At 44.5% G+C, this 128,501-nt stretch overlaps 1 long non-coding RNA gene across 2 annotated transcripts; it reads left to right on the top strand.

The window, feature by feature from the left end:
* The first annotated feature begins 15,410 nt into the window (after positions 1-15,410).
* On the top strand, positions 15,411-113,608 carry LOC115930834 (uncharacterized). 2 transcript variants are annotated; one of them, XR_004067436.3, is made up of 3 exons: positions 15,411-15,600; positions 109,568-109,667; positions 112,627-113,608. It is a non-coding gene; the product is annotated as an uncharacterized lncRNA (long non-coding RNA). The 2 variants fall into 2 exon arrangements; XR_004067435.3 differs by lacking the exon at positions 15,411-15,600 and adding an exon at positions 105,462-105,699.
* Positions 113,609-128,501: the final 14,893 nt, after the last annotated feature.

The following is a 128,501-nucleotide window of genomic DNA, read 5'->3' as shown; positions in this document are numbered from 1 at the left end:
GGTAGTTATCAATGATGCTGCTATGAATGTACACATACACAAATACAAGTTTATGGCCGAGCGCGGGGGCTCATGCCTGTAATCCCAGCACTCTGGGAGGCCAAGGCGGGTGGATCATGAGGTCAGGAGATCGAGACCATCCTGGCTAACACGGTGAAACCCTGTCTCTACTAAAAATACAAAAAAATTAGCCGGGTGTGCTGGCGGGCGCCTGCAGTCCCAGCTACTTGGGAGGCTGACGCAGGAGAATGGCATGAACCCGGGAGGTGGAGCTTGCAGTGAGCCAAGATCGCGCCACTGCACTCCAGCCTGGGCGACAGAGAAACACGCCGTCTCAAAAAAAAAAAAAAAAAAAAATACAAGTTTGTGTGTGTACATATGTTTTCAGTTCTCTTGGGTACACATCTGAGAATGGAATTTCTGGGTCATATGGTAACTCTATGTTTAACATTTTGGGGAACTGCCAAATTATTTTTCCAAGTCCCTGCACCATTTTACATTCTTATCAGCCAGGTATGAGGGTTTCCGCTTCCCTCATGCCAGCCAACACTTATTCCATCTTTTTTTTTTTTTTTTGAGACAAAGTCTCGCTCTTGTCCCCTAGGCTGGAGTGCAATGGCGTGATCTCAGCTCACGGCAACCTCCGCCTCCCAGGTTCAAGTGATTCTCCTGCCTCAGCCTTCCGAGTAGCTGGGATTACAGGCGCCCGCCACCATGCCTGGCTAATTTTTTGTATTTTTAGTAAAGACGGGGTTTCACTATGTTAGCCAGGCTGGTCTCGAACTCCTGACCTCGTGATCTGCCCACCTCGGCCTCCCAAAGTGCTGGGATTACAGGCATGAGCCACCGCTCCCGGGGCCTATTCCGTCTTATTGATACAGCCACCATCCTAGTGGGTGGGAAGTGGCATCTTACCGTGGTGCTGATTTGCATTGCCCTGGTGACTACTGATGTCAAACAGCTTTTCAGTCATTTGTGTTATCTTCTTTGGAGAAATGTCTATTCAAATCCTCACTTATTTTTGAATTGGGTTGTTTTTATCTTGTTGATTTGTAAGAATTCTTTATAAATTCTGATTTTAATCCCTTTTTGGATATATGATTTGCAGTTTTTTTCCCCATTCTTTGGTTTCTCTTTTCATTTTATTGATGTCATTTGAAGTATAGTTTTAATTTTGTTTTGTTTTGTTTTGGTTTGTTTTTGAGTCAGGGTCTTGCTCTATCGCCCAGGCTGGAGTGCAGTGGGGTGATCTCGGCTCACTTCAACTTCTGCCTCCCGGGCTCAAGCCATCCCCCCACTACAGCCTCCCCAGTAGCTGGGACTACAGGCGTGCGTCTCCATGCCCAGCTAATTTTTGTATTTTCGTAGAGATGGTTTTGTCATGTTGGCCAGCCTGGTCTCAAACCCCTGAGCTCAAGTGATCCTCCCTCCTCAGCCTCCCAAAGTGCTGGGATTACAGGTGTGAGCCACCATGCTGGCCTAGTTTTAATTTTGACAATGTCCAATTATTTTCTCTTTGTTGCTTGAACAAAGCAAGACAGTTGCAGTAGTAAATATTGTGTGTGTGTGTGTCCGTGTGTGTGTGTGTGTTTTGACATGGAGTTTCGCTCTTGTTGCCCAGGCTGGAGTGCAATGGCTCGATCTCAGCTCACCACAACCTCCTCCTGCTGGGTTCAAGCGATTCTCCTGCCTCAGCCTCCCGAGTAGCTGGGATTACAGGCATGCACCACCATGCCTGGCTAATTTTTTAAAATCATTTTTAGTAGAGACAGGATTTCTCCATGTTGGTCGGGCTAATCTCGAACTCCCGACCTCAGGTGATCCACCTGCCTTGGCCTCCCAAAGTGCTGGGATTATAGGTGTGAGCCACCACGCCCAGCCGTGTTTTTTTTTTTTTTAAATGCCTGCTCTTTCATTCCCATCTGAAAGGAGTTACTGGGGAGAAAGTGATTTGACTCCAAAATCAACATGGGAAATCCACAAAGAAGTCATGACTTAGAACAAGGCTGTTTCTGGATCCCACGTTCTTCAAAGGCAGTGGCCAGACGCACATGCCCTGTAACAGTCACACTGTCCTGAGGGCTGCTTTGCCCCACACTCACGAATGGGCTCAGGCAGGGAGTCCATAGTCACTCGGAAGCTTGCATTCCGGACCAGGGTCTGGCAGTGGTGACGGACACTCACTGCTATGCACGGAGCCTTCGAACAGGTTATATTTCAGGAAGCAGGGTTTTGAGACTCTCCCAGCATTGGGTATTTTGTTCCAGGAAGTCTTTGAGAACAAGCCCTTCGGGATGAGGAAGAAATAAATTCAACTTGTTGGCTACTTCCAGAAACCTCAGGGGGCCAATGGATTATGAGATAATTTTTAAAATCCCCATTTTCTGCAAGAAGCAATCTTTGCATTTGATTTAATTCTCTTTCTAGGGAAAGCATGCTTAGCGGCTGGAAGTTTTAAAGTTAGGTATCTAAGTTTCCATCTTGAGAAGCCATGAAATTCCTTGGCCGCCTTCCTCTTTTCCCCTGGCTTCTCCATTTCACACAGGGCACAAAATATCACCATGGCAAAGCAAGAGGGATTGGAGCTGGGTATTCTACCGAGCTCCAACCACAGCAGTGCAGTCACGGGAGGCCCGTTAAGTCCGGTATCTACGCAGCTGTGATTTCTGGCTCTAGGAAGGTCCTGTGTTATTTTCAGCATCAGATGAGACACAACTGGAAGGAATAATTTCTTTCCTGGCAGGAAAATCCTAACGTGACCACAACCACTGAGGTGCTTCCGGGAGGGTGCTTTAGTGCCAACTAACTCTGTTTAATGGAGTTGCCTCATCTTTCTGAACTTTCCTTCCCACCAAACAAAAGTCACCTTCAGGGCTGGGTGCGGTGGCTCACGCCTGTAATCCCAGCACTTTGGGAGGCCAAGGCGGGCGGATTACGAGGTCAGGAGATCCAGACCATCCTGGCTAACACGGTGAAACCCCGTCTCTACTAAAAATACACAAAAAATGAGCTGGGCGTGGTGGCGGGCGCCTGTAGTCCCAGCTACTCAGGAGGCTGAGGCAGGAGAATGGCGTGAACCTGGGAGGCGGAGCTTGCAGGGAGCCGAGATCGCACCATTGCACTCCAGCCTGGGCGACAGAGCGAGACTCTATCTCAAAAAAAATAAATAAAATAAAAAAAAAGTCACCTTCAGATTTTCTAGGCAGCAAACCCTTCTAACAGGGATTCTTGACAATGTGCAGACAGACGGGCTACAGGACTTGTGAACCTGGGTAATCTTCACTGCCTGAGATTTGAGCCGTTCTTAGTGGGCGGCCGATGCTGTACAGGATGGGCTCCCAGCAGATGGCTTTGGGTCCTTGGGCACCCAGGTTCTGTTCCAATTCCATGGGATTGGGAGGGCGTCTCCTCGGGGCGGATTGCGGTATAATCTTCCCAGGTGATGCCAGTCACGGGACTAGGTAGGCTCTTTTTATGATCATTCCTCATGGCTCTCAACTTGCAATAGGGGTGCTTCGACTGAGGAAATGTCTGCTGGGTCTCCATGTGTATTAGTCCGTTTTCATGCTGCTGATAAAGACATGCCTGAGACTGGATAATTTATAAAGAAAAAGAGGTTTAATAGACTCACAGCTCCACGTGGCTGGGGAGGCCTCGGTTAATCATGGCAGAAGGTGAAAGGCATGTCTTACATGGTGGCAGACAAGAGAGAATGAGACCCAAGCGAAAGGGGAAACCCCTTATAAAACCATCAGATCTTGTGAGATTATTCACTACCACGAGAGCAATATGGGGAAAACCACCCCATGATTCAATTATCTCCAACCGGGTCCCTCCCACAACAGGTGGGAATTATGGGAGCTACAATTCAAGATGGGATTTGGGTGGGGACACAGCCACACCATATCACCGTGTGAACAACAGAAGCAGATAAAATCCGTCCCATCTAATGTAGATATTACAACCAACTATAAGTATTGTATTTGTAAAGTAGCTTCATGAAAATCAGTCTAAAGTAAATTCACATAAGCTACATAAAGAAATACTACAAGGGGGCGGGTGTGGTGGCTCACACCTGTAATCCCAGCACTTTAGGAAGCTGAGGCAGGCAGATCACTTGAGGTCAGGAGTTCGAGACCAGCCTGGCCAATATAGCAAAACCCCGTCTCTACTAAAAAAATACAAAAATTAGCTGGGTGTGGTGGCATGTGTCTGTAATCCCTGCTACTTGGGAGGCTGAGGTGTGAGAATCACTTGAACCTAGAAGGTGGTGGTTACGGTGAGTTGAGATTATGCCACTGCACTCTAGCCTGGGCAACAGAGAGAGACTCCATCTCAAAAAAAAAAGAGAAGAAGAGAGAGAGAAAGAGAGAAAGAAAAAGAAAGAGAAAGAAAAAGAGAAAGAAGGAAAGAGAAAGAAAAGGGAGGAAGGAAGGAGAGAGAAAGAGAAAAGAGAAAGAAAGACCCTCCCCTGCTCCCTTCCTGAATGCTGCAGACATAAGTTGAGCAGAAGAAATCAGATTTCACAACACACGCGCTGACTTTTATCCCACCCACTTTTGCTGTGGACCAGAGCCTGGGCTGCAGAGGTGGTTTCTGGAGGCCCAGCAGCTTTGGCCTTGGCGCCTGTGCTGTGGGAAGGCCAAGCTGACTTGAGGCCTTTGCTCCCACCCCTGCAAAGCCTGGATTCTGTGTGTGCAGAGCCCTGCCGGCTTCCCAGCCCTGTGCTTCAGATGGTCCTGGGTGCGTGGGGACCCTCGGTGACAGATCGGGAAGTGGGCACCGTCTCTCCTATGAAGCCGGCTTGAGAGGGGACACACAGTGTTTTGAAGACTTGGCCCAGCACGTTTGGACAGGTCTTGCTGAGTGATCACTGCACAGCTCTGAGCCCCACAGGTCCTGGCTATCCACAGGCATGAAACACCAGCCCCAGCACGTCCCTGTGAGGGCACCATGGATGTCGCCCAGGACAGCACTCTTCCATCTGTAAAGGGCTCCGTTATCACATGCCTCTGCTATTGTCATACTTAATTTTCACTTTACACAGTTCACACTCAGGTGTGCAAAATTAGGGCTTGATTTTCCTAGAACTGAGTTTTATCTGTATCTGGAGCACCCATTCTGGTTGATGGCAGAAAAAGTAGTCGAGTGGATTCAGATACCTTCCAACCAACCTCACTCCAAGTAGGATTTTCTTTGGTACCTCTTTCTTCCTGGGGTCAGCTCCAAGGGCAGGGGCCTTGGTGAGGAGATGCCATCTGCTCTTGGCCCACCCTGGCTAGAGTTAACATGCACGATTGTCCTGTCATGGTCTCTGGTCTCAGGCTCCCTGGACACCTGGTGTGTGGTCTTGCTGGTGTCTGCGGATGCTTCTACCCCAAACCCCTGTCCTAACCAGGAAGTGACGTCGTGGCCGGCAAGTTCTCGCTCTCAACCTGCATCGTCTCTGTCCCTGGCCACATGGGAAAGCATCATTTGTCTGTCCCCACTGGGGACTCCTGGCTTTGCTGTGGGGCTGACCCTGCACCCTCATGCAGTCCTGAGCTCTGGGGTTGGGGCCACTCATTCTCTGAGAACTCCGAGCTGGAATTGGAACGCACCTCTCTTCTACTCTGGGACCCCCAAACCTATTTGAAGGCTTCTATGATGCCCTTCCCACCACTGCCCAAGTGAGCCTGGCATTTTAGACTTCAAAGCCAATAAAAATAGCAAAGGCATTTCTTTCTCTTTCCCTCCCTGGCACTCCATATCGTCACACTCAATGCAGAGCCAAACACGGGTCTCACCCTCCAAGTGAGGGACAGACCCCTGAGCTCATTCTGTCAGTCCCCAGAGAGTCATGGTGCCCACGTTGCCCTCACATCCAGCCCCTCAGGCAGGGCCCTGGGCTGATTCTCACAGCCGGCCTTCAACCCCTGGTGGGGGGTGTGGAGTGTAGATGGTGTGGGGACCACCACTTCCTCCCTGGCCTCATGCACAGCTTGAAATCCCACAGCAGAAATGTTTCCCTTTGAGGGTGGGTAACATGGACTTGTGTCCCAGGACTGGGAAGAGCTTGGGGTCTGGCTTCAGCCTGGCTCCTTACTCCAGAGAGGGCTGGGATGATCACTTTCCTTCTGGGTCGCTGGGGTTCTCGTTGGTGAAAGGTAGAGGATGAGTCAGGGTCTGTAAACTGGCAGCTTGAGGGTTCAAATTAGTCAACAGATGAGATGTTTTAGGGCCTGGAAGCTGCAGTCCCTTTCCTGGAGGGCATATCCCCACCACTCACTGGCCAGTGTCACTCATCTGCACTGTTGCTCTAGCCTGGTCAAGGCTTACACTTGTATCTTCTCGTGGCAGCCCCCAAAGATGCTCACATGGGAATCCTGGGAACCTGTGAGTGTGTTACTGTATTAGTCTGTTTTCATGCTGCTGATAAAGACATACCTGGGACTGGGTAATTTATAAAGAAAAAGAAGTTTAATGGACTCACAGTTCCACGTGGCTGGGAATCCTCACAATTATGGCAGAAGGCGAAAGCCACGTCTTACATGGCAGCAGACAAGAGAGAAATGAGAATCAAGTGAAAGAGGTTTCCCCTTATGAAACCACTAGATCTCTTGAGACCTATTAACTATCATGAGAACAGTATGGGGGAAGGTGTCCCATGATTCAATTATCTCCCACCGGGTCCCTCTCACCACACATGGGAATTATGGGAGCTACAATTCAAGATGAGATTTGGGTGGGGACACATCCAAACCGTATCAGTTACCTTACCTGGTAAAAGGGACTTCTCAGATGCGATTAAGCTAAAGATTGTGAGAGGGAGAGATTATCCTGGATCCTCTGGGTGGGCCCAGTGTGATCACAAGGGTAGTTTAAATGAGGGACACACAGAAAGATTTGACTGCCGGAGAACCATCAGAGCGTCGCAGCGTGAGAAAGACACAGTCAGCCATTGCTGGGTTTGAAGATGAAGGAAGGGGCCATGAGCCAAGGAATGCAGGCCGCCTGTGTGGAAAGGACCAGGAAACAGATTCTCCCCTGGAGCCTCCAGAAGGAACCAGCTTGACCTCAGCCCAGCAAGACCTGTTTGAGACTTCTGACTTCCAGAACTGTATGGTAAGAAATCCTGGTAGTTTTAGGCCACCAAATTTGTGATAATTTCTTACAGTTGCAATGGGAAACGAGTACACTCCCTCCTATGTTCTCAGGTGGGTAACTTTGCCTCCTAACCCTGGACATTTGGCCATGTCTGGAGATATTTTTGGTTGTCACAGTTGGGTGAGAGGTGGTACTGACATCTAGTGGGTAGAGGCAGGAAAGCTCCCATAACAGAGTTATTCAGCCTGAAATGCTATGCTAAGATTGATACCAGGCCTGAGCTCCGGTATGCGTCACATTTTGGACTGTGGACTGCCCTGACAGGCAAGTTCTTCCTTTAGGGGAAAAAACACCGCCTGCCGCAGTCAAGGCTCGGGGCACGGCCCAGGAGGTGCCCTGGAGAAGACTGAGACCCGGGTTGCAGCAGTGAGCCCCATTCTGGCTGGTGGGAGAAAACGGCGATCTCAGGACAGACTTGCGGAGAGCGTGGACTCCTGTAAAAAGAAGAGGCGCGGGCGCCTGCTCGCTGCCCGGCCGCTTTCCGAGGGAAATACCCACGGCGGCCACACGATGGCAGCCTTGCCCAAACCAAAGCCCGCCGGGCGCGCTCCGAGGTCCGCAGCCCCAAGTCGGTGTCCCCAGGCGGTGGACGCGGGGCCGCCCTCCCACAGAATCCAGGGCGCTCGGCCTGGGTGGGCGTCTTTAGCTGCGGCTAGAAACTCTGCGCTTAACAGGTGAAACAGAGCCGCACGGACTGCACGCTCCTGCCTGCTCGTCCGCCTCGATGTCAACAGCTCATCTGTGCCGATGTGGAACTACGTTCTCCCCATCCCCACATTTCAGTGCTGTGACAAGACAGATAACACCGCTGAGATTTATTCTTCAAAGGGGCTCGCGTGTCTCTTCTTCTTCTTTTTTTTTGACTGAGTCTCGCTCTGTCGCCCAGGCTGGAGTGCAGTGGCGATCTCGGTTCACTGCAGCCTCTGCCTCCCGGGTTCAAGCGATTCTCCTGCCTCAGCCTCCAAGCAGCTGGGACTACAGGCGTCCGCCACTACGCCCAGCTAATTTCTGTATTTTTAGTAGAGACGGGGTTTCACCATGTTGGCCAGGCTGGTCTCGAACTCCCGACCTCATGTGATCCGCCCACCTCGGTCTCCCAAAGTGCTGGGATTACGAAAAAAAATGTTTAGCTTTCATTGTGAGTCCAGGAGTGCAGACCCCAGATTTCCCTAATTCCTTCATTAACCCCATAGACTTGCAAATAAATAAATACATACGTAAACAATTCAACTAACCCACTGCAATGCACCCTGCCTCCCTTCACCACAGGTTGAAAGTGGGGGGCCTTGAGACTCACCTATTCCTTGGGATTCCCCACCCGGGCACAAAAGCTGGGGGGTGCAGTGGGGGCCGCCCACTTCCCCCCTCTTAGCCTCTCTGGCCCTTGGGCATTCTATAGAAAACACGGGCCATGGGCCTAGAGGCACCCCCCGATCCAGCTGTGATCTGGACTCCCTTCTGTTCTGTGTCATCAATTTGGCCCCATTTTCATCTATAGTTTTTTGATGTGTTATTTGGCTTCTTTTCAGCAGCAGCAGCAGCCAAAATACTCTGGGGCCAGTGTGCTTCGTTTATAAGATGGGGACAGTGTCTCTCTGGCAGGATTCGCTGGGAAGATGAAGGTAAATGTGCAGCGTCCCAGGGATGCCAAGTTCACAGTGGCCCTGGCGTGCAACGATGAGAATGGAACCGGGGGTGAGAAGAGAGAAGAGAGGAAACAAGGAGGTGGAACATCCAACAGAACGTGCTGGGGCCGGGCGCCCCCACCTGCCCCCAGGGAGGTTGAACTGAGATAGCTGGGAGCTGGGGGAGCCGGACCTGGTACTTGAATTGGGGTGGGAGGGATGGAAGATGCCCTTCTGGCCCAAGAAGCCCTCCCCCTAGTTAAACAAAGCTGGGACTGGTTAACAGAGGTGCCCAAGATCCTCCCAGCCACAGGGTGCCCCATCCTCTGGGGACTACCGACTTAAGGATAGCATGCTCTCAGCTTATACAAGTTCTAGTTACTGTTTTAAACCTGGTTCATGCACTTTGGGAGGCTGAGGTGGGAGGATTGCTTGAGCTCAGGATTTCAATACCAGGCTGGGCAACATAGTGAGATACCATCTCTACAAAAAACGAAAACATTAGCTGACCATGGTGACACATCCCTGTAACCCCAGCTGTGACCCAAGATGGGAGGATTGCTTGAGGCCACAAGTTTGAGGCTGCAGTCAGCTGTGATCCCACCTTAGTACTCCAGCCTGGGCCACAGAGCGAGACCCTGTCTCAACACACAAACAAACAAAAACAAAACAAAACAAAACACTGGTTCATGCAGTCATCCTTCCCATGCACACTGGTGGCTTCCATGGGCCAAGTGCTGTGCTGAGGACTGGTACAGACGCGTGGGTGTGGCAGAAAATTGTCCTTCTACAGCCCTTGGCTCCCAAGGACCAGATGCAGGTGCAGCCAGCAAGATGAATACAGGAGGGAACTTCCGAGGAGGGGCAGGTGGGGTCCACTTGTGGATATTTATGCTGGATTGTAAGCTCCCTGAAGTCAGGGTCAGGGCTCACAGCGCCCTCAGTATTGATGCAGTCAGCGCCGTGTGAGTGTCAGCTGAAAGTCTGAAGAGCTAGAAAGGATCCCCAGGAGAACTTGGACTCTGCCACATCTGGTGGCATTCCTGCTGCTGTGGTGTCCTGCATGAAGAAACCCTGAAGTTCATGGGCTCAGCACACACCTGGGTTAGCATCCTAGCCTGAGGTCCAGGTGAGAGCTGTGTAGGGCGTGCAGTGGCAGAGCTGGGTGTCCCAGGCAGCTGGGAGGCCCTGGAGTGGGAACAGGGACTCTTGCCTTTAATTAGTCATATCTTGCTATATTTCCACACACTACCCAAGTACTACACCACTAACAATGCTATTATTGGTGTATATACAGCTAGACTTTGCTTTAAAAGTGCAGCATTTTATTCTATACTAGAAATCATACCGCACATGCAGTTTAATTCCTGTTTTTTTAAAAATGTGAGAACTACCTGAGTTATTTTACCCCAATGTTTTAACTATCATCTTTTTTTTTAAATAGAGACAGTCTTGAACTCCTGGGTTCAAGTGATCTTCCCGCCTTAGCATTCCTAAGTGCTGGGATTAGAGGCGTGAGTTGCCCCACCTGGCCCGTCATACTTTGAGTCTGCCTAAGATCTCATCACATAGCTGCACCACGGTGGACACCACCACTTTCCTCCTCTTGAATGTTTAGGGTCCTTCCTGTTTCATGCTGTTATAAAGAACGATCTAGGCTGGATACGGTGGCTCACGCCTGTAATCCTAGCACTTTGGGAGGCCAGGACAGGTGGATTGACCGAGCTGAGGAGTTTGAGACCACCCTGGGCAACATGGTGAAACTCCGTCTCTACTAAAATACAAAAAAAAGTAGCCGCGTGTGGTGACATGCACCTGTAGTCCCAGCTACTCGGGAGGCTGAATTGCTTGAACCCAGGAGGTGAAGGTTTCAGTGAGCCGAGAGCTCTTACCCAAAGGAATAAAACCAAAGAGGGTACAGGAAATATTTTTGGTTAGGGGAGGATTTCTGATACCCTAGTTTGATAGTGAAACTGTTTTGATAGTGGAAGAACTAGTGGCATTGTGATGGGGGGAGGTGGACCGGGCTGTAATCCAGCAGCACGCTGGCCGCATTTGGAGTGGGTTGCACGTGCCTCCTGCTCCTAGGGCCCTCTGCCTTCCCTCCCCTGCATATCAGAGCACAGGGGAGGTGCAGGCATGCCTGGCAGAATGCATGTGGCAGAATAACGAGCACGGTGATTGCTGGTGTTCCGGTGTGACCAGGTAGCTCTGATTCCCCAGAGTGAGTCTGAGGACCCTGCTTTGGATGTGAGATGATTTTGAGGGATGTGCGGATGGCTGTTATTAAGTTTAATAGTTCTCTGTTGATCCTGAAGTTAATTTTTATTTGAGGCAAGTGGCACTCCTTTTGATTGACAGTTGCCCTATGAAGTTGATATTTACATACGTTTGCAAGTATAATAATGAGTTGACTTAAGAAAATAAGTAAACAAAAATACAAGTGGCAAAATCGTGAGGATGACATGGAAATGAATATGTTTGTTAAACCACTAAAAAGGCTGGGAAGAAGTCTCCCAAATGGAGAGCAATGAACCGACCAGCACCTGGGGCAGGGCAGGGAGGCAGGGCGGCGCCTTGGTAAAACTTCCTCAGGGATTTTTCATCCTTCCTGTGTTTTCTCCTCCTCCTCTCTGAGGTTTGTGATCATCCCCTCTCCTCACTTCCTGTACAACAAAGAGAAAACACAGAACTGGGAGTCTGGTTAAGTGGCAGAACACGGCTGGAATCTTGATGTGGCTTTGTGTTCACAGCAGGTGATCTTGGGTGGGAAGTTTGACTCTCTGAGCCTCAGTCTCCTCACCTGTGAAAAGGGGATGATGATATCCTAGTCCTGGTGTTGCTAGGTGGTGCCATAAGCTGATGTAGGTGGAGGCGTCTCAGCTGTAAGGTGGAGCAGCTGTTCCACAGTGCAGATCAGAGGGCAGTCCATCCAGCAGGTGTCATCTGCCTCCTGCATTCATTTTCTCCGCTTCCAGAATAGCCCCATTTTTGCCTGAAATCCCTCTCTCTGCCTCTTACCTGGTGGTTAGAATAAGGCAGGTGACCCAGGCCTAAGCCAGTCAGAGCATAAGATTCTCCTGGGTCACGCAGGGTGGCAAGTTGGCTTGAGCTGGTCCAGACAGAATGAACCTCAGATGCCTGAAAAGAGTAGAAGTGAGTGTGAAAAAGCTGCTGCCATCTCGTGGCTACAGGGCAGGGCCAGAAAGTGGAATGGGAGCTGAGAGATGGGGAGACCTGGGAACTTGGGGTTTACTGAGTCTCTGAACCCAGCTCTGACTGAAGCCAGAACTAATCCTAGAGTTTTCAGTGACAAGAGTTAAAAATCTTCCGCTTTTGCCTAAGTTAATTCGAGTTGGTTTTCTGCCCCTGAAACCAACAGTCCAGACTGACACATTCCGTCTCCGAAGTCGACTATCTTTTGCAATAATGGAGGGAAAAGAGAATGGTTATATGCAACCGCAGATGGTTAGAGCTGTACAGGTCTTCAGGATGATCCAATTCTTCCTATTTGCTTGAAGCATGACTTCCTTGGGCCTTAGGGACTTTTGCCTTCATAGGCCCCTTCCTCCATAAAAATATTAAAAAATATATTTTGGTACTGTGTTGGTATAAAGACAAACATACTCCAAGACAGATTGTATTTACTTACTTTTCTAAAAAATAAATTAAAATATTTCCTTGGGCCTTGGGCAAGATGCCTATGTACTTAATGGATAAGTCAACTCCGGGGGTGTTAACTTTTCTTGCTTGTATACTTTTTTTTTTCTTGTTTCTTTTTTTTTTGAGATGGAGTCTCACTCTGTTTCCCAGGTTGGAGTGCATGGGTGCAATTGCAGCTCACCGCAATCTCTGCCTCCTGGGTTCAAGCGATTCTCCTGCCTCAGCCTCCTGAGTAGCTGGAATTACAGGCACGTGCCACCATGCTCGGCTAAATTTTTGAATTTTTAGTAGAGATGGGGTTTCACCATGTTGGCCAGGTTGGTCTTGAACTCCTGACCTCAGGTGATCCTCCAGCCTTGGCCTCCCAAAGTGTTGGGGTTACAGGCTTGAGCCACTGTGCCCAGCCTGATGTATACATTTTTGTCATGGGCATACATTTGTGATGAACAGTTGGTTCCTAGGGCAGGCACATCACTCTTCAGCTGATCTACAGCGCATATTAACGGCCACATCAATGGAGGCCATTTATGAATTAATAGAACAGGTATAACAATATTATGGATCCCGGTGGGTGAGGGCTCAGACTAGTGATCACTTCCGATTGGCTGAATGCATTTGTGGTCTGATTAGGCTGAATGTGATGGGGATGGAGCTCACAGCAATGCTTACTTCTGATTGGCTGAATACGCTTGCTGTCTGACTGGCTGGAATGTAACAGGAGGGCACTAAAGAGCACTGCTCACCTCCGATTGACTGAATGCACACGCGGTCTTGTTGGCCTAAGTGTTAGCCAGAGACCCACAGACTGCAGGCTGAAGAACCAACCCTCTCATGAAATCATGGTGGTCGTATCAGAACAGAAACTTCTCATTTGTGTGGATAAATCTCTAGCATAAAATGTCGCCAGTGCAACTCTGTCTGTAAAGGTAGTGGAAATCCACGAGCGTTTATGTTGCACAGATGACCTCAGACCTGTCCTCCACAGAATGTAAGCCTCCAGAGTGTAAGCATCCTGCCCTCACTGACTGTCTGGATGCTGCCTTGGGGACCAACAGCCTTTGCAGGCCTGGGGCTGGGTCCGACTTTAACTCCTGGTGGATCTGGGCTGCCAGAGCTCGGGGGGTGGGAGAGAGCTCCACGTTCAGCTCCATCGTAGCCCCTTTCCCATGCCCCCAAAGCGCCTCTCTGGCTTTTCCTGAAAAGTCCCACACTGAGGCTCTGGAACTCTGCCAGCGTAGGTGGAGCAGGGTAAGTGTAGATCATGGGAATTTTTCAAATATTCAGGAAGAAGCAGCCCAGCTTAAATAGCCATGGGGCTTAAGAGTGAGTCTTAACGTGCGCCCCAGACCAGCAACATCAGCATCAACATCAACAGAGGACTTGCTAGAAATGCAGATCCTCAGCTCTCACCCCAGACCTGCGAATCACAGCCTCAGGGAGGCCCGGGAATCCTCGTTTTAACAAGCCCTCCGGGGGACGCCGATGCATGCTCAGGGGTGGGGACCTGCGCTCTGTAGGGTACCTTCCCTGAGAACACAGCTTTTTCCTTCCTTTGGAGGAGGATTTTCTGTGACAGCTTTGCTGACCCGCACTCCCCGCAAACAGGCTCCCTGGCCGGCTCTAGCCCAGACAGACAGGCCCTAAGACCCCATCGGCGGCGCCCCGGGGGTCCCACTAGCCCAGGAGAGCTGAGAATCCCGCTATAGCGTCCCCTTTTAGCGCTCTCCACAACACCCAAGCCGAATAGGTCAAAATCCTTTAAGCGTTTTGGCCTTGACTTCTCCTACTGAGGTGGCAGCGATAGCTAACCTGTTATTTAAGAAGCTCCAAAGGCCGCGCTGCTGCGCTGTGACCACGCGCCGGAGGGACCACGTTCTCCTGCGGACGGTGGATCCCGGGTCGCGGCGCGCGCTCTCCGCAGCCTCCCCGCGCGGCCACTAGATGGCGCTGTTGCACTTTCCTATCGGCTCCGCGGGGCGCGCCGGCGCCCGCCTCCTGGCTTCCCAGGGTCCCACCAGAGTCCCCGAAGTGTAAAAACAACGTGCCACTGTGAGCTGAGGCCGGTCTCACTAAGATGTCCAGGAAATGATATGCAGCCAGGAGGCTTGGCCTAGAGGGAACGCTGACTGTGGGACTGTGGCTGCAGAGCCTTTTAGGACTTTACAGGTCTCCCTCTCCACGCCCCGCATGCTGCCCCCACTGAAGCCCAAGCCCCTTGGGGTGGCAGAGTTCCCGTCACGGACCCTAATATCAAGGCCCTCCCTTGCTGAGCGCTCATAAAAGTGGCGACAGGCGATTTTCTTCTCATGGGAAGGCTCTGATCTGATTGCATCCCGCATTCTTTTGTGTCTGGGCATCAATTCAGCCATGACAAGGAGGAAAAGGAAAAACGCCACAGATTGGCAAGGGGCCCGCAGAAGGCCCCGAGAGAGAGGGAGCGATCTGCTGGGCTTGAGGACTGCAGGGCTGGGCATGTGAGTGAGGGGTTCGTGGGCGCTGTGGGAGCAGAGCAGGGACGGCAGGGTCGGGCCGGGACTGAGGAGACACTGGCTGCAGGGGGCTGCGGGACACACGCAGCAACCACGGCCTTTCCAGCAGCAGCCTCCTTGGAGGATGAGGTCGTAATGGTGATAGTAATAAACACAGGGCGGCAATGAGAACAAACGCACTGAACTCTCACTGCACCCCTACTAGGGAGGGACTGTGGTGTCCCCACAGGTGGGGAAGTGGAGGCACAGGGAGGCGGAGGCAGGATTCCAAACCAGGCCTCTGATTCCAGGGCCTCCTTGCCTCAAGCCAGAGACCCCAAGGTCTGCAGTAGAGGTCCTAGGAGCTGTGGTGTCCCGATTGAGGGGGCTGCCCCAGCCTGGGGCCTTCTTGGGATGTGTCTCTCCTCATTGGCTCCAGGGGCAAGGAGGAGCCACGGGACCCAGGATTCCCGACTGTTCCACCCAAGGCCCCACCTCCTCCCTCAGCGCAGCTTTGCAGGCACTGGGGCTCCCAAAGGACAGAGCTTTGAATCCACCTGGGAGGTTTAAGAGAAAGTGCTGAGTCCCCCATGCCCTACCCCTGAGACTGCTGACAGGCATCGCTGAGGGCTGCAGCTTTGGAATCGGGCATCTTCTGAGGAAGAGAAAGGCACCACAGCCACGGCACAGAAGACTAGGTGAGGGCAGTGGGAAACCTCTGCACCAGGGCAAGCGGTCGGCCAGAGCCGACGTGTCCATAGGGACCAGATGGAGAGAGGGAGGTGGATGAACATGAAATACGAGTGCAGGAAATTGCTGTGTAGACAGCACCCCTGGAGCTGAGCGAGGCTCCCGGCAGGGTCTCCTCTCAGTGACTGGCGCTCCGCTCACCTAATTGCTCAATCTGGGATGCCTGGGAGCTGCCCTCGCCGCTTTCTTGCTGCGTGTTCTCAGGCAAATGCTTCAACGAGCCCCTCAAGCCTCCCTCAGCTCTTGCTTTAGTGTTCCAGAAACACACACTAATTCAGGTTTCTGGTTTTACTTTCTCATAGGGCCCTGTGTTAGGTTAGGGCGTTCGTGTATTGTTATAAAGAAATACCTGCAGCTGGATAATTTACAAACAAAATAAGTTTGATTGGCTCACAGTTCTGCAGGCTGCAGCGCATGGTACCAGCACCTGCCTCTGGGTGGGGGCCTCAGGAAGCTTCCAATCATGGCGGAAGGCGGGGGGTGGGGTGGGAAGCCAGCATCACAGGCGAGAGCAGGAGCAAGAGAGGGAGAGTGTCACACGCTGTTAAACAACCAGGTCTCAAAGACTCACCCCCTGTGGTGGGGACAGTACCAAGCAAGCCATACCCGCGGGATCCGCCCCCATGGCCCAAACACACCCCGCAGGACCCACCTGCGACATTGGGGTTTACACTTCAACATGAGATTTGGAGAGACAAACAGCCAAATTATATCAGCCCCCCCAGTTTACTGCCTTAAGATTTTTTTTTTTAATTTAGGAGATGGGGTCTCACTCTGCTGCCCGGGCTGGAGTACAGTGGTGCAATCAAAGCCCACTGTAACCTTGAATTCCTGGGCTCAAGCGAGCCTCCTGCCTCAGCCTCTCTAGTAGCTGGGACCACAGATGCGGGACACCACGTTCAGCTAATTAACCACTTTTTTTTTTTTTTTTAAGAGGATATCACCATGTTGCTAAGGCTAGTGTTTTAGATCTTTTTGAACTTCTCCCTTACAGCTTTTAACAGTTTGTTATGACCCATCTACTGGTGTGATTTTTGGCCTGTCTCTCTGCCTCCTCCTCCTCCTACTCTCTCTCCTTTTCCTCCCCGCTCTTCTCTTCCCCCCCTTCCTCATCCTCCTCCATTTCCTCCTCCTCCTTCTCCTCCTTCAGGCTGTAAGCCTCCTGAGACTGTCAGTTTTGCTCCCCACTGTGATAGGGCCTGGGGTGGCTCCTGGAATCCAGTGGGACTTGAGAAAATTGGAATCAGCCCTCTCCTGGGCCCCAGGCTGGTCCCCACCCATGCTGGTCACGCTTTGCTGCCAGCTTATGCTCTAGTGGTAGAACATTCTCTCCCTCTGCCTGCAGTTACTCAAAGATGAGATTTACAAGCAGACTACTTGGCCAGGCATGGTGGCTTATGGATGTAATCCCAACACTTGGGAAGCTGAGGTGGGCAGATCACTTGAGGCCGGGAGTTCGAGGCCAGCCTGGGCACCATGCAGAAACCCAGTCTCTACTAAAAATACAAAAATTAGCTGAGTGTAGTGGCGCCTGCCTATAGTCCCAGCTACTCGGGAGGCTGAGGCAGGAGAATCACTTGAACCCAGAAGGCAGGGGTTGCAGTGAGCCGAGATCTGAGATCACACCACTGCACTCCAGCCTGGGTGACAGAGTGAGACTGTCTCAAAAAAAAAAAAAAAAAAAAAGAGCAGAGCTTTTATTTGGAATTAATTTTAAATTGACAAGAGATGCAAAAATGCAGATAGTACAAAGCGCTTCTGTGTACTTTTTATTTCAGCTCGCTTGTGTGTAATTTCTTTTTTGGAGCCATTGGAGGGTGAATTATATGGAACATGGCCCTTTGCCCTTCAGCACTCCAGTGGGTATTTCCTAAGAATGGAGATAACCTCTTATGTCATCACAGTGCAGTCACTGACACCACTTTGCATTGATACAATACTTTCATCTCATCTACTCTCCGTATTCTAATTTTGCCACTTGGTTTAATATGTCCTTTATAGCATCCCCCCTCCTCCATAGTAGATGATCCAGTTTAGGGGCAGATGCTACATTTAGCTGTCATGTCTCTTTATATACCTTGATCTGGACCATTTCCGCAGCATTTCTTTGTCTTTTATGACATTGACATTTTCGAAGCATATAGTACTTCTGCTTTTAAAGAAAGAACCTTTTTTATTTTGTGTGTGTCCGATGAGTCTCTGTAATTATGCAGGAACACAGAGCAGATGATTTTATTTCTTCTCAAGGTATCCCATGTGAAAGCAGATTTAAAATCAGAACCGTCTTCAAATGCCTTCTCATAGTACAAGCTATTAATATTTTCATTTCTCTTTGCTACCATGGGATCTGTGCAATGCTGGAACGTCAGGAGATGGCTCTCTTTCAATGTGGACTCTGAAAAAAACTCATTTATTCTCAGCTGTGGTTGAAAGACCTTAATAAGCCTCCTGGCTTCGAGCAGGAAGGCCGGCTTTAGGCATGAGTGATGCTGGCAGTTCCCACCCTTCCCAAATGCCATTTTCCCTGTCGGTACTGCCCGGGCTGCACTATAAAGTCGTCCCCACAGAGCAGCTGTGGCTGGGAACAATCGACCTTTTACCTCCGCGGTGGTTTCGCTGCATCGTTTTGAAAACACTCCAGTGTGCCGTACCCACCGTACCACAGCGGGGCTTCCAGGGAGACAGTTGGCAGGCTCCCTTGCCCTCTGGGCCACCTCTCTGCACTTGGAGTGCTGCTAAAATGCCGATGTCCCAAGAAGAGGGGACACCGGAAGCTATTACTGGCCATTGGCTACTGAAGATGGCCTAATAACTGGGTGTCCCTGGGGAGGATGGTGGAGAACTGGACCACAGGGGTGCATGGTGCATGGTCTCTGGGACTGATAGCAGCGGTGACACCCTTGTAGACATCCCTTTCTGTGTGGCCCTCACTGGTCCCAGAAGAGAAAAAAGACATATCCTTGTTGATGCTTTAAAGCGTCCATTGAGAAAGCAGCCAGAGGAGGTGGAAAGAGAACCACTGTTCACTGTTCAAGCCTTGGGTTCAAATCTTGGCTCTGCCTCTGGTGAGCGAGCGGTTTTAACCGCTCCTGTGCCTCTTCGGTGTCCACAGTTTGTGGTGACGATAGATGGGGTGATCTAGGGAACAGCCATCGTGTCTGCTTACAGTCAGAGCTTCCACAGTGCAGTGCGCCGCCTCCTCCTGCCTCTGACTACTCTGTACTCCCTCAGCATTGAGATGGGGAGGCTACATCACCATGCCCCAGATATGGAAATAATTGTCACCAAGAAACATCTTATCCTAATTACAGTTTCCTGCAAACAAGAGGCACATTCATAAGAGGAAGCACTGGGTTGGTCAGGGTGATTGGGTTGGTCAGGGTGATTGGGTTGGGGAACATGGGTCAGAGGTCTTTATTGTGCCTTCCGTGGGATGGAGCAGAGAGGCAGGGCAAGCAGTCTCAGGATTGGCAAATTTGAAGAATTTCCAGGCTCCAGGGCATCCAGGATGTCCCTAGTTGTCTGGCACCTGGCCCTGGGGTGATCAGGGTGGATGGATGGTGGCTCAGGAGGGTGGGAACCTAATGAAGGAGGATGCTGGAGAGGGTGTGTGAGATCAAGATTTGTTTGTTTGCACTTGAAAAACATACTTGGGGGTGGGGGGCAATTTGTTGACTCTCTTAGGAATCAGCTATCGCTGGAGGGGCAGTCCCTTCAGGGTCAGCAAAGCCACAAATGTCATAGCATCAGAATATAGAAATAAAAGAAATCAGAAGACATGTTTGATATGGGTACTTCCATCCCCTGCGAGGAGTATGTTCTAACTTTGGACAGCCCCCCAGGAGGCTGCTCTCTGGGTCCCCAAGGCTATGGCTTTGTTTATGGTCTTCTAGAATGCATGCTTCACTGACACACATATAAACTTCCTGGGTGAGCACAGAATGGCTAGATTCTTCATTTAAATGGGGATGCTTCCAGCATTCCATGAAGCTTGGCAGGCAGAGCAGTGCCTGCAGAGGCCTTGTCAAAAGCCTCTCTTCAATCTGTTTCTTGCTCAACAGGTCAGCCAGTGCAGTCACCAGGAGATGCCTGCCTGGGGTGGGTTGGGGAGGCCCAAGAAGAGGACCGACCCCTTGGGAAGAGAGTGGCGAGCTGGCTTTGCATGACAGCCTGTCTCAGTGGAGTTTGCGTTCTCTCCGATGGCAAGTCCGAAGGGGAAGCAAAACATGGTACAGACCGCTCTGGAATGTAAGGGCTCTGAGCTCACTAGGTTTTGTTTGCAACTGGGAATGAGGCCATCTCGGGTGACCAGCCCCAGCAGGGAGCAGTAGAGTCAAGTGGCCCTGCACATTACTTCCTGTGTGTGTTTGTGTGTGTGTGCACTTGTGTAGGCTGTGGGGCAGTCAAAACTGTTGTGAGCTCCAGGGGTGACGGTGAAGGTCAGTGCTGTGCAAGGCCACACATGGGCCACAGTGGGTACGCACTTGGGGCGGAGTAGGGAAGAAGACCACCTTTTTTATGGCTCTCTGAAACTGAAGAGTTGGGGGCTACTGATGAGGATTGATGTTGTCAGAGTTCTGGGAGGAGCAGCTGACTTGATATCAACAACTGGGCTTGAACTGGAAAAATCTGGAAGGATGGTGAAACAGTTTGACAGAGAGACTACAGCGCATTGGTCAAGCCAAATTGCAATGCCCTTTATTCCAGCCTTTTTTTTTTTTTTTTTTTTTTGAGACAGAGTCTCGCTCTGTCACCCAGGCTGGAGTGTAGTAGTGCAATCTCGGCTCACTGCAATCTCCACCTCCCAGGTTCACGCCATTCTCCTGCCTCAGCCTCCTGAGTAGCTGGGACTACAGGTGCCTGCCACCACACCCGGCTAACTTTGTACTTTTAGTAGAGATGGGGTTTCACTGTGTTAGCCAGGATGGTCTTGATCTCCTGACCTCATGATCCGCCTGCCTTGGCCTCCCAAAGTGCTGGGATTACAGGCATGAGCCACCGCGCCCGGCCCATCCAGCCTTTAAGTTTCTCTGAGAATGTGCAACGTGACTTCCTCCCTCCTCCTCTTGTTTCCTTCTTTCCCTTTTTCCCTCCATTCCGTACCTACTGTGAATCAGTCACTGTGTCTCAGGCACTGGGGACAAAAGGCCCAATGCTGGCCTGAGTGGAGTTTATAATCTAGACCAAGGTTCTTCAGCCTCAGCGTTATTTAGTGCTCTGGGCTGGGGAATTCTGCTGTCAGCAGCTGTCCTGGGAATTATGTGGTGTGCAGTTGCCTCTCTGGATGCTACCTACTGGATGCCAACAGCACCTCCCTCTGCTCCAGTATATGGCAATCAACAAATGTCTCCAGACATTTCCCAATGTCCCACGGGTGTCAGTCTCCCTGGTTGAGAACCACAGGTCCAGTGGGGAAAACAGCCAACCCATCAGCCTGGGCAATACAGCTTGCATAGCATGGCCAGAGTGCCCGGATAGGTCTACTCAGGAATCTTCTCCTGATCAGAGTCTGGGGCAGTGGGATTTGCAGTAGGTGTTTAGTACATACCTGTTGAGAAGGTAAGACCCCCAAATAAAACCACAGCGGGAGAAGAACTTTTTTTTTTTTTTTTTTTTTCTAGACAGAGTCTCACTCTGTCGTCCAGGCTGGAGTACCAGTGGTACAATCATAGCTCACTGCAGCCTCCAACTCCTGGGCTCAAGTGATCTTCCTGCTTCAGCCTCTGAGTAGCTGGGACTACGGTCGTGTTCTACCGCACTTGGCTAATTTTTTAGTTAATAGTTGTTGTAGAGACAGGTTCTTGCTGTGTTGCTCAGGCTGGTCTCAGACTGTTGGCATAAAGGTATCCTTCTACCTTGGCCTCCCAAAGTGCTAGGATTACAGGTGTGAGCCACCACACCCAACTGTCTTAATATCATGGGGCGCTTGTCCTGGATTCTCTGCATTGGTTCCGTCAATCAGGTATCTGTAAATAAGATGAAGAATAAAATGACCTTCCTTGCTAATCTCTTTCTGCTTTTCCTTTACCTTGAAATAAGTGCAGTGGAGGAGAATGAGTTCATTTGGCGGCAGGCCTGCAACCAGAGGAGGTTTTCTACTTTTGAGTAAACCTCCCCCTTAATGTTTCCGTGGCCTTTTAAAGAGGAGGCAAAGAAGAGGGTCCTAATAGTTTTCCTTGTATCTGATCCAGGGGAGGCAGCTTCAGCTTTTGCGAAGTGTTTGGTTCATCTGACGCTTGGTGAAGTCACATGCATCTGCTGCCCTGACATCCAGGAGAAGGAATCATCTGGCTCAAGAATCCATTACAGAAGAGGCCGTCAGCACCCGTCACTTGTGCCTCCCCATGTCCAGCTGAGTTTCTTTCTCTCTGCTCAACTCCAAAGTGTTGATGAGTCAATCGATGCGACCCTTGCCACTGCGTCTCACTGGGAATTCTGGTGAGGTGGCCGTCTGCCTGCGTGCGTGCCAGCTAGCTCCTCGATCAACGCACGCTTGTTTAAAGTGCTGCAGGATGCTGCTGGAAAGGATTTGCTTTGGCTCATTTGGCCGTTGAAAAAGGCCACGCCTGCTTCAAGTTCCTCAAATACTCGGGGGTAATTACAAGCATTTTCAGAAAACAAAACAGCCAAATGGAAAATTTTTGTTACAAAACATGCTTTGGCCACTTCAATAGTTGAAATGACAAGAGAATGGAAACCCCCTTAAGTGAGATCATGCTATTTTTGAGAACATATTCTTTAAGAGGAAAACTGTTCTAAATACTAACAATGGTGACAGTGATGCTGTTTATGATAACAGTGACAGATCCACATAATTTCCATTCCCAAAGGTTCCTTTCGGTCACTCAGGCTCCCAACCTTGGAATAATCTTTCTTTCCTGCATATCATCTCATGGTCAACTAGTTGCCAAGATCCCTAGAATTTCCACCTTTCATCTCACATTGCTGTTTCTCTCCTTTCCATCCGCATCACCTTTGTTCAGCTCCTCACGTGTCTTTCCTAAACTTTGGCAAGGGCTATCTAACCTGTATCCTTCCTCCCTTCCATTTTATCATTCACCTTTCAACCATTTCCCAGGAATTCCATTGTATTAGTTACCTGTTGCTGAGTAAAAATTAGCCCAACATGTGTTGGCTAAAAACAACAAATATTTACTATGTCACATAGTTGCCAAGGGTCAGGAATTTGGATACATCTTAGCCAGGTGGTTCTGGCTCATGGTGTCTCATGAGGTTTTAGTCAAGATGTCAGCTGGGGCTGCAGTCATCGAAGGCTTGACCAGGACTTAAGGATCCACTTCCAAGATGGCATACTCATATGGCTATTGGTAAGAGACCTCGGTTCCTCCCTAGTTTTTGATAGGAGGTGTCAGTCTCTCATTACGTGAGTTTCTCCACAGTGCTGCTTGAGTGTCCTTATGACATGGCAGCTGGCTTCCCCCAGAACAGGTGATCCATGAGAGGAAGCGAGGAGGACAATGCCATGCCTTTTAAAACCTAGTCTTGGATGCCAGACACCATGTCTTCCTCATATTCTGTTAGAAGCGGGCTCACATTTTAGTTTAGAGGAGGGGAATTAGGTTCCACCTTTAGAAGGGAATGGTGTTGAAGAATTTGTGGACATAATTTAAAATGATCTCATCCCTTATGTAAACATTGCTGTCTGTGTTTTCAGGGAATTTAGTCCACAGGCTCTTCCATGATTGGTTTACCCAGTCTAGACAGACAAGCTGCCAGAAAAGTAACCCAGTCCTGGTGCATCTTTCCTTAAAAACCGTTACAGACTGCCCCGTGTTTAAAGAACTCAGCACAGAGTGCCTCTCCCACCCTCTGCCACCCTTAACTTTCCTTCCTTCCCTCCTTCCCTCCTTTCCTTCCTTCCTTCCTTCCTTCCTTCTTTCCTTCCTTCCTTCCTTCTTCCCTCCCCCCCTCCCTCCCTTCCTTCCTCTCTCTCTCTCTTCCTCTCTTTTCTTTTTGTCTCTCTCTTTTTCTCTCTTCCTTTCTTTTGATGGAGTTTCACTCTGCCTCCCAGGCTGGAGTGCGCTGGCACGATCTCAGCTCGTTGCATCCTCCACCTCCCAGGTTCAAGTGATTCTCGTGCCTCAGCCTCCTGAGTAGGTGGGAATACAGGCGCCCGCCACCATGCCTGGCTAGTTTTTTATGGTGGGTTTTTTGTTTTTTGTTTTTTGAGATAGAGTCTTGCTCTGTTGCCCAGGCTGGAATGCAGTGGTGCAATCTTGGCTCACTGCAACCTCTGCCTCCCAGGTTCAAGCGATTCGCCTGCCTCAGCCTCCCAAGTAGCTGGGACTACAGGCAAATGCCACCACGTCCGGCTAATTGTTTTGTATTTTTAGTAGAGACGGGATTTCACTGTATTAGCCAGGTTGGTCCTGATCTCCTGACTTGTGATCCACCTGCCTCAGCTTCCCAAAGTGCTGGGATTACAGGCATGAGCCACCATGCCCCGCCAATTTTTTGTGTTTTTAATAGAGACGGGGTTTCACCATGTTAACTAGGCTGGTCTTGAACTCCTGACCTCAGGTGATCCACCCATCTCGGCCTCCCAAAGTGCTGGAATTACAGGTGTGAGCCGCCGTGCCCCACTGCCACCCCTAACTTTTAAGGTAACTGACATTTCTGGCCATATCCTCTCCTACTCTGCAAAGGGCAGCCTACCTTCTAGTTTACCTGGCAACTCACTCTCTTCTGGACATATCCTGTGCTCCATCAATTCCCACTGCCCTCTGAACTCCTGCTTCTCCCTTACACCCAGTTTTAATCACCAAGCCCTGCTGGCTTTACTTTCTTAATTAGTTCACAAATAGTTCCCCACCTCTCTCTCTCTCTCTTTCCAGCTCAGGGTCAGACCCCTGGCTTCTCATCAGGAGTCCTGCAAAAGCTTCCCCTCTGGGTTCTCTCTCCACCTTTGCCTGCTTCCTCACCAATGTCTGGAGTTGCCCTGTGACCCACCTAAAGTGTGAATCTGACCACATCCACTCTTTGCTTAAAATCCTTCCCTGGCCTTGCACCAATGACTGGATAAAGTCCAGCTTCCTCCTGCAGAATCCAAGACCCTCTTACAGGTCCTCCAGCTGACGGTCCTCTCAAGACTCCCATGTCTTGTTCTTGCAGCACCGCACCCCAGGCTGTTACAGACACACTGGGTGGTGCCCACCTTTTCCCTTTGCTTGTTTCCCTTTGGCAGGTGAGTTGAAGAGCCAGTGGGAAAGAAAGCTGTACAAGAGGGAACCCACGTGAATGTAAGCCTCAAGAGCCTGAAGACATCTAGGGGAGCACTCAGCCTTCCACCTGGCAAAGAATGGGGCTCCTCAGTTAATTCTATGTAGGCCTCAGAGGACAGGGTACATATGGATTCTGCAACCAAGGTGCTAATTAAACTCCCTAATGATCTTGACCTGGAAAATGAGGCTCTTTGCCGAGCCCCCTGTAAGCCTGGCAGAGCCGCTACTAATAACTCATAGCATATCTGGCAGAGTAATATGCCCAGAGGAATTTCTGCTTCTTTGTGCGTTTTTAAACTCACTTTCAAATTAGGGAAAGAAGCACTTTCTCACTTTTGTGCAAGAATCCACATTTCTGAATGGTTCCGCCCTGTTCTTGCCTAACACAGGCAGTGTTGTGATATGATGTGGATGCCCAATTAATATGAATACAGTTGACTTTTAAAGAGAGCAGTAAGGGAATTCTGAGCTCCCTCACACTTTGCTAAATGCAAAACAAAGCTGTCTTCTGCAATGACTTCCCCTTCTACTCAGAGCTGTTGCATCTTGGGAAGGGTTTGATTCCTTTGTCTGGGAGTCATTCTTGTAGGCATCACTGTCCAGCACTGGTATGGATGGAGCTTACTGGATGTTTCCTTTTCTTGTGGTGTGTGGTGCCCTTTAGTGTTATTTGCGAAATATTTTCCTTTGTTCCCACTCTGGCCACATGCTAGGGTTGCCCATCCTGGCCCTGTCATGATTGGATGGTGTCAAGTAATTAGCTCACATCAATGATTGTGCATGGATCATATCCATAGACTGGACATTTAATTGTCATTATGAGACCCTCCAGATCTCTGTTTCCTCCTGGCACTGCTGATCAGAACCATTTGAGATGGTAATTGTTCAGTAAGCCTGGATCTCTGAGCAGAGTCCCCTTGCTGACCTGTATCGTGATTCTTAGCCCACTGAGATTTTGGAGTTGTTTGTTACTGCAGCACAGCCTAGCATAACCTGACTGATCTATAGCGTTTGGCATTTTCAGCGACTTAATATTTACCATAACTTTGCTTGCACAAAGGCAGTGTGCCTTTGCTGTTTTGTCAATTCACAATTCTTGTGTGAATTTTCACTAATGGCCCATTAGAATTTATTATCCTTTTCAAGGTTGGGAAGAGGATGTTTTGGACTAATATCTTTGGCAACTCAGCCCAGTGCCAAGTGGTCTGATATCTGAGAATGACCTTGGCATACTTTGTGAGGTTAACCCTTCCTGGCTTAAAAACAGATGCCCCAGCTTTGGCCAGGCCACTCCATGGTTAATATTGATAATGACAACTGATGGGGTGCCAACTATGTGCCAGGCACTGAGTACCTCTAATTACTACTATAACTCTATAAGTGAGGCTGTATCTTATTCCCATGTCTCAGATGGTAACACTGAGGGACAAACAGGGCAAACCTATTTAAATAGATTGCCTAACCTCTCTTTGATAGTGGAGCCTAGGTTTGGTCCCAACTCTGGATGTAAACGTCTATGTTCTTTTTTATTGCACCTAGCCAACTCTCCTTTGTAAATTTCTAGGAAAGGGATGAAAGGTGCCTCTGTCCTTAGGGATGTTATGGAAATTACCCTTGACGGTGTTAGCCCGTTGATATTCTGTGTTTGGTTGGATGTCACATTTTTATTCATTCATTCATAAATTCATTCATGTATTTATCCACACACTAATCCATGCATTCACTCTTTCATAAATTCATTCACTCATTTGCTCATTCATTAACTCATTCACGCATTCATTAGGCTTTGGTGAGAATCTGTCAGGTGCTGGGTTTTGTTTGGGATTGGGATTTAGACAAGGACTGGTTAGGATTTCTGCCTTCAACCTCAGTGGACTCACAGCCTTGGAAGAATAGCTCTGTGTGTGTGTGTGTGTGTGTGTGTGTGTATGTATGTATATATATGTATACTATACATATGTGTACACCCACAGCTGTTCCTCCAAGGCTGAAGGCTGTAAGTACATACATGTATTCATATATACATACATATATGTACACATATACATATGTGTACACACGCACACTCAATGGTACAGATATGTCCAGGGAAGTATGAGCCCACTGAGGAGGTGGCTTCTGGTCTAGATAGGATATAAAGCTGTGTCAGGGCTGGCTTCCTGGAAGAGATGATAGTTTTAGAGTTTTTTTGTCTTCTATTTTTCTTTACAAGTTTTTCACGCTCCCCCTGACCCTCATTGCACTAAATTCACAGCCTGAGGGTCAATGTCATTATCCCCAGCTATGATCCTTCAGTTTATGAGGGTCACAGTGTCCATGGCTTCTATATTCCACCCCCTTCCCCTTCCTCTTCTCCTGCCCCCACTGTGGTGTCATCATTTCCCACATCTAGAAGGTTAATGGCCCCTTCCAAGGAATGGTGATATGGAATCCTAGCTCTTTGGGGGCATAAATAGATTTTTTCCCCCCAAAGTTTGGCCTGTCACTTGCTCTTAATGGCTTGAGGTTGGTTGCAGAACTATCCGGCAGGAAAAAATGAAAAGGACCCTCTGATTACATGCTCCTAAGTTGGCTGGGGTAATTTGAGCAGAAACGGCTTTGCAGCTCTGGGGAAAAAAAATGTAATTCTCGTGTATGAAAAGCGTGAACCAGAGTTGCCATGTTCACTTCTTGTTTTTAAAGCCCCCACAGGCCAAGTCACATATCTGGGTCAGAGGGTCTATTGATTACCTGTCAGGCCCTGAGGTGTGGGTGATCAATAATACTAACCTACAGGAAAGGTGGCCTTGAATGCAGAAATCCCATCGTGTTGACCATCCATTTTTTCTCACCTGTAAGTGCTTTGCAGGGAAGCAAAACTGTCTAACCTAGGGCCACAAATGACCCAAATCCTAAAACTGTTCCTACAAACCAAGGCTTTGGAAATGCCCCGTTCCAAAGGAAGCAGAGGCAGGTTGTTGGCACCCTGTCTCAGCGTTCGGACAGTGGGGCAGACGGGGAGGCTGGGGAGTGAGGAGGCAAGGGCGTTGAGCAGAATTCTTGAGGAATAGAGACAGAGGTCCCTCGCACCACAACCTTGACCTTTCATTAATGTTTATTCAGGTGCTTGGAGCAAAGTACTTTCAAAAAGTCCTGAAAATCCTAATGACTAACGAAGCATTCTGTGATGGGAAGCCTGGCTTTGCCTGGATCTGCTTGTGAAACTCTCCATGAACCCGTTTCTTTTCAGGGGGTCCCCTGCACAGGGCATGCACCAGTTTTTATTTTTATTTTTTTTGAGACGGAGTCTCACTGTGTCACCCAGGCTGGAGTGCAATGACACCATCTTGGCTCACTGCAACCTCCTGAGTTCAAGCGATTATCCTGCTTCAGCCTCCCGAGTAGCTGGGATTACAGGTGCCCACCACCAAGCCCAGCTAATTTTTGTATTTTTTATAGAGACAGGGTTTCACCATGTTGGTCGAGCTGGTCTTGAACTTCTGACCTCAGGTGATCCACCCGCCTTGGCCTCCCAAAGTGCTGGGATTACAGGCATGAGCCACCGTATCCGGTCCATGCAACAGCTTCTTATTTTCTGTCTGCCAAGGGGGCCGAGTCTGAGGCCCATTTTGATGAGTCAATGTCATATGGAATGCCGTGGCTCTTGCAGCCACCTACCCAGTATCCAGTTTCCCTTCCTTCTTTCTAAGGGACTCAGGTTTTGTTAATTCCCCTGCTTCTCCCTGGTACAGCCATGGGAAGCGGAAGTGTGGTCGACCCCAGGTGACTGTGCTGAGTCAAGGGGTGAACATTGGACCTTCCTTGGCCCAATCAGAAAGTGCTGGAGGCCACTCAGGTGGGAGGGGTTCTCACTCCTGCAGGATATGAGTGGTCTACCTTGTCTACCTTCCAGCCCACCTGGATGACACGGTCCATCTGCTTGATGGAAGGCTGCTGATGGAACCATTGGTGGATCTCCAGGGGACCAGGGTGAAGATGACATTAAGACCATGGATGGCAGCGTACAATTTCTGAAGGCTCTGTAGAGTTGGTAGATCAACATCCTACCTGGCTGTCCTGTTTATAGCAGGAAATATTCAATGTCCATATTTTAAAACCAGTTGGAATCCAGGTTGTCTGTTGCTTGTAGTTGAAAACATCCAAACTAGGCAGTGGTGGATACCTTGGGCATAAGCTGCCATCCTGAAATGTGGCCAGGCCGAGCTGGTGGACATTATAAAATCCACAAGTTGGGCCATCAGGTGTGGGAAGGGAGTCAGAATCGCAGAATGTCTGAAAAGAAATGGCTTGTGTTGCCCACAGTAAAGCCAGTAGGGTTCATCACATATCTTGCTGGGGGGTCTTGGTGGGCATTGTCTGGTAGGGAAAGAGTGTGGACGTTGGATGCCACAAACCTGCGTGGGCAGATTGCTAGATAGTCAAAATTGATCAACAATACCAGTTCCACTTGGGTGACATGCTTTAATGATTTGTCATGAACACACGACTGATGGATGTTACCCTCAATGGTGCTTTAAAATGGTTTCTTCTGTAAAAGCCAGCAAAATGTAGACAGTGAGAGAGCAACCTCTGGCACCTTCAGGTACCTGGAAGCACAGGGCAAGAGAAAATGCACCTGGGGCAGGAGGAGAAGGAAGGAGTGACCCAGTTCCACCTACTCACCCACCTCAAAGTCATCAGTCAAAACCTTAGACTTCTAGCCCCAGGTCCACCAAAAGTAAAATCTCTTGGGATAGGGCAAGTGTTCTCAGCAACTTTTTTTTTAAGCTAAAGTCTTTGAACTCTTGCGTAGAGGACTCAGCAGTGGTGGGAGCAGCAGGAAGATGACAGGATTCTGTCCATGTAATCCAGTTGAGGGATTAACTGTGTGAGTATGCGCGTGTAGGTGTGTGTATGTGCACATACTTGTGTGCATGTTTGTGTGTGCACACATGTGTGCAGTGTTCTTATGTGCATGTGTGTTGTACATGTGAGTGCACATGTGTCTGGTGACGGAGACAAGTAGGGCTGAAGGGGAAACAGCAGAAGCCTGGAGATTTGGAGAAGCAACAAGGGCAGTCCCATCTGCTCGGAAATGAAGAGCACAGGTGGCTGGGGGTGTTGGGGGTGGGGGACGGCAGCAGAAGATCCCCTTGTAGGGAAAGAGCCTCATAACCCCCCACACAGCTTCTGGGACTGCTAGCAATTCCCCTTGCAGGAGAGAGATTGTCTGCCTCCCTCTATGGATGAGGACATGGAAGGCAGGACTTTAGTGAGCAAGTCCCTCAGCTCACGAGCGAGACTCAGGAAGGGAGGGGAGAGTCTGGTGGGAGAGATAGTGTTTCTCACTGGCCTGTCTCCCCATGAGCTGTTGCTGCGCCCTGGGCCACTCCTTCCTCTGTGCCTACCTGAATTTCTTGTCTTTCGAGACTCCAGGTGGTGGCTACCTTATCAATCTTCCTGTTCCTTCCCAAGGCCCAGGTTGGAGCCCCTCTCTGTGTTCAGGAGGACTGGGGGCTCCCCCTACCCTCGCCCCATGTCTTTGTATTGCTATCCCAACTTTAATGCTGGGCTTTTCTGGAGACGTTGGGATCCTTGAGGACAGAGTTGTGTCTTATCCACTGTTATGCTGGGTCCCTTACTAAACAGGTACTGAGTGCACTAATCGCAGCCTGGAGCTAGGGGAGGCCAACAGATACCCCTTTGCCTCAATGTGGTAGGTATGGCCTCTTGGGAACTGTGTGGTATTTTTTTGTGGGTGAGTGTGAGTGTGTGTGTGTGTGTGTGTGAGAGAGAGAGAGAGGCAGAGAGACAGCCTGCTTCATTCTGCACTGTGTCCTGCATATGTGTAGTCACAGCACCGTTTACAACACCTAGAGTGTGGCTTGAGCATGTCCCAGTTTTCATCAGACTTGGGGATGCCTAGGAAAAGAAGGAGAAAAGTTAGTGAGCAGCAGCAACAGCAGCCTGGGGCAGGGGAGGAGGGGCCTGGCCAGAAGCCCCAGAGGACCCAGTAGCCGATGGTGAACTGACCTTGCACAGGATAAGCTGTCCCGGTAAAGCCCAAGTCAGAGGCTCAGTCTCCATTCAGGACAAACTTCTGTAGGTTGAGGAAGGAGCTCAGACAGGCTGGCCTTTGGATCTGCAGCCTCACTTTACTTGTTCCAGAAACAGAGATTCTATTCAGGGTGGCTGGCCTTGAGGGGGAGTCTAGGAGCTCTGGGAACAGTGCAACTGTGACGTGCACAGTGCCTTTTTTTTTTTAGCCCAAGGTTATGTGTGGTAAACTATGCACGACATACAATCTATCATCTTACCATTTTAAGTGTACAGTTCAGGGTATTAAGTACATTCACATGGCTGTGCAGCCGCCACCAGCACCATCCATCTCCAGAACTCTTATTGTTTTGCAACACTGAAACCGAAAACTGAGAATGTGAGGTATTTGGTTTTCTGTTCCTGTGTTAGTTTGCTGAGGATGATGGCTTCTAGCTTCATCCATGTCCCTGCAAAGGACATGATCTCATTCTCTTTTATGGCTGCATAGTAGACTCTCCTTTATTTTTAAGGCTGAATAATAATCCCCTTGTATGTATGTGTGATCCATCCAGTCATCCGTCGACAGGCATTTGGGTTGCATGGGGCATCTTTAGTATTTCGATCATCAAATAATTAAATAAGAGGTTGGAGTTTACACGCAGTGTTTTCTATACCGTTGTCTCATTGATTCATTTCCCTGAAATTATATTCGTGTGGTTAACTTGATCCTTCTGTGGGAAGGGGCCTGGGAGGCAAAGAAAAGTATGAGTGTGGTTCTGATGCAACCCTTAGACTTTCCTGTGGCGGACAGTGGGTGGACGTCTCAGGTTGATGGTGTCGCAGGTGTCTGTGCAGGGATGGGGTGTTTCTGCCGGAACCTACCCAGCTTCCCCACCTTGCCTTCTTTATCTGCGCTGGCTGGCATGGCACGGTGCCCTGCCACTGATGCTGGCGTCGGATGGCCTGGAACTGAGTGTGTGGCCTCAGGCAGGTGACTTTGCTTCTGTGAGCCTCTCTTCATTTGTGGTCCCCAAAAGTGGCCGTGGGAAAGAAATGAGAGAGCACAGTGTCTGAACAATAGTCCTTTTGTGATAAATGGTGGTTTTCTTCCTACTGCTCTCCCACTTGGTGATCATGAACTTAAGAGAAAACGTTCCCTGATTTTTGGGGACCCACACACATGGTGATGCGCTGGATGTTGTCACCCTGGTCAGTCTGACTCCCCCCACCCCGGACAGTTGGGCTCTTCCTGAGAAGCCCATCTCACAACGCGTTTGCAGGACTTCCCATGAGTGATTCCCAATTCCATTATTCAGGGATGCGATGAGGCCCCAAGAGCTAAATGTTGTGGCATTGGAAGCGAAACCTACAGCCCAGAGTCAGCTTGGGTGAGAGGCCCACGGGGCCCTCACGGCACCGACCTCAAAGACCTACAGGGATGGAAGCCCGGCAAACAGAAATCCTTCATAATTGCCCAGAAGTTCAAAGCTACTGGTCCGTTAGGTTAATAGCCCTGCAGATCTCATGGCTGGATCCGAAGCAGTGTTTGCGGAGTTCACAATGATCCTGGTCACCTTGGACGTTTTATTGTGCCACTCCCTTGCAACAAGCCTCCATCTCAACACAGATGAGGTGTACTCCCAAGTAAGGAGTTTGAAAAAGCAGGAAGCACCAGCAGATGGAGCGCGAGTTCGGGATCCCAGCTCAGGCTGGTGCGGTTTGGGACCCAACACACTTGTGCATTTCTGTGGGTTCATCCGCACAGCACGTCCGCCACCGGGGCCCTACCTGCTTCCCACCACTGCTGCCCGGGCCCCTTCCCTGCTCAGTTCAGCCCTTTTCTTTAGAGCTCAGGTCCACCCTCCTAGAAACAAGAACACGATGACTAATTATAAAATCATTATATGATTAAACTCAATTAACTTCAAATAACCCTTGAAATTTGCTTAATGTCAGCCTTTGGCCCCGCTTGAACTGTTAAATATTGCTCTCCTTTGAAATTCCAATGAGACCAGCTGGTTACAGTCCACTACCTGGCGTGATCCCTGGGCTCTGTGGGGCCACGTGTCTTGGAGTGCAGGGCAGGAAATGATGGCCTGGTGCCGAGGGTCCAGAGCACAGGTGAGGGAAGAGGTTGGGGGAGATAGTGGTGATGGAATTTGGGAACCTTTGGCTCTGCTGGCTATTAGTTGACGAATGGCTGGGAGGAGCTCTGAGGTGGCCTTTCACTTGGGCTCTGACAAGTTTGTTCAAGCCTCTGAGTTTGAACTTGGTGTCTTTTTTGGGCTGAATGGTGTGCTTCTAAAACTCATATGTTGAAATTCTAATCTCCAGTAGCTCAGAATGTGACTGTATTTGGAGACAGGGCCCTTAAAAATGTGATTAGGGTTAAATGAAGTCATCTGATGTGACTAGTATGCTAATAAGTAGAGGAAATTTGGGCACACACATGTGCAGAGTGAGATCATATGGAGACACGGGGGGACGGTGGCCGTCTGCAAGACAGACAGAGGGGTCTCTGGAAGAAGCAACCCTGCTGATGCCTTGGTTTTGGACTTCCACCCTCCAAAACTATGAGGAAATAAACTTCTGTTGTTTAAGCTACCCAGTCTATGGTACTTTGTTGAGGCTGCCTGTGATGGTTAATATTGAGTGTCAACCTGATTGGATTGAAAGATGCAAGGTATTGTTCCTGGGTGTGTCTGTGAGAGTGTTGCCCAAGGAGATTAACATTTGAGTCAGTGGACCGAGAGAGGCAGACCCACCCTCAATCTGGGCGGGACTATCTAATCAGCTGCCAGCGCAGCTAGGATAAAGCAGGCAGAAGGAAGTTGAATGAGAGTGGACTTGTTGAGTCTTCTGGCCTTCATCTTTCTCCAGTGCTGGATGCTTCATGCCTTTGAACATTGGACTCCAAGTTCTTCACCTTTTGGACTCTTGGACTTACACCAATGGTTTGCCAGGGACTCTCAGGCCTTTGGCCACAGACTGAAGGCTGCATTGTCAATCCTCCTTAATAAACTCCCTTTCATATATGCATCTAGTCTATTCTGTGCCTCTAGAGAACCCTGACTAATATACTGCCGTAGCAAACTAATACAGCACCCTTCATTCCCTGTCTCTCTGTTAGCCTAGAAGTTCAGCCCGGAGTCCTGATAGCAGGGGTGGGAGGCGGGCGCCCCTCAGACTAGTTACAGATACAAAGATGAAAGTTGGGAAAGCAAACCAGGGCCCTGTGGGGAGGCTGACAGCCTCCCAGAATTTCAGGTTAGAAAAAGTATTAATATGTAAGAACTGGCTTAGTCTCTGGTACCCTGATTTCCTCACTGGTAAAATTGGGATGATAAGTGTGTGCACCTCATAGTGTTGTGAGGATTAATTGAATTAACTAAACGTATAGCTGCCTGGCAAAGAGGGAGCAATGAGTAGGCATTTGCAATTGTGCTCATTTTCTATTGCTGTGTAAGAAATGACCACCTACTTAGGTACTTCGGGCAACCCACTTACTAGCTCATGGTTCCGTAAGACAGAAGTCTGGATGCAACATGACTGAATTCTGTGCTTGGGGAGGTGGCCAGGCCACTGCACCTGGGGAAAAATCCACCTCCATGCTCAGTCTCTGTCTTTGCTGGTTTTCAGCTGGGGGTTCTCTCAGCTCCTAGAAGTCACCCACATTCCTTGACCTATGGTCCCTCCATCATCAAAGCCAGCCACTGAGAACCTCCCTTGCATGGAACCCCTCTCATGCTTTGAGTCTCTTTTGCTAGGAAGAGCCCTGCGCCTTCTAAGGGCTCAGCTGATTAGGTCACACTCAGTCAGGATAACCTCCTGTTCTTAAGATCAACTGATTTGGGATCTTCATTACACCTGTAAAAATCCCCTTATGGCAGCATCTGGATTAGTGCTGGATTGAATATCTGGGGGAAAGTGTGCGTATACCAGGGAGAGGGAAGCTTGGGGGTCTTCTCAGCGTTCTGTTTATCACGGCAAGTCTTGTTAGTACATGTGTATCCTTCCAGCTCTATCTGGGGAGCTCACACGGCAAGTCTTGTTAGTACATGTGTATCCTTCCAACTCTATCTGGGGAGCTCACTTTGGCCAAAACACTCTGGTTTGCTTGGCTTTAGACATTTCCCCTGCAAAGCAGGGCTGCAGTAACATGAGGAATGAGGCATTTGCTTTAGTCACTTTGTGTGCCTTCTGCTGACCTGCTGGGAAGAGGTTCAGAATGTCCTTCACTGCAAAATCGCAACCCCTTTACCCTTGATTGATTGCATCATCCCTTTCTGGTTGATCTCCCTCTTGGGGGTTGCTGTATGGTGATGAGCAACAGTCCTTGCTGTGGTGGCCTTGGGCGTCTCATAGTTTGAGCAATCATCAGCCTCTTCTCGGGAGAGGTCTGGAAAGGATGCCAGGCCTGGAGCCAGAGGCTGCTGGCTAACGTCCTCACTCACTCTTATGATTAACCAGCTAATCTCATTTCTTAATTTCTAAATTAGGACTTTGAGAAAGACTTTAAGGATTTCATAAGAGGAGGCATATGAACACATTTTGCCCTTGTAAAACATCAAGCAGACGTGAGACAGGTGTTATCGTCCACTTAGATCACCCAATAAGTGAACTTTGCAGGCTGACTAGAGGAATTCAGATAACTCAGAGTCCTGAAATAATTTCATATTTGCTAGTTAAGTCATTGTTCCTTTATCAGGAAGGACCCTATCATCTGCACGTCTTGATGATCTTCCACATTCTCCCTCCTGAGCCATGTTGACTGTGTGAGTGAATGCCAGAATCTTCCCTCTTAAGCTGATAATGAAGCCCATGGTTGACTCCTGGATGCAGCTGGAAAGTTTCTAAAGGCTCCACCTAAAGGATGTGATTTTGTGCTACAGGTTGGCCCTCAGAGGTTCTGGATGCTGCTTCTGGTGGTATCTGCACAAGTTCCTCACATGGTTCTTCCAGGAAATGTGTGCCCAGTCCTGAGTGGCTGAGACCTTTGATGCTTCTGCACTGAGGGGAGCTGTCCACTTTCACTGTGCCCATGGGCAACTGAGCCAGATGGGTGTTGTGATGATCTTTGTGGTGGTGAATTTTATGTGTCAACTGGAGGGTGTTTTTGGGTAGATGAACACTTAGATTGACGAGCTCTGGGTAAAACGTGGTCTGCCACAATGTGGGTGGGCCTCATCCAATCAGTTGAAGGTGATTGGATATTGGGAGGGGCCACCTCACCATGTGACTTTCCCAGTTTCTTCACATTGGTTTTGTGCACAAGCATGATGTGGGAATGTGATCAAAATGTGACTTGATTTTCTCCCCACTGTTCCTTGTGAGTATGGACTTTCCCATGATGCCTGGGCTCTGTGACCTGAAAGTCCTTCTGAGGTTATAGGAGCTCCTACAGCTTCTGCAGCAAACACAGTCTTCAGCAGGCATGGAGATGCCCGCTCCAGTGTAATACTGAGCACTCTGACTCTGATGAAAGTCAGAGCATCTCTCCTCCCCAACTAGAGCCAGCCATATGGCCCAGGCGAGGGCATGGGCTCAGCTCATTTGCTTGCTTCTCTTCCCACAGGTTTCAAGTTCTGGCTTCTGCCTCCCTCAAGGCTAGAGCTTGGGGGAGAGAAACAGGGAAAAGAGGTAAGAATAGCTTCACTTAATGTCTTAGGTGGTTCAGGCTGCCTTAAAGAACACCACAGCCTGGGTGGCTAAAATCACAGACATTGATTTCTTGTAGCTCTGGAGGCTGGGCAGTCCCAGACGGAGGTGCCAGGATGACTGGGTTCTGGGTCGTGGGGAGAGCTGTCTTTCTGGGTTACAGATGGCTGCCTTCTTACTGTGTGCTCACATGGAGGAAGGAGACAGAGCCAGCTCCCTGCTGTTTCTTCTTATAGGGGCATTATTCCTATCATGAGGGCTCCACCCTGAGGATGTCATCTAAACCTAATTATCTACCAAAGGACCCATCTCCAAATACCATTACATTGGGGGTTAAGGTCTCAACATATGAATTCTGGAGGGCACAGGGCAGTCCCCAGCCTTGACTCACGATACCATGAGTTACTGTTAGCTCCCTGCATCTGGCCAATCTCCAGAGCTGCCTCTTCATCACACGCATGTGCCTGTGGGTCCTTCAGAGGCAAAGGCCCTCAGGAAGAGAGTGATGCTCACCTCACACAGACCTCTTGGTGGCATGACCTCTTTTAAAATGTTCCCAAGACAAGCTCTAGCCTGTGGATTCCTCTCTGGGTCCTGACCTTCTGCCTCAGCTCCAGGAGATCCTTTCTTTAGATCCTCAGGCATGGGCCAGACACAGCCCACTGCACCCCAACTCAAGGGCCCTTGCTGAGCTCCTCCAAGTGTCCCTTCAGAGCCCCTTTTTGCGGGAGAACTTGCAAATTGAAACCTCGAGGGAAGGACCCAAGATCCTCCCTATTTCTCAGGAGCCCTGAGGTCATCCACAGCCCTGGCCACACAGGGTGCATAAGATCTTACTCGTCTCTGCTTCCATCTCCTCCTGTTGTCTGGCCTCTTTTGTAAGCTGAGTCCACGTGGTGTTAGAGCTGCTGTGTTGACCACATCTGCCTGCTCTGTGTCTTGTGGCCCAGCTTTTCAAGAGAGACCACCACTGGTTTCTGCCAGACCTTAGAACGGTTAATGGGATCCCTAGGATGTATGCTTTGCTCTATTCAGTCCAGCTGTGGCCACAAGACCACCCAGACCAAACACAGCCACCAAAGCCACAGGCTGGACGGGAGTGGGACAGGCACTCTAGAACATGCCTCCTGTAGCCTAGGGCGAGACTTTATTTTTCCTTATGGGCTGTGGTGTCCAGCTCATTACTTTGCATGAAATAGGTACTGGGCTCACCAGTGAGAAGAATACAGATCATTTTTAGGAAAGGCATTGTGTTTGTCTTTTTCTCTATATGCTGGCAGCACCATGCAGCATGCTTTATATGATGACGGTGCCTGATAAATATTGTTGACTTATTCACTGGGAAAAAGCTGGTCTAGACATGCCTTCTGGAAACGTCCAGTAAGCCCCATTATTCCTTTTTGCAGTCAATTGTTGTGGAATGGGCCTTTTGGCATTAATCCTGAAAGGGCAGTAAACAAAGATGGCTGTATAATTTTATTGTCTCTGATCTTCCATCAAAGCCAGCTTCCTCGCCTCCACCCTCATCTCTGCCTCATTGCTTCTGGGTTCACCCCCAGTACAGCTGTTGGATCACGCTAATAGCCCTTGGATCTTCATTGTGAACAATAATGTTTGTTTCCAGAATAATTGACTCCAGCGGGGGAAACAAAGGGTATAGAACACTTTATAACACTTACTGTGAAAAAGCGAAAATAAAGAATTTCCTTGATGGCATTTAGTTCAGGGAACACAATTCATCGGAGTTGTCTTTATCTACTTATGTTTTAGTGATTAAATGCTGGGGGGAAAGTAGCCTTAGACATAAAATACGAAGAGCACTTCTGGCAAAGCCTGTCGGTTTAATTCAGATGTTAAATATTTTCAGCAGGGTCAAGTGCTGAAGGCCTGTGTGCTTTGTCCTTCGAGTGAAGCGAGCTCAAATAAAAAGGAGATAATCAGTAGCCCCAACCTGGGATACGCGGCAACGGGGAAGGGGTTAGAGGTCCCCATTTTACAGGAAACGAATGTTTCAGCTCTGGGGCTCTGAGAAAAGAATTTGAAATGTGGGTAATTTCATTATGTAAAAGGCAGCTTAGAAAAATCCTTGTTCCAGGAAAATAGATGGCTTATTTAAGGTTGATTAAATTGGAACTCTCTCACAACAATTTTGTCTGCCTGCCATTTCCCCAGCTTGGACAAGGGGACATTCCAGTGGAGGAACGGGGCAGAGCAACTGCTCGGAGGAGGCCCTGCCCCATTTCCATGTGTCATGAGCTAATGGCCAGGAATGGGTGGGCGTTGGTTGGCTTCCTCTTCTCAGGAAGCAAACCCACAGGTCTCTGAGGAGAATTCTAGTCTTTGGGGCCTCCAGCTGCTTGCATTACGAGGTTCACACCCAAAAGGTTCTTTATTGTCTCCCCGGTACCTCAAAGCAAGAGATGGGCACTGTGACCCCTTGTCCAGCTGTCCCATAGGGGTGGTTCTGCAGGAGATAACCAGCGGGGCTTCCCACAAAAGTATACTCTTAAACATGGAGAGAAATCTTCATCACACTGATGGGTCAATATGGCTTAATTATTACTAACCCAAATACCACATTTAAATAGGTAAGATTTAGGGAATTACTATTATGTTCACTTTTATGTTCAACTTTCCTTACAACTAGCTATAGTATATAGAGGTAATTGGAAATAACTCTATAAAATGGAATTTTTTATTAAGTCAATTAAATATACACATGAATCAATTTTAGTGTCAACATAGTTAAAATGAACTATGCAATTAGGATAAGATTTAAATAATTGTCTCCTTTATTTAGTAGCTGTACTCACAGACTGAATTAGAAAGAAATAGGTAAACTGAAGTCAGAACATAACTTAAAAATGAAACAAAACAGAATAATACACACAAACTCTTACTTTAAAATAGGAAGTGGCAAGGATTTAGAACAGAATTTTGGAGTGATTCTCCTCTTCCCAGGACCCCTGGAATTGCAGGAGTGTTCTCGAATACTACATGCTACAAAATACTACATACCACAATACTACAAGAAAATATATATTTTTTTGTATTTTTAGTAAGATGGGGTTTCACCGTGTTAGCCAGGATGGTCTCGATTTCCTAACCTCGTGATCCACCCGCCTCGGCCTCTCAAAGTACTGGGATTACAGGCGTGAGCCACCGCGCCCGGCCTGGATATTTGAATTAATAGAGAAATACCCCAATTTATAATTCAGGCGAGGCTTATGGACTTGACACCCAGGACTATTAAAGTGTAAGATAAAATCTGCCAAGACTTTTTTGCAGAGAAACAGCAGTCAATTTCCATAAGGCTTGTTTCTGGGAATTCCTTTTTAAAAACTCAGCTTAATGTATTGCAACATTTTAAGCCTGGGATGACCATGTAGTTTAGGGTTTCAGCCTGGCTGCATCTGAGAGTAAAAGGCAAAGCTATAATGTTAATAATTAACTTGGGACAACAGGATCAACTGGGAATCAGGAGAGTGGTCTTCCCGGAAATGAGATACCAACGTAATCATAGCCTTTTCTTTCTTTGGTTCTACCTTCATTGTCCTGATGATTGCTTCAAGTGCTCTCTGAAATATTCCAATGGGTTTAAAATATGTAAAGTTGCAGTATCTGGGAGGGATTGTTCCAGAGAAGCCCTTGAAAGGCAGGAGAGCTCAGTCGCTACGGTACGTGAAGTGAGGTGACACAGTGCTTGATTGGAATCTCAGCATCACCCCTTACTATAGTAGTTCTGTGTCCTACAGCAAGTTATTTCACCTCATGTACCTTGATTTTTCTCATCTACAAAATGGGGATTGTTATGAGGGTTAAAGAACATGAGAAAGCATTCAATGCTTTGCAGCATTATAGTGTGCACTCCTTAACTGTAGCTGTTATTATTACTGTATGTTTTAAAATGATGAATTTGATCAGGCTTAAAAACAACAAAATGGAGTCTGACTTCTCCAAAGACTGAGCTTTGCAGGAGCCTGGTTGGATTGGAAGGTGGTACTGAGGTTGAAAATGTCTTGTCACATTTTATTAAAGATGAAACTGCTTTTCCTTCAGAAGAGGCACTTAGAAGGGGGAGTCTAAGAAATACATAGAGAAGCATTTGCCTTTCTGTGTGTCTTAGTCCATTTTCTATCACTTATAACAGAATCGCTGAACTGGGTGATTTATAAGGAGAAGGAATTTATTTTTTACGTTTGTGGAGGCTGAGAAGTCCAAGGTGGAGGGGCCCCATGGTGAACGCCTTCTTGCTGGTGGGGACCCTCTGCAGAGTTCCGAGGTGGCACAGGGCATCACATGGTGAAGAGGCTGGTGTGCTAGGTCAGGTTTCTCTTCCTCTCCTAATGATATCTCCCACTCCCATGATAATTCATTAATCTATGAATTTATTAACCCATGAATGGATTAATTCATTCATGAGGGCAGAGCTCTCATGACCCAACCGCTTCTTAAAGGCCTCACCACTCAATCCTGCCACATGGGGGATTAAATTTCAACACGACTTTTGGAGAGGACAAACATTCAAACCATTCCACTGAGCTTTCTGAAGTCTGGCCAGGTCTGCCCTATTCTTGGTGACAGCCATATACTCTGTAACAGCTGCTATAAGGGTGGATACCTGGTTGGCACGCCTCTGCATGGTTGATGACGCTCTCTCACCTACACCTCCTAAATCCCTAATTGAGCCACTCAAGGAGATGGGGATAGAGGAGATAGAAAGAAACTAGGTAGATAGTGAGGCTAAAAGAGTCATCAACAAGGTTTCCCTTTTAACAAAAAGCAGCCCCCAAATCATTTCTTTTCTAACAAAGAGCAGCCTAAAAATTGGAGCTGCAAACATAGATAAGAAAAGCTGGAATCTTGCACGGGTGAATGCTGGCAACTGTGCCAATAGAAAAGGGCTACCTGGGGGCCAGGTATGTTCAACATGGAGACTCTATCTTTCCTTTTCTTTGTCACCACATGTACAGTAAAGAAGCAGGCAACACGATGCCAGCTAGGTAGAGAAACCATCTGCATAATAAAAGATTAGGGTGGGGCGGCCAGGTTTTTCATGCAGTATGCAGATGACACACCTAGTCCGAACCAGTTTTTCGCACCTTATGCAAATGGCACACCTGGTCCAACCAATCTTTCGTGCCCTTTGTAAATCAGACACCGCCTCCTCAAGCTCATCTATAAAACTCGTTGCATTTCACCTTGGAACCGGCAGCCTGCTTCTCCGGTTCTTTCTCCGTCTCTTTCTCTCACCTATGAAACTTCCGCTGTTAACCTCACTCTGGTGTGTCCGTGTCTTAGTTTTCCACGACCATGAGACAATGAATCTCGGCTATTTACCCCAGACAATGACTGTGCTTCAGTGGCAGGACCCATTTTCCAGATGAAGATGTTGAGGCTCACTCAGGACACAGAAGGAGCCAGGGGCGGAGCCAGGGGCAGAGCCAGAACCAGTGTCGGATTTTAAAACAGGAAACCGGCTTTCCTTCTGCTGCATTGCCCACCTGCCTTCTTTGAGGTTTAGCATGCGGCAAAATCAGAACAGCCACAAGGACAGGCCTCATCACAAAGGCTAAACTTGGAAAGGTGGAGTGAGTATGGGGGCAGGGACTAGTCCTGCTCCAGGCTGCCAACAAGGCACAGATCTTGCAGAAGGTCAGCTAATACTTTTGATTGAAACCATTCTTGGTTGTTTAAATGTTGCAAAATCATAGTGATTTGGAAGGTGTACTGGGCTATTTCTTTTTAAAGGAGGAAGAAGAGCAACTTTGTTTCATCGCGTGTTTCCACAGCATTCTTTGCTTGATGCACATGTCTAAAACACATATGGATGGAACCACACATGAATGCAAAAGACACACAGTGCTTCAGTTGGCATGTCTAGTAACTGATGTAATGTCTGTGTGTATGCATGTGCGTGTGTGTGTGTGCATGTGTGCACGTGTGTGTGTGCTTCTGTGCATGCACACCCACTTGTGGTAGGGGCTCAGAATCACGGAAGGCTGTCCAGCTGTTTATTTGGATGTGAACAGTTGCACTTGCCCACACGTATGCCAATTTCACAACATGATTCTGCGCACATGTGCATTTTCTCACCCAACATCTTTATTTCTCAGCCACTTGGTTTCAAACTTGGAAAAGCTGCATTTGATGTTGAAAGCTAAGTTCACACCAGGCAGGGTATTTTAAAACCGAGCATCTGATGCCTGAAGTGTGAAAAAAACATCTTTCTTATCCTTTTTGTGGGTACCGAATGCCGGCAAAGTTTTTCTTAACTAACATGGGAACATACGGCATTGACAGGATGCCGGTGTCTCTCGGTCATTGCAGGAAGCACTTTGAAATGATCCTGGACGTTTCAGCCGAAAGACAGCTTCATTAAAATGTTGGTTTGGTAGAAAAGTGGTCTAAGTGTTCAATGACAAGGGTGATCTTCTGAGAAAGGGTTACTCACATTCAATTAATAAAAATGGGTTTATTTGAATTAAAAAACAAGTATTTATATAAATAGGCTTTGAGGCTTAAAAAGCAAAAGAATAGAAGGGACAGTTGATGGAATCAGGGCTAAAGGAAGAAAGGGCCGCACAGTGGTGAAGATGGGCAGGTCCCCTCACTAAAATCATTCCAGCATACTCAAATTTGTTTGAACCTTCCCTGGGCCGGTGGTGACTTTCTCAGAGCTGTACCCCAATGTGAGGCTTTTCCTTTCCAGTTCTCCTTCCTTCCCTTCTCTTTCCTGCATCTCAGATCTGCATCCTGAGCTGAAGGCCCCCTTCCTGCTCCTGTTCCCTCTCCCCTTTATAAATCTCTTGCACTTCTGGCTCCAGCTGTCCACTTGTTCCCAGAGGAAGCACCTGATATACCTGCTCATCAGTCTCCTGGGCTTCTTGTTAAAATGAAGATTCTCATTTAGCAGGTCTGTGTGAGCCTGCGATTCTTCACTTCTAGCCAGCCCCCAGGTCCCCTTGATGCTGCTGGTCCCTGGACCCCACATTGAGTAGTGAGACTCATTTGACGCCCGTGTGGTATTTTGTCCTACAAGTTTATTTTACATATATATTTCCAACTAGAGTGTAGGCATGAAGGAGAAAAGGACTCATGTCTGGTTCATGTTTGTTTCACCCTAAGTGTCCTAATAGCATAGCATCTTTCCCTTTGTGCTAAAAGATAGCAGTTTATATAGAGGGGAGTTGGAGAAAGGCCCCCAGCCTCAACCTATCTTATAGAAAATAAATTCTATACTTGCAGAAGTCAAATCTAGTCCCACAATGGGCTTCTACTTGGAAGATAATTTTTTTTTTTTTTTTTTTGAGACGGAATCTCGCTCTTTCACCCAGGCCGGCGGGGTGTGGTGGCGCTATCTCGGCTCACTGCAAACTCCGCCTTCCGGGTTCACGCCATTCTCCTGCCTCAGCCTCCCCAGTAGCTGGGACTACAGGCGCCTGCCACCACGCCCGGTTAATTTTTTGTATTTTTAGTAGAGACGGGGTTTCACCATGTTAGCCAGGATGGTCTCGATCTCCTGACCTCATGATCCGCCCGCCTTGGCCTCCCAAAGTGCTGGGATTACAGGCATGAGCCACCGCGCCCGGCCGGAAGATAATTTTTAAGAGTTGGGATAGCTCAGAAAATAAATTACTGAAATAAAGAATTGTATATACTAGTGTCCCCAGTTGAGTGGGAGGCATTATCCACAGTATCAGCTGAAGCCCTGTTTTGAGGCTGAGGTACAGCAGAGATGGCAGAGACTCACAGGCATCTTCCCTAGTCCTCAAATCTTCTAGGATTCAACCACCACCAAAGCTAGACCACAGGGGTAAAGAAGGGGTACCATGGTACCAAGACCCATGGCCCCCCATTCTCCTTCCTTCCTGTAGAACAGACGTGGGCAAATTTTGCCTATATAGGGCCAGGTTTTAAATATTTTACGTTTTTGAGGGCCATAATGTCTCTGTCACAACTTCTCAACTTTGCCCTTGTAGTCTGAGGGCAGCCGTAGACAATAAATGAATGATCATGGCTGTGTTCCAATAAAACTTTATTTACAAAACTAGGCAGTGGGCTCATTTGGCCTGTGGGCCGTTGTTTGCTGGCTCCTGCTTTAGAACTGTGTGTGACAATAGGAGAGGCAAACAGAGAACAGGTTCCTGAAAATCTCTTCTGAGAAGAGCACTTTTCTGCTTATCTCTTATTTCACTCCACGGAGGGAGGTGGCCTTGCCCCATCTGGCAGATGAGGACACTGAGACTCCATGTATCAGCCAAGTTGCTCACATTAGCACAGCTGACAAGAGACGCAGATGGGTTTGAATCCAGATCTACTGAGTCAGAATCCCATGTCCTTTCTACACTTTCATTTCCTTGCTGTTGCCTCGGAGTAGAGGCTACTAGCTCACAACACCCACTGTGCCAGCACAGGGCAACTCTACCCAGCTCTCCTGGAATTGTAACCTATCCCATGCTAACATCACAGGAAACTGTCTCTTACCCAAGTCTTCTGCTAATGAATAGGCAAAGTATAAAGGACAACGTGTTGCTTTGAAACATGGAGACACTGGGCCGGATTTCCTGCAATAGCCCTTTGTGCACAAGGCAGTGAAACACCAATAGAAAAAAAAAATAACCTTATCACAAATTAAAAGAACAATCTTTAGAAAATAGCTGAAATGTAAGGTTAATTGGAGCCAGAAATGTCAAATTAATGCAGCAATGCACCGGGGAGGCTGCCCTGGCCTTTGTGCACAGAATCAGAGCGCAGGATGGAGGGAAGCCGGGAACGGTATAATAGGATTTTAGGGAATCCCCTGTCATATTAAACAGGCTGTGCAATTAATTTCTTGCTGCAATGTTATTTTCATTGGCCTATATTTTCTTTGACCTCTCACATTTTTAAAGCTACCAATGCAGGGCAAGTGGGACTTAGGACTGAAACAAAAAAGCCCCACAATGCTGTTTTGACTTAAAATCAGTAGAAATAGGAGGAAACTGCAGTGGGGTGGGTGAGTAGTTGGAGCACGCTTGGGGTGAGTTGGGGTTCACAGGTCATTCAATGGGAAGAGGTTGACCTGGGAACCTTATCTCAATCCCTTTCAGAACCCCCACCCCACCCCTGCAGGTCCAATCTGGCAAGGAAGTCTCGGGATACCCAGGAAGGGGGCAGTGGCCTTTATAGCCAAGGTCTTTCATTCACTGAGTGGAAAACACAGGCCAGGCACCTTTCAAAAGCATCACCTTATTTAATCTTCATAAAAGCCCCAGGAGGTATGTTCTATAATTATTTCCATTTTCAGAGGGGGAAATGGAGGCACAGAATGGTTAAGTGCCTGGTTGAAGCCACACAGGTAGTAAACATTCCAGGTTGGGATTTGAACCCAGGTCTTCCTGATTCCAGGGGCTGTGTGTTTAACCACATGCTATACTTTCTCCTCTTCATTATGGCACCAAGGTTCACCGGGAGAGCCTGCAGGCCATATAATCACCATCGAATTACTTTTTATTTTTATTTGTGGTAAAATAACACAAAATTTACTATTTCAATCGTTTGTAAATACACAGTTCAGTGGCATTAAGTATATTCACATTGTTGTGCAACCATCACCACCAACAGCCGTCTCCAAAATTTTTTCGTCTTGCAAAATTGAAACTCTATGTCCATTAAGAACTCCTCATTTTCTACCCCCTCAGTCCCTGGCAACTACCATTCTACTTTCTGTTTCTATGAATCTAACTACTCAAGGTGCCTCCATGTTATAGCATGTGTTAGAATTTCCTTCCTTTTTAAGGATTAATATTTCACTGTATGCACATACCACATTTTGCTTATCCATTCATCTGCCAATGGACATTTGGTTTGTTTTTGCTTCTGTCTATTGTGAATAATGCTGCTATGAGCCACAATCAATTTGGGGTGTGACTATCAAGAGTTGCATTAGGGAATTCCTAGGTAGAAATGGAATGTTCTGTGTCCTAATGGTGGTGGTGGTTATAGGAATTTATTCATGGGGTCAGATTGCTTAGACGTGCATGCACACACACACACACTCACACACACACACAAACACAAACATTGAAAGTATGTAAAAACTGGTGAAAATTGAATAAGGTCTGTCATCTAATTATTAGTATTGTACCAAAGTCAGTTCCCTGGTTTTGATATTGTGCCACTTTTCTATATGAGACCACTGTTAATAATAGTTCTGTTCTATAGGTGAGTGCACAGACTGAGTATTTTTGCAATTTTCTGTGAGTACATAATTATTTCCCAATAAAAAGTTAAAGAATTGCACACTTTAAAGAGAAGTTAGTAATCGGCTTGCTGCATCAGCTCAGCTACCAAGTGTTGTCATATTATGAGGTACCAGGTGAGGATATCACCAGAAGTCTTTCACGGTTTCCTGAATTATTAAGGACCACTCATTACTACATTGGGAGAAAATTCTGAAGAAAATTTTTGTTCACCAGAAAGATGATCCAATGTCTGTAATGACAACAAGGGAGGAGGTTGGAACATTGTGTTTGGCATTTTATTTGTGCAAAGGGAAGGGCTTAGTGCTTTGTTCTTGTGAGGCACTGGACATCTGGGGAACTCAGCACACAGTGGGGCGCAATGATCCTGAGTCATAGGAATCATGACTGCATTTTATGTATGAGGAGATGGAGGCTCTGAAGGGGTCAGTGACTGTCCAGAGTCATGTGGTCAGCAGCCAGCCAGACTGGGCTCATTTAATGGCAGAGTTTTTGTTCTTCCACCCACACCATTCTGCTTTCCAAGGGAAACTGAGCTACAAAGAATAGAGGGTGTGAACATGGACTGTGTTTGCCTAGTCTATTGCTGGCGGTGAAACAAAAATGATGTGAAATCCTGGGTTCTCAGTGTGAAGATACTAACAGATGTCTATGTTGAAATTATTGAGGATCAAATTGTCATTTACAAAATGCCTGAGCAACCAGTAAAAACATCAGGTACATTCTAGTATTGGGATTGGTGTTTTTGCAAGGCATATAGCATATTTTTATTATTTATTTATTTATTTATTCTTTGACAGGGTCTCTCTCTGTTGTCCAGCCTGAAGTGCAGTGGCACAATCTCAGCTCACTGCAACCTCCGCTTCCCTGGCTCAAGCAATCCTCCCTTCTCAGCCTCCCGAGTAGCTGGGACGACAGGCATACACCACCATACCTGGCTGTTTTTTTGTATTTTTCATAGAGATGGGATTTTGCCATGTTGCTCAGGCTGGTCTCAAACTCCTGAGCTCAAGCGATCTGAACACCTTGGCCTCCCAGAGTGCTGGGATTACAGGCATGAGTCACCACACCTGGCCCAGCATTTAAATAAAAGACAAAATGCAGAAGTTTGCTATGTTGGGCTTCATGAGAAAGAATATATGTATCTGGAAATTCTTTGGATGAACTTGGCATAGGGAATTTGGGGGGATGGATATATTTAAAAGCAAGAATTATAAAAGCCAGGTATCATTGCTAAAATATGCTCTACCTTTCTTGAAAAATGTTGGTTCCTGGAATTGCTGGAATGCCTACAACTTAGCACGACAGTAGTTCATGTTACTGGGTCCAGTCTCCCTCTGTATCATGTGGGGTCAAAGCATTCATCCATTGTCAGTCTAATTTGGAATAAAATGTTATATTAATTCAGAAATGTCTCAGGAGACATGAATGGCTTTCAACGACCACTCCAGCAGTGTGCTCTAGGAAAACAGGAGAAAGCTCTCTGTACTGTAAGCAGTGCCTCTCAGCAAACCAGACGCCTTGCCAAGGGCAGATTGGAGAGCTGGCTTTCTCTCTTTTGCAAACAAAGAAAGTGGGCATTTGGCTCTTCTACTTCAATTCTCACTACAACCTTGTAAGACAGATATTGTTTTCTCTATTTTGCCACTGAGGAAACTGAAGCTCAGGGGAGTTAACTTGTTGAGGGTGACAAACTAGTAAACAAAATAGTCAGGCTTGATCCTACTTTTGGATTCCAAGTCCAGCTCTCACCCCTGTATGCTATGATGAATTTCCTGTCATTTGGTTCTTCCAGACAAATGACAAAGTCAAAGATGAGAAAATTCTGGCTTCTTTACAGATTTCCATAGATATATTTTCAGTGTATGCATCTACATGTATGTGTGTATTTATGCACACATTAGCACTTACCACTTAGCATATACGATGAAACTTGATCTTTGATATAATTTTTTTTGAAAATGTTCATGTCTTATATGAAATGTGCAATTGTTAAAAATCCACCCAAACTGAAAAATGACTTTGAGTGTGTTTAGCCAACTTAGCAATTCATGATCTCTTAGGAGACATCAAATGTGATATATAGATAAGTGTATACAGCTGGCGTATTTCCAGTACTTCGGGCTCCATTGAGAATTTAGAATTCACAAGTATCTTTCATTCCTTCTTGCCCTCCCCCTACAATTTCCCCAATTGTTTGTATTTCCAAAATGCTGAAAGGTGGGGAGGATTTATCTGTAATATGGACAAATCCTTAATTGGCTCTGCCAACCAGGTGGCTAGTAGATGAACCTCTGTATTTCAGTGGTATAGGCATTAACTTATAGTTAAATATTTGCACGTGTATCTAATTGTCTATGCAAAATTGTTCCTGCCAAATAGAAATCTGGTTGAGCCTTCAAAATAACTTGGCATCCAACATGCATTAATATTTTAAACCATCGCTAACACTTGGTGCAGTAGATCCAATTTTACTAATGTGTTTTTTTAAAACACCTCCCACTGCTGTGTGTAATTTTTGAATATTTGTGGCATGCTTAGAATGCTACTGTAAGGTTCCAAGAAACAAGAATTGTGATGATGTACTCACAGTGCTCAGATAATCAGTAGAAAAATCCCCAAATCGAGTTTCATCAACGAGTTTGTTTTCTTTTCCTAAATGATGTCAAAAAAAAAAAAAACTGTTTCGATAAGTATAGCTCCTGAGTTAACTTTGTGTTACTGCCCAAGTGTAGAGGGAGTTGACCACTTAGCACAACACTGGATGGATGAAGGCACAGTGATAATGATTCAGGCTTTGACCCATGAGTGAAGTCCTTCTCAAACACCCATGGAGTGCCTGTCGGGTTCCTGGCTCAGTGTCAGGGCAGAGCAATGTCCTCCCTCCTGGCATTTGCAGGGATGGGGCAGATGGGGTTTGAGGGAGAGAATTATTCACCCTGCTTGAGGAGGGTTGTAAATTCGGAGCCCAGAGCAGAACCCTCAGATAACGTCCTGCAGGGAGGCAAGGAAGGGGCCAAGGGTGTCCAGGCAGAAGGAGCAGCCATGAGCCAGAGGAGGAGAGGGCAGAGGAGGAAGGATACAGCAGGCTTGGGGCACGCTGTGACCTTGGAGTTGAGATCATGAAAAAACTTGCAAGTTGAGCTCGGCACTGTAGACTGACCTGAGGGATTTCCAGCGGGGTCGTGAGGCGCTTTGCTGACTACTGAACCCATCTGTGATAAGCAGCTCATAACCAGCCATAGCATTGACACTGGGGAAACTTCACTAACTTCCCAAGAGCCTGTTTAATATACTGTGATCCTGCCCCGTAGAGATAGATCACCCTCCCTGTCATTGTACCCCTCAACCCTGAGGTCTCACTTCTACAAAGATTGTGAGGTTAAACAGGTCTGAGAAATAATACTGGAAGTTAGAATTCAAAAGCAACATCAGTGCAGCTAAACGCTTGGACAGGACAGTGGCCATCTATGTATTTCATTTAATAAATGTGTATTTTGTTCAGTGGCTTTCCAACCAGACAAAATGTCGGGAGACAGTTTCGGTTGTCACAACAAGATTGGAGGTGCTACTGGCATCTGTTGGGTCGAGGCCAGCGATGCTACTGAATGTACTACAGTGCCCCAGACAGGCCCTACCAGACAGAATTATCTGGCCCCAGATGTCAACAGTGTGAGGTTTAGAAACCCCGATTCAGTACCTAGTAGCTTCTGGTAGTCACTACAACTATCGAGGTCCATGAGACTTGATTCATGCCCTTGAGAAGCTTGTGATCTGCAGCAAGGAACGGGGTGGAGATGTATAGCTAGGGGTCACTGAAGGTCTCAAAGCTGTTGGTTTCTAGAAGCAGGAGTGCCCCACCGCCAAGTCTTTGCATAGACTCACTGGGCACAGGGTTGCCCTTCCCGGGACTAGGATGTTTGCTTTGCCTTTTCTTATGTGAGAAACAAGCCATGTCCTTCCTTCGTTGCTGGGGCTGGCTCTTCTTTTAGCCCACATAAAAAAGTGACACTGGCAAGGGGAAGTTGAAATGAGAAAAAAAGATGAGGGGAAAAGGGCCAAGAAAAGAGAGGCTGAGTTTAGAATGTTATAGCTGTACTTTTAATTTCTAGATCATATTTTATTTGCAGAGACATTTCAGAGGGATTGAGAAAGGCAAAGGACCTTGGCTTAGTTTATTTATATATTTATTTATTTATTTATTTATTTGAGACAGGGTCTCATTCTGTCGCCCAGGCTGGAGTGCAGTGGCCTGATCTCGGCTCACTGTAACCTCTGTCTCCTGGGTTCAAGCGATTCTACTGCCTCAGCTCCTGAGTAGCTGGGATTACAAGTGTTTGCCACCATGCCCTGCTAATTTTTATATTTTTAGTAGAGAGGGGGTTTTGCCATGTTGGCCAGGCTGGTCTTGAGCTCCTGACCTCAGGTGATCCGCCTGGCTCAGCCTCCCAAAGTGCTGGGATTACAGGCATGAACCACCATGCCTGGCCCTTGGCTTAGATTTTTGCAGCCCATGAGTTCTGGGTCAGAGCTGACACATAAGAGGTCATTTCTTTTTTTTCTCTCTCTCTTTCTTTCTCTCTCTCTTTCTTTCTTTCTTTCCTTCCTTCCTCCCTTCCATCTTTCTCTCTTTCCCTTCTTTCTTTATTATTTTTTAAAATGAATTTTACTGCATAATTAAATGTTTACAACATGATGTCATTATATATATAAATGATTAAACACATTAACATATCCACCATCTCACGTGAGAGGTGCCTAATAAACATTTGTTGAGTTGCTTTGCACTCTGGTGCCCTTTCAGGCGGATTATTTTTATGGTGTCAAGGTTTCCAAATGATGGTGTAGCTTGTCCTGGAGGGAGTAGCCCCATCAAGAAGCATCCTCTACCTCTCAGCAGGCTCATTATCTGAGACTTGGCCACAATTCTTCTGCCTGCTTTTGCAATCAGGCTAGTTACCGAAGTCCGTGCTTCCTGCTGACCTTCTCACCCCGTTGAGGGCAAGCTGCAGCTGCACTACCCGCCAAAACACTCACAGATTCCCAGATGTTTGTCTCTACTTGGCCCGAATGCCCCATTGCAAGGCTTCTGCAAACCCGAGCCCGCAGTAACCCTTTATGAGACCATGTTGGTTTGACAAAGTCATTCACTGGAACCTTGGGTCACAAGAGTCACTAGAATCTTAGTGGCAAGAAATTGACAGGATAGGGGCTGCAGATGGACCCCACGCCCACACTGAAGCAGAAGAGTGGCATGAATGGAGAAGAAAACACAAAAATTCCTGTGTGCTGGAGAAAGATTATGCTGGCTTACCCACTGGGCTCCCGCTGAGCCCAGTTGTAATTGGAATGTACTCTTTGCAAAGTTTATTGGGTCCTGGAGCGACTTGTTACTGAACTGGTCAATTAATCTATTATTATTATTTTTTAATGAGTTAGGGGATTTCCTTTAGCAGAAAATCACCAGGAAGCATGACCAAATGCCCAGAACTCAGAGAGAGGCTGGCCTTTCCTTCTAGAAAAATCTACTCAACAATTAAAGGAGGAAATGGACGCCTCCTGCTACAGGTGGCAAATTGGGCTGGTCTGGGAACTAAGAGGAAGGATTTATTCTGCTTGGAGGTGAGCACGGGGAGATCACCATGAAACCTGATTACTCAAGTGCAGCAGTTTGAATGTTCGGAAATAAAGCCATTGAGTCTCCCTGCTGAGAGACAAATGATTTCTATTTAAAAACCTGCTTGTTCTGTGCAGTAACTCCCAAAGTAGTAATAATTAATGATATCAGAAGGTTAAGAAAGACCTTCTGCTGGAATCCCTCTGCTCCAGGCATGAAATTGGATTAAAGTGAAGATAAACTTAGACATTGAATCTGTTGAGGAAATCAGTAATTATGTGGAAATGCACACATTTTGAGTTATTTGAGTGAGTCAAATTGATGCTCTGTCTCCGGTCTTGTTCCAGGCATTTGGGTGTGTGGTGGAAATGAACTGTCAAAAGGGGTCACTTAAACAGGGCATTGTAGCCACTTTAGTCCCAACTCTAGGTTTAAGTTTTTCCCCCAAGCGAAGCTTTGTTGGCTTTTTGGGCAACACTGCTGGCTGACTACCTAATGGCTGTTCCTCACTTTTCTTTATTGACAAATACTTTTTTCAGCGAGACAAAACAGAGATCAAAGGGTGTTATTTCCCAGGCTGTCTGGCTGGTGAGCGTGGCTGTGTGACATGGTTTCAGCCAAAGACATTTAAGTGAAAGTCAGCTGGGTAGGTCTTCATGGAAAGTTGTTGATTTTTTCTGGTGAAAATGGACGGGGTCAGCCAGCATGTGCTTTTTTCCATTTTCCTTTAGTCCTCCCCTCTCCTTCTTTTCTCTGCCTGGAACAGCAATGCAGAGCCTACGGTTGGGCTGCCATTTTGTAATCATGGAGATAAATTTTCTGTCCTAAGGATGGTGCAGTCAGCAGCTGGAGGGAACCTGGCTCTTTCTTGATTTCCTTGGGCAGATGCGAAGGAGGGTTGGCTGTCAAGTATCTTAAATGATCAAGCTTCAAACCGTAAAGTTTGGATTTAGAATCAAATTCTTTTTCTGATTTCAGGCAGAGAGCCAAAAGAAGTGGGATGCCACATGGGAGGGCTTTGTGTGAGGCTTCCCTGGCCTCCCAGGAGGAAGAAGCCACTTGTCTTTCTCCTGGCCCCTGAGAGAATGGGCTGGGCCATCTGTAGCACATGCCCTGGCCATGGGAAGGATGGAGGGGTTGACACCTTCCATGATGTGTGGCTGAGGAATGTAGATTTTGGTCCCCTCTGGGACTCCTCAGTCACCCTCAGCTTATCACATGTCTGCCTCCAGGACCCCAGTCCATTCTGTGTGCTCTGGATTGATTCTGAGTTGAACACACGGTATCCTGCCTTTAGGATTAATAGAAGAAAAAATATGTGCTTTCCCTCTTCCTGCAAATATCCAAAGGTCTAGACAGCGAGGACTAGAGTTCCACCTCATCAGATCTCCTTGTCCTTAGGATGTCACTGTTTGGATCCAGGCAAAGCTGGACCAGAGGCTATTTTCCTCCTTTGTGATGGGCTTGCTCTGCTCAGCTACTCTAGGCTATGGAGCTGGGGCATGGGGACGGTGTGCTGAGCAGGCCCTTCTGAATTTGAGCAGGAAATAGATTTGAGGCTGGGTACCTCTTGAAAAACACCTCCCCTACCAGCAGAGGTCCTCAGCTCCCTCACACTTGCTGGGTCATGTCGCCAAAGTCCTTCCTTGGAGGAAGGGTCCAGCATCCGGTCTTGAATCATTTAAAGCCACACCTCCATGCATTGCTTCCATCAGTCCTTATAATAACCCATGAGCTAGTTATTTTTTAGCTTCATATCACATATAAGAAACTGAGTCTTTAAGAGCTTCCATATCTAGGCCAAGACCACAAAGTCATTCCATGTCAGAGCTGGGTTGAGTTTCATGGAGTCTTTTTTCTCTTTCCTTACTACTTCCACACTGGCTCCTCCTCCTTTCCAGGCATTCCCTCCTTTGGTGGAGCCCCAGGAATCACAGAGACTGTTCACCGACCTGCTTACATGCATATATCTGGGGTTCCTCTCCTTCCTGGGTACACAGCTAAACTGCTTTTCCCAAGGCCTCACCTGAATTGGTTGGTACAATGAGTTTGAACCAATGATGTGGGAAGAAGTGATTTTTGCTGCTTTCCATCCTGGCCCCTAAAATGTGTTGTGTGATGCAGACTCTTTGAATGTGAAGGATCCAGGAGACATTAAGAAGACTCAGTGGTCTGAGCCACAAGATACAAGGGGTCTGACACATGCTTGGAAGAGAGCTGCCCAGCTTCCATTGGCCTATTATGCCAGTGAGAAATGTGGTTGTTTTTTTTTCGACGCAGTAGGTAGTGTGAGTAATCCTGACAAACACAGTCTTCTTGGGTTGCTGACACACAAATGTTTGTCTTGGATCTTGTAAAGGTTATGACTGCTTAGTGGGGAGAAACCATGTTCCAGATATTCTGAGATGGGTGTAAGGTTTTGGTGAAGATGGTCTGCACCAACTTGAAATTTCTATAATGATATTTCTTTGAAGATTGTTGACATGGTTATGTTTTTTAGGATGGAGCCACAAAGGCATGCAAATAGCCACTGCCCGCCAGTTATTGGTGCTCTCTGTCTTTAGTCTCTTAGAGTTTTTCCCCAGTGGTGTCTAAATTCCTCCGTGGGGTTTTCCCTGAACACCGAACTGAATTTCTTGCAGCCACTTCCTAAATCTAACTTGTAAGGAATTATTCTCATGTTATTGAGACTGCTCTAGACACTCATCACCTTCTATCTTATGTCCCAACACACACACACACACGCACACACACACACACACTCACAGAGGTTAGTTTCATATTGTTTTGTTTTGATCTCCCAATAGTAGTGTGTTTGAGACTGTATGTATTGGAGAGCAAGTTACTTCATTTCTGAAATTCAGTTTCTCCATGTTCCACGTGGAGGTAAAAATACTTATCTCTCTCTCTGGGTTGTAGTGGGAACGTATGTGATAACCTGTGTAAAAGTGCTGAGTTCTGTGCTGGGACCTCAGTGAGCTCTCTCAACAGGGGATACGATGTTTATTAACTGCACAGACTTGTGTTCAGAATTTCAGCAGAGGGTGGGGCAAGTCCAGAGTTTAAGTTGCTTGACAGTGGTTTGATAAGTATGTGTGCTTTGAGAAAACAAATAATCTGAAAGGAAATACAGCCAATGATTTGCAAGAAAATCTATCTTTTAAATAAATTAATATGATTTATTTTTAGAGAAGCTTTAGATTCAAAGCAACATTAGGTGGAAGGTACAGAGACTTCCCACATAACCCCTGCCTCACCCTCCCCAACCACTCCCACTACTAACATCTCACACCAGAGTGGTACATCTCTTACAACTGATGAAGCTACATTGACACATCATTACCCCCCAACGTTCATCATTTACATTAGGGTTCACTCTTGGTGTTGTACAATCTATGCTTTTGGACAAATGTACAATGACATGCATCCACCATTATAGTACCTTACAGAATAGTCTCAGTGCCTAAAATTGTCTGCACTCTGCCTATTTATCCATTCCTCCCCACTGCCCAACCCTTATTTTTCTCCTATGTTATCTTCTAGGAGTTTTATAGTTTTGAATTTGAGTTAATTTTTGTGAAGGGTGGAAAGTCTGTGTAAATTTTTTTTGTGTGTGCCTATGGGAGTCTAGTTGTTCCAGTGCCATTTGTTGAAAACACAATCTTTGCTCCATGTAATTGCTTTTGCTCAATTTCCAAACAAACATGAGTTGGCTATTTAATGTGGTCTATTTCTGGGCTTTTTATTCTATTCCATTGGTGTATTTTTTCAACAGTAGCACACAGTCTTAATTACTGTTGCTTTATGTTAAGTCTTGAAGTCATGTAGTAACAGTCCTCTGACTTTGTTTTTCTTCAGTGTTGAGTTGGCTGTTCTGTTGCCTCTACATATAGACTTTAAAATCAATTTGTCAATATGCACAAAATAAATTTCTGGGACTATTATTGGGTTTGTATTAAGTTTATAAAGCTGGGAAAACCGACATATTGACAATATCAGATCTTCCTATCCATGAATATGGAATATCTCTCTATTTGTTTACTTCTTTGATGACTTTCATCAGAGATTTGTAAGTTTTGTAATTTTCCTCATGTAGATCTTGTACATATTTTGCTATATTTATACCTAAGTATTTCATTTTTGTATGCTAATGTAAATGGCAATGTGTTTTTAATTTTACATTCCACTTGGTCATTGTTGGTATGTAGGAAAGCAATTGATTTTATGCATTAGCCTTGTATCCTACAACCTTGCTAATATTGCTTATTAGTTCCAGAGGATTTTTTTGTCAGTTCTTTCAGATTTCCTACATAGATGATCATGTCATCTGCAAACAAAGACAGCTTTAAGTTTTATTTATTTCTTTCCAATCTGTATAGCTTCCCCCCAGCCCATTTTCTTGTCTTATTGCATTGTCTAAGACTTCCAGTATATTGTTAAAAGGCTGTGGTGAAGGAGCACATCCCTACCTCATTCATAACCTCCGTGGGAAAACTTCAAGTTTCTCACCTTAAGAATTATGTTAGCTGTAGTTTGTTTCTTCTTTTTTTTGGTAGATGTTGTTCATTAAGTTGAAGAAGCTCCCCTTTATTTCTAGTTTGCTGAGAGATTTTTAAAAAATCTTAGATAGGTGTTGGATTTTGTCAAATGCTTTTTTTTTGCATCTGTTTACATGATTATTTGATTTTCCTTCTTTATTCTGTTGATGTAATTTATTACATTAATTGATTTATCCCTCACATACGTGGGATAAATCCTACTTGGTTGTGGTGCATAGTTCTTTATATATTTTGTTGGATTCAATTTGAAAATATTTTCTTGAGAATTCTTGTATCTTTTCTTTTAATGTCTTTGGTTGGTATTGGGGTAATGGCAGCCTCATGATGATTTAGGAAGTATTCCCTCTCTTCCTATCTTCTGGGAGAGAATATTGAGAATTGGTATAATTTCTTCCCTAAATGTTTGGTAGAATTCACCAGTGAACCCATCTGGACCTGGTGCTTTCTATTTTGGAAGGTTATTAATTACTGATTCAGTGATAGTAATAGATATAGGCCTATCCAGATTGTTTCTTCTTGTTTGAGTGTTGGCAGATTGTGTTTTCTGCTTTTTATGGTTTAATTGAGGATTTTATATGATTTTCTCCTTTCTTAGATATCAGTTATGCTTTCTTCCCCTCTTTTAGTGGTTTCCATAGAATTTTAAATATATTTTACAACTAATTCAAGTCCACTTTCAAACAACACTGTACTACTTCATAGGTAATGCAAATACCCTGTAACCTTGTAATAACAAAATAGTTTGAATTCCTCTCTTCCATCCCTTGTATCATTACTATCACTTATTTGAATTATACATAAGCATATATACATATATACATACATAATTGAATATATGATTGTTATTATTTTGAACAAAGGGTTATCTGTTTGATCAATTAAGGATAAGAAAAATAAAACATTTTAATTTTACTTTCATTTATTTATTCTCCAGTGTGCTTCCATTCTTTATGTAGATCTGGGTTTCTGATCTATATGATTTTCCTTCTCTCTGAAGAACTTCTTTTAATATTTCTTGCAAGGTAGGTGCACTGGTAACAAGTTCCATTAATTTTTGTTTGTCTGAGAAAATCTTTATTTCTCTTTCACTTTTGAAGGATAAGTTCACAGGTTACAGAATTTTAGGTTGGTGTTTTTTTTTTTTTAATCTCTCAACACTAAATATTACACTCCACTCTCTTTTTGCTTGCGTGGTTTCTGAAGAGAAGTCAGATGTAATTCTTATCTTTGCTTTGCTTTTTCTTTAAGGTTTTTTTTTCTTCTCTGGATTCTTTCAATATTTTTTCTTTATCTTTGATTTTCTGCAATTTGAATATAATATGCTTACATGTAGTTTTTTTCTTTTTTTGCATTTATTCAGCTTAGTATTCTCTTAGGTTCTTAGATCTGTCGTTCAGTGTCTCACTTTAATTCAGGAAATCTCAGTTATCATTACTTCAAATATTATTTCTATTCTTTTATCTCTTTCCTCTCCTCCTGATATTCCCATGTATGTTATACCTTTCATAGCTGTCCTACAGCTCTTGATTACTTTGCTCTGATTTTTTTCCAGTATATGTTTTCTCTTTGCTTTTCCATTTTGGAAGTTTCTATCATTATATACTTATGCTTAGATACTCTTTCTTCAGCTGTATAAAGTATGGTATTGAGTCCGTCAAAAGCGTTTGTTATTCATGTTAAAGTGATCTCTAGCATTTCTTTTTGATCTCTCTTAGAATCTCAACTTCTTTTCTTACATTATCCATCTGTTCTTGCATGTTGTCTACTTTTTCCATTAAGGCCTTAGGATATTAAGTTTTAAGAAAGTTCCTGGTCTGATAATTCCAACATCCCTGCCATAGCTGAGTCTACTTTTGGTGCTTGTTCAGTCTCTTCGAACTGTGTTGTTTGCCTCTTAGTATATCTTGTAAATTTTTTGTTGAAATCTGGAAATGATGTACTGGTAGAAAGGAACTCTGTTAAATAGACCTTTAGCTGTGTGGTGGTAAGGTGTGGGGTGGGAGAAGCATTCCATTGTCCTGTGATTAGGTCTCAGTCTTTCGGTGAGCCTGTGCCCTGGACTGTGAACTTCACCAGTGCATTTCAGTTTTTTTTTTGTTTCCCACTTAGGTGGGACAGGATGGGTAGAGGAATCTGGGGTTGGGTAACTTCCTTCCTCCAGGTAAGTTAGGCTTTGATAATATGCCAGAAGGTTAGGATCTGGTAAAAGTGTTTCTCCTCAGAGCAGGCCTTGTTAAAAAGACCAGAATGCTCTGGCATATTTCAAAATGGTTCTTTCTCTTCCTTCCCCTTTTGGAACACAAGGGGATTTTCTCTGATATTTACCGTAAGGACTTGTTGGAGCTCTTGGAGGTAAAACTCACGAAAGCATGGGGATTCCCCTATGACTGGGTCCCCTCTGGAGTTTTTGACTCTCAAACTTGTCCATGCTGAGCCCCCATCAATTATAGTTCAGGTTTCCTACCTCAACACTGGTCTTCATGGAGTTTCCTGCTCGTGGGTTTTGCTTCCAGAAAGTTGTGATTTTCTGCCTCTGCCTGTTTATTTCTCTGATTTTTGGTGCATTGGTTTGCCCTGTGACCCCAGTTCTCCGACAGATCTAGCAAGAACTGTTGATTTTTCAGTTTGTTTGGCTTTTCACTTGTTAACTCCTTACATGCCAGGCCCAAAACTGGAAGCCAATCAGTTTATTTTAAAAAGAGTCTTCTTAGGTTTATTAAAAAATTAACATTTTATGAGGATTCCAGGATTCTCCTTCCATTTTACTTTACCTTTTATTCTCTGTTTCAGTTAAAATTTACTTTCTAAATCTCTCCCAAGAAAAGTTAGTATACACTATCTGGATTATTTAAATTGAACAGTCCCATACAATTGAATGCTTATTTATTAACTATGGTAGTAGACGAAGACTTCCCTTTTCCCGCTCTCAGCGGTAGCTTGCTGACACTTGAGATTGGAATATGAATTTAGAAGAAGTGTTCCTTTCGGTGAATGCAGCAAATTAACAGAATGTTCCTTTCAGAATGGCTTCTATTTGGAGTGTGCTTTATGGTACCTTGGCTCTTCTGTTTCATTACATTTTAACTTTGCTTTTTCTAACACCATTGGAAGTGGCCAGAGTTGGCAGCTCTTGCATCATGTATCCAAGGAAATATTTTGGGGGCTATTAATTCTCAACAACTTCAGCTGGCAAATGGAAAATCTGGAAACAAATGAGTTTGGCGGGCAGCCCAGGCTGTCAAACCAGGCTCCTGTTCATTAGTGAGGACCCACCTTTTGTGCTCTGATGCGGTTCTACTTTGCAGATGGTTTCTTTATCTGAGTTAGTGGACAGCTTTGGGAGCTGGAGGATTATTACTCTACTCACTCAAGCAAGAACGTGGAGGCACGGAGAATTGCATAAAGGAGAGGCACGACCACGGTCTCAGTGGAAGGGTCTTGAGGTATTCTACTTGCACGGTTGTTTTTCTCTCCTGGACTCTTGAGGTTTGCATTTCAGTCCCATGGATGAAGAAATATGAACTCAGAAAAATACCTTTCTCTTCCTTTTGGAACAGGAAGTCACATTCTGACACGTGTCATATGTGTGTCTTGCCCATGAGCAGAACTCCGGGTGTCTTGGCTGCTCCATCATTCTTTCCTCATCCAGCTCTTTCCTCTCCACTCACCATCGTGGTCTCTGGGGTTCCCCTTGTCAAGTCAGAAAAGTGGGAAAAACTTCTGGATGTTCGACCTCTCCCCTTCCTCCATTTATTTCTTCTCTAGAAAAGAACTTTTATTTTCTTATTACAAAAGTATTGTATGATTCCTGTTGAAATTGTGCAAAATGCACTCAGTTGAGTTTAAACTGGGATCCACTGGTCAACAGGGTTGGGGGGATGATGTACTTTATTCCCACCCCCCCGACCAATTGATTTGTATGAGTTTACTATTAGTTTTCTTTTTGCAGGGGATAAGGTAAGAGGCTTGCAAAGGGAGAAGAGACACATTAATCACAGCATTTTAAACACAAGAACTGTAGAAACCCACTTGGCCTTCCTCCACGGAAACTTGTTTAGGAATTGCATTTGATTTTCTAGAACTTCGTCTAAGTCAGCAGTTCGTAAAGGATGGCCTAGGGACCCCCAGGGATCCCGAAGTTTCTTTCAGACGGTCTGCACGATCCTCCCATTTCCAATGACATGTCTGTGTGAACCTGGATTTTCTTTGCCTAATTCAACCCAACAAAATATTGCAACAGATTGGATGCAGAAGCAGACCCAATAGTACAGCTGTCTTCTGTGATGCCAGATGTTAAAAGAGATTTGAAAAATTTAAACCAATGCCTCTCTTCTCATTAAAATTTTCTCTTTTATAGTTGTTCTAATACAATATTTATATTAACATGTAATGGGTTTTTATTGTTGTTTTAAAAGGAACTATTACATATTTTAAAATTTCTCAGTTTTCATTTCTAATAAAGTAAATTTTGATAGATAAAACCAAAATAATACAATTGCTTTGGGATCCTCAATAAACTTTAAATATGTAAAGGGACCCTGAAAACAGAAAGTTTAAGAATAACTATCTGAGTTATCTCAGATAACTGCGCCTTGAAAGCAACAGTTGTTTGGAAGATGTCCTTCAACTATAATGGATAATAAATGATGATAAATTCATACATGGAATACTATAAAGCAGTGAAAATGGATAAGCTACAGCTACACACAATTATATGTTGAATAAAAGCTCCCAGGCACAGAAGAATATATATAGAAGAGTTTTTACATTTTTTTTTTTTTTGAGATGGAGTCTTGCTTTATCACCCATGCTGGAGTGCAGTGGCATGACCTCAGCTCACTGCAACCTCTGCCTCTCAGGTTCAAATGATTCTCCTGTCTCAGCCTCCCGAGTAGCTGGGACTACAGGCGTGCGCCACCATGCCCAGCTAATTTTTTTGTATTTTTAGTAGAGATGGGTTTCGCCATGTTGGCCAGGCTGCTCTCAAAGTCCTGACATCAGGTGATCTGCCTGCCTTGGCCTCCCAAAGTGCTAGGATTACAGGCGTGAGACACCGTGCCCGGCCCCTTTTTAATTTTTTAATTTTTATTTTGTAGAGACGGGTGTCACTATGCTGCCCAGGCTGGTCTCTCGTGGTTTCAAGAGATATTCCCACCTTGGTCTTCCAGAGCACTGGAATTGAAGGTATGAGCCACTGCATCTGGACCACATTGTGGGTTTAAAAACTAGTAAAAATAAATGATAGTGCTTAGGGATGCATACCTAGGTGGTAAAAGCATAAAGAAAGGCACAGAGGTGGTATGTTGAAAGTCAGGATGATGATTGTCTTCATGGGGTCGGGTGAGGGCTGCACATGGGAAGAGTGTGTAGGAGCTTCCTGGAGCTGGCAGTACCTAACTTGTATACATTGAGACCTGATGCCTTTCTCTCTGTGTGGGTCTGCTGGTTATTAACCTCTTGACGTTTAGCTTTAAACCCACATTTTTATGTACCTTTCTTGATGCTGGGGCTGGGACTCTGGAAAACACATTCTCCTTTGCCACATGGCTCCGTAACGCACTGACAGTAGGGGCCTCTGGAGAGAGGCTGGTAGGCTAGAGGAGGGAGATGGGATTCATTATTTCCCTTGGCTTTCTGTTCTTGTCAATGTCTCTGCAGCCACACTCCTTCACCCTAGCAGGTCCAGTCAATTCCAGTAGCAGCTGGTGAGTCCAATTTGTAGCTTTTTTTTTTTTTTTTTTTTTTGAGGTGGAGTTTCGCTCTTGTCACCTAGGCTGGAGTGCTATGGTGCAATCTGGGTTCACTGCAAGCTCCGCTTCCCGGTTTCATGCAATTCTGCCTTAGCCTCCTGAGTAGCTGGGATTACAGGCGCCTGCCACTATGCCCAGCTATTTTTGTATTTGTAGTAGAGATGGGGTTTCACCATGTTGGCCAGTCTGGTCTTGAACTCCTGAGCTCAGGTAATCCACCCACCTTGGCCTCCCAAAGTGCTGGAATTACAGGCATGAGCCACCACACCAGGTCCAGCTTCTTATGCTACTTGAAACAGCCTTGATGTATCTTCTCAGAGGGCTCAGCACCAGCCAGCAAGGCACCCAGTCCCAGTGGAGCCTTTTCTCAAAGGTCTCAGTTCCATCTCTGCAGGATCTTTCCTTCAAGCTTCTAAACTTTAATATTCCCACCCTCCTTCCTTTATCCCTGCGGCTCTGGGGGTAGTAGCTGCTTCCTTCAGGCAGCCAATTTCTATAGAAAACACTTGCAACTTATTATTACCTAAGGTTATAAATGGTGCTGGGCCCTCTTACTGTTGTTGTTGTCATTTGCATTTTATTACCAAGCATTGGAGGAACTGCTGAGGAGTCTCCTTTGGGAGATGCTCTAGGTATTACCTCTGTGGGAAATCCATGTCTACCGTTATCTTTTTCATTCTCAATAATTTAGTTAACACTTCTTCATATTATATTTTTTTCTATTAAAATAACTGGTCTCTTGACTGAACGCTTGTAATACAGAAAATGGTTCCAGGAGTGACCCCCAGGTCCTCAAAGATGGGATTTGGGGGAACATTTGATCTTTGGATTTGAATACAGTGCTGAGCTCCTTGTCATGGCAGGCAGTGGCATCATGAGCAATTAGTGTGTCACCTGCAGTGGCGTGTGAACGAAATGCTTCCTGAAGCAAATGCCTGAGGAGCAGGTGGCTGCCATGCTTGACTGTGAAGGGGTCATGATGACCACCAGGACTGGAGGGCAGGTGGTTCTTCCTCAGTGCACTGGAGCACATAGAGAAAGGAAAAGGACACACTCAGGCCATTAAACTCTCAGTTCAAGTCTCCACCAAACAATCAGAGAGAACCCTCTGAATCTTTCTTTTTTCTTTATAGCTGCAGGGCCGACCTTGCCAAAAACTAGACAAAATACTTAATTGTGCAGGACGAAGAATTGCAACTTAAAGTGAATTCAAAGCTATGGCAAGCCTCTACATGAAATTTAGAGGGTTCTTTGGGAAGGAGTGGGACCTTGAGAACTGATAATGGAGATATTTGGGGGCATTCAGATGAAGCTGATAATTTTGGAGGCCTGAGTCCCTTTGATCCTCCTTCCTTACTGGTGGAAACAGCTTGCCATTGGTGTCTGAGGAGACCAGGCTTTTATTGCTGGAAGAAATTGTAACAATGTCATGGAGGGAAGTTCCCTTGAAAGGTGGGCCAATCCTTTCAAGACCAAACCAGCTACCTTTTGTTGCTCAACAAGGTCTAAAGAACAAGTACAAAGCAGGACACCAGAGGAAATGGCTTACGTTTCAAAAGAATTGTGAGATCTGACCAATTTATGTTACTAGAAACTTGAGGGATATGAGTAGTAATGTGTTATGAGGGTGTTAGACAAAGAAGACAGGATATTACACTGGGTAGGACCAAATTCCTGTATGTGGTTGCACTTACCAGAGACCTTGTATTTAATGTGTGGCTGGAATTAGGTCTAATGGTTTATTTGGTTTGGATGACCGAAGCTTGGGCCCAGTGGGGATCCACCCTTAACGAGGATGAGATGCCAGAACTTCTTGCCATAATGGAGGGGAAGGGATCCAAAGGTTTAGGGAGACGGGAATGTTGAAATGTTTTTGTTTGTTTGTTTGTTTGTTTTTGTTTGTCTGTTTGTTTTTTTTGAGACGGAGTTTCGCTCTTTTGCCCAGGCTGGAGTGCAATGGTGCAATCTCGGCTCACCGCAACCTCTGCCTCTCGGTTTCAAGCAATTCTCCTGCCTTAGCTTCCTGAGTAGCTGGGATTACAGGCAAGCGACACTACGCCTGGCTAATTTTGTATTTTTAGTAGAGACGGGGTTTCTACATGTTGATGTCAGGCTGGTCTTGAACTCCTGACTTCAGGTGATCCGCCTGCCTCAGCCTCCAAAAGTGTTGAGATTACAGGTGTGAGCCACCGCACCCGGCATGAAATGGATTTTTTACATGAAACCTTTACCTCCCAACCCCGCTACCTCTCAATTACATCCCTCAAGAGGACCCAGAGTGTCTTCCCTTTGTTAAGAATCTGAGAAGCGCAGTGGTGAGGAGGCCATTGTACCATCATGGACGATGCTGCCACTCATTTGGATTCTGACTGCAGTGGGGATGATGGGATCCCCAAGTAGCAGAGATTGAGTGGCAGCACTTAACACTACAGATAGGTGTGCCATGCAGAATGGGCAGTGGGAATGAGGGGCCAGCAGACTGCTGCTGGCCACAGGGATCTTTGGCAATGGCTGACTGGCTATTATGGTGTCCTTAAGAATGAAGTAGATGGGCAGCCTAATAAGTGTTGCTTTATCTGTTTGATGGCAGAAACTCCACCAGGTCTGGGTAGCCAGAGGTGCCACAGGGAACAGTCACAGCCTCTCACCCCAATCCTGGGCCTAACCAGTTCTCAGATTGGAAGCCCCTTGACTGAATCCTCTCGAGGGCGGCTGCACTGTCAGAAGTGCAGATCGTGAATTTTCTTCCAAGCCGTACCCAGAGGAACACGGAGTCACTTACAAGAGTGATGCTACACAGAGGAAAAGGAAATATTGAGACCCTTCAGGATATTCTGACTCTGAATTGATGTTAATTTCTGGGGATCCAAAATACCACTGGGATCTGTGCCTCAAAGTGAGGGCTTGTAGCGCTTAGGTCATAAATGGAGAATTAAGCCAAGCTCAAATCATGGTGGTCTCTGTAGGTCTGTGGACTCATGCTGTGGTTATCTCTCCATTTCCAGAATATAAAATTTATGATGTACATACTTGGCAATGGGCAGAATTCTTTAGTTCTTTCTGATAGGAAGTCCCTGGACCAGCCTTCCCTATCAGGATAGTAAACCAAAAGCTTAACCACAATCCTGACTCTGAATGGAAGTAAGTTCCACCATGGAATATGGATAGATGTGGGTGATACTCACCACATGCTATGATCCCATTAACTCACCTGTTGGGGCTGTGGATGGATCCTGGGGAATGAAGATGGGCTGTTTTCTGCTTAATCAAGTGGTGACTTCAATTGCTGCTGCTATTCCAGATGTGGAATTTTATTATGGAGCAAATCAACATGACCCCTGATATTGGAACGCAGCTGTCGACCAGATAAATACCTTCTCACTAGACCCATTTGCAAGCACAGTCAGCAGGTGTTTGCTTTTACCTGACAAAGCCAAATGACACCTGCCTGATACGGTATGTTATAGTTCATATTTAAGGTTTTGTAAAAATAAAGAAAAATCATAATGTCTCTTATATAAATACAGTTAAATTTCTATCTTAGTATTGTTACACTATCAAGACAAAGTGGCTGAAGAGATTTTCATTTGAATTAAAGGGTGTATTTGAAGTGGTTTAACAAAAAGGCAGGTGTCATAGAATGCGCATTTACTTTAGGGGCCGGGGGACATGTCGCTGAGAAAGGCAGTCACCAATCGGGATACACTGAGAGGCAGGCTAACTACTGACCAGGACACACAGCTGAGTTCACAGGATGTAGGTGGTGAAAAACCCAGTGCTCCAGCACAGAAACCTTTGTGCAAAGCCTCCAAACTCCGGTCTCTGGTTCAAGGTCAAGCTGTTCTTCCAAGGACATCCCAGTGCTGTCTGCCCTGGAGCCAGGCACACTGGGGCTGCATTTCATGCTGCACGTGGACCCAGAGCAGCACCAGAGAAGGCTTAACTTGCTAGTCAGTTGGTCAAAGCTTTTGTGAGTTAGCCAGGGGATAGTCGCACATCACGTTAGTTACACACCATCTGGATTACCCACAACCAACACACATGACAGTGAGGATGTGTTGGAGACTGCCCTGTGTGAGAAATGCTTTATGAGCAAGAAGAAAGATTATCTCTCTGGTCTAGTTTTTTGAGGAAGCCTGTGGAAAAATTAAAGGTTTGGAAAGAACTCTCAAGTAATTAGACTGACCTCATACCCAAAGCAGGAATAAGCTTGCCAAATACAAAACTGTGCTCCACTACCGCTGAGAAAGGATAGGAAGCAGCTTCCTATCTCCATTCTTGGATGTCAGTGTGGTTCCTTCGGCTTTCAACAGGCCCAAGGGCTTCCCTGGGTCTTAGTATGTGCCACACTATTTGTCTTTATAAGCTTTCTGGTCCACTTCTGTTGCCAGACTGTGAGTCAGCAGAGACATACACCAGTGTTTACTATTCCCCAGCCTTGGCTAAAAGTATGTGTCCAATAAACATTTCCCCAATGGAAAAGTTTAATTTCTTTTTTGTCTTTTTACCTCTCTGCACTGACAACGTCCTGCTCCATAGGCTGACAAATGCACACACATACACACACTCTCTTGAGAGACATGAGATAGAGGAGAACAGTTTAGAATTATTATTATTATTATTTTTTCTATTCTAGCTTTACACTACAGGGCATCTCTAAGGAGCTGCAAATAATTTCTCCTAATGGTTAAAATAAGATTCGAACTCATTTGAATTTTAAAATATATGCCAATGGGATTTTTATTATGTTTCACAGGGAAGATACTAGACAGGATGCCAATACAAAGCTAGGTTCAGAAAGCTCCAAAAAAGTGTCTCAGTTGACACCTTTTAATTTGGCAACTGACTAAATAGGAGGGACTGTTGTTTCCACTGATGATGCTACTCATAGGCAGGGTGTCAGTGCATACCTGGAGGAACTGAAATTTTGGAACTGAAAACGAGCACAGAGAATTTTGCAGGCCTCCTGTTTCTTGGAGAGGTCCTACCTCTGTGTAGGACCTGCAGAATTGCAGATCTTTTACTTGGGTGAAGATCCCCACCAACTAAATAAAAATCATGCATGGTTGTTGTCTTTGCTGTTGTTCACAAGCCTCTATTTTTTGTGCCCTTAGTTTGCTAACCCATTGCATGCACATATCACACCAAAAGGTGTGCAATATTTACCCCCACCCTGCGTTGGAGGACAGCGAGTCTTGGAAGGGGTGAGAACAATTCCCCAGCGTCTCCCGGGAAGGAAGTGACTGAGTGGGTTCCTTCAGGTCCTCATGCCCTGTTGCTTCTCAACCATCTCTAGAGAGGAGAGTGGGCACCCTGAGGACAGTAGCTCTAGGTCTGAGAAAGGATCCAAGGCATGGACTTGAGGAATATAGAGACTACAGGGAGGGTGTCCTGCTTCCTATGGGAAAGGTGAGGACAGCTTCTCCTGTGTTGACAACCCAAGGTTCTAGAAACTGGAGAGTCCTTCTGGCCATACAACATGGGAAATTTGCTAAACCATCTGTGCTTTAGTTTCCTTCCTGATCATAAACGAGGATAAATAGTGCTTCTGCTGTGGGATTAAATGAAACAATGAATGTGAAGAGTGCAACACACAGAGACCTGAAGACAGGGCAGCAATTGTGCTTTCTATTTGCTCCCTTGGTGACTCTTTCTGTCTTAGCCAAGGATGTGTGGCACCCAAGACCCAAGGCTCCATTTCATAATTTCATAGGAGAACCTTCTTTCTTCATTTTTTTTTTTTTTAATAGAGACAAGGCCTTGCTCTATTGGCCAGACTCACTCTGTTGCCTAATGCAGTTGCACAATCCTAGCTCACTGCAATCTCAAACTCCTGGGCTTAATCCATTCTCCTGCCTCAGCCTCCCGATTAGCTAGAAATACAGGTGTGTGCAACCATGCCAGACCATTAAAATTTTTTTTCTTGTAGCAACAGGGGTCTTGGTATGTTGCCCAAGCTGGTCCTGAACTCCTGGCCTCAAGCAATCCTCCCATCTCAGCCTCCCAAAGTGCTGGGATGATAGGCATAAGCCAACATGCCTGGCCAGGAGAACCTATTGACCTCTTCCAGAAAGGGTATGTGGCAACAATGACAGCATCTCTGTGATGGTATCCAACGGCTCAAATTTAGTGTCACTGTGTATGCCTTGGACTCTGACGTTGAGGTATCATCATTGGAAGCAGTCTCTTTCTTGTAGTCTCTCATCACATTTTAAAGTCGGCAACTTTTATCCCCCTTTACAGTTTTATATCCTGTCTTGGTGCTGACCTGAATGTAAATATGGAAATATTTATCTGAATGTACATCCATGTGGATAGAACATGGATAAAATAGATGGCAGAATGGGACTTTTTCCACTTCTGTCCCACCCTCAACCTTTCTTGTTTCTTTTCTCTGTCTTGCATCTTCTCCTAAGAGATTTTTTTTTTTTTTTTTTTTTTTGGGTAAGCATGAAAAAGAAGCTGCTGACACTGGTCCATTAGATTACAAATGTAATCTAAATATCCCTCTCTGTTTGTCTCTCTGTCATCTATCTATTTTTAAAACAGACCCAAAGAAGTAGGTTCCTTTTTAAAAAAATTCAGGATTAGGGCATTACACATTCAGTCAATCAAATTCTACCATTAAGAGTGTAGCAGATAAACCATATGCAATTTAGTAATTTTTATTTATTTATTTTTATGTTATTTTATTTTTTTTGAGATGAAGTCTCACTCCGTCCCCCAGGCTGGAGTGCAGTTGTGCAACCTCTGCTCACTGCAACCTCCACCTCCCGGGTTCAAGAGATTCTCCTACCTCAGCCTCCTGAGTAGCTGGGATTACAGACACCCACCACCACACCTGGCTAATTTTGTATTTTTAGTAGAGATGGGGTTTTGTCAGCCTGTTGGCCAGGCTGGTCTCAAACTCCTGACCTCAGGTGATCCACCTGCCTCAGCCTCCCAAAGTGTTGGGATTATAGATGTGAGTCACTGTGCCCGGCCAATTTAGTAATTTTTAAAGGCATGGAATACATGCACACACTTCACCTTCAAATGTCACATGCGGGAATGTTCTTTTGATGAGCGCTCAGAAGTTTTAGGACCTAGGGTCGTGTATGAGCACCAGCTCTCATGGGCTAGAAGAGGCAGTGGGGCACTTGGCCATCATTTAGTTCAGGGGGCTTTGGGTTGTGCTCTGTGGGACTCTACAGACAGTGGAGGATTTTAACTGGGCATTCGGGCTGTATTAGTTTTCTAGGACTTCTATAACAAAGTACTACAAACCGGGTAGCTGAGGACCACAGAAATTTATTATCTCACAGTTCTGGATGCCAGAAGTTTGAAATCAAGGTGTTGGTAGGGCTGTGCTTCCTCTGAAGGCACTGGGAGATCGGGGTGTGTGTGTGTGTGTATGGGTGTGGGTGGGATTGAGATCTGTTCCAGACCTTCCTCTGGGCTTCTGGTAGCCTCAGGCTTGTAGACGGTCATCTTCTGTCTGTGTCTCTTCACATTGTCTTCACATGTGCACACACTGCACATCTCTGTGTCCAGATTTCCCCCTTTTGAAAGGATACTAGTCGGCCAGGTGCGGTGGCTCACGCCTGTAATCCCAGCACTTTGGGAGGCCGAGGTGGGCGGATCACGAGGTCAGGAGATAGAGACCATCCTGGCTAACACGGTGAAACCCTGTCTCCCTAAAAATACAAAAAATTAGCCGGGCGTGGTGGCGGGCGCCGGTAGTCCCAGCTACTCGGGAGACTGAGGCAGGAGAATGGTGTGAACCTGGGAGGCGGAGGTTGCAGTGAGCCGAGATCACGCCACTGCACTCCAGCCTGGGCAAAGAGTCAGACTCTGTCTAAAAGAAAAAAAAAAAAGGAAAAAAAAAAGGATACTAGTCATATTGGATTAGGGCCCACCCTAATGACCTCATTTTACTTGATTACTCTTGTAAAGACTTGGTTTCCAAATAAGGTCACATTTTGAGATACTGGGAGTTAGGACGCCAACATATCTTTCTTGGAGGGGATGTAATTCAGCCCATAACAGGTGCTTTTACAAGGTAGGAGCTCTACCCTCTTTTTTTGTTGTGTTTTTTTGAGACAGAGTCTCACTCTGTCACCCAGGCTGGAGTGCAGAGGCGTGATCTCGACTCACTACAACCTCTGCCTCCTGGGTTCAAGAGATTCTCCTGCCTCAGCCTCCTGAGTAGTTGGGATTATGGGTGTGTGCCATCACACCTGGCTAATTTCCATATTTTTAGTAGAGACGGGGTTTCACCATGTTGGCCAGGCTGGTCTCAAACTCCTGACCTCAAGTGATTCTCCTGCCTCTGCCTCCCAAAATGCTAGGATTACAGGTGTGAGCCACTGCGCCTGGCCTCTAACCTCTTTTAATAGGGCAAAATTTGTTGGAAAAGAAGTTCACTGCAAAACATTTTGGAAATCCATCATCTGAAACATGAGGGAACTGAGGCCCAGTAGGGTAGACGATTTGCCCAAGTAGTACAACTTACGGGGCAGATTTGGGACTTGAACCCAGGCCTCCAGACTTTGTGTGTTTTTTACTACACAGCAGTAGCTATCATGCTAGCCCACAGGAAGTTCTGATTGCTGGCATGGTTGTTAAACCAACTTTATTCTTTTAAGTTTTCATCAGTCTTTTTCAAAAATGTCCCTTTTAATTGGAGAATTTGACATTGACATTCTGTTGGCTGGAAAGAGCCTAAGGCAACATAAAGTAATTGTCTTTCATTAGAAGAGTTCAGAAGCATATTTGATGATCTTGGTCACCTGCTGAAAAATATTCATTTCTTCCTGGAATAATTTTGAAGTGAAAAGGTGGAAAGCAATCCAACAGTTAATGACATATGATCGATACTGAGTAGGAAGAACATAATGCTATTATTGGGCTACTGCTTCTTTGATTTTTTAAATTCGCTGTCACTTTTTTTCTCCCACATTATCTGACAAGACTTAGTGACAGAAACTGACTTGAAAGATTCAGAACTTCTGGGAGAGTGGATACCAGTCTGAAAATCCTGTGTAGTTTTGATTTTCTTGTGACAGTTTGGTAGTGTGTGTACACCCACAAAATGAAAGTAATTAGTCAGTGAGATTCATCTCGTTAGGCCGACATCTATGCCGTAGTGTTTAGACGAATTCAGGGCAACTAGAGATCTGGCCAGGAGGCAATGCTGAGATGAGAGTGGGACACATCTATGCTGGGTGACCCCTACCATTCTCCCTCCTCATTGGCCTGTACCTGGACACCCCTCCACCCGTTGCTTTCTTCCTGTATCACTACTAGGGAATTCTGGGAATATGTCAGCTTGCATGCACATCTCCAAGGCCCTCTTCCTCTTTGGAGTAATTCAACAACCAAGGCCAGCGAGGCAGTAAGTTCCCCCAAGCTCTCAAAGGAAGAGGCGGAGGCTAGCATTTTCCAGGACACAGGGTGAACACGAGGGACTCATGCACAGAAGCCCTGCCTCTCCCAGCAGCCCAGAGGAAGACTCCAATTGTGCCCCTTGAGAACTTCCAGGCCTCTGCACCGTCTGCTCCAAGGGAGGCTGCCCATATTGCTGACCCCAGAGAGCTGGAGGGTCCTCATGAAGAGGCACAGGAATATTTGTGTACTGCATGGTTGGGAGCTGACGTACTGGTTGAGTGGAATAAACCTAAGAGCAGCGAGGCTCCTCTGGCATTGCTTGGCTGAGAAATGAGTCAGTTTGGGTACTTTGGGGAGCAGCTGGTGAGACACAGAAGTGCAAACTATTCTGGAGGTAAATGCGTGTGAAAGATAAAAAGGAGAAGGAACAGGACTAGGCAGAGAAAGCTGCAGACTATGAGGTGGGTCTGCTGTCTTTGCAAGAAAGGGCATAAAGAAGGCCTTGCCGTGCAGCTCTGGGAAGTTAGCCTTCCCCAGTGGAGCTTCAGCACAAAGGCTGCCCACAGTGTCCCTAAGGGACAGAAGTGGCCAGGCCTAGTACTGCAGTGGGCTCCATCACTGTCTGGCCACTGCTGAGGAGACTACAGCCTTGGCTCAGACACTCCAGCAAGTCCTAAAGGTGCTGCAGCCAAAGAATGTCAGCCGATTGCACTCCTCACCCAAGATTGTCTCAGGAAGGGAGCTCTGAGCAGGGCACCCCATGGCTGCTACAGGGGTAAGGCCCAATCATGTCACTGGCCCCAGCAAATGCTGGAAGGACCCCAACAACCTGACCTGTGTACCCTCTGCACACAACCAGTAAGAGGCCAGAACACTATGACTATGGAGGGGACTTGGTAACTTGAGAAAGGAGAGCCAGGTTGACGAACTCTCTCTCTCCCTTTCCTTCCTTCGTTCCCTTCCTCCTTGCCTCCTCTCTCTTTCTTTCTTTCTCCCTCCCTCCCTCCCTTCCTCTCTCTCTCCTTCCTTCCTTCCTGGTAAGTGATTTGACTTACTGTTTGCCAATCTGATAAAATACTACAGTGAGATGTGATTGTAGTTTTATTTTGTAGTTCTTTTACTATGAATGAGTTTTAGTATATTTTTTGTATATTTAAGAGTCAATATATCTCCTTTTATCTGAACTATTTATTAGTCATATTTTGCCAATTTTTCTATGAATTGCATATCCTATTTATTGTAGAAACTATTTATGTATTAGGGAAATTGGCTTTTTGTTGGAATATGACTTGCAGATTATTTTATTCAGTTTGGGGTTTATCTTTTGACTTTGTTTATAGTGTTTCTTTCATGTAGAAATTTTCATTTTTTTATCTAATCAAATTTTGCAATTGTATAGCCTTAGTCTAATTATGAGATGACAGCAGATAAATTCAAATGGAGGAACATTTGACAAAATAACTTGTCAATACTTTCAAAAGTGCCAAGGTCATGAAAGATTGAGGAATCGTTACAGATACAGGAGCTGAAGGAGAAATAACTAAATGCAACATGGGTTCCTGGATAGGATCCTGGAACTGAAGAAAGGACATTGGCAGAAAAGTTGGTGAAATTTGAATAAGGTCTTTGGTATTATGCCAGTACAAATTTCCTGGTTCTGATAATTGTACTATGATTATGTAAGATGTCAGCATGAATGGAAGCTGAGGATGGGGGTGGGGGCATGTAAAAACTCTCTGCTCTTGTTTTGTACTTTTTCTGTAAGCCTAAAATTAGTTAGTTTTTTTTTTTAAAAATAGTTTAAAAATGTAATTTGGGCATAGGCTTCCAATTATCTACCAAAATTTATTTTACTCTCTTTCCTTATTAAGAACCCTGGTTAATGTTCTAGCTTCTTTGCAGATTAAGGCTGATGGATGAGAAGAAAGGGGGAATTTACCAAGTGGGCCTTCTGTGAAAGCCTGTTTTGCCTTTCTGTTTCCAGTTGTCTTGGAAGCAGAAAAGGTGACAAGGTGACTGGAGCTCCAGCAGCCATCCTTGGTTTATGAATGAAGTATCAGAAGAATTTCAGAGGCCTTACATTTGACACCTCTCATATCATGAACCATCTGCAGCAATGGCCTATCCTGTTGTTATGAAGTCTCTATATACCTAGAATGCAATTTCTGACTGAGATAGCAGAGTGGCTCCTGGCCTGCCTCACTTAAAGAACTTAAAAAAAGACAAGTCTCCATGTTTCTTCTGGCATAATTTTGGTTTCATTTTTATGTTAAATTTTTTTTTTTTTTTTTTTCAGAGACGGGAGTCTCGCTCTGTCGCCCAGGCTGGAGTGCAGTGGTACGATCTTGGCTCACTGCAAGCTCCGCCTCCCAGGTTCACACCATTCTCCTGCCTTGGCCTCCTGAGTAGCTGGGACTACAGGCGACCACCACCAAGCCCGGCTAATTTTTTTTTGTATTTTTAGTAGAGACGAGGTTTCACCGTGTTAGCCAGGATGGTCTCGATCTCCTGACCTTGTGATCTGCCCGCCTCGGCCTCTGAAAGTGCTGGGATTATAAGTGTGAGCCAACCCCCGCTGGCCGAAAATTTTTCATCTATTTGGAATTAATTTCATTTGTTCTAAGGATTGAGATAGAGACCTAACAATTTTTTCTCTAAATACCTACTCAGTTGCCAACATCACTGATTTACTGAATTTCCCCTAGTGACATTCAATGCCATTTTAATAGTATTTTAGATTTTAATAGCAATTTTGGTCTATTTCTGTGCCTTCTATCTTGTTGCATTGATCTAATTATTCATGTGCCATTACCACAATATTTTCACTTTAGTTTTATTAAATACTTTAATGTTTGGTAGGACAAATATCTCCTTAACTTTTTGTTTCAAAATTTTTTCTTTCTGCGCATTTCCATATGAACTTTAGAATCAGATTGTGTTCTATATTTTTAATTGATATTTCGTTGAGACCACATTAAGTTTATGTATTAATGTAGAAAAAAATGACATCCTTTAAATATTGAGTCTTCCTGGCCAGGCGCGGTGGCTCACGCCTGTAATCCCAGCACTTTAGGAGGCTGAGGCAGGCAGATCACGAGGTCAGGAGTTCGAGACCAGCCCAGATAATATGGTGAAACCCCATCTTTACTAAAAATGCAAAAATTAGCCAGGCATGGTGGCGCATGCCTGTGATCCCAGCTACTTGGGAGGCTGAGGCAAAAGAATCGCTTGAATCCAGGAGGTGGAGGTTGCAGTGAGCCGAGATCACGCCACTGCACTCCAGCCTGGACGACAGAGTGAGAATCCATCTCAAAAAAACAGAACAAAACAAAACAAAACCTGAGTCTTCCTATCTCAACAAAATGGAGTATGCCTTTTAATTTATTCAAGTGTGTCCTTCTGTAGCGTTGTAAGGTTTTATTTAGGTGAATCTTAAACATTTCTTAATATTTTTATTCTCATATATTCAATCTTCTCTGTTCTCTTCTTCCATTGTATTTCCTAACTTGTATATATTCTAATAATCTTGTAAGTTAATTTTGTAATCATGCATTTAATTTTTATATTGTTTATAATAATGTTTTTAGTTGATTTTTTTCTAGTTTCTTCAGATATGCAGTAATGTTGCCTGACTATAATGATACTTTTACTCTATTCTTTATCATTTATGTACTTTAATTTCTTCCTTATTTCTAATGCATCAGATAGTTAAATTATAGTGGAGAGGAAGTAAAAGTTCTGATATTGGAACAAGTGGGTGATTTGATTTCTAAATTGGGTGATTTGAGAAAAATTTAATGAATAGGCTGTTTCCAAAGCGAGCAAGGTGTGGGGAGGAATCATGGTGCAGGACTCTGTAGCGACCGCGGGAAACGCTTACTTCCTCTAAGCCTGATGGGTAAAGGGAGGGAGAAGCTTTGGAGCTTGGAGCCAGAGAGAGCTGTGTGGAGGGGGCCGTCAGACAGGAGCAACGGCTTTTAGTTGAGGGTCACAGCCAACCTGCAATGACAGTGAGAAAACAGGAAAATGATACCTAGCCCTGCTCTCTCCCTCCCTCTGATCTGCCAGCACTCTCCATTGGTTGAACCCAATGAGCAGCCTGAGATAAAGCATCCTGTTGGTGACACAGGTGAGCTTGCTTCTTGGGCAAGAGCAGATGGAGAAGCAAACAGTGGACTTAGAGACACAAAGGGGGTGATAACCAGCACAGGGAACATCCTTGTTTTATTCCTGACACTAGTAGGAAGGCCTCTAGTATTTACCATGAGGCATATATGTTTGTATGTTGTGCATGTATATATCTAGATAGCTACATAGATGTATCTGTTTACTTGTGTATCTGTTGACCCTTGACCAACATGCACTTGAACAGCATGGGCCACTTATATTTTTCAATAAAGTTGAAAAATATTTCATGGACGGATATTTTCAATAAAAGTTACACTAAGTATGCTTGTCTCTCCTACTTCCCCTTCCAACTCTTCCATGTCTTCTGCCTCTGCCACTCCTGAGGCAGCAAGATCAAATTCTCCTCTTCCTCCTTCTCCTCAGCCTATTCAACATGAAGATGGCGAGGATAAAGGCCTTTATGATGATCCTCTTCCACTTAATAGTACATAAATACATTTTCTTCTGATTTTCTTAATAACATTTTCTTTTCTCTGGCTTACTTTATTGCAAGAATGCAGTATATAATGCATGTTGTTACCAGCAGCAAATTCATATGGGTTGGCAGCAAACTCAATCCTTGCCTCCTCAGAGAAAGTAAATCAGCCAAGAGGCAGAAATGGGTTTAAGGCAGAGGGAGAGACTGAGGCAAATTTTAGAGCAAGAGCGAGACTTTATTAAAAAGTTTTAGAGCTGGAGCAAAAGAAAGCAAAGTACACTTGGAAGGGGGCCAAGCAGGCAACTTGAGCAATCCATGTGACCCGTTCAGCCCTTGACCTGGGATTTTATACATTGGCATGGTTCTGGGGTTTCATTTTCTCCTCCTTTAATCCTTCCCTTGGGGAGGGCTGTTGCTCAACTGCCACATGTGCAGTGTTGGTCAGCACTTGAGAGCGTGACCGCATGCATAGTGCATTTACTGAGGTTGTGCCCATGCTGTCTGGGGGTGATTTTCCTTTGTGGGTCAAATGCCTCTAGAGGAAGCTCATACATCCGCCATTTTGCTTCTTCCTGTGCATGCTTGAGCCTGCTCACCCAAATCCTGAGATCTTATCAGGAGGCTACGGATCACCAGCTTTGGGTGTTTTCTGTTGGGAGACTGTCTTCCTATACATTTTCAGAAAGGCAGTTTAACAACTGCCGAACCATCATCTGATAGTCACCTGGCATTCCTGGGGGGCCCTTTCTTGCTCTTCTCATGTCTGCCTAACTACCTACTCTAACAATATAACATAGAAAAGATGTGTTAATCAACTGTTTATATTATTCATTTATTTATTTTGAGACAGAGTCTCACTCTGTTGTCCAGGCTGGAGTGCAGTGGCCTGATCTCAGCTCACTGCTACCTCCACCTCTCTAGTTCAAGCAATTCCTGTGCTTCAGCCTCCCAAGTAGCTGGGATTACAGGTGTGTACCACCATGCCTAGCTAATTTTTTGTATTTTTAGTAGAGATGGGGTTTCACCATGTTGACCAGGCTAGTCTAGAACTCCTGGCCTCAAGTGATCTGCCCGCCTTGGCCTCCCAAGCTGCTGGGATTACAGGCATGAGCCACCGCGCCTGGCCGGTTTATGTTATTTATAAGGCTTCCAGTCAACAGTAGGCTATCAGTAGTTAACTTATCAGGGAGTCAAAAGTTATATGTGGATTTTCGACTGCATGGAGGGTTTGTGTCCTCAATCTCTGTGTTGTTCAAGAGTAAACTGCATACCTTTGTATGTGTTAGTCCATTTGTACTGTGATAACAAAATACTTTACACTAGGTTATTTATAAACAAGAGAAATTTATTGCTCACGTTATTGGAAGTTGGGAAGTCCAGGATCAAGGTGTCAACAGATTTGATGTCTGGGAAGAGCTTTGTAGGTGTTGGCTTGTTGCTGTGTCCTCACATGACGGAAGAAGCAAGGGAGTTTTCTCAAGCCTCTTTTATAAGAAAATTAGTCCTATCATGAGAGTGGAACTCTCATGACTTACTCACTTCCCAAGGGCCTCAACTCTGAAAATTATCACTTAGGGTATTAGGTTCCAACATATGACTTTTTGGGGTGATACCAACATTCAACCCACAGCAACATGAGATCACATTTAAGAAGAAACCATCAATTTTTTAATTAAAAAATTCTAAAAATTCTAAAATTGATGTCCAATATTATATCAAAATCTTTGCAGCATTTAAGATGATCAAGATTTTTATAAATATAGTAATAACAGATATTTTAATGCATATTCAATTATTGTGTTATCTTTGCAGTGTGGATATGAAAACCTAGTCATATTGTATTTTTCTATACGATGCTGGATTCTACTTGCTCATATTTTACTTAGAATTATTGTATTTTCTTAAACTGTTGGTTGAACTTACCTGGAACTTACCTACTTATGTAAACTCATTGTGTATATAAGTGTATGTCTCTCTTTTTTTTTTTTTTTTGAGATGGAGTCTTGCTCTGTCGCCCAGGCTGGACTGCAGTGGTGCGATCTCGGCTCACTGCAAGCTCCGCCTCCCGGGTTCACGCCATTCTCCTGCCTCAGCCTCCCGAGTAGCTGGGACTACAGGCGCCCGCCACCATGCCCGGCTAATTTTTTGTATTTTTAGTAGAGATGGGGTTTCACCGTGTTAGCCAGGATGGTCTCGATCTCCTGACCTCGTGATCCACCTGCCTCGGCCTCCCAAAGTGCTGGGATTACAGACGTGAGCCACCACACCCGACTCCGAGTCTGTTTAATTTTTAAGAAACTGCCAAACTCTTTTCCAAAGTAGCTGTACCATTTTGCCTTCCCACCAGCAATGAATGATGAGAGTTTCTGTTGCTCCATATCCTCACCAGCATTTAGTGTTATCAGTGTTTTGGATTTTGGCCTTTCTGATAGATGCGTAGTAGTATCTCATTGTTTTAATTTGCAATTTCTTTTTTTTTTTTTTTTTTTTTTTGAGGCGGAGTCTTGCTCTGTCGCCCAGGCTGGAGTGCAGTGGCGCGATCTCGGCTCACTGCAAGCTCTGCCTCCTGGGTTCACACCGTTCTCCTGCCTCAGCCTCCTGAGTAGCTGGGACTACAGGCGCCAGCCACCACGCCCGGCTAATTTTTAGTATTTTTAGTAGAGACGGGGTTTCACCGTGTTAGCCAGGATGGTCTCGATCTCCTGACCTCGTGATCCACCCGCCTCAGCCTCCCAAAGTGCTGGGATTACAGGCGTGAGCCACCGTGCCCGGCCTAATTTGCAATTTCTTAATGACACAAGATGTTGAGAATTGTTCCCTATGCTTATTTGCCATCTGTCTATCTCATTTGGTGAAGTGCCTGTTTAAGTCTTTTGCCTATTTTAAAATTGAGTTGCTAGTTTTCTTATTGTTAAGTTTTAAGGGTTTAAAAATATATTTTGGACAACAGTTTTTATAAGATATGTCCTTTGCAAATATTTTCTCCCAGTCTTGGGAGGCTTGTCTTTTTATTTTCTTGACAGTGCCTTTTACAGACTGAAAGTGTTTAATTTTAATTAAGTCCAGCTTATCAATTATTTCTTTCATGGATTGTGTCTTTGATGTTGTGTCTAAAAAGTCAAATCATACCCAAGGCCATCTAGAATTTCTCCCATGTTTTCTTCCTGCTTGTTTTTTTTTTTTTTATTCAAATAATTGACTATCTCTTCTTATTTTTTCTAAATACTCCATTAAATGATTTATGCTATAGAGTTCTTATTTTTTTCCATGGACTCCCCCACCCAGAGTTATCACTCTTCCTGTTTTAACATGAATGGTTGCTCTCTAATGCTGCTGGTTACTCAAATTCCTCCCTCCCTTCCTCTCTCCATCCGTTCCTCCCTCTCTTCCCCCTCCCTCCCTCCCTTTCTTTCTCCCTCTTCTCCACACACCAGGGATTGTTATGGGTGTGACACAGCAGTAAACAAAGCAAAAATCCCTGCCTTCATGGTTTTCACATTCCAGAGGTTGGTGCCATAAAATAAACTAACTGAATGAATAGTAACATATCAATTGGTAATGAGAGCTAGGGAGAAAAATAGGGTAAAGATGATAAGGAGTGACGGAAGTAGAGAAGGGGTCACTGTGATTTATAGGATGATCAGTAGAGTCCTCCTTGATAAAGTGCATTGGAACAGAGATTAAAGGCAGTGAAGAAAATAATCACATGGATATCTGGGGAAAAACGTTTCTAGGCAGAATGAATTGAGGAAAATCTTTTTAGTTTAGAATTTTACACCCAGCCTAACTACCACTGAAATATAAGGATAAAATAAAGACCTTCTGGGATGTGCAAGGACACAGAATATTCAAGTATAATGACTGTTTCTTAGGAAATTACCATGAGGTGTGGTCTAGCAAAATTGAAGAGTACAAAGGCATTAAAGTAGGGATGCATTTGGAATGTTCAAATATAAAAGGAGGCAGCATGGCTGGAGCTGAGCAAGTGCAAGAGAGAGCAGTGCGAGATGAGTCAGAGGTGCAAGGAGGTCATGCATGCAGGACATTGTAGACCGCTGGAGGGATGTTGGTCTGCACTCTTTGTGAGATGAGGCAGGAAAGGAGGGTTTTGCAGAAACGACATATGTTTTCAAAGGATCCTTCTGGCCTTCCTGTGGAGAACTGATACAAGGGGGAGCCGGGGTACTAGGTCTCTTGTGTTAGATTTTGTTTTCTGCATCCCATCTACCTCAGTTTTTGGTTTACTCTTCAATTCTGCCAGGCATGTCTTTAATAGTATCCTAAGAAAGAATGCTTTGAAAGTAAATGCTCCATGTCTCTGTAGGCCTAAAAAGGCCTTCATTCTCTCCTTACATGTGAAGAGTATTCCAACTGGGTATACACTTGTAACTTGAAAATTACTTTCCTTCAGAATTTTGTAAACCCTATTGTCTTCTAAGACCTTGTACTGGGAAACTTGATGTATTTCTGATTTCTGATCTATTGCTTTTGACTTCTTTTTGTCTCTGGAAGGTTTTAGGATATTCTCTCTAATTTTCAAGTTCTATAATTTCATGATGATGTAGTATATGTGTGTGCACATGTGTCTTCCCATCTTAGTAGGCACTTTGTAGAGAGCCATATTTTTCAGTTGTGAGGAAATTTTCTTGTATTGTTTTTAAAATTTCCTCTCCTTAATTCTCTGTTCTCTCTATTTGTTAGATTTTGGACTCTATAGAATGACCTTTGATATTTTTTATTCTTTTTGTTACCCGTTTCAACTTTATGTCATTTTGTCCTATTTATTTCTTGGGACATTTTCTCAATACTATCTACAAATTATCTACAAATTTTTTCTTTTATCTTTGCAATTAGACAAATAGATTTTTAAATTTCTATGAGCACTCTTCTATAAAATAGCATTGTGTGTTTGTTTTGTGAAACAAAGCGCGTGTAGAGGAATAGTAAAAGAGGCTTCTTTCATTTGTTCCCTGTTCACTGCATGATCTCTTTCTTCTGGGTTCATTTCTCCTCTCATTTGTTTATTTTCTTTCTATTTTCATATTGAATGACTTGCTCCCATGTCTGATGGTACTTCCTTAATGCTGGTTGATTTCATGGAGGGCCTGACCTTTATTTGGGTGGTTTCCAAATGCCAGACTATGGTGGTCTTTTCTTTTCTTTTCTTTTCCATTCTTTTCTTTTTTCTCTTCTCTTCTCTTCTCTTCTCTTCTCTTCTCTTCTCTTCTCTTCTCTTCTCTTCTCTTCTCTTTTCTTTTCTTTTCAGACAGAGTCTTGCTCTGTCACCAGGCTGGAGTGCAGTGGCACGATCTCGGTTCACTGCAACCTCTGTGTCCCGGGTTCAAGCGACTCTCCTCTCTCAGCCTCCTGAGTAGCTGGGATTACAGGCGCATGTGACCACGCCTGGCTAATTTTTGTATTTTTAGTAGAGACGGGGTTTCACCATGTTGACCAGAATGGTCTTGATCTCTTGACCTCATGATCCGCCTGCCTTGGCCTCCCAAAGTGCTGGCATGAGTGTGAGACACCACGCCTGGCCATATGGTGGCCTTTTCTTTGGTTTATTCCACTTCTCTGGGTGAATGCTCTAATCTCTCTCCTGGAGGAATGGATTCTTGGCTGCTGGCATTTGGTATCTAGGGTGTGAGACTGGAGGTAAGAGTCATGATCACTCCATATTTGGTCCTTCAATTACATGTCCCCATCTTGAGTTCAGGTGTTGGATGTCTCTAACTCTTGCACCATTCTCTTTCAGTTTCTCTAGGATGAGGACTTCCATTTTCCTGCATGGGGGTGCACACCTGCTGCTGGCCTTCCGTGTGTGACTGGAGCTGGGGAGAGGGTGGCAGTAGGCGTTTCTGTGTGTTACTTTTAACTGCTATCTTCAACTGCATTCCTCTGACTCCAGCTTCCTGGATATTTTGATGGGGGCAGTGCAATTGGACTCTCTTCCTGTCAAGATGCCTCTTTGCAGACTCTTTGGGCTATTGCTTCCTCCAGTTTGTCAAATTAGTTACCACTGCTACATCTGCCTTCTGTTTCCTAAAAATATGTCAAACTCTTTTGCCCACTGATGTCTTTGCCACCATTCTCTCACCTTGTGGGCTGCACAGTTCTCTCTTTTGCTATAATACGAGTGGGGCATAGGAAGAAAGGAGACAAAAATTTACTTCATCTGTCATCTTTTCATAATTAAAAACTCAAATCGGGTAAATTTAAAAGGAAGAAAAGTAATTCTACCGGTAGATCATTTTACAGTGTAGTTGAATTCAATTCACTCTGTCACCTCCCTTAATGTGCTCCTTCCTCTGAAAAGTCCCCGTCATCCTCAAGAACTTTCGGGCATAGAAAACTAGAGGGAGCTTCTGTGAGAAAGCAGGAGTGAGGTCCTGAAAAAGCTTAAATAAGTGGCTGGCTCTGAGGGAGAGTGAGGTCATACTAGACCTCCGTGTACATCTTGGGACAAATTGTCCTGCTGCCCAGCCTCTAGCTCTTCAACATGCTGGAAAATTGGGAAGGTGGAACCTGGGAGCTGAGGGCAAAGGCAGGACAGGGCCTAAATGGCTTCTGCTGCATCTGAACTTGGTGAATCTGAGGTCCCAGAGAGCCCTCTGATTTACAGGCTGGGGCTCTTGGAGTAGGCAGCATTTACATGAAGACACCTGTGCTATAGCGTTTCTTCAGTTTTAATCATGTGTATCAGCTTCAGAGCCCTGGTCCCTTCAAGAGGAGAAGGGCTGAGCGATAACTTTTGTGAGTTAATATCCTATGTCAAGCACCATGCTAGACACACAACAGGCATCATCTCATTCAATTTTCAGAGCAAACATGAAAGATAAGGCTCACTATCCCCATTTCACAGAAGAGGAAATAGAAGCTCAAGAAATCAACAAATTCAGAGCCAGAACCTGAATCCGGGATGCTTTGGCCTCTGCTTTGACCAAAACATGAGGTAGATTTAGGTTACTGGTATCATCAACAACTCCAGGGCCACACTTCAGTGCAGATATGTTTTGCTTGGCCCGTAAACTAGAGGCTCACACAGTGTTCTAAAGATATTTAGGCCGGGCGCGGTGGCTTACGCCTGTAATCCCAGCACTTTGGGAGGCCGAGGCGGGAGGATCACGAGGTCAGGAGATCGAGACCATCCTGGCTAACACAGTGAAACCCCGTCTCTACTAAAAAATACAAAAAATTAGCCGGGCGTGGTGGCAGGTGCCTGTAGTCCCAGCTACGCGGGAGGCTGAGGCAGGAGAATGGCGTGAACCCGGAAGGCGGAGCTTGCAGTGAGCCGAGATCGCGCCACTGCACTCCAGCCTGGGCGACAGAGCGAGACTCCGTCTCAAAAAAAAAAAAAAAAAAAAAGATATTTAGAATTAGTTGGCAATGTTGGAGGATCAGGAGAGTTTACATAATCACCTGGAATTTCAGCTTTTCTTGAAGAGTCAGCAGACCTCACAGCATTGGGTCTGATGTGGTTTGGCTGTGTCCCCACTCAAGTCTCATCTTGAATTGTAGCTCCATAATACCCATGTGTTGTGGGAGGGACCCGGTGGGAGATAATTGAACCATGGGGGTAGGTTTTCCCATGCTGTTCTTATGATAGTGAATAAGCCTCATGAGATCTGATGGTTTTATAAAGGGCAGTTCACCTGCTCATGCCCTCTAGCTGGCTGCCACGTAAGATGTGACTTTGTTCCTCCTTTGCCTTCTGCCATGATTGTGAGACCTCCCCAGCCATGTGGAACTGTGAGTCCATTAAACTCTTTTTCTTTATGAATTACCCAGTCTTGGGTTTTTCTTCATAGCAGTATGAAAATGGACTAATGCAAGATCCATAAAGTCTGTGTGGTAACAATACCTTGGAGCTAGGTGAAAGTTACGTCCTCTGAAAGGGTAGGGATGTGTTCTGTGGCCTTCCATGTGGTCCCAAAATAATCCACGTAAGCATCTGGCCCCCAGATAGCATGACATTATTTTATGTAGATGCAGCCAAACTCTACAGATAACACAGCTATCTGGTTGCCAGTTTGTCACTGTCCCCGCCACTCCCTATGACTCTCCATCATAGGCCCTGATGTTGGTACTTGTTACTAAGCTTCTACTGTGCTTTTTTTTATAGCATTATCTATTGAACTGAATGAGTAATATTAAGTATCTAAATTATTGAATGAGCTTGATTTAGAAGGGGGAGCTTATAGAGCAGTTTTATGAATTATAAGCATTCCCAATTCAACTCCCTTTCTGGGTTCATTTTGTCATTTTTTTTTGTTCCTGGATGAATCTTGAGCTGGCACATCTTAGATAATGAGAAGTTTACTCAGTCTAATAATAATGTCACTTCAACCTTCTTCCTCTCCCATCTTCCTCCATATCTGCCACCAGCCTGCAGCTGGGTGATGTGGCTGGTTGATTGGCTTATCTTACCTCTCCTTGCTGCATCTGCCCCCAGTGCTTGGCTGCTGCCTTCAATACCTCCAGGTCAAGAGTGTGACAAGGCACAGTTTAATGAGACTGGAAAGGTTGAAACTGGCTCAGGTTGGTGTCCTCTGGATTGAGTTAACCCTTTGTGGTTCCCATCTGAGATCTCTCCCTGCAATCCAGCTACTTTTGACTCCCTTCAGCCTCTGGGCTTCCCTGGGGCCTGAGGACCCTCCAAATGGTACTATTGGGCAGTATTCATTTTTGGATGACTCTAGACAACCTTGCATTTGTGGGTTCCTCATCTGGTCTTCTGAGAAACCCGCATGTTTATTCTGCGTACTTTCTGCTTGACCAATTCCCTATATCAAATTCTCTCTGTTAGATATAACTGGTGGGGTTTCTGTTTCCCTGGCTAGACCTCAGACAGGCAGCTCTGGCATCTAACCATTTTCTCAGTGCTCCAAATGAGATGCTAATTACCTTCAAGAGTCATCAATTAACTTCTAACTGTGCTTAAAAAATTAATTTTTCACTTGAATTCTCTCTCTCACCCCATGTCCCTCTCTTCACATCTCTTGTTTTCTCCCCCCTTTATTATGCTGAGAATGCAGTACATTTGCCACTGGCTAGCTCACGGTACCTATAGCAATGACCCTTTTAGTCAAAGTTGTTGGTGGAAAGAGGGAAAGATATATATATATATGAATTCGGAATCATGGTTCACTTATAAATATTATTTCTACTTAGCAATGTTTGTTATTCAAGCAAAATAACCAAGGGAGGAAGGATTCATTTGGAAACCTGATTTATAGTAGACACAGGGCAGGTTAAATGATTGAACCGTTTCCTGACTTTGGATCTCTCCACTCAGAGTCTATTCTGTGAATATTTATTCTACTGACCTTTGGTGTAGGTCCAGCATTATTGTCCTTATGAGATGTGCTGAAAAAAATGTGTGAGTACTTGAGAAAATGGTTTTATAATTCAAAGGACTAGAATTCTGAGGCTGACAAGACTTTGAAGGGTTTGGTTTATCTCCTTGCCTTCAGGCAAGTAAACTCCAAAATCAATTTAGATGAAAAAATATTCAGAGAATTTCCCCTATTGCTTTTATTAGTTTAATTTGTATGTTAAGAATTTCATCCAGAAAACCTTCCTTTGATCTTATTCTGAATTGATTTAGTGCTTCCTTCGCTCACTCATTAATTCAACACCTTCTTTTTGAGTCTTTACTACGTGCCAGAGACTGTTTGCAAAGGAGACACGGTCTTGACATAGTCCCAAATATTTGCACCAGGACAGATGAGTGGAATGGATGTTGCAGGAAGACAGAGCTCAGCTCAGTTAAGAAAGAGCTTTCCAAGAGTGAAACATGCCCAAGTTGGATTGGGTTCAAACACAGCCTTGGGTCACTTTGCCAGAAGTAGAAAGGATGGGAGCAGCTGCTGGAGGGATAGAATAGATGCCCTTAAAGAGCCACTTCAACTTTAGGATCCTGTCTCTCATCTGAGTTCTTCATTACAATGCTGGCTCTTTCTTCCCTTTGGCTTTTCAGGGAATTCATTCTTCTATTTTCTTGGGCTGATAGGAAGCCTGATCATGTGGCAATTGACTAGTAGTTAATTGGCAATTGCCTAGTAATTAATACCAGAGAAATGACTCATCCTGCTGATTTCACTTAGAAGGATGCTCCCTGATTCCCCTCTTTCCTCCATATCCCACCCCTGAGGTGGTGCCCCTGGTTGCATTCTCTATCACATCAAACCCTTCCTTCATTGCACTGATCGCAAATGCAACTTTACTTTTATTTGTGTGATCTTTATATAATATGCGTCTATTTTATCACTCTATTCCACCTTCTAGCTCCTAACACATTGCCTGGCACATAGTAGGTACTTAATGTTACATGTTTATATGTATATAATGTACATATATCATATATATAATTTATATGACATATACACAGGTGTCTCATATATAATGTGTACATATGTAATACACATATCTATTCTGAAATGACTGAATGAATATCTTCAGTCATTGACTAGATTTGTATAAGGCAATAACAGCAGTGACAAGAAAACAATGACATTTTATTTTTTTAAGGAATGGACTCATGATTTTGGGGTCTGACAAGTACAAAATCTGTAGCATGCTGTAAATTCAGGTAAATACTGATCTTACAACAGTCTTGAGTCTGAATTCTGCAGGGCAGCCTTTGGAAACTCAGGCACGCTTTCCATGTTACAGTCTTGAGAATTTGTTCTTCCTCTGGAAACCTGTCTTTACTCTTGAGGTCTTCAGAACAGACCAGAGAATGAGCTCTGTAAAATGGTGAGGACGGAAAGAAGAAACCAATCTGCTGTGCACCTGTGTATAGAGCATCCGGCAGGTGAGATTTACATTTCCTTTCTCACCTAAGAAAGACTCCAGGAAGCTGGATCCCTCTTTCTCAGTGCCAAGAGATTCTCCAGGCCTCCCTCTAAGGATAACCTTAAAATATCCAGGGGATTTTCAATTAGCAACACAGAGCTTTAAACACTGAACTAATCTTCCTTTGAGCTTGCACCTGTCCTTTGATGGACTTTGATGCAGACCCCGGAGGTAAGAAGGGAGCACAATGCCATGGGGTGGGGGTGAAGGAGGAGCGTGGGACTCATGACTGCTCTTGTCAGGGGCTAAGCTGAGCCAGCCTGAAGGTGCACAAAGCCTGCTTGACAACTGTCCTCCACTCTCATCACCGTAAATTAGCTCCCTGTGGATAATGCTGCTTCCTATTATCTACAGATGCCAAGACGTTTTATTATTCCTACCTTCTGGGTCTTTCTGTCTGTCTTCACTAAGTGCAAGAGACAGGCATAGGATGCCCTTTGGGAGCCCTGACTCTATTTTTGTATAGTAGCCTGCACTGTGAGATGCACACATGAAATTTGGTCACAAGATGAAGAGAACCACCGCCAGAGTAAGAGGGCATGGTGTCAGGTCCTTGCCCCACTTTCTGCAGTGGGCTTTCAAGAGACGAGGAGGGCCTTCCCTGGGTCTTATGTGGTCCCATGGGTGGTAAACTGATTCTGTTTTTGTTGTTGTTGCTGTTTGTTTGTTTGTTTGTTTGTTTGAGATGGAGTCTCACTCTGTCGCCCAGGCTGGAGTGCAGTGGCGCGATCTCGGCTCACTGGAAGTTCCGCCTCCCAGGTTCACACCATTCTGCTGCCTCAGCCTCCCGAGTAGCTGGGACTACAGGCGTCTGCCACCAAGCCCGGCTAATTTTTATGTATTTTCAGTAGAGATGGGGTTTCACTGTGTTAGCCAGGATGGTCTCGATCTCCTGACCTCGTGATCCGCCCTTCTCGGCCTCACAAAGTGCTGGGATTACAAGTGTGAGCCACGGCACCCGGCCAACTGATTCTCTCTGGAAAGAGATCCTTGGTTATGTTTTTCTCTTTTCTCTAAAATGGGCAGTTGATTGTTCTTTCTGAGTCTCATCGTACCTTCTAAGAAGCTTCTCCAGGTTAATCCTGTGGTAATCTACCTCTTCCTCCCTCAACTTCAGAGCTCAGATTGCTGTTCCTTTTCAGTCTGTGCCTTAGCTTTGTGTTCTCTGTTCCATGATGTATGATGTGTTCCATGAGATGGCCATGCCCATAGGTCCCTGACTTTTCCTCCTGCCACTGCCCCCGCTCTACCTGAAGCTCCAGCTCTTAGGAGTCGCCTGCATTGCTGGAACATTGCCTGCCCTCTCATTCTTACTTCCATCCTTAGGCTGTTCCCTCCACGTGGAGTCCCCCACCTGCCTCCTGGGCACACCTGTGTCCAAAGCACAACATCAGTGTTGCTTTCCCTGCAAAGTACTGCCAGTCCCCAGTATTATCTCACAGTGTATTCCAGCTCTTGATTACCAGCTGCGAAGCTCTAGGCAAGTGATTTGCTGCTCCATAGCTCGGTTTTCTAGGGTACAAAATAAGTCTGATAATAATGCCTACTTCACGTGGTTGTTGTGAGTTGTAAGTGAGAAAATACATGAAACGGGCTTAGCACGATGTCTGATGCATATGAAGTGCTCAAAAAATAGTTAGACATTATCTCATACTGGCTATATTAGTTTAGCTATCTTTCTGCTCTCCAAATCCATGAGCACTGTGAGGACATGCTGGTTATTATTGCTGAGTAACAAACTACCCCTAATTTAGTAGCTTAAAACCACAATAATTATTAATTTTGCTCACAAACCTGCAACTGGGGAAGAATTCAGCTGGTTTGGGAAGAATTCATTCTGTTTGCTCCATGAAGCAATAGCTGAGTCTATTGCTTGGGTGTCCTTGTTGATCTCCGGGCCTAACCGTGGCTGGTTGTATTCTCCAAAAATGGCTGTAACCTGCTCTTCTTGCAATGTAATGTTGCCACTCTTCCCAATAAGAGATGGGGTCTATATTCCTTCCCCTTGCATGTAGGTGGGCTTGTGATTATGGTGGGAGAGATGCTGTGTGACCTCTGAGGCTGGGACATAAATGGTGACACAGCTTACAAACTCGTCCTTTTGAGGTGCTTGCTCTTGGAATCCAGTCAGCATGCCCTGCTGTGAGGAAGCCCACGTAGCCCATGGATAGGCTCATGTGTGGAGGAAATAAGGCCCCTGGCCAACATCCCTGGCTGAGCTCCCAGCTGGCAGGCAGCTTTACCACAACGCCTGTGTGAGTGAGCTGTCCTGAAAGTGCATCCTTTCCAAAGCTGCCTCAGTTCTTGCTTCATGGAGCAGAGAAGAGACAACCCAGCTAAATCCTTCCCAAATTGCAGATTTGTGAGCAAAGTAAATAATTATCATGGTTTTAAGCTACTAAATTTTGGGGGTAGTTTGTTACTCAGCAATAATGAAAAGCATGTCCACTTTAGACCCTGAATTGGAAGATTTCCAGTTTCTATGGTCTGTATGTTTCTGTACCATTGCCCCTCTACCCCATTTCAAATGTTAAAATAATCACACCCAAGTGATGATATTTGGAGTTGGAGGCCTTTCGGAGGCAGTTAGGTCACGAGGGTGGAATCTTCATAGTGGGATTAGTGTTGTTATAAAAAGAGACACCAGAGATCACCCTCTCTCTCCTTCCACTATGTGAGCACAGTGAGAAGGCAGCTGTCTGCAGCCCAAGGAGAGAGGCTTCACCAAAACCCAGCCATAATGATGTCTTGATCTCAGACTTTCCAGCCTCCAGAACTGTGAGAAATAGATGTCCACAGTTTATAAGCCATTCAGTCTATGGTGTTTTGTTATAGCAGCCCGGATGGACTAAAATACCAACCATAGTGCATTAAGTGAACGTACCAAGGAATTCAAATGCCAAAGTCAGTGTCAGGAGAGGTCAGAAAGGGGCACATCACCAAGAAGGAAGTTGGAGTAGAGGTGAGCTGGAAGGGCTGGGAGTGTCTGATGGGCTCAGGGGAGGGAGGAGGGCATCCTGGTAGTGAGGGGAGAATGAGTCTTGGGGCAGCAGGGGTGGCAGAGGCAGATGAGGCTGGGTGTCTGGGAGGAAGCTGAGCATGCAGGAGGCATCGTTCAGCATTAGGATAAAGACTGAATTAGATTCATTTTAGATCCCAGCATCCATTGTAGATTCCAGAACAAGAGAGTGACTTGGTGTGCAGGTATTCTGGAATGATTTGTGGGGTCACAGTTTCCAGGGTAGATTGGGGTGGGCAAGAGGCCGGGGAGGGTGATGGGAAGTTTCAGCAGGATCCATGAGGTGGGATTGTTGTTGGTCAGGAGACCTCTCCCCTGTGAGGTCTCTCTCATCAGTGCTCCACGGGCACTGCCCAGGACCCCCTGATGTCCCTTGTTCTACCTGCTAGGCTGCCTATGTATCTTCTAATGGCACTGCCTCTTTGTTAGTGAGGTGATGTGTAGACCCTGATGACAGCTTAGGTTTGAATCTTGGCTCCAGCTCTTATTTGCCTGTGTATTCTTGGGGAAGTTAACTAACCTCTTTACCTCAGTTTTCTCATTTGTGAAATGAGAATAATAATGATACTTTGTGAGATAATTAGTTCACTATACAAAGAGGAAATAATCAGTGATGTTCACATTATTATTATTATTAGAGACGGAATTTTGCTCTGTCACCAGGCTGGAGTGCAGTGGCACCATCTCAGCTCACTGCAACCTCCACCTCCTGGGTTCAAGCGATTCTCCTGCCTCAGCCTCCTTAGTAGCTGGGACTACAGGCGCACGCCACCACGCCCAGCTAACTTTTGTATTTTTAGTAGAGATGGGGTTTCACCATGTTGGCCAGGATGGTCTTGCTCTCTTGACCTCGTGATCTGCCCACCTTGACCTCCCAAAGTGCTGGAATTACAAGCATGAGTCACTGTGCCCGGCCATGTTCACATTATTTTATGGCATGTCTTCTACATGTTTCCATAGCTGGACTTTGGCATTAGGTATGTACTCATCTTTTGTTTAGTACTCTGGGGCTTCTCAAATACCCATCCATCACCAGCTTACAGTATATCCCTTAGATGGGTTGCTTGAAGAGATGTCTGAGCTCATCCAGTATACGTGCATTTAATCAAATTTTAGGGTATCTCACTATTTCCACATTATGTTGTTCTTCACTTCCAAATAGTTGGCAAAGTTCATGCACTCTGCATTCACAAAATTGAACAAAATCATTTTCCTTTAGGAGAATTCAAGACAAGCAGATAATCACAGCATCCTAAGTGGCTTTTGACCATGGGGGGAAGGCCAGAAAGACGACATTCCCCAGAAATGGAACTCAGTTGGGGCTGACATGAGTCCTACTGAAGATAGCTAAAATCTGGAGCCTATAGTTAGGAAGGGGTTTGAAACAGATCATATCAGCAAGAATTCCTCTCTCACCTTCTCTCTCTTTCTCTGTTGTTCTCAATTCGCATATCCATCCACCCACCTCCCACCCATCCACCCATCCATCCATCTATCCATCCATCCATCCATCCATCCACCATCCATCCATTCATCCATCCACCATCCATCCATCCATCCATCCATCCATCCATCCATCCATCCATCACCCATCCATCCTCCATCCATCCACTATCCATCAATCCATCCATCCATCCATCCACCCAGCCACCATCCATCCATCCATCCGTCCATCCATCCATCCATCCATCCATCCATCCATCCGCCATCCATCCATCTTTCTTGCATGCTGCCAGATCTTTTTCATCTAAAAAGCAAGCTAGAATTGATATATTTGTTAACTTGATTGGTTACTCAGTTGAATTGACCAAACTGATGACCTGTTTTAGTTATATAGACCCAGCTAAAATATTAACATATTGTTCTGATTTTAAAAAATCAGTGGAGTCTTTATTTGTGTGTGTATATATATATATATATATATATATTTTTTTTTTTTTTTTTGAGACAGGGTCTCACTCTGTCACCCAGGCTGGAGTGCAGTGGCATGATCTCGGCTCACTGCAACCTCCACCTCCCAGGTTCATTCCTGCCTCAGCCTCCTGAGTAGCTGGGATTACAGGTACTTGCTACCATGCCTGGTTAATTTTTTGTATTTTTTAAGTAGAGACGGGGTTTCACCATGTTGGCCAGGCTGGTCTCGAACTCCTGACCTCAAGTGATCCACCTGCCTTGGCCTCCCAAAGTGTGGATTACAGGTGTGAGCCACCACACCCAGCCAGTATTCAGCTGTGTTTTTGATATGTGATTCATTCTTAATATTTACTATTGTGAATAGGTACTTGTTATAAATGAGGGTGGAGCTTATATGTATATTCAAAGCTCCAGTGGGTTGATGATAACTCCCCTATAGTCTTGTGTTCCTGTAGGCATTCATGATGGATGCTTTTTCTCAAGGCCAGAAGGACAAAATCTTCCTTGGTGTTGATTGGAGCCATAAAATGAAACACATGGGAAAAGCACATTGCTTCCATTACAATCTTTCCTATATTGGATATAGAATCCTCTTATTTCATAAGGCCTTCAAGCACTGACTTTTTAAAAAAAGAATCTTTTCTCTTTCATTTATGGATGGTGCCTCAGGCATCCACTATGTGTTGGGTGCTTAATAAATAATAATAACAGTTATTATTATGGAGCAGAAATCTGCTGATCCTTTCACATGAATGGAACCTTGAGACCCCGTTTCTATTATGTAGGAGGGTGTATTTGTTTTAACACCACATTATTGTAGATTTTTATTTCAATGCATCAGCATTCCATTTATCCACATGCTTTGAAATTTATGGTTATTACTGTGTCTGTTTTTCTGTCTCCTCTATATGGAAAAGCTTCAAATTCTTTTCTTTCTAAGTTTCAAGAGTTAACAGCATAAAATGTATAATATATTTATGCCTCAGTAAATAATGTAGGAAGTGAAAGAACTTCTGCATGTGATTGAACTCATTTTGTCTGTATTTTTCTCACATGAAGAATTTCTGATCAGTTTCTTCCTTATCACTTTGGGAAATAGTAGAAAATGTGATTAAAGGCATACATAATCTGAGCTGTGTTCCCAGAGCTGTTTTTATTTAGTGTTGCTGTATTTAGGTGATGAGATGTTTATGCCACAGCAATGGACTTTTCAAGTCACCCTATATTCAGTAAATATATTGCATTTAAACCTCTTATAGATTTTTGTTTGTTTGTTTGTTTGTTTTTGCTTTAAATATTTTACAAAGTATTTTGGATGAAAAGATTTCCCAATAAGGGTGATACATTTTTCACCACTTCATGAAATGAATATGACGTCATGTTTTCTTCATGACTCAAAGTTGTCGTGAACCTGAGTTGTAGGGCATTGCAATTTCTTCCAGCATTATCCAGATGTTCTCACACGAAACATCTCCAGGCTGCTTTCCTGAACATCTTTGTCAGTTCTGTCAGCCCCTGCATTATCATTTTTTTTTTCTGTCTGCTGCTCTTTCTGCCTCCAGTGTTCCCTTCCCTCTTACCCTATACTTTTTTTTTTTTTTTTTTTTTTTGAGATGGAGTCTCCCTCTGTCACCCAGGTTGGAGTGAAGTGGTGCGATCTTGGCTCACTGCAACCTCTGCCTCCTGGGTTCAAGTGATTCACCTGCCTCAGCGTCCTGAGTAGCTGGAATTACAGGTGTGCGTCACCATGCCCAGCTATTTTTTGTATTTTTAGTAGAAGCAGGGTTTCATCATGTTGGCCCGGCTGGTCTCGAACTCCTGACCTCAAATGATCCACCCACCTCGGCCTCCCAAAGTCCTGGGATTACAGGCGTGAGCCACCGCATCTGGCCCCTCTTACCCTATACTTATAATGTGAACTTTGAGTTGGAGAAATACATAATTGACACTGTTGTTATTGTATGTTACATGAGAATCTGCAAGCCAGGAGAAAGGTATGTTATATTGTGTGACTCCTCTGGGCACCCAAATGGGATTTATAAGATTGTTTCAGTGGGAAGAATGCATTTTCATGGAAGAAAACTTTTAAAGAATTTATTTGGAATAAACTTTTTCAACAAAACCATTGCAAAGGGTGGAGAATGGCTTTTGCACTGTATTTTCATCTCCTGGAGTCCAGGGACCACCTGCTTTTCTTAGGACCTTGTGTTGTGCACCTGGCACCTAACCTCTGTTAGGAAAAGTGGCACAGGAAAATAGCTAATAATAAAAACTTGTGATTTATGTTGCACTTTATCATTTGTAAGCCCTTTCATAAACAATATTTCATTGAATCTTCACAAAAATCTTGTGAAGGGGCTTTTCCTATTCCAGTTTTACAGAAGTGTAAACTTAGGCCACATCCACGCCTCTTGTGAAGAGACGAGTGTTATCAGTCACAGGCCCAGTTCTCAGCCATTCTATTGTCTACAGAGAGCAAAGAGGTCCCCCCAGACCCCTCCTGATTTGTTAACACAGGTCTCATTGTGTGGATCAGTTCAATCCAAGCATGTTTATTAAGGGTACCTTGAACAAAAGTCCAGCTCTTTGCCCTTTCCTGGGATTTTCCTGAGCCTTCAATAGAAATCTATCAACAGGAGAGTGTCTGAGGCCTCTAGTGCTGAATACATGTTCTATTCAGAGAATATTTAGGGTAGACCATCCCATCTTCCCAGGTATCCCAATCAGCCAAAAAAAATTGTATAAGCCTATAAACTGCAGCTAAACTCACATCTATCGTGGTTATATACGTGGACTGATGGTGGCTTTTTCCCCTACATTAATCAATTATGTTTTTTCTAAGTTGCTTTTCTATCTAGCCAGAATCTACTTAAAATAAAAGTGTGTAGGACTTTGAATTGGAAAACAGATTGGCTGTATCCAGTAAAGCTAATCACACGCTTACCCTATAATGCAACAATTCCCATTCCTACGTCTACACCCAAGAGAAATGACTGACAGACAGGTACAAGAGTGCTCACAGCTGCTTTTCTGATATTCATCCACGATTGGAGATATCCCAAAGGTCTATCCTCAGGAGAATGGACAAATATTATATAGCAAAACAACAAGAATTACTGAAATATACCAGAGCATGCATGAATGAGTAAAACAAGCAAGATCCAAAAGAATCCATTGATGTGAGGTTCAAGAACTGCACGGCTGATGTATGATGATAGAAACTGGATCAATATTTATCTCTGTGAGGACAGTTGTGGACCAGGATGGAGCACAAGGAGCCTGTTGGGTGCTGAAAGTATTCTTTTTTTTTTTTTTTTTTTTGATATGGCATCTTGCTCTGTCACCCAGGCTGGAGTGTAGTGGTGCGATCTCAGCTCACTGCCACCTTCGCTCCCAGGTTCAAGTGATTCTCCTGCCTCAGTCTCCTGAGTAGCTGGGACTACAGGCGCGTGCCACCACGCCCAGCTAATTTTTGTATTTTTAGTAGAGACGGGGGTCTCATCATGTTGTTCAGGCGGGTCTTGAACTCCTGACCTCGTGATCCGCCCACGTCGGCCTCCCAAAGTGTTGGGATTACAGGCGTGAGCCACTGCGCCCGGCCAAAACTATTCTATATGTGGTGATTACATAGATGGAGATGTGAGTTAGTATTCATTGAGCTCATACTGGATGCTGTGCATGCTACTCAGTCTACCCCTGCAGGACCCAGGCACTCATGCCTCCACCACTGGGAATGTTGACATCACAGGGCTCTCGACTGAGTCCATCTCTAGGAATTGCCCTTGGTTATGTTCCTCCCCGAGAATAGCCAGCATGCAGAGACTTTACCTTTGGAGGTAAAGACCTGAGCCCGTACCAGTTAAGGCACCTCTCCAGGGCCATCCCAGTTCTGGAGCTCTTACAGGATCAGTCGAAGCCTTTCTCATGACTGCATTGCAGCCCAGCTCTTCTCTCTGTCGTGTGTTGCTGCTTTATTGCCTAATAGATAAGTTTGGCTACCTGCTTTGTAGAGCTCAATGCAAAATAAAAATGTGGGCCTCCATTCATACATTATGAAGAATTCCAAAATGTTGACAACAGAGCTCTAGGTGAAGTGACGGCCCTTCTACGTGCATGACCCAGGACTGTGGCACGGGTTGTATTCTTGTGAAGTCAGCCAGGTGTCAATCTGGGAGCACTCCCCCGTCAACCACCGGAAGGCAAATCTCTGTCTCAGAGGCTCCTCCCCACAGGGAAATATGGACAGTGATGGAGCTTCACAGTAAAGATTTAGGCACTTGACTGTACCTGCTGTATTGAAGAAAAAATTAACAAAATAGAAAAGAAATCGTAAGAGCATCTGGTAGGATGAATAATGCCTCCCAAGGATGTCCACATCCTAATACCCAGAACCTGTGAATATAATTACCTTACATGGTAAAACGGACCTTGCAGATAGAAGAAAAATTAACAAAATAATAGAAAAGAAATTGTAACAGCATCTGGTAGGATGAATAACACCTCCCAAAGATGTCCACATCCTAATTTCCAGAACCTGTGAGTGTAATTACCTTACATGGCAAAAGGGACCTTGTAGATGTGATTCAGTTAAGAATCTTGAGATGGGGAGATTATCTTGGATTATATGGGTGGGTCCAATGTAATCACAAAGGTCTTTATAAACGGGAGTCAGGAAGCTGGCTTTGAAGAGGGTGGAAGGGGCCACAAGCCAAGGGAGCCAGAAGGCCTCTGGACGCTGGAAAAGTCGAGGACACAGATTCTCCCCTAGAACCTCCAAATAGGAACATGACTCTGCTTATATGTTGATTTTAGCTCCACAAGACTCCTTCCGGACAACTGACTTCCAGAACTGGAAGAGAATAAATGTGTTGTTTTAAGCCAGCCAGCTTGGGGTACTTTGTTATAGCAACCACAAGAAGCGAAAGCAGAGCTGGTGCAATTCTTGACGTACGGAGGGACTGATCCTCTTTAAAAGCAAGCTGGCTAAAGGGATCCAGGAATGACATGGGGAGCATTTTCCCAGACTTGTCACCCAAAGCTGTCCTGGGAAGATGCAGGGCCCGGTTGTCTGGCTTCTTTATCCTGGATGTGGGGAGTGTAGACTCCCTCTGCAGGCCCTGGATCCTAGGACAGGGGTAGAGACCCTGGCCATGGGGCAGGGGGGATGGGCATGGAGAGCTTCTCTTCCTCTGTGGCTGACTGGAGAGCCAATGTTTCCATCCCCGTCTCCAGTGCATTTGTTTCTGCCTATGCTTCCAGGTCACAGGCCATCCTAGGGTGGTTTTCTGAGGCCCACCTCCTGCTGCCCCTGCCTGTATTCTTCCCAGCTCCTCTGCCCAGTCTGGATCCATCTTGGCTGCTGCACGTATTTTGGCCCTTGCTGCCCCGAGTCCCACACTGTGCCTGGTATCCTGGGCAGTCATCTCTGCAACTGGGCCTCTGACGGCACCTTCTCCAACCTGAGGGTTTCCCTGGCCTGGAGCCAATCAGAACTCTCCAGCCCCATTTCAGACCACTGAAAATGCCAATTCATTTTCCTCTTCCTTATGGTGAGCTTTCCAGTGTCCCCTGGATTATCTTGATGTGTTGTGGGAGCTCCATATTCTCAGGGTGTAGAATTTGTTCTTTCAGAATGAACATGTTAATTACGGGCTTTCGTAAATCATGCTTCTGTGCACTGCACGGTAAGGAAAGCACGACAAATAACTCCGTGAGTTCTCCTCCTTCCAACTCATGGAAGTCAGCCCTGCGGGGTGCCCCCAGCCCATTGGCACAGCAGTGGAGACAGACGTGCAGGGCATAGGCAGTGACTGCCTGTGCTGATCTGAAACATTTGCCCAGGGCATGTTGTATTTAAATTGGTTCTCTGTCAGATTGGTTGGAAAACAGTCAGAAGTTCAAATGCAGTCGGCCTTGATTCGTTTATTAGTTGTTTGGTTATTGGGAACTTGAAGGAAAGAGAGGATGATCCCAAGAAAAGGCATCTTCACGTGGTGGCAAGAGCACATGGGTCAGACACAGACAGACCCGGGCTCACAAAGCACTACCACTTTCTAAAAGGTAAGATTTTGGGCGAGCTCCCAGTCACCTCATTCATAAAATGGGTAATAATAATATCTACCTTTTAGGGTTGTTGATGAGTTAAATGAAATGATACAAATAACCTCATTTAGTACCTGGCATATGGCAAGGGCTCCAAAAAACCCCCTAATAGTTTCCCCTTGCATTATAGTCTAATTATGCTAGACTTCTAAAGATCCAAGCTGCAGGCACTACCAAACACGCCATTGCTGAATGTGGAACAGTTTTCTTTTTCTATATTTTGTAATTTCTTATTCTGTAATACTGTTCTTCCTACATGCTGAGCAACGGCTCTCAGGTGTGCAGGGGAAGCGTGGGTCCCTATTAGAATACGTCACTGCTCAGATTTGCCCTTCACATTAGATTTGGGTTTGCTGCTCTTGGCGTTGTTGGAGGAAAAAGGCTTTTTCAAATTCTTAAGTGGAATTAGCACCAAGTTTGGATGCCTCAGGTCGCATAGTTTTTCTATACTGTGAGGAAGGGCCTCCTTCACTTATGAAGGCTGGGGCATGAGTTTCACGGCCCTAGAGGTGGGAAAGCCCGAGATTGGCTCTTCTGGCTTAGTGAAGCATGTAGTAAAGAAGGATAGAGTCAGAGAACGACCTCTGGGGAGTGGCAGCAGTGCTTTGGAAACATCCGGAGAGGTACAGGGGAGGTATCCCGAAAGATGGGACCCCTCGAATGCTTGCCTGCCTTGTCTTCTAAGAAAATGCCTGTCCTCTGTCACTCCGACATGACGCATGTTGATAGTACAGCAGTGTTGGCAGGAGGGGGCTAGATCAGTGAGGTTGGCTTGAACGTGGTGGAGTGTGGGATGCAAAGATCCTTGTTCCCCAGTGGTGGAAGGTGTAGGCCTGTGGCTGGGCCTTTGAGCCTGGTGGTAGTTGGCCCTAACCATGGGCTCTTGAGGGGAGGTTCCTCGTGTTGAGGACAAAAAGCCACACTCTGGAGACCACGGATATGATGATGATCAGCTGTCCAGCCACTCAGTAGCAGAGACCAAGGAAGATCCAGAGGACGCCATAGATCCAAGGACCTTCTCTCCTCCTTCCATCTCCATGCCTGGGAAGACACAGTGAGCTCCCCTCACACCTTCTGGCACCTTCTGGCACCATCTTAGGGAAGAGGATGAACATTTGCCGAGGGAGACGACAAAAAAGCCTCCTTGCCTGAGGGCTGAACTTTGCATAGACTGGCTATTTAAACAAAAGGAGATTATTCGAACCTGAAGAGACAGAAGAATGCTTAATTGGCACATGTATGTTTTTCTGCTACCCAGGAAGAAAGTATATTAAGCACATTTTCTCTGCATATCTGAACGTAGTGTGAGTATATTTGCAACCCCAGTAGGTATTAAAGCTTTGTATGCAAGTTATTTCCACTCTGGTGATTGATGGGGATGATATATACAGCAGGGAGGAAATCAGGTCTCAGGGTGGTCAGGCTGTGGACTGGGAGGCAGGAGTTTAAGGTGATATTCTTTGGTAAAGTTATTTGCATGATGAAGAAAAGTCCCTCAAGCACTTCATCAGTGCTGCAGTCTTCAGATCTAGTACATGTTGTGGTTCTGATTTAATGTTCTTCAAGCCCCTTTCTGATTGTAATTTGATTTACTATTCTCTCCTAAGTGGTGGGAATCTGCTGGCTATGACCAAGAAATAGTCCAGTCAAACCAAGGCCATTAATTCATAGGCATTGCCTTATATATTAGTCTCTATTAATTTAATTATGGTGAGCTGGCCCTTGGCAGACAAAATATGAGGGCCGACAAAATCAGGACTGTGTGCCTTTATGGCCGAAGGGTATGGCACTGCTGTGTGGTGAATCTGTTAGAGGCGATGCCACCCCGTTCTCTCCCAGAAATGTTCCAGAATCACAGCATATCTTTCCCATTGACCAACAAGCCTTTTTGTAGAATTAATTAGTTATTTAAGTCTATGAAGGAAGAAGTTCTTTTTTTTTTTTTTTTTGAGACAAAGTCTCACTCTGTCACCCAGGCTGGAGTGCAGTGGCACAATCTCAGCTCACTGCAACCTCCGCCTCCTGGGTTCAAGCGATTCTCCTGCCTTAGCCTCCCAAGTAGCTGGGATTACAGGCAAGTGCCATCACGCTTGGCTAATTTTTGTATTTTTAGTAGAGATGGGGTTTCACCATGTTGCCTAGGCTGGTCTCGAACTCCTGACCTCAGATGATCTGCCCACACTGGCCTCCCAAAGTGCTGGGATTTCAGGTGTGAGCCACTGCGCCTGGCTGGAAGAAGTTCTTAAATGTATCTTTGGTTGTTCTTGGCAGGCATAAATGTTTTATGTCTCTGATCCCACATTTAGGTTTTACTCATGCACTGTCTCAATTTGAAAAAGGATGTAGCTCTTGCCAGGCAGTCTCCACTTCTATTCTATTATTCCCGACTGAATAAAATCACATCACACACAGTGGAATCACATCGGATGAACACCTAACTTAAGTTCAACTGTATAAGCTCCCTATGTTACTGAAACACCAAAGAGTTTGGTCTAGGTGCCGCTGCTTGCTACACAGAAAGCCAACCACTGAGACAATAAATATTGCCAAGGAAGAAGGCTTTGACTGGGTGCTGCAGCCGAGGAGATGGTAGCTCAGTTTCAAATCCATCTCCCAGGCTGACTAAAGTTAGGGGTTTATACAGCAGGGAAGCAATGTAACCATGTGTGGGAAAACAGGAATTAGGGAGGGGTAAGGAAGAGAAGTTGGTCGACAGGAAGCAGGTGGGCAGTTAGGCAGTCATGATGGGTGAGTGGTCTGACAGTGATCTGGTGAATTTCAGCTCCTTGATACTATCTGGGAGGCCTGATGGTTGGTTTCCTGAAAAAGGAACTCAGATAAGACAAATGTAGCTTTCTCAAGTTTTAAGACTGGAAGCATTAATTTCTATATTTATTCAAAGAAACTGTAAACATCACCTCTATGGGACAATTGGATCAGTTTCAACTACAAGAGGAAAATGACAATTTCAGTGGTATTATTGGGAAGAGAAAGATGCATCACTGGAAGACATGCGGGATTAGTCGTCACTCTTCATAGTTCATCAGACATTGAATTTTTATGCAAGCACAGTGACAGACTGGGTACTGTATACCAAGCCACATGTACTAACAAGCAAGGGCTCTGGAGCCAGACTTCCAGCGTCCAAACCCTGGCTCCTCCACTGAGTGGCTCTGTGACCTTGGGTGAGTGTCAGTAACTCGTTCTGTGCCTCAGTTTCCCACATCTATAAGAGGGAACTAGTCATCATACCTACATCTCAAGGCTAGAATAGTGCAGGTCACAGTAAGCTCTTACTAAGTGCTAGGTGTTATCATGATTACTGTTGCTTGGCTTAACAACCTACCTAAGGGATTTTCAAGGGCAGCTTTCACTCCACATGACTATTCCATTACTTGCTGATGTGATAAATTTCATGGGGCTTGCCTACAGAAAGTAGGACCTGTAGGACTTCTCCACTGGGAATATCTCCAAAGTTCAGTCTTCTCAGGGGGCCCAAGAATTATGATCCTCCAGCTCTGTGGGAAGGAGGGCCACCCTCCTGCCCAGGCTCCCCAACCTCCTCATGGCTAAGCTAACCTTGATGGAAACTTCCAACAAAGCATTTCTGCAGAGCGATCCATAAAGTATGACCTAGAGCTATATTAAACCTACAAAAATCAGCCTCCAGCAGTGAGAAACAGTTTTATATGATAAAGTAGTGATTACATTTTCTAATGATTGCTCAAAGTATTCTGTAATCTACAGGGAATATATTTCATAGCTCCCGGGAGCCCTCCCAGCTCCCCTATTGGTCATTCCAAGTTTAAGTAGAGCACAGAATATGAGAAGAACAATCTTGGCATACATTATCCTTTTGGGAACTCAATATATGCCATATCCATGTAATTAACCCAGGTTTAGCCAGCCTACTCATGATGCCGCAACTTGTCCTCAGCAACAAGGATGAAATATTGTACGAATTACCCATTGGGACCGCTACCCTCACCCCAAGTTTCTTTTTTAAAAAATAGGATCATATTTTTCAGACTCTTAGTAAAGCGCTAGCATTTTCCATTTCTCAGCAAGAATTTTTCTTTCTGTTAAAATGTTTAGCTCTGTGGATGATTGTGAAGTCTTCAGAGGGGCTTATGGTGACATGCAGTGGGCCCTTGTCTAACATTTCATCAGAGGAGCTTTCTCATTAGAGAACTTAGAGCTGTTTTTCCTGCTTATCCGTCAAACTGGCTTCCAAGTCAAGCATTCCTGGCTTGAAGTTTGAACCCCAAAAACCAGACTTAACAGTTTTTCTGCAGGAAGAGCAGTGTCCCTTCCTTTAACTTGCAATTGCTAATCATGAAGAACAAGCTTTGTGTTCAGATTCTAACAAGCTGTGGAAAAGATAGGAGGACATTAGAAAGCAGAAAAGCAGGATTTATTGGTTTTATTTCAGGGCTGGGTCATTGTTGGAGGGGCAAGTAGCTTTGTTAATTCATCTCAAAGAGGGAGCTGCTGGCTGCTGTTGAGAATGAGGTTGTAAAGGTTACTTTCTCACTCAAAAATATGCACTGGGTCCCAAAGACTTCTATTTAAAATATAAAGCTACAATGATATCATATTCTATTATAGAACATGAAACATTAAGTTGAAAGGGACTTAACAGATAAATAAAAGCATATACACAGTATATATACGTGTGCCTGTATGCACACACAAGCACATGCACACATGTCTGCCCCAGTGTCAAGCTTGATGCTGTGCATGTGTGTTTCATCAAAGAAGCACAGATTTGGAACCAGGGCTATTATTTCCAGTGACTTGCTGCCTCGGGGGCAGCAAATGGAAAAGAGCAGGGTAGCCTGCTCTCTCAGCGATGTTCACTGCATCCGAAAGGTTATGTCATGTTTCCCGGCAATTGACTCAATAGGTTTGGATTCTGCAACATAAGGTCAGGCTGTTTCCACTCTGCTTATGTTTCCTGGGGAACGTGCCTTCCAGTTGTTTTCACATTGACCTCATTACCCAGTCCTGGTGATGAGCTTGACATGGACATGCTGCGGCTGCGGCCCGGCTTGGGGCTGCCCTGCCTTTGCAGTCCCCATGCCTCTGCCCTGACCAGTGTGGCTGGGGATGCCTCTGCCTTGGCTCAGAAAGGTCTGATCCCTCTGCTCCCCCTGCAAAGTCCCTCTGCATACAACTGAACGAAGATTACAGGAGGACCAGGATGAGATGGAGGGGCTGGGGACCCTTTCTCCCATTTATGCAAGGGCAGGCAATGAAGAGGAGAGACAGGAGACACCCAGGCCCCTAGTCTAAGATCTTCAATGCATGAGCAGAGGGACCTGACCAACACCAATATAACATTTCCCAAATTCCCCAGTTCCTTTGCAGAGGGAATGTTTTCTAATCAGTTCTGGAAGCTCATTCTGAGCAATGAGAAAGTGATTTTCTCAAATCCACTGTCTCTGTATACCTCCTGTCTACACAAATTTCTGCTGGGTCTCTTTCAAGGGAATTAGAATACTTTTTAAAACATAATTGTTTCGGCTCTGGGAAGTGGACTTCACCAAAGTAAAAATACTCAGTGAACTCAAGGTTTTATTTCCCCAAATGACTGAGGAACTTGAGCATGAATCAGTGATGAAATGCTTCTATTAGCTGAGTCCTAGACAGCCAATTAGAATGGGCTGGGCTGGGCTGGGCTGTGAGCCCATGAGGATCTAGGCCTGCCATAGTTCCATCCTTTGTGTTGTGATAATGGGTGGGTTATTTAAAATCTCAGAGCCTGTCAAATGGAGGATTAGTATGAAGACTGAAGGAGATCACACCTAGGGAGTACTTAATAAAGGCTAATTTAAGTCATTTACCTCTGTGTTTCGGGTTTTCACTATGGAGTGATTTTATTCACCTGGGTCTGGCCAATTACTTGGTGAAGCCAGAAGAAAGAAAACTAAAGTCTGAAGTGGGAGAAAAAAAATTCTGGACCATGAAGGTCAATCAGGCAGTAGAATAATTTCACTCAGAAAGTTGTCAAGACTAGAACTAGAGATATTCAAGGAAAAATTGGATGTCATACTTAGGGAAGTAATATCGGAAGACTTTGTGCCCTTGTGTATGAGTCTGAAGGAGATGACCCAGCAGCTGATCTATAAATAAAATGCTTTTTTTGTTGTCTAAGATTTGGGTGCTGTGGGAATGGCAGGATGTGTCGGGCACTTTGAAAAGTGATAATACAAAAGCATTGCAGTACAGTGAAATCCTGATGTTTCTCTTCATCACAAAAAACATATTCGAAACGTGAAGCCCATTCTAAAATGCAAATACGACCAGGCTGCTCCCTCTCTTACAGTAGACTAGCCTAGTCTGTATACATGTGTACAATGAATTGTTCAACACAAGAGAAGTTTACTTTTGTGTTCCACGGTCTGAGGCAGCTATTCCTGGTTGGTGGGAAGCTTTCTTCCATACAGTGACTCAGGAATCCAAGCTCCTTTTGACGTATGGTTCTACTGTCTCCTACCCCCTTGTCATCCTCTACATGAACTGGTGAAAAGAGAAAGGATTTGTAGGAGGGGCAGTCACCTGTTAAAAGCCTTGGCCAGAACAGGTGCCATCTTCCTTTTCATATTCCTTCGGTTAGGACTCAGCCACATGGCCACACCTACCAGCAGAAGCTGCTGGAAATTGGGGTCAGCTGGATGCCCAGAGGAAGAAGAGGAGAGAGCTCCAGCTGGGCAGCCTGTGGTTTTGGCACATTCCGTTTCCTAAAGTCGTTCAACTGATCCCGCACTGCTCTGAGATTGGAGCATCGACATCAGGCAAAGTCACCATCTGTTATCTTTGAGAAACAGATAAAAGCTATGGATCTCTCTCCATGCTTATACCCATTGCCAATTCTGCTTGCAGGTTTACAGAGGGTTCCCAGATGCCATCAGTGGAATTCCTAACCTTGGGGGACAGAGAAATTGCTCTCCAATAATGCCCAGTCTAAGAAGTAATGTTTTCACGAAGAACTAGTGCACCTTCAGAAGACCTGCAGTGGATAGGGAGTATGTAAGGGGCTAATTTTGATGCCAGCAACCCTAGGACTGGTTGCTGGGGAAAGGCATAGAGGTAAGCTGCTAGCCCGAGCTGAGCTGTTTTCTCCATAGTGCTGCTAACAAGGCTCTGCTTGATCTCAGTCCTCTGCTGTGTGGCTCCCCACCATGAAGGCGAGTCTGACTTGTGTACACAAGGTTGAGAATCCCCAGGCTCCAATTGCATAGAAACGTGCGCAGGTGTCATAATTAGCCATTTCCTGCCAAAACCCCACAAATAAGCTACAATCCTCGAGACAACCCTCTGGAACCTTTTACAGAATTGTTTGCAGACCAAATAATATTCATCTGTAACCTGCTTAATTACCCAAGCCATATATTTAACTGCCCTGGACTTGCTGGTACACATTTTACAGAGAATCGGATGTAAGGGGAGTTAATGGCAGGAGGGCCTCTAGCCACCATGTGGAACTCAACAAAGCAGAAACCAAGGCTGGTCTGCCCACAGACTAGTCAGATGGGTGCAAGGTTGCAGTTTCCTGTTCTATTCCTTGCCTGTCAAGACCAATAAACATGTCATGAAGTGACCAGAAACGTGTGGATTTGGAAAGGACGTTGACATTGAGCACACTGTTTCAATGGTCTGAGCGGCCTCTCCTGTCTCTCTTGAGGGGAAGTTAAGGCACTAGATTTTTTAAAAAGTGCAAAACCCCCTTAAATACCCGGTTTTCCACCTCCTGACATTTTCCGCACATCTCAGGAAATATATGAACTAAACGAGTATTTTCCCCTCTAAATTAAGAAAATCAAATTTCATGTTAAAAAGTCTAAATGATATTTACTGACTAATGGAGGCAAGGGCTTGGATTATGCTTGCTAAGGACATAGATGAAGTCTTTCCTCCCCCTTCTCCTGCTGCTATTAGCGAGACATTGAGGGAGCCACTGTGCGTTCTACACTACAAGAGAGATGCCTGCTGGGGAGGGCGTCCTGTGATCTGCCAAAATGTTTAGAGGCGGCACTGTTGGATAAGCAATTGTTCGGGTTATCTGGAGATTCATGCAAATGTATTTTCATCACAAAATTTATTTGTAAGTGCATAGACACAGCCACAGCCTCTCCATTCAGAGGGTCACAGTTCCTATCTGGTTTTGCAGTTTGAAAATCATGTTATACCTGTTAGCCTTTTCCTCACCACAGAGGCTGTTCCTGGGCCAATGCAAACTTAACTGTATGGTTAGATAAGAAAATTCAGATGAGAAAGTATTGTGTGAAATACAATACTGAGAATATTGGGAGTGAACAAGATGTAACAGGAATACAGAAACAGTAATATTCTCTCCCATATTTGCAAAGTATAGTATGTGTGAGTGTGTATGAGAGAGAGAGAGAGAGATTGGATGGTATTCATTTGAACAAAGCTTTATTTAAAAAATTGAAATAAACTTCCATTGTTTCCTTTTCTTATTATTGTAAATAAGGCTTCAATGAACATCTCCCTGCAAATGACATATTTTCTTCTTCTAAATAATTTCCTCCAGAATAAATTTTATGCAGGGGAATATTTGGCGAAAGGGTGTGGATTGGTTTTTGGTTTTTAAAATATACATATTGTCAACTTACTTTTCAAGAAGAATTATACAAATTTATGGTGTTACCAGCAAATAATGAATTTAACAATTTTATGAATAATGAATTATACAAATTTATGGAGTTACCAGCAAATAATGAATTTTATCACTGTTGGATTCTGCCTCATTCATTTACTAAGTCTAAAATGGTCCTCATTATTATTTGAATTTGCTTTTCTTTTATTTATCACAATCTTATTTTGCTGTGTGCTAGCTTACTTTTTGTATTTTTCGGGGAATATTCAAATATCATGACTTTTGATTTTGCTAGATAGTGTTCTTTTCCATTTGAAGGAGCCTTTTATAAAACATCAGCATTATCCCTTCAAACACGTTGAAATCCATCAGTGATAATTACATTCATATCTGTAAAATGTGCATAACAATTCATTCCCTGGGCTATTGCACTGAATTATCATGATAATGCATTCGAAAGTGCTTTGAAAAATCCCAAGCATTATGTACATGGAGGTATATGATGATCTTAATATCGAATTTTTACTTAGTTAAAAGTGTAAGTATAAATAGAAATATACTCTGGTGATAAATAGTTCTATAGGAACTTGTGCAAAAGATCTGGATATTTTAGCTAATCATGGGCTCAATAAGAGAAAATATTAGAACCCAAGTGATAAAGAGGTTAATATGAGACACAACTTATGCCTGAATATATGATGAACTTTTCAACCAAAAATTATCCATCGGAAAAAAAGCCACTTTATATTTAAGGTCTAACAAGTCTCTCATATTACAGGAAACAAGAATATATTGTATTATGAAGACATATGACCTCAATCAATGCCAGTTTTGAGGCTTACAGAGGCCCCTTGATAGAATTATTTAAAAAAAAAAAGGAGGCAAAGAAATTTCACATGAATTTAGTGATTATTCCTGGGTGTGTGACCTCACAGTTTTAAATGCAAAATGTTGATTTAAACAAGTTTTTAAATTGATTTTTAGAGATCACTTGACAAAGCCAACAAGTAAGGGGTTATATTATGGAAATCACACATCTATAAACCTATGAGATGAATTTCAAAAGCCCAGCTGCCTAATATTATGCAAATGGGCACTTGTGGCTTGGGGGAACAACATAGTAAATGCACCACACACAGATGTAAACTTAAACCTTGAACTACAAGTGTAAGTACAATTTGAAACAGCATGGATGACTCTCATGAGCATAATATTGACTAAAATAAACTAGACACAAAAAACACTTATGTAAAATTCAAAAGCAGGCACCTTTAAACTGCTGTGGTAGGAGTCAGGGTTCTGGTTTCCCTCTGAAGAGGAAAAGGGCGGGGCTTCTGGGGCACTGGTTTGTAATGAGTGCAAGGGTCGTTCTGTTGGCTCACTTTGAGCAAAATCAATAAGCCAAACACGAATGATTTGTGCCTTTTTCTGTATATGTATGTTTTACTTCAGTGAAACTTTTTTTTTTTTTTTTTTTTTTGAGCTGGAGTCTTGCTCTGTCGCCCAGGCTGGAGTGCAGTGGTGCCATCTCGGCTCACTGCAGGCTCTGCCTCCTGGGTTCACGCCCTTCTCCTGCCTCAGCCTCCCGAGTAGCTGGGACTACAGGCGCCCGCCACCACGCCCGGGCTATTTTTTTGTATTTTTAGTAGAGATGGGGTTTCACCGTGTTAGCCAGGATGGTCTCTATCTCCTGACCTCGTGATCCACCCACCTCGGCCTCCCAAAGTGCTGGGATTACAGGTGTGAGCCACCACGCCTGGCCGAAACTTTTAAAAAATACTACACTTTGAGCAATTTAGAGCTAAAGATGATATGTTCTGGAAATCTGTTTTATTTATGTGACTCTGAAGGTGGCTCCAGTGATGGCAGGGATGATGTAATGATGCAAATGAAGAGTGAATAATGTTTTTGATGACATGTGTGTAGAAAAGAAAAGCCATGTTTTTATTTTGTCGTTGAGATGGGGTCTCACTATAGTGCCAGGCTGGTCTTGAACTCCTGAACTCAGGTGATCCTCCTGCCTTCACCTCCCAAAGTGCTGGGATTAACAGGCATGAGCCACCACATCCAGCCAGAAAACTATGCTTCTAAATTGATCTATTCTATTAGAATGTGTGATTCAGAATAAATATGTAATTTAATTCCTAAATTACCAAATTCGAATTTTAAAGTAGACATTTGACTATTTCATTCTAATTCTTCAAATTTATATCTAAGTTGGCCCTTCCCATTGGCAAACTGTAGCGTGGCCTTGTTTGGTGGGATTTTTTTTTTTTTTTTTTTTTTTTTTTTTTTTAATTTTGAGAAGCAGTTTGAGCTCATTTCCTGCATGTTTAGTTCTAGGTGCAATGTTTTAAAGGGAAGACTTACATTATGAAGCTAGCCCAGAAGAGGGTGACTAGAGTAATGAGGAGTTTCTACCTGGAAGGGCTGTTAGGTAAGATAAATCTTGGTGTAGAGGGTGTTTATGAATATGGGAAAGGCTGTCATGTGCAAAGAAGCTGGTACAGTCAGCTGGACCCAGGGAAGAGAACTAGGATGCATGAGTGCAGGGCGCACTTCAAGCCAGTATTAGGAAGAATTTCGTAACGACTGGAGCTCATTAGAAGGGAGATGAGATATCTTCAAATTAATCCCCATAGATTCAAGAATCCCTTAGATTAATCCCTTGGAAGATTCTGGGATAATCTGGATAATTATTTGTTAGAGATGTGTGTGGAAGGAATTTCTTCAGTGGATCAGGTCTTTTTATGATTTCTCCCAACCTCAAGAGCTCATGACGTCATGGTTCCTTTCTTAGCTGTCTCCAGCTGGTCAGCTCCGTGTCTGCAAAGTTTAGAAGGTGAAGAGCTTATTTGTGAAGTGGTCCACACCATACAGTCAAGCCATTTTGACCCCAACCAGGAGCCAGGATAACCTGGTTTGATTCTTGACAGTGATCAAATGAGCCAAAATAACATTTGTTCTCTTAGTTATTTTTTCTAGGTCAAACTTCTGAACCACTGGTGTGTTTTGTTTAGCTTAGAATTTAAAAAAAGAGCTTGTTGCCAACAAGAAGGAAGTTTTTTTTGTTTTTTGTTTTTTTTAAACTTCAGATTCCTGGTTTTTTCTTGAAAAGCCACTGGTTAGGCAATGCTGGACCCCATTCCTACAGGCAGCAATGGGGTCCCTGTGTTTCTTGCATTCTGTAGAGGGGCTGGCATTCCTAGGCTCACTGAGGCCCCACCCAGCTGCTTCCCTTATTCGCTCACATTATCTGCCTGGCCCCTGAATCTGTTGAGCTTGCAATCCCTTTTCTAAGAAGATATTAATAGTTTTCCTTTCTTTCACGCATAATTTCAGTTGTCTGTGAAATTAATTAAATTTACAGAGATTAATCTATGGCAATGAAAAAACAGAGTCTAGTGCCTGTCAACTTTATATTCCAAGTAAAAGTGACCCTAAGAAGAACTGGTAGAATATCTGCTCACTTGCTTTTCAATGTGAATTTAGAATTTTATTTTTCTTATGGACTTAATCTCTTTGCTCCTCATTTTCTTCATCTGTAATATAAGGTTACTGCAGCAACAGACAACTACCTCAGGAATAATTTTTGTGGATTAAATAAGGTCATGCTGGGAAGCACTTATGTCAGTGCCTGGCAGATAGAATGCTCTCAGTAAACATTTATTAAAAAGAGGGAGTATAATGAAGGAATGATCTAAAATTCATATTGTCTAAAATATGCTCAGTAGAATACATCAAGCTAGACATCTCAAAATATTTACTGTGGCAATAAATTGACAAGCATTTCAATAATTTAGCTGCTATTGTGTTTGGTGGTTTTTGTAAAGGGTACGCCATTGTCATGTTCACTTTCCAGCTCTCCTGCACTAACCCGGTGGTTACGATAGCCCTAGGAGGAGCTCTGTTAGGCTGGGGATGATCACTTGATGAGGCTGGTGTCCTCTAAAAAGTGGTACTAGTTTCCCCACTTGCTTATCTAGGTTATCTCTTGAGGAAATTGTCTTCAAAAAGAGAAGCAAGACTAAAACCTAAACAAATGAACAAACCAAATAGTTAATTCCTTTTGGAATAAATGGAACAGCAAAAGTCTCTCAGGTATTAACTTGGAGTCAGCCAAACTCAAGGTTAAGGGCACAGTCTTCCAAGACTGTCAAGTCTGCCCAAGACTTCTGACACCACTTACAAGTCTGGGAGTTCCCAGGGCCATCCTCACATGAGACAAGGTAACAACAAATTTAGGGGTTCCCATGGACTCCCTCAGGTTTGATAAACTGCCAGAATGACTCACAGAGTGCAGGAAAGCACCATACTTACAATTACAGTTTTATTATAGCAAAAGGACACAAATTAGAGCCAGCCACAGGAAGAGACACATGGGACGGAATTTGAGACTCAGAGGGTCTCAGAGGTAAAGCTTCGGTGTCCTCAGGGATGTGTTATCCTCCCGCTGTTGAAGTGTGATAATATGCAGCATTGCCAGCCTATGGAGGTCACTGTCTTAGTCCCTTTGTGCTGCTCCAATAAAATATCATAGACTATTTACTATACATAAAGAACACATATTTATTTCTCACAATTCTGGAGACTGGGAAGTCCAAGCTCAAGATGCCAGTGTCTGGTGAGGGCCCACTCCTCATAGGTGATGCTGTCTCAGTGACCTCAGAAGGCATAAGACCAGAAAAGAGCAAACTCACTCCTTCAAGACCTTTTATAAGGATCCTAATTCCATCCATGAGGGCTCTGCCCTTATGCCTGAATCAACTCCGAAAGGCCCCACCTCGTAATACTATCACATTGGTGATTACACTTCAACACATAAATTTTGGGGGGACATTCAGATCATAGCAGTCACCAAATATCAGTGTCCAGAGTTTTTATTGGGGTTTCATTATGTAGGCACAATTGATGGAATCCTTGACCAGCTGATATTACCTGATTCAGTGCCCCAACCTTCTAATCTCACTGGGCTTTCAAGGTGGCCAGCTTTCACCCTGAGTCATCTATGAGCACAAACTCTCCAGGGGCCCACCATGAGTCACCTCATCAGCATAAGTGGGGTTCACCATGAATAACAAAGGCACTGCTATCACTCAGGAAATTCCAAGGGTTTGGAGATTCAAAGGCTAGATTGCTGCTCTTTGGGTAGAGTTAATTCTTTACTACACAGGCACCTACCTGGGGCAGGCAGCCCCTGAGATGGTCCCCACTGACCCCCACCTCCTGGTCATACATAAGGTATGAATACCTCCTATGCTGAACCAAATGACTCATTTCTGGCAAATAGAATACTAAAAATGTGATGGATATCACTTCTGGGATGAGGGTACAGAAAGGCTCTGCCTTCCTTCTCTATTACTCACCGTCTTCTTTTGCTTCTTGCATTGAGGAAGCCAACTGCTATGTTGTGAGCGGCTCTATGGAGAGGCCCATGTGGAAGGAAGTGAGGAAGGCCTCTGGCCAACAGTCCAGGAGGAAGTGAAGCCCTCAGTCCAACAGCCTGTGTGGAACTGAATCCTGCAAACAACTCTGTGTGTGAGCTTGGAAGTGGATCCATATTCAGTCAAACCTTGAGATGGGACACCATCTCTGCTGACACTTGACTGTGGTCCCAGCTAGGCCACTGCTGAAGTCTTGACTCACAGAAACGATGATATAGTAAATGTTTGTTGTTTCAAGTTGGTAAGTTTTGGGATAATTTTTTATATAGTGATAATTTTTTATATACTTTAAAATTACACATTGCCCTATCCTTTGGTTACACTTTTCTCTTGGAACTCTGCTTGCCCATATATTACAGAAATATTTTTCAGATCATGGGCTGAAAGGTGGATTATGGATGCAATGTTTAAATTTAGCAATGTCATTTATGACTGTTCATATGAGCTTTGCTGCATAAAACGTGGATATTAATTTGTTTCCCTTTAAGACATCTTAATGTTTACCTCTCAGTATTTTCTTTGTAATCAATTAATGTAAGATGAATATAGTTTGTAGGTTTTACCTTTCTTGATTCGTATACAAAACACACAACATCCAACCATTGTTATTTAAAGATTATCTAGGAGGAGACGATGGAAACTCTGTTTAGGGTCACCTTCTTTACACATTAGGTCTATTTCCCCTAACTTGAGTATATATTAAACTAGTGGGGGATTGAGCTACAAAAATGCTACTTGGTGAGAATTTTATTAATACAAATACTCAACTCTGAAGTTACGTTTTTGTGGAAAGTTATCACTTTGGAATTTGAATTTTCTTGGAGCTAAGCCACTGGTAGTTGTAAAAGCTACACCTGTAAATTTGCTCCCTAGAAGATACTTTCGTTTAGTGACCACTTGTTTCTCTGTGGATAAATTCAATTATAAATTACAATCGAATTGACTTTTTCATAGCATCCTTCACTCTCCAAGTATCTCAAGTCCTCTGTGAATTATAAAGTAATTACAGTGCTCAAAGGACAGTTTCATAATTGTGTCCATGAGCACAGACTTTCCTCTATGTTCGAGAAGGGCTCATTCCCAGCCGGGAACATTAAGTTGGATTTTATTTTTATTGAGACTGGGGACTGCTAGTCCAGACAGCTGGGTGATCCCCTGCGCTATTTTGAAAAGTATCCTGGGATCTTTAATTTCCACCTGGATGGTCAGGGAGGTGAGAGAACGGCCCTCACTGGGTGTGACCTTGTATCCCACTTGGGGTCTTGAACCAGGGGACCCCCAACCCCAGAGGTGAGACGTGCAATATGGTCAATTATACAACCTCTTAATTATTTTTTGCTGAATCTCAAGTGTGTTCTCATGGCCTGTTCTCTCCCGGGTGGGTTCAGAAGGTGGCCAAGAAGAAATGTTAGAAAATTCCCAGAGAGCCATTTCATGAGAATGTTTTCATTGGTTTATACCTGATACTGTTTTGTTTTTGTTGTTGCTTTTTAATAATTTTTTTTCTTTTTGTGGGGTCATTTGCATAATACACAGGTGACGAACACTCAAGGTTATTTGGTCGCATGCCACCAAATAACTTTCCTTTGGCACATCTGCAGTGAAGGAGTCTTTCTGTCTGTCTCCTTTTGTTCCTTATCATCTGTTAGCTTGGCACAGCTGACTGAGCTGTTAAATGATTACTGCATATTTTGCACCTCACCTTGAGAGGCTTTGGTATAAAAAGGTGCTAATTAAGCTGAAGCTTCTGGCCCTCTTGCCTATGTGGGCCCCAGGAAGCGAAGCAAAAAGACTTTAGGGAGCTGGAGCTTGTGTGTGTGTGTGTGTGTGTGTGTGTGTGTGTGTGTGTTTGGTTTCCAGCATTTTGAGGAATTGTTACTAGAACTTATAAAATAATTGTTTTAGACCTTATAAACACAGCAAATTCTTCAAACTACGTATGAGGCTGACTCAAAAAGCCACGTAAAGGTAGCTTGGCGAATCAACTAACTGCTGACCAGTTTGTGGTGATCGTAAGTCTATATATGCTGGATTTGGCGATCGTAAGTCTATATATGTTGGATTTGAATATTTTCTGTATTTAAAGAAAAATAAGTACATTCTAAGAATAGTTGTCATCTCCCTCTCTAGACTTGCCCTGTAGATATTTGAAATGGGGATTAACATATTTAAGAGTAGCAGGAAGTGCTATTTCATCAGTGTCTAGAATGGGAGGCGAATTCAGTCCCTGCCTGGACTTGCTGACTAGCTCGCTGGGTTGTGAGAACCACGGCATTCTCCTGGGAGTTGGTTCCAGGGCACTGACTGCATTTCTTCTGACGCTAAAGCACTTAGCTTTGCTTCCATGCCTTTTAATATAATTTGTAGGCTTCAGCAGATTTCTAAAGTACACCACTTGATATCTTTCACAGCTCAAGGTAAATTCTGCAGCACGAACTTATAGACTTTTTTTCTTTTACCCGTGGTGAAAACATACCTTTTTCTAGTGCTATTTTTTTTTTTCTGGGATACCTTTCATCTGTTTACATGAATTCCACTTTTTCTCGCTGTGTTAAAGAAATCACCTAAGCTGTCTACATAGGTGTGAAACTTTTGGTTGTGATTTCCTTGAAGTTAGTTGGAACGGGAACATTTTTTTCTGTATCCTGAGTGGCTCACACATTCCCTAACACAGAATGGATACTCAGCGAACAGTTGTTGAATCAGTGAACGGTAATGGATCAGTTCTGTCAGACAATGGATTGAATTATTTTTACACATTTAATTCACTCATGGACTGAATTAACCTACTCATGGGCTGTTTGGGGCATCAAGTGATATTTATACATTTCTGAAGAATGTGGAATCACCTGGGTTAACAGTGTTTGCAGGTGGCGTTCGATTGCAGGGGCCCAAGGAACCACAACTGAATTCCGCATGGGCATAGGCCATTTTCCACCAGCAAAGTCATGAGAACTTTTTTTGTTTTGGTAACTGATGTGAAATTTTCAGTTCCGAATGACATCCGGAAACTCTCCTTCTGCAGCAGATGAATGTTTTGAGGGAATTTGAGAGGAGGGTTTGTCTTTTATCTCTCACCTGCACGAGGACACTTGCAGTCTCTTAAGAGATGTTCTCTTTATGAAATGGTGGAAGGACAGAAGCATCAGCCAGCCCGTTCATGCTTGGGGACAGAGAGGGAGCTCAGAGCTTAGGGGAGCACAGGTCACTCTAATGAATGACAGCTGTAATAATAAAGACATGCCATCCATGCTACTTTTTGCAGAAACCAGAAACATCCTTGTGAAAGTTAAAGGGAAAAGAAAAATGTGTACTTCGAGGGGGTGTTAACGGGGGACAGGAGGTGGCGACATAAAGACTGGTTTAATGTGTCTCGTTGTAGCCCCTAAGGCTTTACCTGACCCCATCACTGTCACAACACCTTCTCCGGGACTGACAGTCTTGGTAATTGATGGGTTGGTGGGGGCTTTTTTCTGCAAACACATTAAGGCAGGAGGGAATACTCTGGCCCCCACCTCCCCACACCTGGCACGGGGGACCTGGAGGCGAGCAGACACCAGGCCCGGCGGTGTTGGGGGCAGAAGGAATCAATTCTGTCAACCAGACTGCCCAGCTACTGTCAGGCGCTGGGACCTTTCACCTGCTCCTTGGAGTCATTAGAACTCCCAAATCTCTTTGCAGGCCTTTTCTATTAGACGCATACTCCCATGTTTTGATTTTTTGCTCCCAAAGTCATTTTTTTAAATAATTACCTGCATCGAACCACACTTACCATCTGTGCGCTGAGAGCGGGCAAATGATTTATTAGTCTTGGTTTCTAACGGTGCTGAGCAGCGTGGGATTGATCTTGCTGGTGACACACTTGGCAGATGCACCGATGGGTGGGAGGGTCAATGTCAGGATGAAGCTTCTTGCGGAGCTGACATGCACGTGGGGACCCCGGGTGTGGTGTTTAGTCGGTAGACTGTGACATTGCAAAAGTGGAGTCTCAAGCCATGGTGGATAACAGGCGGCAGAAAAAGCACTGAGGGAGCTTCTTGGGATGTTTTACTTTAAGTAGAAAGTAAAACTGTGCATGAAAAGAGGAGACAGAGTATGCAACCCAAATCATCGCCAAGGCTCTGGGTTTCTTCTGTGCACACCGCCTGCCTTGTATCCAAGGGTTTGACTGTGCAGAGGCCAGTCATACTGGGGGACCCTGAGCACTACACTTGGCATTTGGGTATATCCTGATCAATATAGCCATTTCCACTACTTGACATTATGTTTTGGGAGCTAGTTTTTTAAAGATCAATGATTGAATTGCTGCTCGGCTGATTGGATATGTCTTCTTGGAGACTCACCTGTCCTCTCCGAAGAGATGCTGACTACAAAACAGCAGTCACTGTGCTGGGCACAGGGGCAGTGTTCAGGAGACGTGGCTTCCTTTCTTCTTCTTTCATTTCTTCCTGCCCAGAACAGCAAGGCTGAGACTGATAATAAAATTCCCGGAACATGGAGAAACTCATGTGGGGAGAAAAGAAGAAATGTATTGTGACTTCCATGGGCTTTTGGCACTTTTGGACCTCCCTCCTCCTCTTTTCCATAAAAAATGTATTTTAAGACATATTGGTATAAAGATGAAATTATTCATAGTACATATTAAAATGTTTTCCACTACCTAAAAGTTTGTGGTTTTATTGTCTTCTTGTTTTTAAAATAAATTAAAATATTTTCAAAGGCCGTTAGAAGAACCGTGGGCCCTGAGCTTGGTGCCGGCTGTGCCTCATAAATCAGGCCTGGAGAAGAGACATCAGTGACATTTTAGTGTCAGGTAGAAAATGTAAAATATCATGATTGTTTTCCACTGATATACTAAGTAAGACACATAAGATGTGTTTTAATTTTTTTCTTGATGTATGCTGTGGTCTTTTAGTTATAAATGCTGAGTACTGTTAAAAGATAAACTGAGGCACAATAAAATTTGAAGAGTTTATTTGAGCAAACAATGATTTGTTACCGAAACACCAGGGGTTCATCTGGGTCCTGCTGCTCGCCACACAGAAAGCCAATCACTGAGACGATGAATATTGCCAAGGAAGAAGGCTTTACTCAGGTGCTGCTGTCCAGGAGATGGGAGATCAGTCTCAACTCCACCTCCCTGACTGATTAAAACTAGGGGTTTTATAGCAGGGAAGAAATGTAACAGTATGTAAGAAAACAGGAACTACAGAGGGGCAAGGAAGCAATCATGAAGAATGAGGGGCCTGACATCTCATTTCATGTGATGATCTGGTAAGTTTCAGTTCTCTGACACTCTTTGAGAGGTCTGGGCTTCCTTTCCTGTGGAAGGAACTCAGATAAAACAAATGTAAGTTTGAAGCTTTAAGATCAGATGGATCAATTTCTTTTCTTTTTTTTTTTTTTGAGACGGAGTCTTGCTCTGTTGCCCAGGCTGGAGTGCAATGGCCATGATCTTGACTCACTGCAAGCTCCGCCTCCTGGGTTCATGCCATTTTCCTGCCTCAGCCTCCCAAGCAGCTGGGACTACAGGCACCCGCCACCATGCCCGGCTAACTTTTTGTATTTTTGGTAGAGACAGGGTTTCACCATGTTAGCCAGGATGGTCTTGATCTCCTGATCTCATGATCCACCCTCCTCGGCCTCCCAAAGTGCTGGGATTACAGGTGTGAGCCACCACACCTGGCCATATCAATTTCTATGTTTATCTAAAAACTGTTGATGAGACTTGGGTCAGTTTCAGATTCATGAATCAGGCAGCTCCAAACTAAAAGTGGTTCAGTGCCTATGCTGAGGAAAGGAAGAGACAGGCTTTTGTAGAGTGAATGGGGAAAGAACAGAAATGAAATATTTGATTGGTTACAGTTAAAACTTGCCTCATTTGGTCTATCCTGCTGAGAAGTCCCCAGTTATATAATTATAAATTAGTTGGCTGCTTCTGATTGTTTGAGCTTCAGTTCTGGTTTTCTAATATGGGCATTTACAGAAATAGCTCATGTTAAGTTTTGTTTATGTTTGCAAATCAAGCAAGGTTAAGGTCATTAATGAAGTCTAATGGGCTTTGCCTGCTCAGGGCATCTTCAAGCCTGGTCTTCATTTTAATTTACTGTAACAGTACTTTAGATTTGTAAGGTAAAGTTAGAGCCCATCTTTGTTGACTCCAAGACATACTCTGAAGTTCGAACTTTTTAATAACTCCCTGATATGTATTAACTTTTTTTGTAGGTATGACTGTCATCTAAACTTCCAAGTTCTTTTTTTTTGAGACAGAGTCTCACTGTGTTACCCAGGCTGGAGTGCAGTGATGCGATCTCAGCTCACTGTAACCTCCACCTTCCATGTTCAAGTGATTCTTGTGTCTCAGCCTCCTGAGTAGCTGGGGTTACAGGCGTGTGCTACCACGGCCAGCTAATTTTTGTATTTTTAGTAGAGACGGGTTTTCACCGTGCTGGCCAGGCTGGTCTTGAATTCCTGACCTCATATGATCTGCCTGCCTCAGCCTCCCAAAGTGCTGGGATTACAGGCATGAGCCACCACGCCCGACCTCCAAGTTCTTTGTAGTAAGTACTTAGTACTTTAGGTTTCTTAAGATTTTTCCTCTTATTTAGCTGAAACTTTGTGTCCTTTAAGTACTTACTACAGAGAACTTGGAAATATAGATGACAGTCATACCTAGAAATAAAGTTATTATGGATAAGTTATAGTGTTATTTAACTTATTATGGGTAAGTTATAGTGTTATTTAAGTTACTATGGATAAGTTATAGTGTTATTTAACAATCAATATGCTGCTTAGGAAAAAAATTTCCTGAGCTCTATGCAAAGAAGCCTGTTGTAAAGCAAATAATGCCATCTAATGTATTTGCTTGTCACTTGAGTTGTTTTTTCCAATTATTGAAACATTTAAACTGAATGCATCTCTATTCTTTCTAGCCTGCTGAGTACTGAAGGGTTGGACTATATCTCTGGTTTTTTTCCACCCTGACAAGTGTTTCCTAAGAGCAAGTGTGGTGCACAGGTAATAGCCTAGGCTATAGAGGTGACTGAGTGTAGTTCAATTCCTGGCCTTTCCATTTGCTCTTGGGCAAGTTACTGAAATGCTCTATGCTTCCGTTTCTTCAACTATAAAAAGAGGAAAAAAGGCCAGGCCCGGTGGCTCACGCCTGTAATCCCAGCACTTTGGGAGGCTGAGGTGGGTGTATCACGAGGTCAGGAGATCGAGACCATCCTGGCTAACACAGTGAAACCCCGTCTCTACTACAAATACAAAAAATTAGCCGGGCATGGTGGCGGGCGCCTGTAGTCCCAGCTACTCGGGAGGCTGAGGCAGGAGAATGGTGTGAGCCTGGGAGGCAGAGCTTGTAGTGAGCAGAGATCACGCCACTGCACTCCAGCCCGGGGGCAGAGCGAGACTCCATCTCAAACAAAAAATAAATAAATAAATAAATAAAAAATAAAATTAAAAAGAGGAAAAGAAATGCAAGTATCCTTCATAATCCAAAACAAATTTGTTCCCGAAACCAGGTAAGACGGTGAATATCCACAGAGCAGGAGCCTGTGTTCCTTTAGTTAATTTAATGTATGTATTATTAATTTATTATTTATTTTTAAAACTGACATAAAATTGTATATATTATTAATGGTGTACAACATGATGTTTTGAAATACATATACATTGTGAAATGGCTAAATCAAGCTAATTAACATATGCATTACCTCACATACTTATCATTTATTTTCGATGAGAACACTTACATCAACTTTCTTAGTAATTTTCAAGAAAATAATATATTATTACTAACTATAGTCCCTGTGTTGTACAATACATTTCCTAAGCTTATTCCTCCTGTCTAGCTGAAATTTTGTATCCTTTGACCAACATCACCCCAATCACTCCTACCCCGCAGCCTCTGGTAACTTCTATTCTACTCTACACTTGTGTGAGTTTGACTTCTTTAGTTTGCACAAAAAAGTGAGTGAGATCATACAGTATTTCTCTTTCTGTGCCTGACTTATCTCACTTGTGAGAAAAATAATGAATATGTTTCTAGCTCATCCTAAGGTCCCAAGTGACGTCCCTCCAAATCCCTAAAACTCAAACAGGTTGGTTCATGACAAACCACTACAGATGTCTGCATGACACAAAGTGTTTAAAACATTTCCTCATTTTAAAATAATTAACTCATTGATGGGTACGCTTGTGTGTACAGTAACTCTAGAAATGATTTTCTTTCTACACTTCATCAAGCATATACTCTAAGGTAAATGAGCAACAAAGTAATACATTAAAAGCAGGCAGGGCATGGTGGCTCACGCCTATAATCCCAGCACTTTGGGAGGCCAAGGTGGATGGATTGCTTGAGCCCAGGAGTTTGAGACCAGCCTGGGCAACATGATGAAACCTCATCTCTACAAAAAACACAAAAATTAGCTGGGCATAGTGGCATGTGTCTGTTATCCCAGCCACTCAAGGGGCTGAGGTGGGAGGATCGCTTGAGCCCAGGAGGTTGAGGCTGCTGTGAGCCATGATAGCACCACTGCACTCCAGCCTGGGTGACAGAGTGAGACCCTGCCTCAAAAAACCAAACAAAACAAAGCAAAAGACAAAATACAAAAAAAGAAAGCCTATTGTGAAGTAAAATAAACAAGCAATGCAAATTTAAAAAAATGATTCCTTACAGATTGGAGACCTACAGATTGAAGGTGATTGAGATTTGGAGGTGAGAGAAGGGATATGGAACTGTTGTCACTGTTGTTGTCCATGCTAAACCTCTAAGGTACAACGACTTCTTGGTCCACTGGTGGTAAAAGCAACTTGAACTTTATCTTCATAATCAACAGCACTAGAAGGAGTGTGCTCTGTCAACAAAAGAGTGTTGATTGCAAAATTTTCATTCTTCATGTATTCTTTAATGGATGGTGACAGAAAGCTGCTGGTTCGTACAGGCTTTATGATAATGGTTCGTACAGGCTTATGATTCAAATGCCAGGTGACAGACAATGCCTTCTCTTCTACTTGGCTCTAAAGGGCACTGAAATTGTTGGAGTAATACGTCAGTGAGAGTTTTAGCCTAATAACTTCTTCATAAATTTCTCCAAAAATAGGATTAGCCTTGGTTTAGGGGCTTTCTATCCAGGCGTATATTCTTGTCTTCTGAAATGGACATATACAATGCCATTTTTTTTTTTTGAGGCAGAGTCTCTCTTTGTCACCCAGGCTGGAGTGCAATGGCACGATCTCAACTCACTGCAACCTCCGCCTCCTGGGTTCAAGTGATTATCCTGCCTCAGCCTCCCGAGTAGCTGGGATTACAGGTGCACGCCATCATGCCTGTCTAATTTTTGTATTTTTAGTAGAGACAGGCTTTCACCATGTTGGTCAGGCTGGTCTTGAACTCCTGACCTCACGATCCGCCCACCTTGGCCTCCCATAAGTGCTGGGATAACAGGCGTGAACCACTGCGCCTGGCCCTATTTTTTTTTTTTAATAAAACGGCCCTAGTTTTATAAAACTAGCAAACATAAAAACTAGCAAACATAAAAAAATTTGCTTTGGGGTTGACACCTTCCTCCAGTTGCCTGCCGCTCCCTGGAGAAGGTGGCCACAGCCTCAAGTATTCATTCTTTCTTGTATCTCCTGACCCTCCAGGCCTTGGTTTGAAACTCATCTTCTCCATTGAATTATCTCTTTCCTTCTTCTGAATGCTTTTCAGAACTTCGATGATCCATACCTTGTATCATCAGGGTGGCAGCAGCATCCCACAGTGGCTGTCAAGCCCGTTAGGAGGTGTTTTTGTAGTTTTTATAAAGTGTTGCTGGTGAGGATGTGGAGAAATAGGAATGCTTTTACACTGTTGGTGGGAGTGTAAATTAGTTCAACCACTGTGGAAGACAGTGTGGCAATTCCTCAAGGATATAAAACCAGAAATACCATTTGACCCAGCAATCCCATTACTGGCTATATACCCAAAGGATTATAAATCATTCTACTATAAAGAAAGACACATGCACACATATGTTTATTGCAGCACTATTTACAATAGCAAAGACTTGGGACCAACCCAAATGCCCATCAATGATAGACTGGGTAAAGAAAATGTGGCATATATACACCATGGAATACTAGGCAGCCATAAAAAAGAATGAGTTCATGTCCTTTGCAGGGACGTGGATGAAGCTGGAAACCATCATCCTGAGCAAACTAACACAAGAACAGAAAACCAGACACTGCATGTTCTCACTCCTAAGTGGGAGCTGAACAATGGGAACACATGGACACAGGGAGGGGAACATCACACACTGAGGCCTGTCGGGGGTTGAGGGGAAAAGGGAGGGAGAGCATTAGGACAAATACCTAATGCATGTGGGGCTTAATACCTAGACGATGGGTTGATAGGAGCAGCAAACCACCATGGCACATGTATACCTATGTAACAAACCTGCACATTCAGCACGTGTCCCAGAACTTAAAAATAAAAAATAAACAAATAAATAAATAAAAAGTGTGGTGCTTTCCTGAGCAACAGTGTGAAGCTTTCCACAACCAATCACACATGATTTTTAAAAATTTCTTATGGTTAGAGAAATAATCAAGTCACATGTGCTCCAGATGTGGACTTGTTTATGACCACGGGTATGTCTTTACGTGTCTGTCTCTCTCACTTGCAGGGTTGTTTTTGTTTTTTGTTTTTTTTTTAAATGCATCTGCTTTTCTAGGCCTCTTAGGCCCACAGGATTTCTTCATAGGCTTTTCCACTTTCTTAGAAGGCAATTTTCTAATGCAGGGCTGACGATAACAGTAAGACACATCATCTTTAAACAATGCCTACATTAGGTCAGCAGGGAGGGTGCCCCCGTCCTGGGACTGCAGAACAATGTCGTGCATTCTCTGTGTAGGTGCAGGAGCACCAGAGAGTGAATTCTGAGTAAACCTTTTTGCAAAGCTTTCCAACAACGAGTAAGGCATCCTGTAATACTGCAAGAGTGCAGTGATTCTATCACAGCTCACTGCAGCCTCGACCTCCAGGCTCACGCAATCCTCTCGCCTCAGCCTCTTGAGTGGCTGGGACCACAGACACATGCCCTCTTAGGGCAGTTACAAGGATGAATATAGAATTCCAGGGCAGGGGGTTGAGTGGGGAGGGGCCATTTTGGGGGTGTGCACTGACATCAGTGTAGGGCCTCTGAGACAAGCAGCCCGTTTGCCACTGTGTGGGGCTTCAGCCATGAACTGCTGCTCTGACCTGTCTTTCCCATGTGCAACTGTGGCCAAAGCAGCATGAAGGGCTGCAAACCAGGTTCGCCTCTGTTATCCTCGTGCCATACATGGGGGAACGACTCTAGCGAGCAGCCAATGAAGGATTGTTAGAAAGAGAGGACCCAAGGAACTTGGGAGGGATTCATGGGAAATCAAAGAAAAAAGGCAGAAGGATGATGAGGACAAAACCAAAAGTTCCTTCTGAGGGAGCTGGGTAAGTTCTGCCTTGGGTCTCTGTTTTCTTTCTTTCTTTCTTTCCTTCCTTCTTTCTTTCCTTCCTTCCTTCCTTCCTTCCTTCCTTCCTTCCTTCCTTCCTTCCTTTCTCTCTCTCTCTTTCTTTCTTTTCTTTTCTCTTTTCTTTTCTTTCTTTTTTGACAGTCTTGCTCTGTCGCCAGACTGGAGTGCAGTGGCGCCATCTCTGATCACTGCAGCCTCCGCCTTCCGGGATTCAAGCGATTCTCCTGACTCAGCCTCCCAAGTTTTAATGTGTAGAGAGGCAGCACCTGAAGGCTCTCTGTGGCTTCTACTAGTCCAGGGAGACAGGAAGTCAGAGGTCTCTGTGTGGACACTAGGAGAGGGGACAGAGAACCTCCTAGGAAGCAAGTCACTCACATGGGCCAGGGCCAGAAAGCCCTCAGGGAGAGCAGAGAAGACAGTCACCAGGGTCTGTGGCTGGTGTCTGGGTTGATGTAACACTTTTTTTTTTGCAGTTAGTTTGCTAACGTCAATTCTGAGTTAGAGATGCTCACAAGACATGTGTGGGCTAAGAGATGTCTCCATGTTCAACACACACTAGACAAACTTAATTATTCATAAGAATCTCTATTGGAGCACTTCAGGCTGTGCAGAGGCAGCTTTTAGATGGTGAAGACAGAGCTAGTTTTTTTCAAATGGCGCTGGAAAGATAGGGCTAGTTTTTGGATTTTGTTTCACATTTTTTTCAGACAAGCTGGTAAACGTTGACTTAAAGCATTATTTTGGGTCAGGTTTACATAGAGTGGCAATGAAACATTTCACTAGATAAAGGAATAGGGGCAAAAGAGCTCCAGGGTTTCTTGCTTCTGGCTTTGTAGCTTTCTTGCATCACTAGGGGATTGCTTCTGCAAATGGAGTGGGAAAAGCCAAAGCTTTGGAATAGATTCTAAGTGAATGGGGAGAAACAAGTGTAGGGTGAACACACACACACAAGCCAGACAGAACCTTGGTACAAAAATCAGATGCGCCATAAAAACTGTTTCACTTCAGGAATGATGTCTAGATTTGAAATGCTTGGTTTAAAACGACTATTACGTCACCGCCACCTGCTGGCCAGAAACGGTATTAGCGTAAAGCGCCATTAGAGAAAAGGTCTTCTTGGGGTGGAGTAACTGGGCTTCTCATGGTTATTTTCGTGTGGAAAGAGTCTTTCTCCGAGAAAATCTGCTTTTATTTTCTCTTCTTCTGTCTAGAAAATGTTCTGTTATTTTTAAGTGAACATTTTAAAAATTTATAAAGACATAGTGTTAGGAAATTTAGAAAATACAGAAAAGTGTAAGAACTATAGTTTATATATTTACACATTTTCCTAACATGAAAATATTTGAAAAAACTCCAACAAAATTGGAATTTATTATACATATGAATTTGTTTCATTTAGTTATTGAATTAGTTTTTTATCATAAAGTATTTTAAACATACACCAAAATACAAAACATAACAGATGCCCAACTGGATTTAACTCATTTTTAAAATTTTGCTACATGTTTTCCCTAAAATTTTCTTTTGGAAAATACTACTTTACAGGTACAAATGAAATTCACATCTGTCCCCACCCTCAACATCCAATTTCCCCCATTATTCCCCAGATAGTACCACTATCTTAAAAATGATATGCAACACTTTTTGTTTTTATAGTTTTGCTTTATATGTTTTAAATTGTACATGATTGAGAAATACTCTATTCTTTATTCAACTTTTTTTCACTGAACGTTATGTTTATGAACTTTATTTACGTTTATATAGGTAGACCTAGTAGATTCATTTTTACAAATAGCTGAATTAAAAAAAATCTTATCTGGAAGTATTGATCTTTAACTGGAGAGTTTAATCCATTTATATTTTTTGTGAATACCTTTAGATGTATTTCTGCTATATTCTTTTTGTTATCTGTTTATTGTGCTTTGTTTTAAACATATTTTTGTTTTCTGTCAGAGGCTGTGTATTTAAAATTTTTTTTCTTCATCTACTTGTTTTGAAGTTATGTTTACTATTTCTTTTCTACCCTTCAATTTATACTATGCCTACTTAACAAGTCTAAACATAACAATTATTGCTTCTTTCTCCAGAAGAGTACAAAGACCTTAGAATGTTTTAAATTACTTTTACATTTCTCCCATCTTCTATCTTATCCTTTTTAGGATTTTAAATTCTATTGTTTTAAATCACTATATTAGTGGTCATATCATCATCATCACCACTACCACCACCACCACCACCACCATCATCATCATTACCAATCAGTACTTAGTTAGCATTGAGAAAAAGGCCAAGCAAATATGAAGCAAAGAAAGCCAGAATAGCAATCTTACTCCTTTTTGTTCTTTCATTTTTGCCTTGAATTAAGTCTGTCTATCTATCTATCATCTATCCATCTGTCTGTCTGTCTGTCTGTCTACCTACCTACCTGTATATCTAAAGGAACAATTTAGTCTCAAGCACAATGTGGCAGAAGTATAAGGAAAATAAATGAATCAACAATTTTAATAGTCTTCTTGGAAACTGATAGATTAAGGAGACAAATAAGTACAAAGATATATAAAATTGAATAATACAATTAACCAATACTAGGCATCACATTTTATTACATTTTCATCAGTCTGATAGTTGCTAAATTCCAACTTATTTGTTTTAATTTGGATTTAAAATTATTATTGAGATTAGGTATTTTTTCATACATTTATTGGAAGTTTGTAGTCATTTTTGTGTATAATTAACTCTTCATGTTTATTGGAGATGTTTGTTTTTACTGAGTTGTAAGAACTGTTTGTATATAAAAGTTATTAAATGTTTATTTGTTATATATGTTAAAATATTTTCAGATTTATCATTTGTCTTTTAATTTTGCCTATTCTTTTTTAGGGCTTATTTTAAATTTTAATGTTTATATACTGCATTCTAGATATCTTCTTTGGAAAAAGATTCTTTTTTTGGAAAGGATGAAAGAATGAAAAGATAAAAGAATGAAAAGGATAGGGTAATGAAGGGTTCAAATGGGAATGCAGTGAAAACTGAAAGGAAAAAGGAACAAGAACTTAAAGAATAAGAAGAGGAGGCAGGCTGGGCGCGGTGGCTCAGTGCTTTGGGAGGCAGAGGCGGGCAGATCACAAGGTCAGGAGATCGAGATCATCCTGGCTAACACGGTGAAACCCTGTCTCTACTGAGAAAAAAATACAAAAAATTAGCTGGGCGTGGTGGTGGGTGCCTGCAGTCCCAGCTACTCGGGAGGCTGAGGCAGGAGAATGGAATGAACCGGGGAGGTGGAACTTGCAGTGAGCCGAGATTACACCACTGCACTCCAGCCTGGGCGACAGAGTGAGACTCTGTCTCAAAAAAAAAAAAAAAAAAAAAAGCAAAAAATAAAAATAAAAAAGAAGAGGAGGCCGGGTGAGGTGGCCCACGCCTGTAATCCCAGCACTTTGGGAGGCTAAAGCAGGAGGATCACTTGAGGTCAGGAGTTCGAGACCAGCCTGGCCAACATGGCAAAACCCCGTCTCTACTAAAAATAGAAAAATTAGCTGGGGGTGGTGGTGCTCGCCTGTAATCCCAGCTACCTGGGAGGCTGAGGCAAGAGAATCGCTTGAACCTGGAGGTCAGAGATTGCAGTGAGCTAAGATTGCTCCACTGCACTGCAGCCTGGGCCACAGAACGAGAAGGTATAAAGGTCTGGGACCTGCAAATAATTTACCTAAAACGAGAAATGGAGTTCAAATATGAAGTAACATTTTTAGAAAGCAAATTATAAACCTGTGAGTAAGATACATTAACAAAAACAAAAACAAAAAAACAAAAGCAAAAACAAACTACCCCTTGCTCCCAAGTCCTGGAATTGGAAGATCGAATTGGACAAAATATCAGAGATATCCTCTTAAACTTGGATTATTCACACACTCCTTTTCCTTGACTATCTGATCTGATGGAACAGGATGCTAAGTCAAATTTACTCCTTTTGGGAAGCCGATAGATGAGGAGATAAAGTCAAAGTTTCATATGCTATTTAGAGATGTCCTTTATTTTTAATTTTATTTATTTTTTATAGTCTCATTTTGGAGTGGACAGCTACTGGGATGAGTTGAGGAATTCTGAGTAGAATGTTTTACACTCATCAGCAACTTCTTGGTTGTTCCTGATAGAGGATTCTCCTTTGACAAATTCACAATAGATACATTAAGATAATAGAATCACAGGAGGATAGCCTGGAAAGCTCTTTAGAAATGGAATCATCTGGCCTTCCCAGATGAGGAAATGGGGATTTGGAGTGGTTCGTGGTTTGTAACCCAATACTCCCCAGCTTGTCCTTCAGAACATGGGCAATT

The sequence above is a fragment of the Gorilla gorilla genome, chromosome 16, assembly GCF_029281585.2.
Source record: "Gorilla gorilla gorilla isolate KB3781 chromosome 16, NHGRI_mGorGor1-v2.1_pri, whole genome shotgun sequence".
Taxonomy (NCBI): Eukaryota; Metazoa; Chordata; class Mammalia; order Primates; family Hominidae; genus Gorilla; species Gorilla gorilla.
This window is presented reverse-complemented; position numbering and strand designations above follow the sequence as displayed.